The sequence below is a fragment of the Mobula hypostoma genome, chromosome 26, assembly GCF_963921235.1.
Source record: "Mobula hypostoma chromosome 26, sMobHyp1.1, whole genome shotgun sequence".
NCBI classification, from domain to species: Eukaryota; Metazoa; Chordata; class Chondrichthyes; order Myliobatiformes; family Myliobatidae; genus Mobula; species Mobula hypostoma.
In genome coordinates this window covers 37,695,897-37,821,875 of record NC_086122.1, presented here as the reverse complement: position 1 = coordinate 37,821,875, position 125,979 = coordinate 37,695,897, and the positions used below count along the sequence as shown (strand labels likewise).

The window sequence follows — 125,979 nt, the reverse complement described above, 5'->3', positions numbered from 1 at the left end:
CTTGCCCTAAACGCCAGCATCGTAATGGGCATCTTGCTTGAAAAAGATTTTCTTTGCCGATCCTTTGTAATCAAATCTTAATCATGGTCATTTTATTGGCTTGAGGTTTGTAGTAAATATCACTTCTGGTCATTAGCATGAACTCTCTGGGAGCCCCTGGTGGTAATGGTGTGTGCTGTACAAATTTCACTTTTATTTTATTCCACACTTCTTCCATTTATTTTGTAAAATGATTGTAACTCCATTGTGGGGTGAAACATATTCTGATTCATGTGTAATCTTAAATTAACTTTGTGGTATCTCCTGATGCTCCAGCTGCTCTGGGCTTTGTGTAAGAGGACTCACTTTCATTCTGAATGTTACTTGCTTTTTTTTCTCTCTCTGCACATAGGGTGCTTCACAGTCTTCCATTTTATGGGTTCTTTTGGGTTTCTTTATTTTGTGGCAGCCTTTAAAGACGTGAGTCTCAAGGTTGTACAATGCATACAGAGAGTACTTTGATAATAAATGTACTTTGAATGTTCAAAACGGAGTGGATTGTACTCAGTGGGAGAGAGAGATTGAGCTGCCAGGAGTTCACACTGGATAAAATAGTGTGGAGCTATTTATTGTGTTTCCTGGTAAATATCTTTTATAAATATTGGCAGATTTCTTTTTGCTATTTTCTATAAGTTGGGCGTTTTGAAGCACTACATAAACACCCTTGCATGAAAGTGCTAAGGGACTCCAGTCATCTTTTCTTCGATCATAACCCACATAGCATAACATATAAACAGCCCACAATGGAAAAGTCAGCGTTGAAATATACAATCACATTAAGTGCATTTGAGCTATGACATTCCAGTTGTTAGCAAACAGTAGTTGCTTTCTTGGTAGTTTAAATAAAAGATGTTATCTTCCCATTCTTCATTGTTCCACGGATTTCTTTAGTAGGCTGAGAATGTCATCCATTATGGAACAGAGCTGTAAAGAATGTAATGTCCCGTTCTTTAATCTCTGTTTGTTTCAATATTTAGTATTTATCAGGAACTCATCTCCACGACTGGTGGCCACAACATCCATCATTATCATCACTATGCGTCATGTCATATGACGTGGGTGATCATGGTCCTCCACATGTCTTCAATCTGAGAAGTTCTATAAGCTCTTCAAAACTTTTCCTTTGACGTAACTCATGAATGTCATGTGCATTTGACTGCAACATTTTCTTCCATCAATTTTTCCGTCACTGCAAGACGTTCGAGCTTCTCCTTCCTCAGCATGTGTCTCAGAAATTCCAGCTGCTGTTTCCTGATTGATGATATCAGCTCTCTCCTTATTCCAGTTTTCATAACACTTCCTCGACATCCACTCAACTTGAACTTGAAATCATCCAACATTCTTCTTCCTATTTTCCTAACTTGGACCATGTCCTGTTTACTCAATACCTCTCTGATCTCAGATTGGAGTACTCTCAATTTCAAAACTCTAATCCTTGTTTTCAAATCCTTCTTTAACCTCAGCTCTCCCTATTTCTGCAAATTCCTGCGGATCCTAGATCCCCTGAGAGTTTCAAGATTTTCACCTATCACACGTGTTTACTGTTCCGCCTGTAGCAACCATACCTTTCACTATCAAAACCCTTAACTTTGCTAATCTTTCCCCAGTTCTCTTCCTCTCTACTTCTCTTCATTTGGGATGTTCTCTAAGACCAACTTTAACTATCTTAATGTCCCCTTATGTTCGTTCATTCATTGTGAGCCGTATTGTATGACATGGGCAATCATAGTCTTTCAATGACCATGATTGTTCTTGGCAAATGTTTCTACAGAAGTGGTTTGTCATTGTCTTCTTCTGGGCAGTGTCTTTACAAGACGGGTGACCCCAGCCATTTATCAATACTCTTCAGAGATTGCCTGCCTATTGTCAGTGTTTGCATAACCAGGACTTGTGATGTGCACTAGCTGCTCATACAACTATCTGCCACCTACTCCCATGGCGTTACGTGACCCCGATCAGGGGGCTAAGCAGGTGGTACATCTTGCCCAAGGGTTACCTGCAGACTAGCAGAGGGGAGGTGTGCCTTACACCTCCTTTGGTAGAGACATATCTCCACCCTGCCACCCAAGAATACAGGATGCAATAATGTTGGTAAGTCTGGTATTAATTCTTCAGCCCCATTTGCAGCTAAAAGAGTGAAGGCAAACCATCTGCTTAAACCACTGTAACCTAAAGGGTGAAGGTGCTCTCTCAGTTCTGCTGGACAGAGTTCTGCAGCACTTTAGTATAATATACTGAAGGATTATTTGGAATATGTTTGAGTCAGGATGGGGTGTGAGTTGGAAATTGTCCTGGAAGCAACTGTGTTCCCATCGCTCCGTTACTCTTGTCCTTCTGAGTGACAGTAGGTGTGTGTTTGGTGAGCACCTGCATCAGAAACCTTGGTGAACTTCCACAGTGAACACCGTAGGAGATTTTAAATAGGATCTTCTGCACAATGTTCTAGTTTATAGAAGGGTTGTTTAGCTGTTACTAATAAAGAGGACCATTTTGTTCCTGATAGCTCTGAATTTTTAAAATGTTATTATGAAATTATGCATCCATAAAACCATCTTCAGCCTCCCCTCTATGCACTCTGTTTATACTTCTCTCAGACTTAGTAAGGCAGTCAGCTCGCCAGCCCAAAGACCCCAACTCCCACCCCCCCACCCCTGGCAGACAGTTTCTCTTCTCCTCTCTTCTGTTAGGCAGAAGATACAAACGCCTGAAAGTATGTACCACTACAGTCAAGGACAGCTTCAAGGTCAGAGACACTGTTATCAGACTCGTGAATAGACCTCCTGTACGATAAGATGGTCTATTGGTCTCACAATTTACCTCATTATGATCTTACACCTTATCATTTCAATGCATTGCACTTTTTTGGACGCTTATTCACTTTATTCTGCATTGATATTGCTTTACATTATTCTAGCTGAATGCTTTGTGTAATGATTTGATCTGTGTGAACAGTATGCAAGACAAGCTTTTCACTGTATCTTGGTACACGTGACAATAATAAATCAAAACCGAAACACGTTTGACTTGTGCTTTGAGGAAAGCTCTGTGGAAATACACATCGACAGTTTATTCCTTTCCACAGATACTGCCTGACCTGCTGTGTTCCTCCGGCAGTTTATTTGCGCACCTTTCTGCAAACTGAAACACTCATACTTAAGAAGCATCTTTTCACAACTCCAGAATAAACAATAGGCAAAACCGTAGGTTTTAAAGTGCAGCTACTAATGTTGCTTAGACAAAATGACAAGCAATTTGTGCAGTGTATCCACAAATAGTAATTTGATAACCTGTTTGTTTTCGGTAATGTCAATTGATGGTTAAATATTATCCCAGCCATTGAAAGAACTCTCCCTCATTTCTTAGGATTCTATCATGGGATATTTCCAGTCACTTGAGAGGATAGATAGGACACTGGATCATGGAGAGCGATGGGAATCTACCTTAGGGGTCCTCTGTAATGTGCACTTACAACTGGTTGTACATTCTACCCAGTGTGGAATATTCTGAACTAGGTTGTTGTTATTGTAAACTATTAAATGAGCTGAATATCTGCTTGTGATTATGCACTGTGAATAATATACGTTTCATGGGATTATGTTCTTTACAAAGCAGTGTCCCACCAGCAGTCCGACTATCATCTGGACTTTCTGTCATGCTATTTAAACTACCTATTTGAGTGGCAGGGTGGAGATACGTTTCTACCAAAGGAGATGTAAGGCACTCCTTCCCTGAGACCACCTGCTTAGCTCTATGATCAGGGTCATGTCAAGCCTTGGGAGCAGGAGGTCGTATGAGCGGCTGGTGCACGACACAAGACCTGGTTATGCGACCACTGACACCAGGCAGACAATCTCTGAAGAGTATTGGTAATGGCTGGGGTCACCCATCTTGTAAAGACACTGCCCAGAAGAAGGTAATAGCAAACTACTTCCGTAGAAAAAAAATGCCAAGAACAGTCATGGGGAACCCATCAACCTTCACTTTAAATATACCCAATGACCTGGCCTCCACAGCCATCAGTGCAATTGAATTCTACAGATTCACAACCCTCTAGCTGGAGAATTCCCTCCTCATCTCTGTTCCAAAGGGACATCCCCTTATTCTGAGCTGTGTCCTCTGGTCTTAGACCCCCCACTATAGGAAACATCCACTCCACATCTACTTTATCTAAGCCTTACAATAATATGTAAACGTGAACTATTTATCTGTCTTCAAACAAGAGGAGCATTCGGCCCGTCGAACCTGTTCCGAGTTAGCTCAAGGCTCAACCTGACATCCACTCATATCAGAAGATTCCACTGGATCGTTTTCTCTTCGTTTTTGAACACTTTGCTCTTTGAGTATGAAATTTGTCCTTTATATCGGATAGTCTGTTTCATATTTTCAGCAGCGTTTCCATTTCTTGTAAAGGGGATAAAGCGTCCTATTTGTAATCGGTGTGCTGAATGAGAATAGAGTTACAGTACTGCTCAGAACCTGCAGGGATATTATGAAAAAATAACCAAAAGGGGGTGCTGTAGTAACAGTTGTCTCAAAGACCGGCACTCAAAATATGGATCTAAGAAATATCCCGTGCGGAATCCTTTGTGGTTAGATTGCCGTTAAAAGATTTCTACGCTCACTCCACCCCCTGCTTTGGAAATTATGACGTTCACCAGTCAAAGACAGAAGAAAGTCACAAACTTTGGGCGAATGATGTTCGCCCCGGAAGCAGGCGTCAAACTAGGGTGGAGCCGCAAGTTTGTTCGCGGTTCGAGTTTGGAAGTTTCAGGTGAGGAGTGTGTGGCTTGCAGGTGACTGAGAGTGAGTTGAGCATACGCCGGACAGACTCCGGAGCAAGAATGCGGTCGAATAGCTGTGGGTCCGATCTGCTTCTGCCTCTGAGCGAGTGGCTCCGTTTACCCATAGAACAGGTACTAACTTAAGAAAATTCCGCTTGAAGACATTTATGTCTGAATGAAATTGTTTCCGTTTTCCGAAATGTGCCATTCCCATCTTGGTAAAGCATGATTATTATTTAGCCTCAGGGACAGAGTTTGGGGTTAGCTTTGATTCAGGCGACGGTTCTGTGTAAGAAGTTTGTGTGGATTAAGCACAAACCAAGAAAATTCACTATTAAGATCAGACTGATTCTGAGGGGCAACACGCTATTACGGATATCACGTTTAAAGTCAACTGTTACAATTAAGTCCCTTTCTTGGGTTATAGATCCCATGATATTTTTGGGAGTACTTCTCCAGAACTTATCCTTTAAGGACATCTTTTAAAACTGCTATCTGTAATAACTTAGTTGCTATGTCTTGGAAGTTGCTGTGTGCAGACTACATTTCCTGCATTACAACCATGACCACAATTACAAGAGTGCTTAATTGGCTGTGGCACTTTTAGAGAGGCATAATATAAAGACCAAGTGGTTCACTGAAACAATACTAATTGAGGGTTAACGTTCAGCTCTGGACTCTGAACACTTGGGTACAAAAGCTAAGCTGGTATTTAGTGTGGTCTGGAGGGACCAGGGTCTTTGTAGGGAGTGAACTTTTTAATAAATATTTAACTGAGGTTGCTTTTTTTCTGACCAAGAATTCTGTTGTGTCTTGGGCAATATTTTTAACTATTACCAAAAAAAACCCTAAATGGATTCTGGCTGCAAGGTGTTCCTCTGCATTAGGAAACTTGTAGGAAAATAGTGACGTGAGGTTATGAGCAATTCACTTCCTTAAATACCTGGTGGCAAGTATTCTGACAGCAAAGGTGCTATTTAAATGGAGGCATATCCTTGTTATCTAGCTATGATTGAAGTACTAATTCATTATTGAATACTGCGTGAGGATATAGTGAGCAGTTTTGGGCTCCTTATCTAAGAAAGGATGTTCTGGCATTGGAGAAGGTCCAGAGGAGGTTCATGAGAATGATTTTGGGAATTAATGGGTTAACATACAAGGAGCACTTGATGGCATTGGGCTCGTACACTCTGGAGTTTAGAAGAATGAGAGGTGATCTCACTGATACCTTGGAATACTGAAAGGCCTAGATGGAGTGGATGTTGTGAAGATGTTTCCAATAGTGGAAGAGTCCAGGACCAGAGGTCAAACTCGTAGTACAAATGTGTCTCTTTAGAACAGAGATGAGGAGGAATTTCTTTAGCCAGAGGGTGGTGAATCTGTGGAATTCATTGACACAGATGACTGTGGAAACCACGCCACTGGGTAATTTTAAAAACAGGTTGAAAGGTTCTTGATTAGTAAGGGTGTCAAAGGTTACAGGGAGAAGGCAGGAGAATGGGGTTGAGAGGGATGTTAAATCAGCCATGATGAGCAGACTTGATGGGCTGAATGGCCTAATTCTGCTCCTATGTCTTATGGTCTTACATTACTTCTAAATTTACATTTTTACACACATTTCTAAAGATATTTTTTAAAATTAAGTAATAAGCAGATAGCCCTGTTGATTTAAAGGTTTTGTGTTCTTTAAAAATAAGGATGTAAATCTAAACCAAAACTCACAAGATATTGGAGGAATTCAGCAGGCCAGGCAACATCTTTGGAAATATATAAACAGTCAACCTTTCAGGCCAAGGCCCTTCTTCAGGACTGAAATGAAGGATAAAGATGCCAGAATAAAAAGACAGGGGAGTGGAAAGAGGCGAACTGGAAGGTGATAGGTGAAGCCAGGAAGGTGGGAAACTTCAAGGGCTAGAGAGGAGGGAATCTGATAGGAGAGAAGAGTATTTGTATTTTTTCATCAGAACAAACTTTTTTAACATTGCATAGCTGGTATACCTAAAGTTGGAGGATGTTATTTTCGTTAGCGGGATGACCTTGTGTGGCCGAACACAGAATTCAAATTGAACTGTGCCTGTAAGAAGCTTTTGTTACTAACCATGTATTTTACTCAAAAAGCTACATCCTTCTGTTGAGCTGACCCATAATGTCTCCCTGTTAGCTCCTGGCCTATGATGGTGTAAGCACAGGAAAGCCAAGACAATCAAGTTTTAAGTCTTGGAGTTGATCTTTGAGCCCATGTGCACTGCTACTGTATTGAGGTTGTTGTAACAGAGTTTGAGGTCTGACATATTCTCTGGCATGTGAATGGACTAGCATCACAACTTGCAGTAGTTATGTTCGCATGGTGCACTGTAGACTCCCCCACAGTGATTTCTATGCTCCAGAATACTCTGCACAGTCTGAAGTTGTAAGGTGCTGGATTACTGACTCAACATCTTCAAAAAGCAATGCCTCAAAAAGGGGGCATCCGTCATTAAGGACCCCCGTCACCAAGATGTGCCGTCTTCTCATTGCTACCATCAGGAAGGAGGTACAGGAGCCTAAAGGCGCACACTCAATGCATCAGGAACAGCTTCTTCCCCTCCACTGTCAGATTTCTGAATGGACAATGAACTCATGTAGACTATATACCTTCTATATATACTTGTAATTTATAGTTTTTATTATTATGTGTTGCAATGTACTGCTGCTGGAAAACAACACATTTCATGACATATGCCAGTGGTGTTGAACCTAATTCTGAATCTATGAATAGAGGCAGGCTCTTATTTATACAGCATCTTTCATGATCCAAGGACCTCTAGTAATTTGTTTCACAGCCAATGAAATAGGCCTGAAGTAAAATCCCTGTGGCAGTTGTCAGAGCTATGCCAAGCAACGTGCATACAGATAAGTGTGATATGACTAGATATACTAGTAGACAGAGTAATGTTGACTCTGATACTGGGAAGAAAACCATTGTTCAATTAACTGCATTGTCTGGTATGGGGGGGAGGTGTACTGCACAGGATCAAAGTAAGCTGCAGAGAGTTGTAAACTCAGTTAGCTCTATCATGGGCACGAGCCTCTGATGTATCCAGAACATTTTCAAGGAGCAATGACTCAAGGAGGTGGCATCCATCATTAAGGGCACCCATCACCCAGGTCATGCCCTCTTCTCATTGGTACCATCAGGAAGGAGTTACGGGAGCTTGAAGACACACACTCAACAATTCAGGAACTGCTTCTTCCCCTCTGCCATCTGAGTTCTGAATGGACACTGAACCCATGAACATGACCTCACTACTTTTTCCCCGTTTTTTACACGACTTATTTAAGTTTAATGTATTTAATTCATTTTTAAAATTATGTATTGCAAAGTACTGCTGCCACATAACAACAACTTTCATGACATATCCTGGTGATATTAAATGTTTCTGAATTCCTGTCTGAAATGACGTAGTGGGTTTCAATTTAATATCGTCTGAAGAACGCCACCTCTGACAGTGAAGTACTCGGCAGTGCTGTGTGAGGTGTATGGGATTATGTGTCCATATCTCTGGAGTTGGGCTTGAACTTGTGACATCTGAGGACCAAGTGCGTGTTCCATTTTGTAGATGGCCGCTGTGTGCCTGTGCTAATGAGAAAACAGATCATACAAATGATGGGTTTCAATCATAACAATACTGATAATTCACCTACAATGTGGAAAATTGCCCAGGAATGTAAAGTTAGTCCTGACGAAGAGTCTCGGCCCGAAACATTAACTGTACCTCTTCCTAGAGATGCTGCTTGGCCTGCTGCGTTCACCAGCATTTTTATGTGTGTTCCAGGGATATAAAGTATTGAAAAAACCAAGGATGAGCCTGACCCAACCAGTTGATATCAGTCTACTCTCAGTTATTAGCCAATGACAGTAGGTGTCATTGAGGATGCTATCTAATGGTACCTATTCATCAATAGCTAATGATAACCAGCTTGGGTTTTGCCAGGACCTCTCGGCTCCAAACCCCATTGCACCCTTGAACCAGATGATTGAATGGCAGCGCAGACTCGGTGGGACAAATAGCCTAGTTCTGCTCCTGTGCCTTATGGTCTTGTGGACTGGTGTTGAGGAGAAAGCATGAACTAAAGAGCTGTATCCCAGAGGTAAAGTGTGAACGACTGCCTGTGACATTAGGGCAGCATTGAAATGAGTGTGGTATTGGGCCTCAGTAAACTGAAGTTAGGGAATGAAAAGGTTAATGTATGAGGAGCGTTTGATGGCTGTAGGCCTGTACTTGCTGGAACTTAGGAGAACGAGGAGGGAGCTCATTGAACCCTATTGAATATTGAAATTATAAGTAAGAGTGGATATGAGAAGGTGTTTCCAATAGCAGGGGAGTCTAGGCACAGCCTCAGGATAGAAGGATGTCCCTTTAGGACAGGTGACGAGGAATTTCTAGCCAGAGGATGATGTATGTGTGGAATTCATTGCCACAGATGGCTGTGGAGGTCAGGTCATGGGATATATTTAAAATGAAGGCTGTAGGTTTTAGATTAGTAAGGACGCCAAAGGTTATGGGGTTGAGAGGGCAAAATAAATCAGCCGTAATTGAATGCTGGAGAAGACTTGATGGACTGAATGACCTAATTCTGCTCCTGTGTCTTATGACGGGCATTTAGGAGAAAGCTGTCAAATGGCTGGAGGAATAACCCTTCACTATGAAGATCAGATGGATCAGTTATAATAACCATTGACTGACTCTCCACTTGTGCCTGTTCTCTGAATTGATCTCGTGCTTAACAAATACTGGGAAAAAATGAATCATCTCATTGTGACAAGAAACTTTTGTTGCATTCCAGTGAACTGAGAGATTATTGAGCACTGATACTTGTGTCTTACACAGCATGAAAACAGAATTGGTAATCTCGTCCCTGTTTCTCCCACAAACTGAGAATTGAATGTACTTAATGTAATAGTAGAATCACTTCTTGCTACAAGAGCTTGCATTTATATTCCTCTAATATTGTAACATAAGCTCAGAAGTATTATCGACAAAATAGATATCTTCGTGTTTTGATTCATCAGAAGTGACCACAAGTTGGTTAAAAAGCAGGTGCAATCCCTAGTTCATGATCTGGATTTCAACACCAGGTCTTAAAGGGCAATGCTCTGTTGCCGCACTTTACAAACTCAGACCTATATTGTCTCCACATTCTGTTTTTAAAAATTGTATTCCTTTTTGAAAACCCCTCTTCAGACTGGCCCCTCCCTGTTATACGTTTCTCTACCCCTGTGGGCATCCTGGTTTCTTTCATTCCAGCAAAATGACTGCACCTTGTCTAGACACAGACGCTTGAATTCCCAGCCTTAACATCATTGATTTCTGTCCTTCTCTAAGATGTATCCTACATTCTGCCTGCTGGATCTCGCATGGTCCCAGTAGTTCATCTGCGATATGACTTGGTGCTAATTAATTTGGTAATCACTCCAGTGAAACAACTTGAGACATTTTCTTGTGTTAATGCTGCCATGTAAATGTAAATCTTTTTCAAAATACAACCCTGAGATCGATTTTCCTGTGGGCATTCACAGTAAATACAATGGAATCAGTGAAAAAATGCACACACCACCAAGATGTTCAAACAGTGTGCAAAAGACAACGAACTGCAAATACCAAAAAAGATCATGGATAATGAGCAATAATTATCAAGATCACAAGTTGTAGAGTCCTTAAAAGAAAGTACATAGGTTGGGAAATTAGTTGAGAGATGGGGTGAGTGAAGTTATCCTCTCTGGTTCAGGAGCTTGATGGTTGAATAACTGTTCCTGAACCTGGTGGTCTGGGTCCTCAGGTTAGTGTACCACCTTCCTGATGGCAGCAGTGAGAAGAGAGCATGGCCTGGAATGTGAGGGTTTTTGATGATAGATGCTACCTTCCTGCAACAGCACTCCTTGTAGATGTGTTCATTGATAGACAGAGCTTTACCTATGATGAACGATCATATCCACTGCTTTCTGTAGGATTTTCTGTTCAAGGGCATTGGTGTTTCCAGGCTGTGATGCAGCCAGTCGATATCCCCTCCACCACACATCTGCAGAAGTTTGGCAAAGTATGAGATGCCTGCCGAATCTTTGCAAACTGCTAAGAAAATAGAGGTGCAGTTATGCCTTCTTTGTAATGGCAGTTATGTGCTAGCCCCAGGAGAGATCCTGTGAAATGACAACACCGAGCAATTTAAAGTTGCGGATCAGCTCCACCTCTGATTCCTCGATGAGGACTGACTCAGAGAGGAGGTTTTTCTCCTCAGTAATTAGCTTCTTGGACTTGCTGACATTCAATAAGAGGTTGTTGTTGTGGCACCATTCAGCCAGGTCTTCAGTCTCATTCCTACAGGCTGATTCATTGCCACCTTTGATTTGCCCAGCTACTGTGATATCAGCAGCGAACTTAAATATGACTTTGGAGCTGTGCTGAGCCACACAGTCACAAACGTAAAGTGAACTGAGAGGACTCGGCACACAACCTTGTGGAACTCCTGTACTGATGGAGATTGTGGAGGAAATGTTGTTTTCGATTTAAAGCATTACAAAGTTACACAGAATATTTTTTTCTTTGCAGGTAAATTTTGCCATGTGCCAATTTTTTGGATTGTTTGCAGCCCTCCTGTTTCGCCACTACCTCCACCCAAGCAAGACCAGCCATGTCATTAGGCATGTGGTCGTCACCCTTTTGGGTCTTCACTTTGCATTCTTCTGCTTCGGCAGGTAAGTATTCGTGTTAATTTAGTCACTAACCCTGCTCTTTTGTTTCAGATGCAAGTTCATTGAAACCAGGCCCTGGCATTGTGGGTTTCCGTAACAAAGGCAGGAGGTTTACCATGAACGGAAAATGATAATAATATCATTGTCAGGTCAGGTGGCATTAGTGGAGAGAGAAATAGACTTAACAGTTTGGATTAAAAGCCTTTCATCAGAACTGGGTAACTGAGACACAAACAGGTTTAAAAAGTGGTGTTTGTAAGTAGTTAAACTTGACTTCCCTTGAGCCTGAGGTGAAATATTGTAGACTGCTGATGCTGGAATGGGGATCCAAACACGCACATTAGTGGAAGAACATTGGGAGTTTCAAATTCAAAGTAAGTTTATTATCAAAGTTCATATGTGTCACCATATACAGCCCTGAGACTGGTTTTCTTGTGGGAATTCACAGTAAGTACAAGAAACGCAATAGAATCAATGAAATACCACACCCAACTGGTTGGACAAACAATCAATGTGTAGAAGACAACAAACTGTGCAAATGTAAAAGAAACGAGAAAAGAAAATAAATAAATAAGCAATTAATATCAAGAATGTAAGATGAAGAGTCCCTGAAAGTGAGTCCGTGGGTTCTGGGAACAGTTCATTGTTGAGGTGAGTGAAGTTATTGCCTTTGGTTCAACAGCCTGATGGTTGAAGGTTAATAACTGCTCCTGAACTTGGTGGTCTGGGTTCTGGGGTACCTGTACCACCTTCCTGATGGCAGATGTGAGAAGAGAACATGGCCTGGATGATGGGGTCTTTGATGTTGGATGCTGCTTTCCTACAACAGCACTCAATGTAGATGTGCTCAGTGGTGGAGAAGGTTGTACCCACGATAGACGTGACCCTTTGTTGGCTTTTCTGTACAAGGGCATTGGTGTTTCCATACCAGGTCGTGATGTAACCAGTCAATATACTCTCTACCACACAATGATAGAAGTTTGTCAATTTTTGATGTCATGCTGAATCTTTGCAAACTTATAAGAAAGTAGAGGTGCTGCCTTGCTTTCTCCCTAAGGGTAATAGGGATCAATAGCAATCATTTGTCTTCTGCCATGTCGTATGATGTGGACGATCGTGGTCTCATGACCATGATTGCTCTTGGCAAATTTTTCTGTAGAAGTACTTTGCCACTGCCTTTGTCTGGGCGGTGCCTTTACAAGACAGATGACCCCAGCCATTATGAATACTCTTCAGAGATTGCTTGGCGTCAGTGATTGTATAACCAGGACTTCTGATATGCACCAGTTGTTCATTCAACCATCCACCACCTGCTCCCATGGCTTTACGTGACCCTGATCCGGGGGGCGCGGGGGGGGGGGACAAGTGCGCTAAGCAGGTGTTGCATCTTGCCCAAGGGTGACCCGCAGGCCAGCGGTAGGAAGGGGTTCCTTAAACCTCCTTTGGTAGAGATGTATCTTCACCTTGTCACCCTCAGTGGCAATAAGTCACTAATAGAACAGAGGCCAAGCCTACTCCATGGTCTGAGTGGTACTCAAGCTTTTAAGGGAGAATGATACCTCCTCCATATATATGCACATTCATCCTCTGATCTGTGTTGGCTTCTGATAGTTTATTTTTATTACTTTTTTTACAGATCCTTTCATAGAACAGCACCTGTGCGGGCAAAATACATATATTGATGTTTTGAGTAGAGATTTTTGTATCAGGACTGAAAGGAAAGAGGAAGGATTGCCAGTATTGAACAGTGCGGGGGTGGGGGGAGATGGGACAGAAGCTGGTGGGTGATGGCGGAGGAGAAGAAACTGTTCCAAACTTGGGTGTGAATATTCAGTCTCCTATACCTCCTACACAATACCTGCAATGAGAATCAGTGTCAGGTTTATTATTGTTGATATGTGTCATGGAACTTATTGTATTGTGACAGCAAATATTAAAAAAATACTAATTATAATAAAAGTAAATGGTGTGAAAGAGCTAGTGTTCTTGGACCATTCAGAAATCTAATGGCAGAGGGGAAGAAGCTGTTCCTGAATCATTGACTGTGGGTCCTCACACTCGGTACCTCCTCCCTGATGGTGGTTGTGAGAAGAGGGCATGCCTCTAATGGTGAGGTTCCTTAGTGATGGATATTGCCTCCTTGATGCACTGCCTCTTCAAGATGTCTTCGATAATGGGGAGGGCTGTGATTATGGAACTGGCTGAGTCTACAATAATCAGTGAACTCTTACAATCCTGTGCATTGGAACCTCCACACCAGATGTAATTAGTCAGAATGATTCCACCTTGCATCTAAAAAAAATTGCAACAATCTTTGATGACTTACCAAATCTCCTCAAACTCCTAATGAAGTATAGTTGTTGGTGTGCCTTCTTCATGATTGCATCAGTGTGCTGGGACCAGGAGAGATCCTGGTGAAGATGGGGTGTCCTCCCTATAAAGAGAGAGATAGAGATTTAAAGTTTGGAAGAGAACTATAAGAGATACGCAGTGAATTCCTCTATGTAGCAAGTTGTTGTGATCTGGTATGCACTGTTGAAAGAGTTGCTGGACACAGATCTGTTAGAAATGATCAAATGGAAATTAAGGAGCAACGTGAAGAGTGGTGAGGAAAATGCAGAGGAAGAGAATAATTATATAGTTCTGTCAAAAAGCTGGCATAGTCACATGATAAAATAAACCACCGCATTCTGCATGATTCCAACTCGTTCAATTCATCTACCTGCTTACTACAAATTGTAGTGAATCAAGTAGATTCATTTATTGTTGAACAATCTGTCACATCTCTTTGTCCCATTGTTCTTGCAAAAATAGCAAATCCAAGCTGGTTTTTCTGAAAACTCATGACTGCATCCCTGCCAATGTAACCTTCTACCCTTCTCCCTGATACACAGGCTGATGGATAAAGACCAGATAAAAATGTAAGCCAATGTAGGTGTGCCTATCGGCATTCACATGCACGTAAATGTAAGTATGTGTGTGTAATCGTGTAATTGTCCGTGCATGTATGTTTGGATGTAGGCAGAGGATATGGAAGTGGGTGAAGCAGAGCCAGAGGACAAGCGACTGCTGGGATGGACCATCGCCAGAAATCAGAGGTGGCTGACATACCAATGGCTGGAATTAGCAGGGCTGAGGGACAGCACAGAGGCACTGCTCATGGCTGCACAAGAACGGGTGCTGAGCACCAGAGCAATAGAAGCAGGGGTCTGTCAGACAAGATCCAAGATGCAGACTGTGCAAGGAATCTGCTAAAACCATCCAGCACATAGTAGCAGGGTGCAAGATGCAGGCAGGGGCAGCATACACAACCAAGTTGCAGGAATTGTGTACAGGAATTGTGCGGAGTACGGATTGGAGAATGACAGAACTAAGGTCCTGTGGGCTTCCAAGTACGGACTGATAAGCAGACATAGTAATACCGAACAAGGAACAGAAGAAAGTGACAGTAATAGATGTGGCAATCCTGAATGACAGTAACATCAGGAAGAAAGAATATGAGAAGCTGGAGAAATACCAGGGCTTGAAAGAGCAGATAGAAAGGATGTGAAAGATTAAAGCCAGGGTAATCCTGGTGGTGATAGGAGCACTTGAGATTGTGACACCTGGGAGTGGAAGAATGGCTCCAACAAATCCTGGGAACAACATCTGAGATCTTGGTCCAGAAGAACACACTACTAGGAACAGCAAGGAAACTGTGCAGACACCGTCAAGCTCCCAGGCCTCTGGTAGAGGACCCGATATGGAGGGAAAAATACACATAAGGGGTGAGGGGAAAAAATGTGTATTTATATTATGCATATTCATACATGAATACATTCAGTGGCCACTTTTTTGGGTTCAGGAGTGGAACCCAATGTGGTCTTCTGCTGCTGAAGCCTGTCCACTTCAATATTCAACAATGTTCTTCTGCATATTACTGTTGTAATGCATGGCTATTTGAGTTGCTGTTGCCTTCCTTTCAGCCTAAACCAGTCTGGCCATTCTCCTCTGACCTCAATCACTAACAAGGTGTTTTTGCCAATACCACTACCACTCAGTAGATGCATGAAAATCCCAGCAGATCAGCAGTTTCTGAGATTCTTGAACAACCCTGTCTGGCACCAACAACCATTCCACAGTCAAGGTCATTTAGATCACATTTCTTCCCCATTCCGATGTTTGTTCTGAACAACAACTGAACCTCTTGATCATGCCTGTATGTTTTTTCTGGGCTGAGTTGCTGCTACGTGATTGGCTGATTAGATATTTACATTAATGAACTGGTGTACAGGTGTACCTAATAAACTGGTCACTGAGTGAATATGTTTAGATACAGTTATTTTCTGTGTGCGTGCGTGTGTGTAATGAAGTCATTAAAGCATCTCATTGAAGTTAATGTCCATTACAGACTCTGAAAATATGGCAAATGTACCATGTGTTCTTTGATCCCTTGTGTCTGATGTGAAAGTGAGTGGAACATAAATGTATTAACATAAAACTGAGTACAATTTGGGACTTTGGTCTGTTTTTCCATTTTAGAGCTCAATTTGTAACTCTGGAAGAGGATATGGGGTGTTGTTGGAGTTTATATACCAATGCTATTCTCAGAGTTTACAGTAATAAGTCAGATGAGGACAGGTTCACCACAAGGCCGTGTGCTTAGCCCCTTGGTCTGCCCGTTTTATACTTACGACTGTGGCTAAGCACAGCTCCAATGTCATATTTAAGTTTGATGAAGACACCGCTGTCATTGGCCGGATCGAAGTTGGTGACGAATCAGCACATAGGAGGGATACTGAAAATCTGGCTGAGAAGTACCACAACAACAACATCTCACTCAACATCAGGCAGACCAAGGAGCTGATTATTGACTTCAGGAGGAGGAAACCGGAGGTCCATGAGCCAGGCCTCATCAGGGGATCAGAGATGGAGAGGGTCAACTCCTCGGTGTTATCATTTCGGAGGACCTGTCCTGGGCCCTGCATGGGGGCACAATTACAAAGAAAGCCCAGCAATGCCTCGACTTAGAAGTTTGTGAAGATTCAGCATGAGATCTAAAACATTGACAAACTTCTATGAATGTGTGGTGGACAGTATATTGACTGGTTGCATCATTTTCCTGATATGGAAACTCCAATGCCCTTGTATGGAAAATCCTACAGCCTGGTCCATCATGGGTAAAGCCCTCCCTAACACTGAGCACATTTACACAGAGAGCTGTCACAGGAAAGCAGCATCCATTATCAAGGACCCACACCACCCAGGCCATGCTCTCTGCTCACTGTGGCCATCATGAAGAAGGTACAGGAGCCTCAAGACGCATACCACCAGGTCCAGGAGTGGTTATTATGCCTCAACCATCAGACTCCTGAACTATAGGGTATAACTTCACTCACCCCAATCCTGAACTGTTCCCGCAACCCATGGTCTCTCAAGGACTCTTCATCTTGTGTTCTAGATATTTATTGCTTGTTTATTTATTATTAGTATTATTCTTTTTGTATTTGCACTGTTTGTTGTCTTTTGCACCTTGGTTGTTTGCCCATCCTGTTGGATACGGTCTTTCATTGATTCTATTGTGTTTTTTGTATTTACTAGGTATGCCTACAGAAAATTCATCTAAGGGTTGTAAATGGTGACATGTATGTATTTTGATAATAAATTTACTTTGAACATTTGTACAGGAATTGTTTGCAATTGAATCACCACAAATATTTTTCCAGCCTACTTTTCCAAAGTAATTTGTTTTAATGGATTTCTTCAGGCTGAGTCTGAAAGCACAATGAAATATTTCAAGAATTCCTTTCACCTGATATTTAAGAAATATTTTCTCCTACAGTTGACACACATTCAAATTTCACACTTGGCATCCAAGATCTAATGGACCGATCCTTGTCTAATTAGTAATAACACATTTTCCTGTTTGTCAGCTGGCCAGTTCTTGTCTAGTTAAGACCATACGATATGTTCTGACATCCACAGTGGGAGAAAAATCACAAATACCTCCCAGAATGAACAGCAGAGAGCCATGACTTTCCTTGACTAATCCAAAGTCCTAATTTTTCAAACCCTGACTCTGCAGCTTGATCGACAAAATTATTGATCACTCATTCTCTTACAGTGCCAAAAAAAGTTCCATTTTGATCTATGCCTACATTTAATAGACTGCCTTTCCAGATGTGCTGATGGGTGGGATCAAAGGATAGATCTCACTTTGATGGAAAAATACTACTACTGTTTTTGGATTGGACCTAGCCTACAGTTTGTGTTTTAGTCCTTCCCATGTTGGTTGGGAAAATGAAATTAATGATTTTGGTTGTTTATGCTGATGCAAAAATATCCCAACTACTGACTTTGCTTGTCACACTAATCCTTAGTTTGCACCTTGGAAGGTAGCTACTTACCGCATTGTATCTCTGAAGGTTCTTTAAAGAGCGACCTCCTTGGCCTCATTCCCCTATTCTTTCCTCATTTTCCTGCAATTGTTTTAGCCACTACGAAATTTATCCAGTTACCTCTCTAAAGCCATCATAGTTCTTTCTCCATGACCTCTTTGGCTGATTCATTCCAGATTAGAACACACCACCCTCAAGTTTTGTTTCCTTTATCCTCACACTCGGTCACAAGATTCACTGAAAACTGATGTTATTGCTAGATACGTAGATCTTTCTGATTACACCTCCAAGAGGACCACAACCTTGTCGTAGGTTTTGGAGTCTTGCATGCTTCAATGACCCGGAGAGCTATGCTGGCTGGAGTCAGAGCTCTATACTTTAGATCCTGGTCGGGTCACCCCTGCCAAACAGGCCAGAAGATAGAGGACAGATGAAGAGTGGTCCACTGGTTTTCCAGGTTCAGGGGGTTCAACTCAGGACTAACAATCCTGACTGGTCAAACAAAATTGTTACAGAAACAGCAATGAAGAATCCTTCTATATCTTTGTGTGATGGTATGGACAGACAGACATGGAGGACCTTCATTGCTGCCCGAAATGCCAGCAGCATACAGGCAGCAGGTAAATATATTTTTCATTGGAACACACAACATAGAACATGACAGTGCAGGCCATTCAGTCCATGATGTTGTGCCAATCAATCTAAACCTTCTCTTCCACATAGCCCTCCATTTTTCCATCATCCATGTGTCTATCTAAGAGTTTCTTAAATGTCCCTAACGTGACTGTATCTACCTGCATTCCAAGCACCCACCACTCTGAGTTTCAAAAAAATCTTGACATTCCTCTAATCACCGAAAAATTATGCCCCCTTGTATTATCCATTTTCATCCACGGAAAAAGTCTCTGGCTGCCCATTTGATCTATGCCTCTTATCATCTTGTACAATTCTATAACGTCACATGTCATCCTCCCTCGCTCCAAAGACAAAAGCCCTAGCTTGCTCAGCTTATCTTTGTAAGACATGCTTGTTAATCCAGGCAGCATTCCAATAAAACTCCTCTATACCCTCTCTAAAGCTTCCACATCCTTCCTGTAATGAGGTGACCAGAACTGAACACAATACTTCAAGAGTGGTCCAACCAGGGTTTATAGAGTTGCAACATTATCTCACTGCTCTTGAAATTAATCTCCTGACTAATGAAAGCCAACACACCATTCGCCTCCACAGCGACCCTATCAGATATGGCCATGGACCCCAAGATCCCTCTGTACCTCCAAAATGCTAAGAATCCTGCCATTAACCCTGTATTTCCCCCTTCAACTTTGACCTTCCAAAGTGAATCAATTCACTCTTTTCTGGGTTGAACTCCAACTGATAATTGTTTATTATGTTCTTTGGTTTCAGAAAGAAAAACACCAATTTATCTAGTTCAAGTTATTCTAGTAAAACTTCTCCATTTCTTGTTCTGTACCTTAACACCCCTTCTTACAGAGTGGTGGCCAGAAATGGCCACCTTACTCCAGTTGGGACCTAACCAGCATTTGACATAGGCTTAGCAAATCTTTCTTTTTTCTTTGGATATCTTACCTGTGTAATATGGTACAAGGGATTCTTTACCGTGTTATGCAGGTAGGATGTCCAGAACAGATTCTTGCAGAACACTACTAGTCACAGACATCCAGGCAAAATACCCTCCATCTAACTACCAAGCTCTGCCTTCTGTGGGCAAGCCAATTCTGAATGCACTTCTGAAAGTTTCCCTTTATCCCCATGCCTCTTGACTGTAGAATCAGACTCTGGTTTAATACCACTGGCACATGTGATGAAATTTGTTGTTTTGTGGCAGCAGTACATTGCAATACATAATAAAATTATAAGTTACAATAAGTCGTATATATTAAAAAAAAACAAGTAGTGCAAAAAGAGAGGGGAAAATAGAAAATAGCGAGCTTGTGTTCATGGGTCCATTGTTCATTCAGAATCCGATGGTGGACAGGAAGGAGCTGTTCCTGAAACATTGAGTGTGTGCCTTTGGGTTCTTGTACTTCCTCCTTGACAGTAACAATGAGAAAAGGACATGTCCTGTGTGATGGGGGGCCCTTAATGATGGATGCCGCCTTTTTGCAACACCACTATTTGAAGGTGTCTTTGATGTAGCGGAGGCTTTTTACGATCTTCAGCAATAGCCCCTCCATCCCAGACGGTGATGCGCCCTGTCAGAATGCTCTCCACAGTACAACTGTAGAAATTTGCGTGTGTCTTTGATGACATACCAAGCCTCCTCAAACTCCTAATGAAATACAGCTGCTGTGGTAACTTCTTTGCATTTGTATCAATACGTTGGGCCTTCCCTCTGCGAGCTGACAATGTTTATGTACCCCTTCCTTTGCTACATCCTCTTTACAGCATTCTCTCCTCCTGTTCACTCTTTTGCAAAAAGACTCATTGAGTAGCTGCACTCTATTCTGATCCAAATGATTCCATTCTTTTGCTCAACAATTAGTCCCACTCTTTATCTTGACTACTGTTTGCCTTTTGTATCTTTAGAGAACAATCTTCGGTACTAGAATCTGACGCAAAGCTCCAGCTCAGGCCTAATCCTGAAGTTTAGAGATGCCTGATGTAATTTAGAGTGTTTGCTCACATCGTAACTCAAGGGAGGCATCAGTGCATCATTTCCAAATTCTTAAGAACTATTGTTATGTTGAAAGAAACCTTGGCTGGGAACTTTGTTCCCAATCCACCGACATAATCTCATCGGATGGCATTGTTGGTCCCACAAGTAACCCTTGGGGATCTCCTGATCCTAATTTTCTGTTCCATGAAGTGTATAACACCAGACTCAATGCACTTTACAACACGCTGGAGGAACTCAGCAGGTCGGGCAGCATCCGTGAATCAGATTGACCCCAGCATCTGCAGATTATTTTGTGTTTTCGATGGACTTCATTTGTTTATCTGTTCTACACTTTTTCAGCAACTGCAACATTCTATTCCACATCTGCTTTTATTATAGCTCTCTCAATGTAATGGCCACTATATTAGGTAACTTCTAACTGAATGGCCACTGACTGTATGTAGTCTTTTGTTACTTTCGCCCATCCACTTCAAAGTTCGATGTGTTGTGCATTCAGAGATGCTCTTCTACACATCACTGTTATAACGAGTGGTTGTTTAAGTTACTGTCACCTTCCTGTTAGCTTGAACCAGTATGGACATTCTCTTCTGATCTCTCCCATCACTCACAGGAATTTTTTTGTTTGTTTTTTTGCACCTGTCTGTAAATTCTAGAGACTGTTGTGCGTGAAAATCCTGAGATCAGAAGTTCCTGAGATGCTCCCTGTCTGCACCAACAATCATTCTGTGATCAAAGTCACTAAGATCACATTTCTTCCCCTTTCTGATGTTTGGTCTGAACAATAACTGAACCTCTTGACTATGTCTGCACGCTTTTATGCGTTGAGTTGTTGCCGTATAATTGATTAGATATTTGCATTAACTAGCAGCTGTACAGGTGTACCTAATAAAATGGCCACTGAGTGTATGTATGTCATGATCTGACTGAACGGCTTGGAAATACTCTTCACCGTATCTCGGTACACGCCAGTAACATCATGAAGGATTCCACCCACCCTGCTCGTGGACTGTTTGTCCCTCTCCCATCAGGGAGGAGGCTACACAACATACACAACAGGACCACCAGACTCAAAATCAGTTACTTTCCCCAAGTGTAAGGCTGATCAACACCTCCACCCACTAACCCCACCACTACTTTGTTATTTCCCATCAGTCACTTTATGTAAAGCCTAGCATCACTTTATTCTCATAGAATCAAACTATGGGTATAAGCTATTTTGTGTATTTATATTTACTGTGTGTGTTTTTTTTAATATTGTGTTCTTCACCTTTTGTTTATTTTTGTGCAGCATCAGATCTGGAGTAGCAATTATTTAATTCTTCTTGCACTTGTGTACGGGAAATGACACTAAACAGTCTTGAATCTTGAATCATGTATGAATAACAGCCCAATGTTTTTGGCTCCAACATGTTTTGGGGATTCCCTCAATCCAAATATACTTGGTTTGTGTTTATACCCAATCTGCTCAGTGAAGACTAACAGTTACTAAACTGTGGTTTAGGAGCTTCAATGTTAAACCATGAGATACAGGAGCAGGGTAAGGCCATTTGGTCCATCGAGTCTGCTCCACCATTTCATCATGGCTGAGCCGATTTTTCTCTCACCCCAATCTCCTGCCTTCTCCCCATAATCCTTCATGCCCCGACTAATCAAGAATCTATCAACCTTTGCCTTAAATATACATAAAGACTTGTCCTCCACAGCTGCCTGTGGCAAAGAATTCCATATTGTTAGGTGGTTATGGATCAAAACTCCACTGCAGGGACTTGAGCACAGACCAGGCTAACAATGCAGACATTCAGAGTTGCTTGTCATTTTGATAAGAAATTAAAACAAGTTATTACCCCTCGCCACATCAGGCTCTTGAAGCAGAGGGGACAACTTCACTCAACCTCACACACCCCATCACTGACTTGTTCCCACAACCTATGGACTCACTTTCAAGGACTCTTCATCTCATGTTCTCAAAACTTGTTGTTTCTTTATTATTGTTTTTATTTTTTCTCAGCACAGGCTGGTAAAACCTGAGCTACGGGCACAGACAAGCACACTCATTTCTCAATTGAAAGGAACTTTTGAACTATTCTAGAGGTGTTTAGTATTGTGGCTTTCTGGAGATTTACATAAATATTGCTGTATAGCCCTAATGGTCTAATGCTATTGTGTAGTGACTTTGGGTTGATACCAGTTGTAGATATTACTGTTGGGACATGTTCATGTTCCATAGTCTTTCAATTTCCTTTTTTAATTCAATGTAATTCTGGTGTTTTTACTTATTGATTTCTGCATGTTATATGTTTTTGGAATGGCTATATCTATTAAGTTGTTCTCCCTTGTTCATCCTGTAATTTTATATCCGGACGGTTAATATGGATTTCCCTATCTGTAATAATGGATCAGTTGTAATATAATTTGTAGGACTCTGACTCTAAAATTGGATCAGGCTTGTATTTAGAATAAGGTATGGACTCTTTTATGAATTGGTACTTTAAAGCAAGATTTTGGTGAATGACGGTTGTGACTAAATTTTGCCTGTGTAAGTAATTAGATTGAGTTGAACTGCTGCAGGATCCTCTACTGTGCTGAATTGTTTCTGGTTTCTCTTGGCATTTTCTGCGTTTGTCATCTTGAGTTTGTTGTCTTTTATGATGTACTTTTGATATTTTTTGTGTAAACCTCATGGTGATGTATTGCCACAAGGAAATCCTCAGTTTCTGGGAAGAGGTCTCCAACTCTGAGCCAGGCATTCAAAACTTCCTTGTCATCATCTAGTCTGCTCAGATTGTGGGGATATCTTCCATGGAAGGTCATGCTCTTCCATTGGTTGACCTTTTCTTCTGTAAAAATGTCTTCAAGGGTACATAGTGTTTTCTAAAATTTATCATTTCTGTTCTTATTTTTCATTGTAAGTTCTCTAGATCTGTTTCGGACCAAGATATAATGCCAAAAGAGTACGTCAATATGGGAATAATGACAATGTTTATTCTCTTTGTTATAATTTTACTGTTGAGCTCTGTTTGGCAGATTTTTTTTAAAGCCGTGAAATAAATTCTGTCAAAGGTTTTTCCTTTATTGCATTATGAACTATCTTTGCTTGTTGATATCCCAGACACTTATATGATTCATATTCATCTGTCAGTTGTATTGTTTGGTTTTGTGTTCAATTAGCTCTATTTCACCTTTCTTTATGTGTAATGTTCTGCATTTATCCAGTCCAAAGTTCATGTCCCTATCTTTTGAAAATAGTTCTACTATTTAATTTAATTGCTTTAGCTTTATTGACGAAAGAGCATATAATTTCAAATCATCCAAGTATAGAAGGTGTGTCAATGTATAATTTGTTTGGTTGTCTCTGATTTGATGTCCTATTTTTGTCCAAATCAGTAAATTAGAGAGCAGGTTTAAAGCTAGACAAAACTATAGTATATATATATATATCTTCTACTTACCATGAGTGTGGGACAGAGTCAAATGCCTTTTGATAGTCAATATAACAACATGAAAAATTTCTGTTTTACTGCTGTGCTTGATTTAGAATTATTACTTTACATCCTTTCATACTCTCACAGTATCCTTTATGTTCTTCTATAAGTACATTGTAGTTATCTAAGTGAGTAGTGATGAGTTGTGAAGATGCATGATGTTACAATTTTATATATAGTTTGCAAACAGGTACTAGGATGATATTTTGATAGGATTATTATTATTATTATTTTTCTCTTTGCACAGTTTGTTGTCCTGTACACATTAATTGTTTGTCCTGTTGGGAGGCAGTCTTTCATTGAGCCTACAGTGCTTTTGTATTTATGGTGAATGCCCACAAGAAAATGAATTTCATGGTTCCTTGTTATCCTAGTTAAAACTTGTTTCTCAAATAATATTGCTAAATCTGAGATTTTATCTTACAAGCCATTGGGGCTTGCTGTATGCAAAATGCCTTGATGTATAACAGTGAAAGAATTTCAAAGGTACTTCATCAGATGTAAATTGTTAAAGGTCTGTGGTGAGGAAGGCAAATGCAATGTAAGTATTCTTTTCAAGAGGATTAGAATATAAGAGCAAGGATGCAATGTTGAAACTTTATAAAGCACTGGTGAGGCCTCATGTGGAGTATTGGGAGCAGTTTTGGGCTCCTTATCTTAGAAGGGATGTGCTGACACTGCAGAGGGTTCAAAGGAGGTTCACAAAAATGATTCCAGGATTGAATGGCTTGTCATGTGAAGAGTGTTTAATAGCACTGTTTTCATTAGAAATCAGAAGAATGAGGGGTGACCTCCATGAAATCTATCGAATGGTGAAAGGCCTTGATAGAGTGGATGTGGAGAGGATGTTTCTTATGGTGGGAGAGTCTAACCCAGAGGACAGCCTCAGAATGGAGGGTCGTCCACTTAGAATGGAGATGAAATGGCAGGACAGACTGATGGGCCAAGTGGCCAAAATCTGCTCATATAACTCATCTCAAGGTTATAGAAAGTGCAATCAAGTGCTTATTTGCCTTCTATTGTGCCAGTCTCTCCTGTCTCCCTACACAGCTGTGCTCAAGCCATAAAGTTAAAGACTTTGATTTGAAAATAACTGCAGTAGAGGTTGGGGTTAACATTTCATTGGAGCTTGTTGCAAAATGCTAGTGGTTTCACACTGAACTGCTGGCACTTATGCTCAAGTGGGTCAGGAAGACCAAAAACTTGAGCTAGGGAATGTTCCTGTTGAACTTGTGCCAGGCTTGAACTGGCATAACAAACCCATTCATTTGAAAAGAATTTCTACAAGGCAGAAGCGGAATTACATGATAATTCACTTTTTTTTTTGAATTGCTTCACTTTGTGCTACTGGATTTATTTACCCACGTACAAAGGTACTTCGTATCCTTCTATTTTAAAGAAAAAATTTAATTGTTTGATTTTTTTGAATAATCTTGGAAGGCTTCTAAATGCTGGGGACATTCTGAGGCTTTTAAAGCCTTTGCCAGCTGTCAAAGCTCTCCCTATGTGGATGGGTTTATTCAGCCTGGCCCATCTGAACCAGTGACATGAGGCAAGACCCTGCTGTGACACTGGGCCTTGCCATTTAGCAATAGATGAGGACTTGCCAGCAAATCAGCAACAAATCTGGAAAATGTAAGTGTGTGCTTTATCCAGATGTCAACGTCAAGCAAAGCCTGCCTGCCCCTGGCAAGATTACTGACTTTAATATTGAATGGAAGAAAAACGAAAATGAAAATTTAGTTTGAAGTCACGAAATTTGCGACCAAAGGGCAGTGATTTATATTGTGAATCTTTGATGTCCTGTATGGTCTTTTCTGAAAATCTCTCATTAACATTTCTTTGGTATATTTAGATGCAATTATACCACATCAAATTAGCCCCCTCGAGTCTATGCAGATTATTGAGCAGCCATTTGCGTTAGTCCAATACTTATTCTGTTTGTTCTCCTCACATCCATTTCAGTCCTCCATTAACCTGCACAATAGGAGCAATTGACAGTAGCGAATTACCTTACTCACCTGCACGACTTTGGACGCCCCCGAGGGAAACCTGCGGTCACGGGGGAAAATGCACTAATTTCAAATGCTGATGGTCAGGATCGACCTCTAGCTGCTGAAGCAGGGAGGCAGCAGTGCATCTAGTGCACTGCTCTGCTGTCATTTCTGTTCATCTGACTTGATAATCCATGCAAGAAAGCATCTTGACAAGCTTAAACTGTTAGGTGCAAAATAATTACTATTGCTTTATCATGACTGTCAAATTCGATTTGAATAAAATTATGTGACAGTATTCTGACGTATACCTCTTTAATCTGTCTTCCCCTCCTTTCCAGTACTGAATAAGGGTCTCAGATCAAAATGTTGACTGTTTATTCATTTCCATAGATGCTGCTTGACCTGCTGAATTCCACCAACATATTGTGTCTGTTGCTATGACATACATACGCTTGTTTATACCACTTTGGTTAAAAATATCATTGCTAAGACATATTTCTAAATACAGCCTTGTAGCATAACTGTAGTGCTTATTTAAAAACAATTAGCTGACATTATTTATGAGTGAACTATAATTACTGACAGCTTCATATTTTTTGAAAGTAAGCTCAAGTAGTTATTCAAAGTTCTAAGTAAATTTATTATTAAACTACATGTATATCATCACATACAACCCTGAGATTAGTTTTCTTGTGGACAAACTCCGTACATCCAGAACAGAATCAACATCATCATGATCATTATGTATTGTGTAATATGACATGATTGTTCTTGGCAAAAATTTCTACAGAAGTGGTTTGATATTATCTTGTTCTGGGCAGTGTCTTTACAAGATGGGTGACCCCAGCCATTATCAATAGTCTACAGAACCAGGACTTGTGATATGCACCGCCTACTGATATGACCATCCATCACCTGCTCCCATGAATTCACATGACCTTGAATGGGGGGCAAAGCAGGTGCTACACCTTGCCCAAGGGCAAACTGCAGGCTAGTGGAAGGAAGGAGCACCTTACACCTCCTTTGGTAGAGACGTATCACCATCCCGCCACCCATCATAATAGAACAATAGCGATAATAGAATCAATGAAAGATATTTATTAGATCCGTATCAAGAACTAGACCAGCACTCAGCAGAAACAATGCTCAATTGTGCTGTAATAATATCACCTCAACTGGTAACGAAACGTTTGCGACCTAACCCACCAGGCTCGGCCAACAAACCTAGAAACAAGATTCATATGATTAGTGACCTTTCATTCCTGATCTTTACCATTCCATATCAACGTCAACATGACACGCAACTTTTCTCTCTTCAAATGATGCCGCACACTTCCTTGTTCCAAAATAATTGGCCTTGGGATGCTCTGGAGATGGGAAGGATGCAGTATGAATTGTTTTTTTCATATGGTTCATCGATGCCCATTGTCAGAGTGTAGGGGCAAAGTCATAGGCTGTGCCATTACGCCTTTTATGAAATTCACTTGCTCCGGATGACCCCTTCATCAAACCCTCCCTTGCCTTCTTGTGAAACCAGCCTCCAGGTTTGTTCTCCTCATTTTCAGGAACAAGAAACTAATTAAGGGGTTCCCAATCTGGGGTCCACAGACACCTTGTGTAATGGTATTGGTCCATGGTTGAGAACCCCTGAAGACGTCTAGGTGCCCCTGAGAGCAAAAATCTGAGGGAAAATTCATTGGAGCTTTTAAAGAAAACTTTTTCTCCTCATCTTTTTGTACAGCTTCTTTATAATGAAACATCTGCTAAAAATTAGAAAAGATTTTCTTTGGAGGTGGTTGGTGGAAGTGTTGGTTAGCAGCTACAGATCATTAGCTGAAACTTCCAGAAATACACCTGGACATTGTCAGCTCCCAGAGGTACATCTGGGCAGCATTGGCTCCCAGCAGAGAATAATGATCCACTGTTATTCTTGCGGTCCAGTCTCTTTTCCATGGGCTGTGTATTTACTCAACAACAATCAATACCTCTAATTGAATCCTCCAGAGAAAAAGAATAAAAGAATAAAGAAAGGAAGTCTTCTTAAAAGAATAAAGACAGGAAGTTGACTGATATTTCAAGAACAACTCCTTAATTTTTCTGTTATTCCAAGACAATAATAGCATTGTAGCCAGATGTTTTTCCCTTAGGAACACTGCCCTATGTATTATGATTTAATAACAAGTTAAGCAGTACATTATAAAAGATTCTTCAGATGCTGGCAGTTGCTCCAGCTTTTTGTGTGTATTGACCTATATGTTGTTTTCTTGATGAAGAGAACAGCTTAGTATAATCTTCATGATGTTGTTCTCTTTTACTAGGATGAGGCACTTTGATGAGCCATTTTCACAATGCCATCCAACATGTGACATGAAGTCAACTTGGTTGTCAGATGTCAGGGATGACTCATTGGGTTGAATTCTCAGCTGAGTCAGAAGTTCATTACAGTCCTACTTCAGAGATTGAGGCTAATAGTCTCATAACAATATTGAGGGAGAGTTGCACAGCTGGATATACTATAATCTCAGATCAAAAATAAAATGGAGGCCTTGTCTGATTAATCAGATGGATGAAAATAAGTGATTTTTGAAGTTGCTGGTAACTTGCCCAATGTGTATACTCAGTCTACAACACTCAAACAGATGAAGTAGTCTTGCTGTTTGTGGGAGTTTGCTAAATGCACATTGACTGATGGGTTAACAATATTAAAACAATGTCTGCTCTTCAAAGGTTCTTCATTGGCTGTTTAAACAAAAAGCCCTGAGCTCTCCAGAAATTACAAAAGATGTCATGGAGATATTAATTCTATTTTTTAAGCTCTGTTAGAAGATTCTATGTGGATTAGCAGATTTGGCGCTGATAGAGTCAGCCACCATCTGGTTATTTTTAGATAACAGAGTGATATCATTGTTAATGTGAATCAGAGGCACATCCGTTTGAGTGTTTTTTTTCTCTGACCAGCTCTTTTGGCAGCTTCTCTTATTGAGGTTTCAGCCGAATCAAAAAGCCAATAGGGGACTGAGCAAACTATCCCATTGAGTGGAAGCCCCAGAGATGAGGTGTGGCAGCCATGCTGAGGAACTACCAAAAGAAAAGGATAAACCCAGACAGAAGGAACATTCCCAGACTGATCATGTGTTACATCTTACAGAAGGCAGAAACATCGCAACTAGCAAATAGGATAAGGATCCTTACTTAGTGCCTTTGACATGGTATAATATTCTTAGATAGTTCACAGCTGTGTTATTGAACAAAACTGGTTATCAAATCACATAAGGAGATGACAGGAAAGATGACCAGAAACTTGCAAAAACAATTGTCAGAACAAATCATGACCTGCAAAACATTGACTGTTTCTCATGTCTGTCTGTGGAGTTTGTCGTCTTTTACACATTGATTATTTGTCAGTCTTTGTGTGTAGTTTTTCATTGATTCTACTGCATTACATTGTTTTACTGTGTATGCCCACAGAAAAATGGATCTTGGGGTAGTATACGCTGACATACATGTACTTTGACAATAAATTTACCTCCTATTGATGCTACCCAAGACTGCTAAGCATTTCCAGCATTTTCTGATTTGATAAAAATTTCACATTTCTTCTCTCTGCAGTGTTTGTTTTAATTCGTCAGCTTGCTGAAAGAATTAAATTTGACTGAGTGGCTACTTTATTAGATACACCTCTTTAAGGCAAATATCTAATCAGCCAATCATGTGGCAGCAACTCACTGCATAAAAGCATGCAGACGTGGTCAAGAGGTTCAGTTGCTGTTCAGACCAAACATCAGAATGGGGAGGAATTCTGTTGAAGCTGGCGGGAGGATGACAGTAACTCAAATAACCATGTGTTACAACAGTGGCGTGCAGAACAGCATCTCTGAAAGCACACTACGTTGAAGCTTGAAGTGGATGGGCTACAGCAGCAGAAGACCATGAATAAAGTGGGCACGGAGTAGGAAGAGAATTGGAGAAACTTTAAAGAGGGAGTTTCTGAATTCAGGGCCTAGGTGGCTGAGAGTCACCAGTAAGAGAGAGATGCAGACATCCCACCTGTCCTGGAAGTTCTGGGAGTCTCCCGCATATTGATAGCAGCTCCCTGATGCCCGGAAATTATATACAATATCCCGGAAATTGATTTTTTTGAGAGGGAGAGCGAGCATCCTGATTAGTCTCTCTTCGTGCTAAGTAGACTTATCAGTTTTCTCTGTGGGCGGGCTTTACAGTCAACCTCAAAAATAATGACAGTGTTGCTCGCTGCACTGTTTGCAACAGTGACTTTTCTATTGCCCATGGTGGGTTAAAATGTAAAAGACATGTAGAGGTGAGTTTAACAGGTGTCATTCATTCATTAGCATAGAATATAGAATATAAACTAGTACGGCACATTACAGGCCCTTTGGCCCATAATGTTTTGCCGGCCCTCAAACCCTGCCTCCCATATAAGCCCCCACCTTAATTTCCTCCGTATACCTGTCTAGTAGTCTCTTAAACTTCACTAGTGTATCTGCCTCCACCACTGACTCAGGCAGTGCATTCCACACCCCAACCACTCTCTGAGTAAAAAACCTTCCTCTAATATCCCCTTTGAACTTCCCACCCCTTACCTTAAAGCCATGTCCTCTTGTATTGAGCAGTGGTGCCCTGGGGAAGAGGCGCTGGCTGTCCACTCTATCTACTCCTCTTATTATCTTGTACACCTCTATCATGTCTCCTCTCATCCTCCTTCTTTCCAAAGAGTAAAGCCCTAGCTCACTTAATCTCTGATCATAATGCATACTCTGTAAACCAGGCAGCATCCTGGTTAGCATAGCTAACGTTATTTAAACGAGCTGGCTAGCTGCTAAGGAGCTACCCTATTGATGTCCTACATGATGAGGCCAAACTCCCTGTAGGCTTGCTTAAAGTTGTAATAGAATAAATATGATAATATAATATAATATAGTATATGTACATATTTTAATGTCACATTTTCTGCATATACCCAACTTGGTTTACAGATTAGACAAAATCATTAAACAAAGTATTACGTACACCCTTGGTGGTCGACTGGGGGTGGGGAGGGGGGGAGGGGGGGAGGATATGGGGTTGCGGGGGGTGGGGGTGCTACTTCCCTGAAATGAGTTTTTGCAGGGTGGAATGTCTGGAGATGAAAACTGGGTGAGTCACAAGAGGCCAAATCAAAAGGAATACAGCAATTGTGTAGGGTTGTAAAGTAGGAGGAAGTTACAGAGATGGGGATAGTTTAACAGGCAAGGATGTGCTTCTGAAACTAATTGCTCACAGGAGGGTGCTGTGAAAAGCTGTAGGATAATGAATGCTCTGTTTTAATGATTCTGGGTCAACGATTAGCTTTGGCTTGGACTCTCCAGTGATCTCTGCTGCACTTCAAAGTAGCCTCAGTGGGAAATTCCCAAGTAAGCAGAAAGGACTTCACGGCTCAGCCAAAAGCCAGTTTCTCTGCTAAAGCAGTGTGCCATCAGCATTCCTTTCATGTTACTGTCCTGCATCAGAGTAGGGTTTCAGCCCACTGTCCTCGGACTGACAAGAAGTGGGTATTCACAGAGTTACAGATGGTATCTGTTATGTTTGGTAACTTCAGTTAAAATCTAATTTAAGGGCCAAGAGAAGCTTGCATCATAGCATCATGATGTATGCAATTTGCTTATTTTATGTGTAACCTGTAATGAATTACTTAAGCAAAAGAATGTTTAATCAGCAGTGTATCTATAGACAATAGATGCAGGAGTAGGCCATTCAGCCCTTCGAGCCAGCACCGCCATTCACTGTGACCATGGCTGATCATCCACAATCAGTACCCCGTTCCTGCCTTCTCCCCATATCCCTTAACTCCACTATCATTAAGAGCTCTATCTAACTCCTCCTTGAAAGCATCCAGAGAACTGGCCTCCACTGCCTTCTGAGGCAGAGCATTCCACAGATCCACAACCACCTGGATGAAAAAGTTTTTCCTCAACTCCGTTCTAAATAGTCTACCCCTTATTCTCAAACTGTGGCCTCTGGTTCTGGACTCCCCCAACATCGGGAATATGTTTCCTGCCTCTAGCGTGTCCAATCCCTTAATAATCTTATATGTTTCAATCAGATCTCCTCTCATCCTTCTAAATTCCAGAGTATACAAGCCCAGTCGCTCTAATCTTTCAGCATATGACAGTCCCGCCATCCCGGGAATTAACCTTGTGAACCTCCGCTGCTCTCCCTCAATAGCAAGAGTGTCCTTCCTCAAATTTGGAGACCAAAACTGTACACAATACTCCAGGTGTGGTCTCACCAGGGCCCTGTACAACTGCAGAAGGACCTCTTTGCTCCTATACTCAACTCCCATTGTTACAAAGGCCAGCATGCCATTAGCTTTCTTCACTGCTTGCTGTACCTGCATGCTTACTTTCAGTGACTAATGAACAAGGATACCTAGATCTCGTTGTACTTCCCCTTTTCCTAAGTTGACACCATTCAGATAGTAATCAGCCTTCCTGTTCTTGCCACCAAAGTGGATAACCTCACATTTATCCACATTAAACTGCATCTGCCATGCATCTGCCCACTCACCCAACTTGTCCGGGTCATCCTGCATTATCATTACATCTTCTGCACATTTCACACTGCCACCCAGCTTTGTGTCATCTGCAAATTTGCTAATGTTACTTTTAATCCCTTCATCTAAATTGTTAAGGTATATTGTAAATAGCTGCCGTCCCAGCACAGAGCCTTAGGGTACCTCACTAGTCACTGCCTCCCATTAATCTCTACTCTTTGTTTCCTGTCTGCCAACTAATTTTCTATCCATGACAGTGCCCTACCCCCTATAGCATGTGCTCTAATTTTGCACACTAACCTCCTATGTGGGACCTTATCAAAGGCGTTCTGAAAATCCAGGTACACTACATCCACGAGCTCTCCCTTGTCCATTTTCATAGTTACATCCTCAAAAAATTCCAGAAGATTAGTCAAGCATGATTCCCCCTTTGTAAATCCATGCTGACTTGGACCGATCCTGTTACTGCTCTCCAAACGTGCCGCTATTTCATCTTTTATAATTGACTCCAGCATCTTCCCCACCACTGATGTCAGGATAACTGGTCTATAATTCCCTGTTTTCTTTCTCCTTCCTTTCTTAAAAAGTGGGATAACATTAGCTACCCTCCAGTCCTCAGGATCTGATCTTGAATCTATAGAATATTGGAAAATGATTACCAATGCGTCCACGATTTCTACAGCCACCTCCTTTAAGTACCCTGGGGTGCAGACCATCAGGCCCTGGGGATTTATCAGCCTTCAGTCCCATCAGTTTACCCAACACCATTTCCTGCCTAATATAAATTTCCTTCAGTTCCTCCATTACCCTAGGTCCTCCAGCCACTATTACATCTGGGAGATTGTTTGTGTCTTCCCTAGTGAAGACAGATCCAAAGTACCTGTTCAACTCATCTGCCATTTCCTTGTTCCCCATAATAAATTCACCCGTTTCTGTCTTCAAGGACCCAGCTATGGTCTTAACTAATTTTTTCCTCTTCACATACCTAAAGAAGGTTTTACTATCCTCCGTTATATTCTTGGCTAGCTTACCTTTGTATCGCACCTTTTCTCTCTGTATTGCCTTTTTAGTTATCCTCTGTTGCTCTTTAAAAGTTTCCCAATCCTCTGGCTTCCCACTCATCTTTGCTATGTTAAACTTCTCTTTCATTTTTATACTGTCCTTGACTTCCCTTGTCAGCCACGGTCGCCCCTTACTCCCCTTAGAATCTTTCTTCCCCTTTGGAATGACCTGATCCTGCACCGTCTGTATTATTCCCAGAAATACCTGCCATTGTTGTTCCACTGTCATCCCTGCTAGGGTATCCTTCCAGTCAACTTTGGCCAGCTCCTCCCTCATGGCTCCATAGTCCCCTTTGTTCAACTGTAATACTGACACTTCTGATCTTCCCTTCTCCCTCTCAAATTGTAGATTAAAACTTATCATATTATGGCCACTACCTCCTAATGGCTCCTTTACCTCAAGTTTTCCCTTATCAAATCTGGTTCATTACACAACACTAAATCTAGAATTGCGTTCTCTCTGGTAGGCTCCAGTACAAGCTGTTCTAAGAATCCATCTCGGAGGGACTCCACAAACTCCCTTTCTTGGGGTCCAGTACCAAACTGATTCCTCCAGTCTACCTGCATGTTGAAATCCCCCATAACAACCATAGCATTACCTTTGCGACATGCCAATTTTAACTCTTGGTTCAACTTGCACCCTATATCCAGGCTACTGTTTGGGGGCCTGTAGATAACTCCCGTTACGGTCCTTTTGCCCTTACGATTTCACACAGTATATAAATTTACAAGATTACTCAAACATTACTGAAATATTAAATACACAACAGTACCTACACTCAGAGGCCACTTTATTAGGTACACCGAATTAGCTAAAGAAAGCTTTTAGAACATTGACCTTCATAAATCAAAGTATTGAGTACAGGGGATGGGATGTTCTGTTGAAGTTATATAAAACTTTGGTGAGCCCTAATTTCTATATTGTGTGCTATTTTGGTCACCCACCTATAGAGAAAATTTACAAGGATGTTGCTGGGTCTGGAAGACTTGAGTTATAAGGAACGATTGAATAGGTTTGGATTTTATTCCTTGGAACGTAGAAGATTCACTTCGTATACTTTATACTTTACTGTCGCCAAACAATTGATACTCGAGCATACAATCATCACAGCGATATTTGATTCTGCTCTTCGTGCTCCCTGGAGTACAAATAGATAATAAATATTAAAAATTTAAATTATAATTCATAAATAGAAAATAGAAAAGGAAAAGTAAGGTAGTGTAAATAAACCGAGAGGCAGGTCCGGATATTTGGAGGGTAAGGCCCAGATCTTAGAGGAGATTAGACAGAGGTGTACAAAACTGAGGGGTATAGAGAGTGTAAATGCAAGCAGGCTTTTTCCACTACAACCAGAGGTCATGGGTTATGGGTGAAAGCTTTAAGGGGTATATTATTAATTTTATTGATCGTTTTATCGAGATATAGCACAGAACAGGCCCTTACGGTCCTTTGAGCCATGCCGCCCAGCAATTAACCCTAGCCTAATCATGGGGCAATTTACAATGACCAATTAACCTACCAACCGGTACCTCTTTGTACTGTGGGAGGAGACCCACGAGGTAATGGGGTGAATGTACAAACGGCTTACAGGCAGTGGAGGGAATTGAACCTGGGTTGCTAACCATTCACGCCACCAGGCTACTACCTGACAACCATGCTCACTTTGTCTTCTATGCTCTTGCTCTTTCATTGATCCTGTTTACAGCTTCTGTTCTGTAGATTTGCCGAGTATGATAATTAATTTTTCTTTGAACTTCAGTCAGAGGGCCGTGAGAGTGTGAAATGGGCTGCCAGCACAAATGGTGCAAGTGAGCTTAATTTTGACATTTAGGAAAAGTTTGGATAGGTACATGGATGGTAGGGGTAAGGAGGGGTATGGCCTGGTGCAGTTCAATGGGAGTAGGCATTTTAAATGGTTAGCACAGACTTGATGGGCCGAAGGGTATGTTTCTGTACTGTATTTTTCTATGACTTTGACCATACACTTACCCATTAATGCAAATATCTAATCAACCAATCATGCAGCCGAACAACTCAATGCATGAAAGCAGAGTTGGTCATGAGGTTCAGTTGTTGTTCAGACCAAACAACAGAATGGGGAAGAAATGTGATCTAAGTGACTGACTGTGGAGTGAGTGGTGCCAGATGGGATGGCTTGAGTATCTCAGGAACAGCTGATCTCCTGGGATTTTCCACACACAATGGTCTCTAGACTTTATAGAGATTAGTGAGGAAAAAGAATCCTCCGAGCAGCAGATCAGTGGGTGAAAACAACTTGTTAATGAGAGAGGTCAGAGGAGAATGGCCAGACTGGTTCAAGCTGACAGGAAGGCAACAGTAACTCAAATAACCACATGCTACAACAGTGGTGTGCAGAAGAGCATCTCTGAAAGCACAACACGTTGAAGTTTGAAGCTGATGGGCTACAGCAGCAGAAGACCATGAATGTCCAGTCAGCAGCCACTTTAAGTGCAGGAGGTAACTAGTAATGTGGCCCACTGTGTGTAGATTAACGGTGCAATAAGCTGCAGAGGTTGAATTGTCTCACTTCCAGCCTACCCGAGTAAGACTGCCTGAACAGTGAAGAGCAAATTATGTCCTCATCTTCATCTACCCCTCTTACCTCACCTTCATCTACCCCTCTTACCTCATCTTCAGCTACCCCTCTTACCTCACCTTCATCTACCCCTCTTACCTCACCTTCAGCTACCCCTCTTACCTCATCTTCATCTACCCCTCTTACCTCACCTTCATCTACCCCTCTTACCTCATCTTCATCTACCCCTCTTACCTCACCTTCATCTACCCCTCTTACCTCACCTTCAGCTACCCCTCTTACCTCATCTTCATCTACCCCTCTTACCTCACCTTCATCTACCCCTCTTACCTCATCTTCATCTACCCCTCTTACCTCACCTTCATCTACCCCTCTTACCTCACCTTCATCTACCCCTCTTACCTCATCTTCATCTACCCCTCTTACCTCATCTTCATCTACCCCTCTTACCTCATCTTCAGCTACCCCTCTTACCTCACCTTCATCTACCCCTCTTACCTCGCCTCTGATGCTTGACCAAAACCAATTTTTGAAACTGGTTTTAAGATAAACTCAAGGCTCTTTATTAACATTTGGGAGAGGTATACAGCCTGCTTTTAGAAGCCAATGGATGCCTGAAAATACTCCAGCGTATCTGTATTTCCACAATGCAATACAATTTCTACCTCCCCAAGAGCTAACAAATGATTTTGTTTCCTTGTTTTTAAAGAGTACAACACGATAACAGGCCCTTCTGACTTAACAAGCCTGCACCATCTAGTTACATCCATGTGACCAATTGACTACTAACCCATACATCTACTCACAGGAATTCCGAAGAATGGGAGGGGATCCCATTGAAACCTATCAAATGCATGCAAGCATTTCTAAATGACAATAAATGAGGACTGAGTGTCCTCATAATCTAATGTTGAATGGGCTCAATAAAGAGAATGTTTCCTATGGTGGAGAGTCTAAGACCAGAGGGCACAGCCTCGGAATAGAAGGATGTTCTTTTAGAATGGAGATGAGGCGGAATTTCTCCAGCCAGAGAGTGGTGAATCTGTGGAATTTGTTGCCATGGTGACTGTGGAGGCCATGTCTTGGTTTAGTTTAAGGCAGAGACTGATAGATTATTGATTTGTCTGGGCATGAAGGGATATGGGGAGAAGGCAGGGGGTTGGGGCTGACAGGGAAATGGATCAGCCATGATGAAGTGGTGGAGCAGACTCAATGGGCCAAATGGCCGAATTCTGCTCCTATATCTTATGATCTTATGAATGTGGGAGGAAACTGGAGCATCCAGAGGAAACGGGGAGAATGTACAAACCTCGTACAGACAGCGGCGGAATTGAACCGGGGTCACTGGCGCTGTAGTAGTGTAATGCTAACCGCTGTGCTGCCCAAATCCGTACTTGTCATGGCTTGCATGTTGCATGCTTCAAGCAGGAGTAATCTTCCATATTATGGTGTTTGTTTCATTTGCAGCACTGATAAAGGTGCAAAAATATAAATTTATAAAAGTGACACTGGAAGTGAGAGATTAGAACTAAAATAAACTGGCTTTTTAGCTTTTAAATTAAAAACATGTGATTCTGCCGATGCAGGAAATCCAGAGCAACACACACAAAGTGCTGGGGGAGCTCAGCAGACCAGGCAGCATCTGAGGAGAGGAATAGAGAGTCTGGGATTTGGACCGAGTCCCTTTGTCAGGACCCTTTAAATCAAACTGAAGGTTGATGTGATAGAGGCTTGATAAAGTAAGGTTTAGATACAGTAATGACAAATGTTGTCATCGTCGTCATGGCTATCCCTCGAGGTCGAGGATGATGGTCTTCATTCTGAAGTGGCTCACAGAGTGAAGACGCCTGTGCGTGTATTTGTTTAATGTGTACTTGATGTTGCACTCCAAGAAGCACACGATACTTCACAAATCAACCAACTGATTCCAATGGCATGGAAACCACGATGATTGGAGCTGATGGATTTGTTGCAGCCTTCATCCGCCTTCACAGCCGTTGAGTTCAAAGTAACTTCATCCGCCTGTTCCACCGTTGAGGTCTTGGTTGGATTGTTCTTTGTCAGGGACCTCACCCTCGACCTTATTGCCATGGGTGACTCTACCAGGAGCATAGCTCCAGACGGCATTGCTCTCGGGATCACAGGACCACACAAATTTCTCCACCACGTCAAGGTGACAATCCACAGAGAAGAATGACAAATGTACCTCTATATTGGGGGCTAGGATATGCTTCATTTATAATTCAATAGATATAAATTAACCTCATGGTGGGGAAAACAAAATCAAAGAAAGCATCACTGGAGAGTGTGGTGAGAATATACAAATAGTTTCAATCGTTCGTTATGTGCCATGGCGTATGACATGGGCGATTGTGGTCTTCCCATGACCATGGTAGTTCATGGCAAATTTTTCTACAGAAGTTGTTTGCCATTGCTGCCTTCTGGGCAGTGTCTTTACACGATGGGCGACCCCAGCCAGTATCAATACTCTTCAGAGTTTGTCTACCTGGCATCAGTGGTTGCATAACCAGGACATGATCTGCACCAACTGCTCGTACAACCATCCACCACCTGCACCCATGGCTTCACATGACCCTGATTTGTTGGGGGGGGGGTAGGTGGGTAGGGCTAAGCATCTGCTACACCTTGCCAAAGTGTGACCTGCGGGCTAGTCGAGGGAAGGAATGCCTTATGCCTGCTTTAGTAGGGACATTATCTCCACCCTGCCAACCATGCAAATAGTGTAGCTGTGACTATCACTGATACATTCAAGGGGAATTTAATAAGTGTGTGAAGGAGAAAGGAATATAGGCTATGCTGGTTTTAAAGTCATGAAGTAAGGTAAAGGAGTGTTGAATGAAGCTTAAACACCAGTTATAAACTGGTACTATTTTACACACACCCTGCAGAACATGGAGGGTCAGTTAATCTGCTATAAACTGGTGTGGCAAATTCCACAAGAACAGCTTTCCTGACCCTCCATCTTTGGCAGTATATGTGTAAAATTGGCTGTACAATGAAACAATCAGCGACTTAGCTTCATTCAGCACTGAAACGGGCCATTTGGCCCAACTGGCCCATGCTAACCAAGATGTTTCATCCAAGTGAGTCCCATTTGACATAATTTGGCCTAGAATATAAACTTTTGCAGCCCACATACAGAACATCATAATTTTGTATTTTTTTTTGGCACATTCTAGTAAGTTTATACATGGTGCAAATTCTAATAACCTTTGGCTGTTGGGATTACGAGGGTGGAGAGGAGAGTCATGATTTTTCTATGCCAGTATAGACTAGATAGTCTGAATAGCTTGTTTCTGTGCTACACAGTCTGTACAATTTGTCACCTTTTGTTACATCCAGATTCATTTATGTATCACATTGTGGAAGTTGAATCCGGATAAAGTCACTCAGAGACTGTATAAGTATAAACCCTTTATTCAAAGCCTCTGGGGCGCTTCTGTTAGTCACTCAAATAGGAACAGTCTGTGACTGTTCCTGCTCGGTCCACCAACTAACTTACAATTCCCCTTACAAGATGGATATAGTTGTTCAGATACCCCCACACAAGACAGGCTGGAGCCAGACTTATGTATGTGCATGACAGTACCAAGAGACAAATTACAGAATAGGTATAATGGCTCACGCACACAGAACAGGCTACAGCGGTCTTATCTATGTGTATGACAGTACCGAGAGACAAATTACAGAATAGGTATAATGGCTCACATACATAGAACAGACTGGAGCAGTCTTATCTATGTTCATGACTGCACAAGGAGACAGGTACCCTGAAACACCAGCTGTCTAACTTCGAGAAGAAGTATTGCTCAGTGTTGAATAGCAAAATTAGCACATCTGTTGATCATCAAGATTTCTTGCAGAAAAAAACAGCCTGCTGTGTTTAACTGACTGTGTTAACCTTTTACATACTTCATCAACTTCTACATCAAAACATACAGTGAAATGCGTCATTTTGCATTAACAACCAACACAACCTCAGGATGTGCTGGGGCAGCCCGCAAATGTTGACAAACATTCTGGTGCCAATATAGCATGCCCACAATTCTCAGCACAACCAAACAGAGCACAACGAGCCACCAAACAACAACAGCAGAACAAGCCACTTTCCTCCTCCCACACATACAGGCCTCCAACCACAGCACAGGTTGCCTCCGGGCCTTCGTCCAACAATTCCTGGCCAGCCTCACATTCACTGGGGTCTGCCTCCGGACATGCTGACCAGGGGCTTTGACCATTGGGCCTCGACTTCCAGACTCACTGACATTGGACTTCAAGTTTTGCTGTTCGACCTTTACTGACCTCAGGACTCGCTGATTATGGGACTTTGAACTCCGGCCTTAAACTACAGACACACCGGTTTCAGGCACGGGGACTCACCAACCTAAGGGAGGCAGTGGCAGAGGGAGGGGTCATTTCCGGCCCTGACTTGCAAACTATTAACAGTGAGAATCATGTCCTGTACTAAACGTGATTTTTTTTCCATTTCAGATACGCTATTCACTTCCTTGTAGAGGTATTGCTGTTGTACGGTGTTATGGTGACTGTACACATCAAAAACATTCACAAGTAAGTCAATATTTAATTCTTCCTAAGATGGTGCTAGTGTCAGCATTCAGTGATGAATTCACCATTGAATTTCTCTGTTTGATATCAAATAAAATCAGTGTTAATATCATAGTTACTAATCCTGATTTGATTGTAATTTCAGTGCCAATTTGCTCTTCTCCTGAATGTCCCAGGGTTATGTTCTCTGAGGCTGTGGCCTTATTTAAGTGAGAAAGGTAATCAGGTTTCCTGTAACCATGACATCTCTGAAATCACCACTGCATAGATTTTTGTTTTGAGACACTTAAGTAGAGCAAGGGTTTTGAGAGATCCACCAATATCTTCCACAAGAATGCAGAAAACTCCAGTGATGGCTATGGTCCGTGAGAGTGGTACATTGTTAGATGAAAACCTGATGGAGAATGTGCAGTACTGGCTTTATTTGGGTATTAGGGAGGTGGCTACTGCACAGGATTGAATGAAGCTGCAGAAAGTCGTGAAGTCAGTCAGCTCAATCCTGGGTCTCTCCAAGATCCAGGATTTCTTCAAGGAATGGTGCCTCAAAAAGGTGGCATCCATCATTAGGGACCCCATTCCCAGGACATGCCCTCTTCTCATTGCTGCCATCAGGGAGGATGTACAGGGGCCTGAAGACACACACTCGACGATTCAGGAACAGCTTCTTCCTCTATGCCATCAGATTTCTGAATGGACATTGGACCCATGAACATTACCTCACTACTTTTTTATTACACTACTTATTTAAATGAACTGTTTAATATGTGAATATAAACACACACAGTTTTTATTATCATGTACTGCTGGTGATATTAAATCTGATTTCTGATTAGTGAGGCAGCAGGTATACTTGGAAAACTGCTGAAATAGTTATTAATGATGTGATTACCTTTGAAGTCTCAAGCTTCTCTTTTTTTTAATCCTAACTTTATTTGTGAAGGGTCATCCTTACTTTTATTTCCTAGCCTTGTTACCACTCAGGGTTTTCTTTCAAATCTACACTACCAAATTCTCTCCATAACTTTGCCTTATTCTGTCTCTGCACTGTGTCCCTCCCTGTGGCCTGTTCTGGAGCTCACTGGACAAACGCCACCATTCAAAAACATCACATCCAATCCTCTATCACATCAGTTTTCCATGGGGGTGGGGGGGGGAGAAAATGTCAGGATTCCCCAACTTTTCAAAAATCTAATGATTTCAGACTTTATGTATGAACTAATATAGAGAGATAACTGAGTAAAGGATTTTCTTTATATCATGGCTGTAGATAACTGATTTATTCTCCTCTTGATGAGCTCCCATTCCTCCAGTTCCAGTCTTCAGTATCTATGTTGTGAATTCCTTCCTGAATCTTGTAGGTCACAATATGATCATATTGCTGTTTCATCTCCACTCACAACCACCCGACCCCCCCCCCTTTCCAGTCATCAGTGGAGAGCTACCCAAAACTACTTTGCCTTCTTATCTCACCCAATACATAAAATCTAAAATTCCCTTAAAATTTGGGTGCTCCTCAAAGCTTTCAATTGAGAGTTTGGTCCGTGTTCTCATACTGACCTGCCATATAAATGCAGGTCATTGACTACTGTTGATAATGATTGTTGCATTGGAGTTTTGATGATCTAGGAGAAGACCCAATTGATAATAGGCATGGAGATGAGCTGGTGAAATATAAATTAAGCAATTGACCATTATGGCACTGGAGTTTAGGACAGTAATGAAGGTCCTCCATCTCTGCCCATCCATGGCCATATAGAAGGAATCCTCATTGCTCTTTCTGTAACAATTTTGTTTTAACTGTCAGCGTTGTTAGCCCTGAGATGAACCCTGAACCTGGAAAACTCGTGGACCACTTCTTGTCTGGCCTCTACCCTTTGACCTGTTTAGCATGGGTGACCCTACCAACAGTCACAGTATGAAGCCCCGACTCCAGCCAATACAGCTCTCCAGCTCATTGAGGCATGCAAGTTTAAAACCCTACAGTAAGGTTGTGGTCTTCTTGGAGGGAGTTGGTGAATATGATAGCAGTAAATAGAATCCAACTGCTTTAACATAAAATGAAGAATTACAGTCATGGTGGTGTGCAGGAACCTTGGGATGATTATGATGTACATAAACCTTAGGATGAATAGGCAGGAATGAGCTTGGAATGATTTAGTTTGCTGGTGGCATGACAATTCATTGCCCTGTCCCTTATAATTTATAAAACCATAAAATGTGCACCAGCAGACCACAAAAGTTTGTAAATTAACTAGTGTTTTTTTTTCCTTTGGGATGCTGCAACGAGTATGTTAAAGAGGAATCTTTACATCACAAAGAGTTTCATCCTTGTAAATCTTTCCTGCATTTTCTCCAGTGTCTCTGTACCCTGTTTTGTAAATTGGACTACAACTGCGGTTCCACGTGGATTTCACTCAACATCATTGCTTTTGAATTCTGTTCCTCGGGGTCTGAACCCATGCTTTGCTTCCATTTTGAGCTTGTCAACATATCTTTTATGATTTCTCTCGGTCCTTGGATCCTGTTGTTTCTCTGCTTTGTATAGATATTTATTTTTATTTACAGCATCAATATGCCATCTGCACAGCTATTCTGTAAACTTGCCAATGTCTTGTAGTTTGCTGATATCTTCTTTGGAATTCACAATGCAGCCAGTTTGGTAGCCTCTGAAGAAAAACATTTTGATATCAATTATTATGAGATTAACATCAAAGAATCTAAATAACAAAAGAGAACACATGGTAGCTTTTCAGATAAGACCTCAAATTGCAATTTTTTTTTTACTGAGAAATGATCCATTTCCTTGAAAGTTACTGTTGAATCTCTTTCATACACAGAGGAAGTCTTAACAGATCAATGAGAAAGAAAATATTCTCCCATGTCTATTTCCTTTTAGCAGCTAACTTAAATGTCTTGAAGTTACTGAAACTTTTGCAAATCAAAGTGAGTTCTTTTATTTTTTCTATGAATATCTTACATTGTTTAGAATATTTTTATTATATTTTCCTTACTCCAGTCTGCCCTAAGAAGGACATTCGCAGCTTCTCCAGTCTGACCTATGGAGAACATTCCCAGCTTCTCTGGTCTGCTCTCAGGAGAACATTCCCAGCTTCTCCAATCTGCCCTCAGGAGGATATTCCCAGTGTTTCCAGTCTGCCTTAAGGAGAACATTCCCAACTACAGTCTGCCTTGAGGAGAACATTCCCAACTACAGTCTGCCTTAACGAGGACATTTCCAGCTTCTCCCCTCAGCCTTAAGGGGAGCATTCCCAACTTTTCCATTCTGCCCTAAGGAGAGTATTCACAATTTCCCCAGTTTGCCCTAAAGAAGACATTCCCAGCTCTCCATTCTCTCCACATTAGCGCTAAGTGTTTGAATTCTGGAGTGAGGAGTTTGATCATTTTACACAAAAGCACCGAACAATTGAATCAGACTTTACAGCCTCAACAGTCTGTGTTCAAACTGTTATCTAGTTCACCAGCAAATTTGATGTGTGTGGCTTGAATTTCCAGCATCTGCAGAATTCCTGGTATCTAGTTCAAGTGGTTGTTTGATTGAAGCAGATTAATGAGTAGGCAGAGGCAAGCTATTCCCTCTGCCATAGATTGAAACACAAGAGATTCTGCAGATGCTGTAATTCCAGAGTAACACACACAAAATGCTGAAGGAACTCAGCAGCATCAATGAGGAAGAATAAAGAGCTGACTTTTCAGCCTGAAACCCTTCAACAGGACCTGATGAAGGATCTCGGCCCAAAGCATTGGCTCTTTGTTCCTGTTCATGGATTTGAAATGGTTAGTGAAAGGTCCAGAAGGGGAAGGAGCAGAAATTTTTATGTGGACATGGAGAAGAAGGTAGTGGAGAACGATTCCAGAAATGATGGTTCATCTCTGATTGGGCTTCATATATTTTCATGGTTAAATTTCAAGTTCACAGAAGAATATGAGGGTATGGGATGGTTTTTCAATGAACCAGTGTAGTATAATGGGCTGAGCAGCTTCTTCCAATGCTCTTTGTGAACCTGGACACCGGTTTCTAATCTGCCCTGGCTTCCTCTTCACCACTTACACCTCGGACTTCACTGCTGCATAGAGTCTTGTCATCTTCAGAAGTTTTCTGATGACTCTGCCATAGTTGGATGCATCAGCAAGGGGGATGAGGCTGAGTACAGGGCTACAGTAGGAAACTTTGTCACATGGTGTGAGCAGGATTATCTGCAGCTTAATGTGAAAAAGACTAAGGAGCTGGTGGTAGACCTGAGGAGAGCTAAGGTACCATTAACCCCTGTTTCCATCCAGGGGATCAGGGTGAACATGGTGGAAGATTACAAATACCTGGGGATACGAATTGACAATAAACTGGACTGATCAAAGAATACTGAGGTTGTCTACAAGAAGGGTCAGAGCCGTCTCTATTTCCCGAGGAGACTGAGGTCCTTTAACATCTGCCGGACGATGCTGAGGATGTTCTACGAGTCTGTGGTGGCCAGTGCTATCATGTTTGCTGTTGTGTGCTGGGGCAGCAGGCTGAGGGTAGCAGACACCAACAGAATCAACAAAATCATTCGTAAGGCCAGTGATGTTGTGGGGACGGAACTGGACTCTCTGATGGTGGTGTCTGAAAAGAGGATTCTGTCCAAGTTGCATGCCATCTTGGACAATGTCTCCCATCCACTACATAATGTACTGGTTGGGCACAGGAGTACATTCAGCCAGAGACTCATTCCACCGAGATGCAACACAGAGCGTCATAGGAAGTCATTCCTGCCTGTGGCCATCAAACTTTACAACTCCTCCCTTGGAGGGTCAGACACCCTGAGCCAATAGGCTGGTCCTGGATTTATTTCCTGGCATAATTTACATATTACTATTTAACTATTTATGGTTTTATTACTATTTATTATTTATGGTGCAACTGTAACGAAAACCAATTTCCCCCAGGATCAATAAAGTATGACTATGACTATGACTATCACTATGATTAAATGGTCATTGGCAGTTGTAATCCCCACTGGATTGACAATCCTATCTTGTTTTGGAAGCTTGAGATTATAGGGAGTTGGGTACAAAATTTCATTCCCTCAAGAAGGATGTCCAGATTCCTGGAGAAAGATCTAGTGTTGAAAAGTCATCTCATTCAGAGCATCCTGAACTCCTCTGATTTTGTTGTCTGTCCAGTGTGATCTGAGATGATGATTGCCAATTCTGTAACTTTGGCACCATATCCCCAAGTGTTCCGTACAGTCAGAACACGCTTTCTACATTACCGCCACAATTTTCGTAATGCAAGAGTTCATTGAGGATGAAAAACAATTATTTTTCTTTAAAGCATTATAGCTATTCTGGCACCCTTCCAGTGGACAACAGCCAAGAAAAAAAAGAATTACTTTTGGAATATGTGATTTAACCACCATACAGATGAACAAACATTGGTTGTGGTTGAAGGGAGAACTGGATAAACGCCAAATTATAGTACTGTTTCTTAGCAAGTTTAGCGGATCTGACTAAACTTGCAATAAGCAGAAAGCTGTTGCAGCATGTTAAGAATTTAATAATTCAAAATCAAAGTTAAAAGATTCAAAGTACATTTATTATCACTGTATGCACACTTCATACAATCTTGAGATTCGTCTCCTAACAAGCAGCCACGAAACAAAGAAACTCAAGAACCCGTATAAAAAAGGATTGTCGAACACCCGGTGTGCAGAGAGAAAGAAACCTGCAAGCAAATAGCATTCTGAACTGAAGTCCACAAGAGAGTGCCATAGTTCAGTGCAGAGCTAAGCATACCTTGTGGAGCAGTGATCTGAACTGGTCTATCCCTTGTCTTAGGCCCATGACTCTGACCTCTTCAATCTGGCTTGGCGCCTAAATTGATGTTCAAACTATTCAGTAGAGTAAAGGAAATTACAGTGGTATGAGAGAAAAATTGGCCATTGTAAATTGGAAGGAGATGCTGGCAGGGATGACAGCAGAGCAGCAATGGCATGAGGTTCTGGGGAAAAATGAGGTAAGTGCAGGATAGATATATTCCAAAAATGAAGAAATACTCAAATGGCAAAATAGTACAACTGTGGCTGATAAGGGAAGTCAAAGCTAATGTAAATGCAATTAGCAGGAAGATAGAGGGTTGGGAAGCTTTAAAAACCTACAGAGAGCAACTAAAAGAATCATTAGGAGGGATAGATGAAATATGAAAGTAAGCTAGCAAACAGTATGAAAGTGGATAGCAAAAGCTTTTTCCAATTATGTTTTTAAAAAAAAATAAAAGTGATGAGAATGGATATAGGACCTCTAGAAAATGAGATCAGAGAAATAATAATAAGGGACAAGGAGATAGAAGATGAACTAAATGAGTATTTTGCATCAGTCTTCACTGTGGAAGACACTAACAGTGTGCCAGATGTGTGTGTGAGATAAGTCATCCGGACCAGATGAACTGCATCTAGGGGGTTCTGGTAGAGATTGCGGAGGCATTAGTAATAATCTTTCAAGAATCATTGGACTCTGGCATGGTGCCAGAGGACTGGAAAATTGCAAATATCACTCCACGCTTTAAGAAAGGAGGAAAGCAGCAGAAAGGAAATTATAGACCAGTTAGCTTGACCTCAGAGGTTGGGAAGATGTTGGTATCAATTGTTAAGGATGAGGTTATGGAGAACTTGGTGACACAGAGCAAGATAGGACAAAGTCAGTATGGTTTCCTTAAGGGAAAATCTTGCCTGACAAACCTGTTGGAATTCTTTGAGGAGATTACAAGTAGGATAGATAAAGGGGATGCAGTAGATATTATATATTTGGATTTTTCAGAAGACCTTTGACAAGGTGCCACACATGAGGCTCCTTACCAACTTAAGAGCCCATGGTATTACAGGAAAACTACTGGCATGGCTAGAACATTGGCTGATTGGTAGGAGGCAGAGAGTGGAAATAAAAGGATCCTTTTCTGGGTGGCCTCTAGTGACTAGTGGCATTCCATGGGGACTGGTGTTGAGACTGCTTCTGATGCTGCATATCAATGATTCAGATGATGGAATACATGGCTTTGTTGCCAGATTTGCAGATGATACGAAGATTGGTGGAGGGGCAGGTAGTGCTGAGGAAACAGATAGGCTGCAGAAGTTCTTAGACAGATTAGGAGAATGGGCAAGAATGTGGCAAATGAAATACAAAGTTGGAAAATGCATGGCCATGTACTTTAGTAGAAGAAATAAATGAGCAGACTCTTTTCTAAATGGGGAGAAAAATCCAAAAATCTGAGATGCAAAAGGACTTGGGAGTCCTTGTGCAGAACACCCTGAAGGTTAACTTGCAGATAGAGTCGGTGGTGAAGAAGGCAAATGCAATGTTACCATTCATTTCAAGAGGTCTGGAATATAAGAGCAGGGATGTGATGCTGAGGCTTTTTAAGGCACTGGTGAGGACTCACCTTGAGTACTGTGAACAGTTCTGGGCTCGGCATCAAAGAAAACATGTGCTGGCATTGGACAGGGTTCAGAGAAGGTTCACAAGGATGATTCTGGGAATGAAAGGGTTATCATATGAGGAACATTTGATAGCTCTGGGTCTGTACACACTGGGGCGATCTCATTAAAGTTGAAAGGCCTAGACACAGTTGATGTGGAAAGGATGTTTCTCATGGTGGGGGAGTCTAGGACAAGAGAGCACAGCCTCAGGATAGAGGGGCATCCATTTAAAACAGAGATGTGGAGAAGCTCTTTAAGCCAGGGGGTGGTGACTTTGTGGAATTTGTAACCACAGGCAGCTATGGAGGCTAGGTCATTGAGTATATTTAAGGCAGAGATTGATAGGTTCTTGATTAGGTACGACAACAAAGGCTATGGAGAGTAGACTGAGGATGGGAAGAAAAGATCAGCTTTAATTCAATGGCAGCAGAATTGATGGACCAATTGGCCTAATTCTGCTCCTGTCTTATAGTCTTGTACTTGATATTAAATGCAGTGTTACTACATCAGGTTTAATATCAGTGGCATATGTCATGAGATTTGTTGTTTTGTGGCGGCATTGCAGTGCAATACATAACAACTGCTATAAATTACAATAAGAAACATATATAAAAAATAAATTAAAAGAGCAAAGCTAGTGGGTGTGATGGAGAGCTCATTAAATGGACTCCTTAGATACATACACATGCACATAGCCTTGTCGCCAATCTGCTGTTACTGCGCAGAGTGTACACTCTACAATGTTTCTTCACCCTCCCCACCCCCCAATAATGGGTCCTAAAGGATTTGTCTTTACGGTGTCTTCCCACCAATCACGGTGGAATATTCCATTTCTTTAGTCATGCAGATGTGTATACTGTATTTAATATAGACACTTCAATTTATTTTGTGATACGATTGTAACTACATTGTGGGCTGAAACATATTCTGATTCATGTGTAGTCCTAAGTAAACTTTGTGGGTAATTAAAGATGGTATGTTCTGGTGCCTAATAAAATGGGGCTCGTCACAACCAGTAGGGGAGAGGGAGAGAGATTAGGGCTGCCCCACGAGTTCACACTGACAAAGAAGTGTGGAGCTATTATTGTATTTTCAAGTAGATTTCTTTTTGTAAGTATTGGCAGTTTTCTGTTAGCTAAGTTTTGTAAGTTTGATTTTTTTGCTGCACAAAACAAACTCCCTTGCTCGAAAGTTGGAAGTGACTCCAGCCATTTTTCCTCTTGTCGTAACCCATATATTTAACAGTGGGGTAGTGTTGTTGGGTTGGTTCATTGTCCGTTCAGAAATCTGATGGCAGAGGAGAGGAAGCTGTTCCTGTATCATTGAGTGTGTGCCTTCAGGCTCCTGTACCTACTCCCTGATGGTAGCAATGAGAAGAGGGCACGTTCTGGGTGATGATGATCATTAATGATGGATGCTGCCTTTTTGAGACATTGCCTTTGGAAGATGTCCTTGATGCTGAGGAGGCTAGTGCCCATGATTGAACCGGCTGAGTTTTCAACCCTGCATGTGCAGTGGCCCCTCCTTACCAGATGTTGATGCAACCAACTGTAGTCTGTGGAAATGATCAATTTTTCTGAGATAGTGGTTGCCCATCAAGTCCAATGATGACAGGAAACCTGTGCAGGAGAGTTTTAAAGTGGGAAAGTCATTGCAGTGACTTTCGCACTTCTATGAGTCTATGGAGAGATATGGACAGGTATTGTTCTGGATTGAGGCCCTTTAGACCGAAAGAAAGAGAAGAGGTAGCCAATAGAAAAAGGTGACTTGAAGAGGTGGAACAAGAGCTTGCAGCTGATGGGTGGATCTATTTGAAGAGGCGATAGGCAGATGAGGACAGGAATGATGTCAGAAGCTGGGAGGTGATTGATGGATGTGATAAATGGCTGGTGATGATGAACTCTGATAGGAGAGGGTGGGGGAGTGAGGAGGTGAGAAGGGGCCCACAATTATACCTTGTCCCCTCATTAACTCCCTCGCGTTGTGTTTATCATGCTCTCCTTCGACCATTCCCCATCTCAACTTCAAATCTACTCCCTTAACCCTTCCCCTGAGCTCCCTGTAATTTCTATGATTGCCACCACGGAGCGAGCTCCTTGACAGTGTTGACCTGCAGCTAATGGGCAGTGAGTGGATGAAATGGCGCTTGATGTAGCTTTCACCTGTGGTGATGAACAGGGTTTCAATACTTCTCAAAGAGTGTAAACTATGATAATGATTTCTTAAAGCAAGGATGGTAAAATTTCACCATTTGGCATTCATTCTTCGTTATGTGCCATGTCGCATGATGTGGGCCATCATGGTCTTTCCATAACCATGATTGTTCTTGGCAAATTTCTTGACAGAAGTCGTTTGCCATTGCCTTCTGGGCAGTGCCTTTACAAGACAGGTGACCCCCAGCTATTATCAATACTCTTCAATGATTGTCTGCCTGGCATCAGTGCTCTCATAACCAGGATTTGCTATATGCACCAGCTGCTCCCATGGCTTCACATGACCCTGATCTGGGAGGGGGAGGGCTAAGCGGGTGTTACACCTTGCCCAAGGGTGACCTGCAAGCCTTGCACTTCCTTTCATAGAGACGCATCTCCACCCCTCATTGACAGAGAACATCAGGAAGGAAGGCTGAACATGCCCGTCCCTCCTTTGGCAGAGACATCTCCACCCCACCACCCATTAGATTCAACAAATGCATGAAGAATATGATTTGTTGGCATTAGATTCTACGTTGGTGTCGCTTGCCCAGGACTGAATACAACCACATTCAGCAGACCCACAGTCAAAGTCGCCTGGAGCAAAAAGTAAAATGTGCTTGGTGTGGCTTACAAATTGTGTACAAGAAAGAATTTCAATTATGTAGTCATAGTCATACTTTATTCATCCTGGGGGAAATTGGTTTCCGTTACAGTTGCACCATAAATAGTTAAATTGTAATAAAACCATAAATAGTTAAATAGTAATATGTAAATTATGCCAGGAAATAAGTCCAGGACCAGCCTATCGGCTCAGGGTGTCTGACCCTCCAAGGGAGGAGTTGTAAAGTTTGATGGCCGCAGGCAGGAATGACTTCCTATGACGCTCTGTGTTGCATCTCGGTGGAATGAGTCTCTGGCCAAGTAGCCTTACAGTGCCTTGAAGTGTTCAAAAATACTTTGGTGTAATTTTTGAACTCTGGGAATGTTGAATCATACACAGGATGGGAATCCACAGCGAGCTCCCGATGGAAAAGGACCAAGTCACTTGGTTTCATGATATTGGAAGGATTGCATGCTGGTACATCAGTTCCTTGCCTTTCAAGGATTTGTATCTAACCATGGTGACTGGTAAGCATTGGATTTAACATCATATCTGTGAGGCAGTGAATATCAACACTGTTTGGTCATGCCTGTGGTATGATTCTGCAGCTGTGGCCTATAACCATCAGTCTCCTGGACTTGATTCACTCTCCTCAGCACTGAACTGGCTCTGTGGCTGTGGACTCACTTTTGGGGACTCTGTGGATAACGTTCTGGGTGAAATTTGTTTACTTTTTTATTGTTTGCAAAATTTTTTTTAACACACATTGGCTGTTTGATGGTCTTTGTTGTGAAGAAGAGTTTTGGCCCAAAGTGTCGGCTGTTTATTCATTTCCGTAGATGCTTCCTTGACCTGTTGAGTTCCTTCAGCATTTGTGTGTGTTGCTCTGTTGTAAGTGTGCGTGTCTATTTTTAATTGGTCCTTTGTGTGGCTGCCTGTAAGGAGATGAATCTCAAGGTTGTATATAGTATTTATACTTCGATAATAAATGCACTTTGAACTTTGGTATCAGTTAATATCCCATAGCCTACAGAGAAAATTTACAAGGACGTTGCTGGGACTAGATGACCTGAGTTATAAGGGAAGATTGAATAGGTTAAAACTTTATTCTCTAGAATGTATGAGATTAAAGGGAGATTAGACAGAGGTATACAAAATTTTGAGAAGTATAGATAGGGTAAATGCAAGCGGGCTTTTTCCACTGAGGTTGGGTGAGACTAGAACTAGAGGTCATGGGTTAAGGGTCATGGATGGGAGGGCTATGGTCTGGGCGCAGGTCAATGGGACTAGGCATATTAAATGGTTCAGAATGGACTTGATGGGCCTGTTTCTGTGCTGTACTTTTCTGTGACTCTACCTTAGAATTGCGAGGGTTAACTGCTGAGTCAGGGCTAATGTGGATTCCCTCAATCTCTCACCATCTGTGTGAGAGTAGGCAGAAACCCTACTCATCACATAGAGTGCCTGGAATATTTTGCCTCTTTCTGTGCAGAAATTATTCCAAATATTGACGTCACCATGGAAACGGCATGATTGTGACTTGCCTCTGCAGCAGGACTTAACCTTAGTCTTGAGCAATCAGATTTGCCATGCCCTGCTCTAACTACATGACATTTGCAAAATATTTTGACGTGAATTGGAAATGGAAAATTCCAGAACCACTCAGTAGCTTGATTGGGATCTGGGTGGGGTTCTCTGCCCTCTCTGAGATACCAATCAATCTGCTTTATTCTGGGTTTATTTTGCTGCTCTGTATTTTTCTACGGTTTTGCATCTAGTATGATTTCTACATTACGAAGGACGATGTTAATAGCTGTACAACACCTCTCCCAGAGCTATGTTTTAGGGGGTGGTGGGGCCGGGGGGGAGTTGGAAATTAGACCCAGCTATCCAGGTGGTGACCATTAATGGACAGTCATAGGACACCCAAGTGGTAATTGGTGATCAGTTTATTCTTGTCGTTATTTATTATGGTGTGTCCAGGAAGAGGTGACACCTCTGGTGAAGGGGCTTGTATTGTCTATTCTGACGCCGCTCACTCTCCTTCAGGCCCTGCTGGATGCTCAGCTCTCATCTGTGGCTCCAAGTAGCTGCTTGCATGTGACAGCAGCGACCACATACCCCCCCATACACCCCTCTGACAGGCAGGCTAAGCCTGGTGAGGTAGCCGGTAGGCCTCATCTGTGAGATAGGGAGTGCCTGTCCTGGTGTGTGAAGTCAGTACTGCAACACTCCAGAGAGAGTAGAGAGCATGGTAGCTCACAGAAGATGTCATGGTCATCCTCTGCAACCAAGGAAGACCCCAGTTTGTGATGTCGTTCGTACCACTGGACCCGGACCTCTGATGTCGGGGGAGTGGAACTGCCCCAGTACAATGGCTTTTGCACTTTAAGAACTCCCCACACACGGGTTTCCTGTCATTGTCGGACATGACGGACAACCACCAGATTATTATTGTCACGTGTGCAGTGGTACAGTGAAAAAACTTTGTTTTGTATTCCATCCATACAGTAATTTCAGCATGTTAGTACATCGGGGTAGTATAATGCAAAATAAATGGTTAGAGCATTCTAACTGATTACATCACAGCCTCCTCGGGAGGCTCCCAAGCACGAGGTTGGAAGAGGCTGCCGAGGGTTGTAGACGCGGCCGGTTCCAACGTGGGTACAACCCTTCTCACCATCGAGGATATCTTCAGGCAGTACTCATCATCGAAGACCCGCACCATCTGGGACGTGCCCTCTTCTTGTTACCACCAGTGGGGAGAAGGTACAGGTGCCTGACGTTCACATCAGAATTTAGGATCAGCTTCTTCCCCATGCTATCAGGTTCCTGAATCGTCCGCGAGCCCTGCGTCATTCTTCACCTTTTGCACTTTTTATTTAATTTTGTGGTGTACAGATATTTGTCTTCATACTGTACTGCTGCCAAACAACAAATTTCACAATGTATGTCTGTGTTGGTCAACCTGATACTGATGGAGTTCTGATTCTGATACAGTTACAGAGAAAGTGCAGTGCAGACAGAGAATAAGGTGCAAGGCCCTGACAAGGTAGATTGTCCATCTTATCATATTCGGGGCCTATTCAATAGTCTTAAAACAGTGGGATAGAAGCTGACCTTGAGCTTCGTGATGCATGCTGGCTGTTGGGAGAGAATGTCAGGGTGAGTGGGGTCTTTGCTGATTTTCTGGGGTAGTGAAGTGTAGGCAGAATCCATGGAGGGAAGATTGGATTTCATGATGTGCTGGGCTGTGTCTAGAACCCTCTGCAGATTCTTTCATTCTTAGGCAGGGCAGTTGCCTTAGTATATTCTAATGCATCAAAGTTCAAAGTAAATTTTGTTATCAAAGTACATATATGTCATCATATATAACCCTGAGATTCATTTTATTGTGGGAATACTCAATAATAGAATAATACCCATAATAGAATCGATGAAAGACCGCCCAACCTCGGCGTTCAGCCAGAGTGCAGAAGACAACAAATTGTGCAAACGCGAAAAGGAGAAACCGTAGTATAAATAACTAGATATTGACAATGTGGGATGAAGAGTCCTTGAAAGTGAGATCATTTGCTGTGGGAACATTTCAATGACGGGGCAAGTGAAGTCATCCCTTTGGTTCAAGGGCCTGATGGTTGAGGGGTAGCAATGTTCCTGTACCTGGTGGTGTGAGTCCTGAGGTTCCTGTACCTGTTTTCTGATGGATGCTTCCTATTGTGCATCAAAAATTGATGAGGGTCAACAGGGACAGGTCAAGTTTCCTTGGCACCCTAAGGAAGTTGAGATGTTGTTGTCCTGTCCTTTCCTGACCATGGTGTCTGTGATTGGATCAGGACAGGCTGTTGGGGTTGGTTACACCCTTGTAACATTGTTGAATTGGGATTCTATAATTACATAAATGAATCTGTACCCCAACATTTTTTCTGTCCCCACATCCCCTCCTCACCACCACCACCACCACCATCCCTGATTTCTTGACACCCACGTCTCGACTGTGTAATCTCGCTGCTGACCTCAAATTTCCACTGAATTCCCACTTACCCAATTGTCAACTTTCGCCACTGCCTCTCACCTCCTGCAACCACTCACTATTCTCCCAGAGACTGCTCTTGTTCAATCCTTTTTCCCTTCCCTATCCACAACCTCTCCTGGCTGCTTGCTTTGCATCATGCCAGGCCTGTCTATTGCTCTTTAAGTGGTGTCTTTTTGGATACATTGGAAGTTCTAGAGTTCTCTGCCCAATTAATAATGTGCTCTCAGAAAACAGCAGAGAAAGCAGTCAGCTCAGAAATTTACATCGCTAAGGAATTTATATTCATCTTAAAAACTATCTGCAGAATACCGAAAAGAACTTCATTCTCTTTCTCACTTTTGTTAGTTCTGATTTCTTAAATAGGCTGGCAAGTCGCTCACTTGTATTAAATGGATGAAAGACAAGTAGGGGTTGGTGGTAAATGTCAGCAATACCCACAGCACATGAGTGGCCATAAATAAACCATCTGCCCTGCCAACCTGGGCTGGATAAGACTGTCTCTTAACTGCTCTTTGAAAAGGGTGAGAAGGCCACTGTGTGGTGTGAAGCTGCCACGACAAACTCCAGCTACAGTTAGAATAACATCCATCAGATCACCTGATGTTGACTCAGCTTCCAAATTCAACTAAGCCGTGTCTGGGGGCTGGGAGGATCGATGGGAAGGGATAGTAGGGTTTGCCAGGGAGAGATGCGAGGGCTTTAACAGTGAGTGGAATGATCACTGAGATCTATACTGTAGGAAAGAAAATTTATTATCAAAGTATGTATATATCACCATTTAGTACCCTGAGATTCATTTTCTTGTGGGCATTCACAGTAGAAGAAAGAAATACAATGGAAACAGTGAGAAACTACAGGCAAAGACTAACAAATAGCCCCCAGTGTGCAAAAGAAAACAAACTCTGCAAATACAAAAAAACCCCTCATGATAATAAATTAGAAATACCAAGAACATGAATTGTAGAGTCCTTGATGCTGAGAAACTTCAGTGGATGCACCTGGACACATCATCAGTGATGTAACCTGGGATCATCGGTTGATTTGGGTCTTTCATTTTCATTTTTAAATCGTTTTATTAATTATTATTGAAAATCAACAACAGAGAAAAATACATCAAAATAATCAAGACAACATATCCATATGTAGAACAAGAGTTAAACTATCAACCAAACTGAACAGTATATCAATAATAATTTTAAAAACACAAAATGTTAAAGCTTTTTTTTTGGAAAAAAGAAAGAAAGAAAAAAAGAACCCCTACTAACTAAAACAAAAAAACCCCTAATAACAAAAAAAATGGGGGGAAAAAGAACCATTTGGAGCACAAACCCGGAGCTATATGCCATACAAGCTTCCATAGAAAAAGACATCAAACCGCTAATCAATCCATATACCCAAGCATCAGAAAAGGACCATCTTTATTAACTCAAATCAAATGATAATAATAAGCAAAAAACCCCCACCTTTTCTCCAAGTCAAATCTAGGATCAAAAGTTCAACTTCTAATTTTTTCCAAACCAAGACATAACATCACCTGAGAGAACCATTGTATCAAAGTGGGAGCAGAGGCGTCTTTCCATTTTAATAAAATAGCCCTTCTAGCCAATAATGTGACAAATGCAATTACGTGTTGGTCTTGGGTCTTTCAACATCAGGCACCCTCACATAGGCAACTCAGCCAGGGTTGATCAGGTCCCGGCCTATGTCCCAGCAGCACTGGTCCACGGGTCACACCTCTTGATCCATAGCCATCTGGAGGTGATGGTGATGGTGCTGACACAGAGCCTCCAGAAAGTGAGTCCATAGGTTGTGGAATCAGTTCAGTACTGAGGTGAGTGAAGTTAAGTTCTTATCATCTAGGTTATCCATACTGGTTCCTCTTTTGGTTGTGAACTGTGGAGATTTTGCCTTCTTTAAAGCTGAAGCAATTAAGGACTCAGTGATGAAGCTGTCTGCAGCTTTGGAGAGCAAACACTGAATATACTCTTTGTGAGAATAACTTTGGTACATATCAATTAAAGATAATCAAATAGTGTTATCTCTGGTAATCCTATCGAATGCTCGCTGGTTCTGTCTGACCACTGTTCATTACTTTTTTTCAGGTACAGTTTCCTGGTAGCAATGACCTACCTAACCATCTGTCAAATCATCCGAGTCTACATCCTGGATGGGAAGGAGTGGTCTGCTGACTTTTCTGGGTAAGCAGGGGAGAAGTACACTCAGTGCTAATAATTTGAAGCTATTATTGATTGCTCTTTACACCATAACATGTTCTCCTTCTTAAGCCCATCTTGGGCTTGGGCAAAGGCCGCCAACACCATCTCACCAGAGTCCTCTGTCCTTGACCAGTCTTTCAAATTGTCTCCAGGTGTAGCCCATAAGATAAAGGAGCAGAATTAGGCCATTTGGCCCATTGAGTCTGTCTGCCACTTCATCATGGCTGATAACGTTTTCTGTCTCAGCTGCAATCCCCTGCCTTCTCCTAATAACCCTCCATGCCCTGACTAATCAAGAACCTATCAACCTCTACCTTAAATATACCCAATGACTTGGCCTCCACAGCCACCTGTGGCAACAACTTCCACAGATTCACCATTCTCTGGTGAAGAAAATTCCTCATCTCCATCTAAACGGGACTTGGGAGTCCTCGTGCAGGATACCCTTAAGGTTAACCTCCAGGTTGAGTCGGTGGTGAAGAAGGTGAATGCAATGCTGGCATTCATTTCTAGAGGAATAGAGTATAGGAGCAGGGATGTGATGTTGAGGCTCTATAAGGTGCTGGTGAGACCTCACTTGGAGTACTGTGGGCAGTTTTGGGCTGCTTATTTAAGAAAGGATGTGCTGACGTTGGAGAGGGTACAGAGAAGATTCACTAGAATGATTCCGGGAATGAGAGGCTTAACATATGAGCAACGTTTGTCTGCTCTTGGACTGTATTCCTTGGAGTTTAGAAGAATGAGGGGAGACCTCATAGAAACATTTTGAATGTTGAAAGGCATGGACAGAGTGGATGTGGCAGAGTTGTTTCCCATGATGGGGGAGTCTAGTATGAGAGAGCATGATTTAAGGATTGAAGGGCACCCATTCAGAACAGAGATGCAAAGAAATTTTTTTAGTCAGAGGATGGTGAATCTGTGGAATTTGTTGCCACGGGCAGCAGTGGAGGCAAGTCATTGGGTGTATTTAAGGCAGAGATTGATAGGTATCTGAGTAGCCAGGGCATCAAAGGTTATGGTGAGAAGGCGGGGGAGTGGGACTAAATGGGAGAATGGATCAGCTCATGATAAAATGGCGGTGCAGACTCGATGGGCCAAATAGCCTACTTTTGCTGCTTTGTCTTATGGTCTTATGGTCTAAATGGATGTCCCCCTCTGGTCTTCGACTCCCTCAATAGAGGAAACATCCTCTCCACATCCACCCTACCGAGGCCTATCAACGTTCAATAGGTTTCAATAAGATCACCCCTCATTCTTCTGAATTCCAGTGAGTACAAGTCCAGAGCCATCAGTCAGTCCTCATACAATAACCCTTTCTTTGCCTGAATCATTCTTGTGAACCTCCTCTGGATCCTCTTCAATGTCAGCACATCCTTTCTTAGATAAGGGCCCCAAAATTGTTCACAACACTCCCAGTGAGGCCTCAACAGTGCTTTATAAAGCCTCAACATTACCTCCCTGCTTTTATGTTCTAGACGCAAGCCCCTCTCCAGGCAAAAATCCTTCCTCTCCAGGGCTGAGGTCTTTGGTACTTCTGTAGGCTTTCCTGTAGCTCTGGGTTTTTACGGGATAGGGTTGCTAGCCTCAAGCCTATCCCTCCCCCTTTTGCAGCTGGTCTTGGGACTGTCCACGGCAGAGTTACCATAACGTGGGTGATTTAAGGTCTGAAAGGAGTAACACACAATGCAGGAGGAACTCTGCAGGTTAGTGGAGACGAGTAAAGAGCTGATGTTTCAGGCTGAGACCCTTCATCAGGTTTCTGAAAGAAGCTGATTTCAGTAGCTTCACACATAGAATGACTGGTAACTTTACTGTGCCAATGACAACGAGTGCATTCATTTTCATTGACAGTAAGCGGGTTCACAGCACATGTTTGTTTATAGTAGTCACTGTTGTTGACTTGTCCTTTGTTTACGGTATAGACCATCCTTCCCTGAGTTAGAGGCAGTGTACCTGTGGCGTGAATGTCAGACGCTCACCTGTGGGCTGGCTTGCTCTGGTGTCCGTTTGCAAGGATCCTGTTCGCTACGGGAATACGAGCTGGGATTTGCAGTGAAGGGGCTGCATGCACTGGGAGGGATTGTTGTGGGGAGGGGGAGAAGAAGGGGGTTTTGGTGGGAATAGTCGCGTATAACCAACCTCATTACAAAGTTAACTGGATGTCAGGAAAAGATGGTCATTGGAGTAACTTCCCAACAAATGTGTAGGTCTCCTCTGCCATCAGATTTCTGAACCGTCCATGAACACTGCCTCATTATTAATTTTCCAATATTTATTAATTTTGTTATTTTAGATTTCTTAAAGTTGTTATAGCCAGGTTTGGGGGGGGGGGGAACCCAGTGGAACCATTTCTACTGATAGAAGGGGCAAAGGCTGGTTACTGGCACTTTAAAACCAGTCGCTTCAGGCAGATGGGCTCATCAGTCATGGTTGGCAGCTCACCTAGGAGAAGGGAAGCTCTGATCTCAAACCTCCACTGCCTTGCCAGTATACCCACTCATGCGGACGGCATTGGGATTAAACCCCGAGGTTAAAATCCCTAAGGCAGTTCAATGCTGACTGATGAATTCAGCTCTGTGGAGAGGGGGAGTTTGCTACCTGGGTAACAGCTCGCTCTCCATATTGTGCTGCCCAGGCTTGCATATATGTAGACATCTAGAATGCAACATGCATAGTTAGCATGACCCCTAACTACAGAGACCTCATTAGTCATTTTGTCTTTGCACTGTGCTGCTGAAAAACTAATTTCACATCATAAAAAATGGCTGTGATATACTGATTTAAAACTACACATTCCAATGCTGACCACCCCAACTTTTATTGACAATCTGTGTTTTATAATTGAATAGGTGGTAGCAGGGGTTTCTCCACAAAGCACCACAGTGTCTGGTCGACATACTCATGTGGTGACTTTGGGAAGGAGTTTCAGAATCTGTGATGAAGTGCCAGCAGGTATAAGCCTGCGATGTGGTGTGTTGTTCATAGGAACCTGGTTCTGATGGGTTTTGCATGCACTGACTGTTCCTGTCATTCCAGGTGGGCTGTGAGAACCTGGGAAAATTGCTTCAGAATCAGAATCAGGTTTAATATCACCGGCATATCATGTGAAATTTGTTGTTTTGTGACAGCAGTACATTGCAATACATAAAAATAAAAACTATAAATTACAATATATATAAATATATATTTTCAGGCATCGCCCTTTGAAGGTGTCCTGAACGCTGGGGAGGCTAATGTCCATGATGAAGCTGGTTGAGTTTACAACTTCCTGCTGCTAGCCCATTAGATCTGCTTAGCATGTCAATTAATCAGCAGCCCACAAAAAGCTGGGGGGACTCAGGAGGTCAGACAACATCTGTAGAGGAGAATGGACCGTTGGTGTTCAGGTCCCGATGACCTGCTGAACTCTTCCAACTTTTTGAGTGTTGTTCCAGATTTCTGTATCTGCAGTCTCCTGCGTGTCCATGTTAATTAAACAATATATCTTATCCACTGTCCAGAATAATGTTAAGAGTTAGATGACCATGAACTGAGTATACTTCAGTTTTAACTCATTTAAAAACCTAGCAACGTTAGGAAAAATGGGTTTGTACCCCAAGCAATGACACTCTTACAGACAATAACATTGGTGGCACATAAAATTCCCATTATTCCTCATCCCATCATTTTAGCATTGGTAAAATTCCCTTCAAAGTTCAGTTGTGCTCCTCGGCATTTTGATAACAAACAGTTCCTGCTCACTTTTTAAGCAACACACATCAAAGTTGCTGGTGAACGCAGCAGGCCGGGCAGCATCTATAGGAAGAGGCGCAGTCGACGTTTCAGGCCGAGACCCTTCGTCGTCCTGATGAAGGGTCTCGGCCTGAAACGTCGACTGCGCCTCTTCCTATAGATGCTGCCCGGCCTGCTGCGTTCACCAGCAACTTTGATGTGTGTTGCTTGAATTTCCAGCATCTGCAGAATTCCTGTTGCCTGCTCACTTTTTGCCCTCTTTGTTAACTCTGCCCCATTTCATCACACCCAGTCAATGGAGCAGAGAAACAGGTGGGAGAGGAGACATAAGAACTGGAATTGTCATTGGTTCACACACAATAAGAATAGCTAGGCTCTATATCAGTTCCCATAGCAACAGCACTTACACTACAACAGGGAGAGGAAGCTCTGGGAAGATGAAAGTGCTATTGGGTGGTAACTAGTCAAGTCTCCACTCAAGAAGTAATTGGAGAATAAGTAATTGATGGCAATGTAGATACCAACATGGTATGAGGTTCAACAAGTTACCTGACTGAATGTGACATTTGATTCAATTGCATGTGACCCTCCCAGAGGCAAGACCAGGGTGTTTCCCTGTCATTGGGTGTGATTTAATCACTACTTCTGGTTCAATAAAATGACAGCAACTTTCAAAGGAACTTGTATCTTTTGTCGTGTGTTGCACTGTATCTACTAATCTATTCTTTCTTTATTTATAGGCCGTTAATGGTGATCACACAGAAAGTTACAAAACTGGCATTTGAACTTCATGATGGTAAGTAAGTGAAAATGAAATACAGGCATTCCACTTGTAATCTGTCTGAAGTCTGGATAAGATTGTGGTGCAGAGTCACCACCTACCCTTTCCCCAAAATGATGATACACTCAAAGCATAAATGGCATCTGGTCTGGTAGATTAATGCTGGTGCTTACACTCCATGTGACTCTCCTCCTTCCACTTTCCATCTGCACTTCCTTCTATACCTTTTCAAAGTCCCTTTGCTAATCTCTGCTACTGGGTTGCCTGCGTTGAGAGTTCCATTTTCCAGTCAATTCCAAGTTTAACAACCATGCAGGCTCTGGGAAAACTACGTACTCCTCTTAGAAAGGGAAATAAGGAGGCATATATTTAAGATGCTTGACGGAAAGATTTGGAGATAATTTTTAACAGAATGAGTGCAGATTGGGAATTCACAGTTTGAAAGGACCTCTTCTCCCCTCCCTCCTCCCACCTTCCCCCGCCCCTTCCTATTTAGGGCAGCGATGAAGGTCTTCCATCTCTGACAGTGTTCAGGGCTTCCTTCATTGTGCCAGGAGCTTCCTCTCGATTTTCACCATTGTTAGTCATACAAGCTCCGGGAGACTGGGGAAGACTGTCGCACTCAGATGTAGAAGGTTTCTTCATTGCTGTTTCCATACAACTTTGTTTTACCAGTCAGGGTTGTTAGCCCTGAGCTGAGCCCCCGAAGCTGGAGGACTGGTGGGCCACTCCTAGTCTGGCATCTACCCTTTGGCTCTTGGTAGAGTCACTCATGCCAAAGCATAAAGCCCTGACTCCAGCTAACGTAGCTCTTCTGCTTATTGAAGCAGACAAGCCTCCAAACTCAGCACTGAGGTTGTGGTCCTCTTGAAGGATGAAAGAATGGTGAAATACGAACATTTCAATGAACATTTGATGTACCATAACCTGTGAGGCATAAATTTGAGAAGATGGACTTGGCTGGGCTGCTCTCTGTCACCTTTAATGGCTACAATTGTTTGAATGACCTCCTCCCGTGGTATGAATTTTACCCCATGAATTGCTTACATGACGTTTGGGCATTCTGGAATGCTTTACAATCAATACGTTTAACTGAAGTTGATGAAGGGTGAATAATAGTTAAAACACCAGCACTGTGGTCGGCGTGCTCTGTCGACAAGTGCCAATGATCCCCAAGGTCAGTGTGTTCGAGGCTGTGGTCTTGTGGTCACAGGCCTGATGGTGGCCTGTCCCGAGGTTGGAAGCCTGATATTGACGTGTCCAGAATTCAGGGTGTTCTGACCTGGGGGTGTGGTGTGGGGTTGAGAGGGTGGGAAGGTGATCCTGATGTGGCCTCCACTATGTTGGTGAGATCTGTCGAGCCTTCCATTCCATCTGCCAAAAGTGGAACTTCCCAGTGGCCAAACATTTTAATCCCGTTCTGACATGTTGGTCATGGTCTTCCCTATTGCCACAATGAAGCCACCTTCAGGGCGGAGGTGCAACACCTTGTATTCTGTCCGAGTAACCTGATGGCAAAAATATCAACTTCTCTTTCTAGTTAAAAAAAATCCCCCTCCTCCCCTCTTCTATTCCTCATTCTGGCCTATCATCTCCCCCTGGTGACCCCCCTCCTCCCCTTTCTCCAATGGTCCACTCTCCTCTCCTTTCAGATTCCTTCATCTCATCTCCAGCCCTTTACCTTTCTTAACCCACCTGGCTTCACCTATCACCTTCTAGCTACCCTCCTTCCCCTCTCTCTCCCCCCACCACCTTTTTATTCTGGCATCTTCCCCCTTTTCAGAAGGGTGTCAGCCTGAAATGTCGACTGTGCATTCATTACCATAGACCAGCTGAGTTCCTCCAGCATTTTGTGTGTGTTACTTTTGCTTTCGTTGGGTCTGTCTTGTTGCATATTGGCTGCTTGTTCTACTGAACATGTGGACATGCTACGTTGGCATCAGAAGCATGGCGACACTTGTGAGCTTCCCCCATCACGATCTTCAGATTATATTGGTTGTTAATGCAGATGCCACATTTCACTGTATGTTTCGATGTTCATGTGACGAATAAAGCTTAATCAAAGTTAGATTCCAGACCAGTTGCAATTAAATAGATGGCAGAGTATGCTCAGTCTTTAGCTGGCCACTGTCAAACTGATGGATTAAGTATGTTCTGTTCAAGGTTATGAAGTGAGGAGATGGCCTAAAATGTAATCCAAGGAAGATCAAACAACAAGCTAATCTTCTCAAACAATGTAGTGTGTCTCCATAATTTTTCTTAAAGACCGTGATATTGCAATACCATGTAAAACTGTAGGCATATGGAAAAGCTTTAATTGAACTTCCTGCAGCTGTTGGTACTTGGACAGATGTGCACAACAGCACCAGCAGTCTTCGAGAGACGGAAAAGAGATGATCACTCCTACCCTGGTTGCACCAGTGTTTACTGAGGCTGAGGAACATGCTCTCATTTCCTTTTAACCTCTGATCGTCACCTTCTCCCTGCTGATTCTGTTAACTTGGCTGCTGGTTGATCCCTTGTCCCATGCAGGCAATGGCTGAGTTCACATGATTGTCAAACGATACCGTTGGAATTTGATGTTTTTGATCCAAGGTTCTTTCGGAAGTCAGGAAAGAGGCACAAAACTTGTTGCTTCATTATCATTTTATTAAGAATAGATAGTTGAACAGACAGCGAAAGAGGTCTACTAAGCAAAGAGAGAGACAAAGGAACATAAAATTAAGATGGCACCCAGCAGAGAGCAGCTATTTTTATAGCCACAGATAGGGAAACTCTCCACTCAAACTTATAGATAAGAGTGAACCAATTAGAAAGTCATGATTCAAATAATGCAGTACAAAGAGCTTTTCAGAAATATAAAACCATAGGATATAGGAGCAGAATTAGGCCATTTGGCCCATCGAGTCTGCTCTGCCATTTCATCATGGCTGATCCACTTTTCCTCTCAGCCCCAATCTCCTGCCTTCTCCCTGTATCCCTTCATGTTCTGACTACTCAAGAACCTATTAAGCTCTGCCTTAAATATACCCAATGACTTGGCCTCCATAGCTGCCTGAAGAAAAGAATTCCACAGATTCATCACTCACTGGCTAAAGAAATTCCTCATACTTTGTGTAAGCACGAGAGGCGTAGCAAACTTGTACGTACACATTATAGCCTTTAGGATGTATAGTAAGCAGTTACTTGTATATAAGTAATTATATAAAAACAAGCAGATAATTCCTAAACTGCAAAGAAAATAACAATTAGTTTAATCGAGGAATGAAACAGTCAGGTCCAATGAAACATGGCACAACAGGGCAGCACAGAGATTGGCTGCTGAATACTGTGGCATGCTGTCAATGGTGCAAACAGCAAAATCTCAGTTCAGCCATTCTTTTGTGGGCTCTGCTGAGCTCCCAGTAAAGAAATGACGATGACTGCAGCCGTGATCAGATGGTCTGGACAAAGGAAGTGGCCATTTGAGACTAACTTCATCCCTCGGGGGCAGTGTGCCTGCTGAAAGATGGAAGCCATGTGTGACTGGCCAGAAGTGAGTGTCTCCTCAGAACTGCCACCAAACGATTGAAGAGTTTCTCAGCAGAGGAGAAGGTGGATGCATCCTGATGAAGAACTACCTGTATGTTAAGAGTTGGAACTGTTGTGGCCACATGGATGAAGTGCAGGAGTGATTGCAGTTTGGGGAAGCTTGCAACAGCAACAACTGCCTGTCCAGGGACATCCACAGTCTAGGGCTCCCTTCCGCCCTCAAAGGCCATCTGAGCAGGAGGCATGACAGCCGGTCAGTCTGTGCGCCCAGATTTCGAGGCTGGAGTTTGAGGTCCCATCATCGGCTAGTACGAGGGTTGATACTGAAGATCAGAGCCCAAAGTTCAATCAGAGGTCATGCCCAATGGCAGAGGCCTGGCAAATCCATGTGAGGGTGGGTGGGAGGGAGGGAGGAATGGGGCTTTTATTTTTTGCTGTTCTGTGTTGTTCTGCTAAGCACTGTGGGTGTGCAATGTTAGCACTGGAATGTGTGTGACAACCCTTGCAGGCTAACCCGGCACGTCCCAATGTTCAGAGATTCAAAGTGTATGTATTATCAAAGTATGTATGCAGTATACAGTCCTGAGATGTGTTTACTGCTAGCACAAACAATGTATTTCACTGTATAATTGTGATAAATAAATCAGAATCTGTTCTATCTACTTGCTACAGTGCGCTGCAAGGAGGTAGATGGCTGTCTGGTCTTGTGGTGTAGAGGGTGTCAGTGACCTGCCTATTGGAGCAGCGAGCAGCAGACTGCGACGTGGTCTGATCTGCACCCAAGGGCAGCACTGAAACTGTGGCTGGGAAAGTGACAGTGACTTTGTGTGGTAAGAGCAGCATAAACAAATGCACGAGATCCCAGACGAAATGGAGGACAACTTCATAAATCAAAACTACGCTGACACCAGAAATTCTGCAGATGCTGGAAATCCAGAGCAACACCCACAGAGTGCTGGCGGAACTCAGCAGGTCAGGCAGTATCTATGGAAAGGAACAAACAGTCAACGTTTTGTGCCGAGACCCTTAATCAGGACTGAGAAGGAATGGGGAAGACGCCAGAATAAAAAGGGAGGGTGGAGGGGAAGGAGGGTAGCTAGAAGGTGATAGGTGAAGCCAGGTGGGTGGGAAAGGTAAAGGGCTGGAGATGAAGGAATCTGACAGGAGGGGAGAAGAAGAGAAGAAGTGGACACGGGAGGTGATAAGCAGATGAGGAGCGGTAGGAGAACAGAGTGGAGAATAAAAGAGGGGAGGGGGAGGGAAAATTGCATTACCAGAAGGAGAAATCAATATTCCTGCCATCAGGTTGGAGGCTACCCACACAAAATATAAATTGTTGCTCCTCCACCCTGAGGGTGGCCTCATCGTGGCATTGGAGACGTGGACCAACATGTCAGAACGGGAATGGGAGTTAAAATGTTTGGTCACCGGGAAATTTGCTCTGAAGTGCAAAGATGAGCACGTTGCCTTTCTGAAACTGGGTGGAGTTGGTTTCACAACGTCGAGATGTGAGACTAGTTGGGTAGGTTGTTTTACAGGGCTGAAAGGTGAAGTTGGGTGGGCCAGTTGTTTTAAAGTGCACTGAGGGATCAGAAGTCAGTGTGAACAATGTCCAGAGGAAGTTGTGTGTCTGCAACAATACAATACTTCGTCAGTAGCCATTTAACTGAAGTGATCCCCGTGCAGTCCGGGTCTCCTGTGAGTCAGGGCAACGTGAGTGGGGATTGTGCTGATGGTGAGCTTTCCATTATGATTGAGGTTTAGCCAGAGAAACTGTGCCAGCAAACTCTGAAGCCTTGGCCTGATGGTTATCATCTGGAACTGTCCAAATTGTCCGGACAGTGTGCACCTGGATTGTGGTGATAACCACAACGTGGTTCCCAATGCCAACTCCCTGCATTCAGCACAGCTACTGTGTATTTACAAGGATGCACCGAAAAAGGGTCACAGCTTAAGCAAGACCTCTTGGCAGCAGTGTGGTGGAAGTGAGGGTGCGAAGTTGCCCCAGCTGTCGGCTGTGGGTATGAGGGTGTGAAGAGCACCGCGATAGAGTAGCGGTTATTTATTTAGCGGTACAGTGTGGATTAGGCCCTTCCGGCCCTCTGACAACCCCTGACAACCCTGAATTTAACCCGAGCCTAATCTCAGGACAAGTTACAATGACCAATTAACCCACCCTGTACGTCCTTGGACTGTGAGAGGAAGCCCAAGAACACCTCCAGCTGATCGCTACGTGCCCATGGTTATCACAGCACCAATACAGCTGGGGCGTTCGGAGCTCATCGTTCGATTCTGGCACTGCCTGTAAGGAGTTCGTACGTTCTCCCCATGAACCGTGTGGGTTTCCTCTGCGTGCTTTCACAGTCCAAAGACGTACCAATTGGGATGTTAATCAGTTACTGAATTTGAATTGAATTGACGTTATTTCTTACATCCTTCACATACATGAGGAGTAAAAAATCTTTATGTTACGTCTTCATTTAAATGTGCCATGTGCAATCATAGTAATTTATAATAAATAGAACAATTAATGTAATATAGAGTACACTCAGAGTTCATCAGCCTGATGGCCTGGTGGAAGAAGCTGTCCCGGAGCCTGTTGGTCCTGGCTTTTATGCTGTGATATCGCTTCCCGGATGGTAGCAGCTGGAATAGATTGTGGTTGGGATGACTCGGGTCCCCAATCATCCTATGGGCCCTTTTTACACTGTCCTTATAAATGTCCTGAATTATGGGAAATTCACAACTGGAGATGCGCTGGGCTGTCCGCACCACTCTCTGCAACACTCACAATGTGCTGGAGGAACTCAGCAGGTCAGTCAGCATCAGTTGAAAAGATTAGTCGACGTTTCGGGCGGAAACCCTTCGTCAGGACTGAAGGAAGAACTTTGGGGAGGGTTTGAAGAATGCTGGTGGTTGAAAAAAACAGTAATTTGAAAGACAAAGGGGTGGGGGAGGGGAAGCAGGGAGGTGATTGGCAGGAGAACAATGCACAGCAGTAGAAGGAGGTGGAACTATGAGGGAGGTGATGTGAAATAGGGATAGAGGTAGGGAGGGGGAGGGAATTACCGGAAGTTGGAGAATTCTATGTTCATGCCAAGGGGCTAGAGACTACCTAGACGGTATATGAAGTGTTGCTCCTCCAACCTGAGTTTAGCCTCATCATGGCAGTAGAGGAGGCCATGTATGGACATATCTGAATGGGAATACGGAATTTAATTCCCTCCCCCTCCCTTCCTCTATCCCTATTTCACATCACCTCCCTCATAGTTCCGCCTCCGTCTACTACTTCGCATTGTTCTCCTGCCAATCACCTCCCTGCTTCCCCTCCCCCACCCCTTTGTCTTTCAAATTACTGTTTTTTTCAACCACCAGCATTCTTCAAACCCTCCCCAAAGTTCTTCCTTCAGTCCTGACGAAGGGTTTCCGCCCGAAACGTCGACTAATCTTTTCAACTGGTGCTGACTGACCTGCTGAGTTCCTCCAGCGCATTGTGAGTGTTCCTTTGACAACAGCACCCGCAGATTATTTTGTGTTTACCACTCTCTGCAGAGTCCTGTGGTTAAGGGAGGCACAGTTCCCAAACTAGGCAGTGATGCAGCCAGTCAGGATGCTCTCAATTGTGCCCCTGTGAAAGTTCTTAGGATCTGGGGGCCCATACCAAACTTCCTCAACCGTCTGAAGTGAAAGAGGCACCTGTGCTTTTTCACCACACAGCTGGTGTGTACAGACCACGTGAGGTCCTCGGTGATGTGGATGCCGAGGAACTTGAAGCTGTTTACCCTCTCAACCCCAGATCCATTGATGTCAATAGGGGTTAGCCCATCTCCATTCCTCCTGTAATCCACAACCAGCTCCTTTGTTTTTGCGACATTGAGGGAGAGGTTGTTTTCTTGACACCACTGTGTCAGGGTGATGACTTCTTCTCTGTAGGCCACCTCGTTATTGTTTGAGATAAGCCCAATCAATGTAGTGTCGTCGGCAAATTTAATTAGCAGATTAGAGCTGTGGGTGGCGATACAGTCATGGGTATACAGGGAGTAAAGGAGGGGACTCAGTACGCAGCCCTGAGGGGCTGCTGTGTTGAGAGTCAGAGGGTCAGAGGTGAGGGAGCCCACTCTTACAACCTGCTGGCGATCTGACAGGAAGTCCAGGATCCAGCTGCACAAGGCAGGGTCAAGGCCGAGGTCTCTGAGCTTCTTGTCGAGCCTGGATGGAAATATGGTGTTGAATGCTGAACTGCAGTCCAAGAACAGCATTCACACATAAGCATCCCTCTTCTCCAGATGTGTAAGGATGGTATGTAGAGCAGTGGCTATTGCCTAGTCTGTCGATCGGTTGTGTCAGTAGGGGAATTGTAGAGGGTCTAGTCTGGGTGGTAGCAAGCTGCAGGTGTAATCCTTGACCAGCCTCTCAAAGCATTTGCTTATTATTGAGATGAGTGTGACAGGACGCCAGTCAGTCAGGCATGTTACCTTGATCTTTTTTGTTTCAGGGGCAATGGTGGATGTTTTGAAGCAGGAGGGCACTCTACACTGGGAGAGGGAGAGATTATAAATGTCTGTAAGCACCCCTGCCAGTTGTGCTGTGCACACCTTCAGTACTCGCCCTGGGATGCTGTCTGGTCCCGCAGCCTTGCGACTGTTCATTCGTTGGAAACACTGTGTACCTCAGCCTCAGGGATGACCGGGTTACAGGCTGTAGCGGTGGCTTTCCTCAGAAGCTCAGAGTTAGTGACATCGAACTGAGCGTTTGAGCTCATCTGGGAGAGAGGCCGCGATGTTGGTGACACCACAATGTTTGGTTTTGAAGTCTGTAATGGTTGCAGCCCTCGCCACAAGTGACGTGTGCTATTCGTTGTGAATCTTTACTCAATCTTCTCCCTACATTGTTGTTTCGCAGCCTTGATAGCTTTGCGCAGATTGTAGCTGCTTTTCTTCAGCTCTAGTTGATCTCCAGCGATGTAAGCTCGATGTCGCGCAGTAAGTGCTGCTCACACGGAACTATTGATCCAGGATTTCTGGTTCGGGAAGACCCTGACCGACTTCTGGGGGACAGCATCGTCGATGCAGTTCCGGATGAAGCACGTGACTCCATCCGTGAACTTGGAGACATCCTCCTCATGGAACACATTCCAGTCGACGTCATCGAAGCAGTCCTGCAGCATGGAGGCCGATTGGTCGGACCAACAGTGGACGGTTTTAACTGTGGCCACCTCTTGTTTCAGCTTCTGCCTGTGATTGGGGTAGGGTTTAATAGGTGGGTTGCTGGGCCAGAAGGACCTGTTTCGTGCTATATCTCCAAATGTATCGGTCTTTGTAGGTATGACTACCCCCAACCTTCCCATTGCACTCTTGGGATCCCAAGTGTAGATCGAATCCTTGAATTCATCACTCTGCTGCAGTCCCGCAATATACCTCTGCCCATTGTTATGTACCAGACAAAACAGCATGAAATGTGATAGGCAGTGGAAACTCAGTTATAAAGATCACAGTGTGGCCCAGTAAGGTTTGTGCTATCATCACACATATAAATGACGTCAGAGTAGCACCATAAGAAGTTGGGTTCCCAGCCCGGGGTCACGCCAACACAGCATTCACAGAACTCATCAACCCTAACCTGTGCGGCTTTGGACTGTGGGAGGAAACTGGAGCACCCGCAGGAAATCCACACGGTCACGGGCAGAACGTACAAACTCCTTACAGTTGGTCACGGGCAGAACGTACAGACGCCGTACGGACGGTCGCGGTCAGAACATACAGACTCCTCACGGATGGTCGCGGTTGGAACGTACAGACTCCTCACGGACGGTCGCGGGTGGAACATACAGACGCCGTATGGGCGGTCGCGGTCGGAACGTACAGACTCCGTACGGGCGGTCGCGGTCGGAACGTACAGACTCCTCACGGACGGTCGCGGTCGGAAAGTACAGACTCTGTACGGACGGTCGCGGGCGGAACGTACAGACGCCGTACGGACGGTCGCGGTCGGAACGTACAGACTCCGTACGGGCGGTCGGAACGTACAGACTCCTCACAGACAGTCGCGGTCGGAACGTACAGACTCCTCACGGACGGTCGCGGTCGGAACGTAGAGACTCCTTACAGACAGCGGTGGGAGTTGAACCCCAATCTTACAGCCGGCGCTGTGAACTGTTGCACTAACCGCTACGGTATTGGCTGTCGACTAATCCTTGATGGTTGGTTTTTAACAGGATGGAATGACTATGCAATTAAAACACACATTAAAGAGAGATTTAATACATGATTTACAGAACAAAAATGGGCCCACCTTGTAAGACTAATACATGAATCTAGCATGCAACATTGGTACAACCACTTGCACGTTTGTCAAAACCAGTTTGTCTTAACCTGGATAGTTTTATAGCTATCCTGCCTGAACAATTGGTGTTTAACAGCTGGGGGAACTCTGTGACTGGATTACTGTGTGTGAGTTGGAGACCAAGTAGTCTGACTTGTTTTGGCCTGTGATCTCGAACTGATGATGTTTTTCCATTTCCACTATCGCTTCCAGATGACACAATGCAACTATTTATTGTGTTTAAACATTGCAAAACCAGTTTGTCTTAATTTCTCTTAGGTCTGGCCCGAAATGAGGAAGAACTGAATGTATCTCAGAAACGCTTAGCAGTGAGGTGAGTTCAGAACATGCGTTCAGGAGAATACAGCATGAGATTTTGCACGCAAGATTGATTACTGTTTGTGTATAACCCCTTTTATGAGCTGTCAATCCAAAGAGTTTAAACCTTTCAACAAAATAAACGTCAGACAAATTGGACCTGGTAGGGTTCATTCTTGATGTTTTTCAATGTGTTATTATAGTTAAATTACTAACACAATATCCTGCAAGAAAACAGCAGTAGTCCATTTGTCTACTTAGCCTGTCCAGCCATGTCTGCTCTTCTGTGTCAGCTTTCCAGATCTACCAGTTCCCCGGTCTTTCAAAAATTTAAATACCCCAAATGATTTAACCGAGTAAAACATCCAAAGCATTCTACTGAAGAATTATTACCGCAAACCAACACAGCTATGCAAGAATTTCAACCAAAGAATTTCTCTTTGGTTAAAAGGCTGGGATTTTGGAGCAGTTTGGAACGCAAGACACTTTATGAAGGAAATTCCACAATTTAGGATGTTGGCAGTTGAAGACTCAGCCGTCGGTAGTGTAATGGATCAGGTTTAATATCACTGACGTGTCATGAGATGTGTTGTTTTGCAACAGCAGCAGATTGCAATACAGAATTGGAAAACCTGTAAATTACAGTAAGATACAAGTATATATATAATGAGTAGTGCAAAAACAGCAATAAAAATAGTGAGGTAGTGCTCATTGTCCATTCAGAAATCGGATGAAGTTGTTGCTAAAACTTTGGATGGTGTGTTTTCAGATCCCTGTGCCTCCTCTCTGATGGGACGGTGCCATGTCTTGGGAGATGGGGAGCCCCCTTCCCCCACCTCCTGAGGCATCACCTTTTGCAGATGCCCTGGACGCTGGGGAGGCTCGCGCCCACGACGGAACTGGCTGAGCTTACAGCTTCCCTCGACCCCGCGCGGTGACCCCCCCCCCGCCACCACCCCCCCCGCCCGTCCCGTACCAGTCTGTGATGCAACCAGTTAGTTATTCTCCATGGTACATCTGTAGAAACCCAAGAGAGTCCCTGCTGACACATTAATTCTTCCCAAATTCCCAACACAATATAGCTGTCGTCATGTCTTTTTCCCAATTTTATTAATATGTTGGGCCCAGGATAGGTCCTTCAGAGGTGTTGATACTCAGGAACTTAAAACTGCTCACTCTTTCCACCACTGATCCCTCAAAGAGGACTGGTATGTGTTCCCTCAACTTCCCCCTCCTCCATCAATTCCTTGGTCTTACTGATGTTGTGCACGGTTATTTCGATACCGCTGAGCTATCTTGCTGCTGCACGCCGCCTCATCACCATGTGAAACTCTGCCGAACTTCGTTGTGTCATCAGCAAGTTTATAGATGCTGTGCACTGCACCTAGCCGCACAGTCTGGGTGTAAAGAGAGAAGAGCACACATCCCTGAGGTACGTCAGCGAGGAGGAGATGTCGTTTGCGATCTGCTCTTGCTGTGGTCTCCTGCTAAGGAAATCGAGGATCCATTTGCAGAGGGAGGTACAGAGGCCCAGGTTTTGGAGCTTGTTGATTAGTACTGAGGGCATGATGACGTACAGCGCTGAGAAGTGGAGGGTTAAGTTTGGGAATTGTTAAATTGGCAGACTGGGGGAACAGAGAGATCTCAGCCCAGATATTAACCCATGTAATTGATCTGTATTCAAACAGGATTGCTGATCACTTTCGATTCTCATTGTGAATATCACATAAAGAGAAGTTCAACTGTGAGATTGACAGAGCTGCATTGTAACACTGAAATGGAGCCTGTAACTTAAAAATATGTTGTAAAACATCAATTTATTTATTTATTGGGATACAACACGGAACAGACCCTTCCGGCCCTTTCAGCTACACTGCCTAGCAACCTCCAATTTAATCCCAGCCTAATCACAGGAGATTGGGGCTGAGACGGAAAATGGATTAGCCATGATGAAATGGCAGGGCAGACTCGATGGGCCAAATGGCCCAATTCTGCTCCTATATCTTATGGTGTTATTTTCTGATACTCCACTTCCTCTCCTGTTAAATCTCCATTTTTATGATCAATTTTTTTCTATTTATTCCTTTACCTATCCTGCTGCCGCCATCATTTCCTGAAGATTTTAACTCCTTGCTTGACTTCTTGAAACTTTGCCTACATAAGCATTCTTTTGTATGAGTTCAGATTGGACGGTATGTGCATCTCTCACTGCATCAGAAAACCCCGTTCAGTTTAATCCCTCTCTACTGTTATACCCGCATTTTCAGCTTATTCAAAATCTTTTGAAATAATGTAAGCATAGAATGCCTTTCACAAGACCAAGACATTCCAAAATAGTTTGCAGACATTATATAGTGACTGTGGTAATGTTGCAAAGTTCACATATTTAGTAAAGTGGAGCAGTGGATCAACAAGGCTACAAACTACAAGTGGATAATGTAAACAACAGGAATTCTGCAGATGCTGGAAATTCAAGCAACATACATCAAAGTTGCTGGTGAATGCAGCAGGCCAAGCAGCATCTATAGGAAGAGGCGCAGTCGACGTTTCAGGCCGAGACCCTTCGTCAGGACTAACTGAAGGAAGAGTGAGTAAGGGATTTGAAAGTGGGAGGGGGAGGGGGAGATCCAAAATGATAGGAGAAGACAGGAGGGGAAGGGATAGAGCCAAGAGCTGGACAGGTGATTGGCAAAAGGGGATACGAGAGGATCATGGGACAGGAGGTCCGGGAAGAAAGACAGGGGGGGGGGGTGACCCAGAGGATGGGCAAGAGGTATATTCAAAATCACCCCCCCCCCTTGTCTTTCTTCCCGGACCTCCTGTCCCATGATCCTCTCGTATCCCCTTTTGCCAATCACCTGTCCAGCTCTTGGCTCTATCCCTCCCCCTCCTGTCTTCTCCTATCATTTTGGATCTCCCCCTCCCCCTCCCACTTTCAAATCCCTTACTCACTCTTCCTTCAGTTAGTCCTGACGAAGGGTCTCGGCCTGAAACGTCGACTGTGCCTCTTCCTATAGATGCTGCTTGGCCTGCTGCGTTCACCAGCAACTTTGATGTATGTTAAGTGGATAATGTATTTTAGATGACGTAGCAAGCTTGCCACACATTGCAACTGCAGGTCACAATGGCTCCATTGACAAATGCACTGCCTTTGTGTAGCTCCACCAGTGTGGACTTGGGAAGTCACACGATGAATTCCAGGGTGATGTTGAAGAATGGAATGATCATAGAGAAGGGTTTTGATGTCATCTGAGGTCGGAGGAGCTCGTGTTGTTTTTCCTGGACCAGATACCAGATACCGATGTGTTTAGAATTATGAGGAGAATACATACGGTACTCTAACTTTTCAGCAGCAGGAGGGCTAGTAACCAAATTGCATAGATTTTAGAGTACTTTGTTAAAGATCCAGAGATGAGATAAAAGTTTGTTGAACACAATGAGGTTGTTAAGATTCCTAGCTAGGTGGGTGCAGAAAGATCCAGTCGTAACTTTTAAAAGATGCGTCCTGAGGAGGAACATTTTGCAGAACCTTCAGAAATTCGTATTGGAATTAGTAGTAACTCTGGGGTAAAAGATCTTGTTGTGCTTTGTTATTCTATAATCAAACTCCTTGCATAAAAAATGAACAATTAGTTTGTCACTGCTGACTGCTGGCATTGACTTCAGTCACAGAGAACATTGAGTGTTGAGACGCACACTCAATGTGTCAGAAACAGTTTCTTCCCCTCCACCATCAGATTTCTGAATGGACAATGAACCCATGAACACTACCACACTTTTACTTAATCCTCTCCTTTTCCACTACTTATTAAAATAAATATATATATTTTACATTAATTAGTTTTAATTATTTTGTATTGTAACGAACTGCTGCCACAAAACAAATTTCACGACCTAGGCCAGTGATATTGAAGCTGATTTTGTTTGGGAAGGTGAGGTATTTATGAACTGCCTTGTGAAGCGCTCTGTGTTGACCTGAGTGAGAATCCCATGTGAGAAAAGTGGGTACGTAAAACCCTGTTATTCAAGCCCATAAAGGAAGAGCAGACATAACGAGGGGGATTTGATTTAAAGTGAAATCTTTGTTAGTGCTGCATGCCTTCATGTGGGTCGTCTTCATAATCAAATGTAAAGATCTTCCCTTAAAGCACACTGATGCAGCATGCAGCACTTACTGTAGGGTAAGGGCAACCCGACGTTTTCCACTGAGGTTGTGTTGGACTACAACTGGAGGCCATGGGTGAAAGCTGAAAGGTTTAAGGTGAACATGAGGGGGATCTTCTTCACTCAGAGGGTGGTGAGAGTGTGGAATGAGCTGCCAGGCCAAGTGGTGCATGCAGTTTTGATTTCAGCATCTAAGAGGTTCTGGATAGATACATGGATGGCCGGGGTATGGAGTGCTATGGTGTGGGTGCAAGGTCAATGGGAGTAGGCAGATATATGGTTTGGCACAGACTAGATGGGCTGAGGGGCCTGTTTCTGTGCTGCAGTTTTGCTATGACTTAACTAAAGATTTTAAAAGATTAGATGTATTGTCGTACCTCAAAACATACAGTGAAATACTTTGTTTGCAGCTGATGTGCTGAATCTCCACACTTCCAATGCCAACATAGCATGCCCACAACTTACTAACCCTAGCTCGCATGTTTTCGAAATGTGGGAGGGCACCGGAGTACCAGAAGGAAACCCACGCAGTCACGGGGAGAACGTACAAACTCCTTGCAGAGTGCAGCGAGAATCGAACCCTGATCTTACAGCTGGCACTGTGAAGCATTACGCTAACTGTTATACTCCGGCGCCTCACTGAGCATTTCTCTCACTGTAATTTTTCTCTGGAGTAAGACACTCTTACTGGGCTTTACAGACGGATACCGAGTCTACTTGAGTACGTCAGCTACAACCTCAACTTCATGGGCATCCTGGCAGGACCTCTGAGCTCTTTCAATGATTACATCACCTTCATCGAGGGCAGGAACTTTGAGGTTGGGGAGACCCACCTTGCTAATGGGAAGGAGATAAAAATGGGCCCCCATAATGAACCTTCATCTCTGGTAAGCTAATGAACTGGCTTTTGTTTAATGTTTAAATTAAAAGAAAGGAAATCACAGATTTCTTGGTCAGAGGTATCAGAGCTCTGGAATTAAAATTTAATCTTCATAACACAGCTTTAAAAAATAAAACACTAAGTAATTTACGTGGTTTTATATTTTGTAGTTAATTTGGGAACTTTTTGTTTCGCTAGTGTAGAGATGTTGATGTGTTTGATGTTGTAGTAGATTATAGGATGTGACTTTGAGGATTATGTCCAGTATGAATTCATTAACACACACGCACACACCTCTGTCCAGCCATGGTAGTTGGGAAAAGCAAAAACTTGGTGAAGGAACAAGATGCTTTGATCTAGTGCTGAAGATGCTTTGAGGTTTGGAAAGTATAGTCAAAAGTTTTCCAGGTGACTAAATTACACACTATGTATGGAATAAGAAGCTTTCTAACTTCAGTAGTCCTTATTTATCTTAGATGTGTTTATTTGGAATTGTCATATTTTTCCAGCTGGGAATAGACATTTTAAATGCTTTGACATGGACTAGATGGGCCAAAGGGCCTGTTTCTGTGCTGTACTTTGTAATGACTCTATATCTAAGGATACCCATCCCAAATGTGTGAATTTCACGTTTGCTTGGACTTTACTGAGTTCTGTCTTTTTCTGTATGATCAATCATCACGGCCAGCACAGCTGATGGCTTTGCCTTCAGTTCGCTTGGCCTTAAGATCTGCAGTTCCTTCCCTAAACCACTTCACTTCTTCCACTCTGTCTTTTCTAAGTCACTCCACTAGAAGCCTGCTTTTTCTGTTCTTTCTATCACCAGTGTCTCCTGGTGAGGCTCAGTGCCACATTTTAGTTTATTTCGAGTCTTTACCGAAAATGTCAAATGTCCATTTCCCTCCGCAGATGCTGACTGGGCAGCTGCGTATTCTTCTTTTGCACTCAAAGATGTGTGGGCTCTGTTACAGAGAACTGGTACATAGATTCTCAGCAAAGTTTGCTGATTTTCCCCTGTTCTTTCTCAGTCATCAAATCCTTCCACAATAACTCTTCTTCATTTAGAAGGAGAGAACAGACCCTGTTTTTCACTGTTAGTGCTGACAGTGAAGTAACTTGGCCGCGTGGAGTTTGCATTTTATTCTGGGAAATGTGATAACTGGTACAGGCACAGCAAGATCCTACAAAAATAACAAAGAGATAACTGAATCCTCTGATACTGTCAGTTTTAAAGTAATAGTGGAGTGATTAAGTAGACAGGATGATCTGGGGCAACAAAGCTTATATAAATACTAGAAATACTTGGGAGGTCCAGTAGCGACAGAGTTCACAAACAAACAGCAACAGATGTTGCCTGGCCTGAATATTTTCAGCATTCTGTTTTAATTTGAGATTTGCAACATCTGGACTTGTGCATTTTAATTCAATCACTGGATTTGCTGATCCAACAGTAGGAGCACACACTGGTTTGACTTGGGATTCCTCAGTGATTCAAGCCGCCTTTCAGCCAGCCCCTTCAACCAAGTGGTTCATCAGTTATAAGCTGCCACCTCAATGGGCTGGCATTCACTCAGTGCTCCATTTGTTAACATCCCGCGACCCACCCTGAGTCAGAGAGCCTACCCTGCTCTAACTCACAGCTGGGGTAGCAAGAGGAGGTGGATCAAAAGAAGAGATTTCGACACAAATAGTTTAATTACAGCAATAGACCACCAAAACCTTGTACTCATCTTCAGTAACACCAAAGAACTAATTGTGGACTTTAGAAAGGGGTAAGACGAGGGAACGCACTGCAGTCCTGATAGAGGAATTAGAAGTGTAAAATGAGTTTCTGGATGTCAACATCTCTGGATGACAAAGAAAGCATGATGGTGGCTATATTTCATTAGGAGTTTGAGCAGATCTGGTATGTGACCAAAAACACTTGCAAATTTCTACAGATGTACAGTGGAGAGCATTCGAACTGGCTGTATCACTGTCTGGTATGGTGGGGGGAGGGCAGGACTACTGCATAGGATCAAAATAAGCTGCATAGAGTCGGCTCTATCATGGACACTAGCCTTGGTAATATCCAGGACACCTTCAAGGAGCGATGCCTCAAAAAGGTGGCATCCATCATTAAGGACCCCCTCACCCAGGACATGCCCTCTTCTCATTGCTACCATCAGAGCGGAGGTACAGGAGCCTGAAGGCAGACACTCAGTGATTCAGGAACAGCTTCTTCCCCTCTGTCATCTCATTTCTGAATGGACATTGAACCCATGAACACTACCTCACTACTTTTTAATTTTTTTTGCCCTACTAATTTAATTTAACTTTATATACTGTAATTCACGGATTATCTCTATTATGTATTGCATTGTACTGCTGCTGCAAAGACAGCAAATTTCACAACATATGCTGGTGATATTAAACCTGATTCTGAAGCAACGGAGTTGATTTTTGTTAATGCACCTGTCTTCGCTATCTCCTTTGACAGCTCATTTGATATACTCACCGCCTGCTGGGTGCAACAGTTGCCGCTCAGGTTCCTATTAAATCATTTCTCTCTCACCTTCAACCTCTGTTGTCCATTGCTCCAATTGTATCTCCATTGCTTGTGGGGTACATCAATCACTGTGTTCGAGCCCAGAGAGTAGTTCAGACACATTCAAGTGAGGTTGGAGCCCATTACTGTGTAGAGCCCGCCACCTTGTGGCTCCCTTGGTTCACTGCACCCCTGTAACACGGCATGACAGCAGACAGATTCAGAATTAGGTTTAATATTACTGTACTGGCATACATCATGAACTTTGTTGTCCATTCAGAAATCGGATGGCAGAGGGGAAGAAGCTGTTCCTGAATTGTTGAATGTGTACCTTCAGGCTCCTGTACCACCTCCTTGAGAAGAGGGCATGTCCTGGGAGATGGGGAACACCTAACAGTTTAGATTTAGAATTTAACAGGTAGCGTTTCTTCCATTTCCAGGATTCTCCTAAACTAATTCCTAATGACCATAATGAACTTGAGAGACTGAATTATGGGGATGGGCTGGGGCTCTTTTTATTAGAGAAGGAAGGGTGATCTTACCAAGGTGTACTGTATAAGATCGAGAGGCAAGTCCCTCTATTTATTTTTTCAGCTGTGTGGACCAACCATTGCTTTCAGCAGGAAATTTTTACATAGTTTGAAATCTGCACAGCACTTTAAATGTATTTTTTGTAATATGCATATTATGAATATTTAGAATGAAAATTGAAAAATCACATGCTATTTTACGACTGTATGAACATAAATTTCAAAATTATATGTACATAATAAAAAAGAAAGCTCAAGCTACATGGCAACAAAGGCTACGTGCGCAGGAGCGTTTCAGTTACTGCGCAACCGTGCACACGCGCAGCTATAGAGGCAACAGTGTTGAGGGAGATTAGCAGGGCTGAGTGCTCACAGTATTTTCCTCAGGGCTGGAGAGTGAAAAACTTGAGGGCATTGGAATTAATGTGAGAGAGTGAAGATGGGCCAACTGATTCACCCAGAGGGTGGTCAGCATATGGAGTGAGCTGCCAGGCGAGGAGGTGGAGGCAGGTGCATGAATAACTTTAAAAAGGTACTTGCATGGGTACAGGATAGGAAAGGATTAAAGCGGGGGTTTCCACCCTATGGACCCCTCAGGTATGGTGAGAGTCCATGGCATAAAAAACCTTGGGAACCTCTGTTCTGGAGAGATATGGGCCAAACGTGGGCAAATAGGACTATGTTAAATGGGAATCCTGGTTAGCATGGACTGGTTGGGCTGAATGGCCTTTTAAAGAGCTGTATCACCGACTTTATACTTGTTTACATTTAACTACACTCCCTTTGAGTGCTGGTTGTCCCTTCTTCAGTATCATTTTCACCCAGTTGCTTTTTTTCTTTGAGGTAAGGAATTGAGGGAGGTGCTGTCTATAGCAGACATTTTCAACTTTTTCTGTGCCGTGGAACAATAACATTACATAAGGGGCGGGGGGAACCCCTGGTCTCCAGGATGACTCATTAGACAGGAAGGGGAGCAAAGGAAGACTGCAATCACTGACATGAAGTGGAACGTAAGTCAGTGTCACTGGGGTGTGTTAGAATCTGTTTGGAATCAGTCCCCCCTTACAGAGTCTAGAATTAGGGACGTGACTCAATAATGAGGAACCAACCAGAGAGTTGTAGACCTTTACACCATAGAACAGAAACTATAGAGAGCAGGTCAATCAGCAGTTGGATGCTTGGTGGCTAGTATTGATTGCATGGGCAGAATGGCCTGTTTCTTTGTTGTATGATTCTATTCGTGGAAAAGAGGAGATCAATATTTCAGGTCTGAGAAGTGATGAAGGATCTTCGACATGAAATGTTAAACAAGAGCTTTATTTGTTACATGTACCTCGAAACATACATGTGTTGTTTGCATCAACGACCGACACACTCTGAGGATGTGCGGGGCGGGGGCAGTCCACGTGCGTTGCCAAGCTTTTCTCACCAACCGAGCATGTCCACAATTTATTAACCCTAACCTTATACCTCAGAATGTGGGAGGAAGCCCACACAATCACAGGGAGAGTGGGCAAACTCCTTACCGCTGCAGGATTTGAACCCTGATTTCTGGTGCTGTAAAGCATTATGCTAACCACTAAGCTACTGGGCAACATTAACTGTTTCTCTACCCACAGACACTCCCTGAACTGCGGCTCACTAGATGTTTTTTTCCCTTTTCGCACCGTTCTCTATAAACTCTAGAGAATGTCTGTGTGAAAATCCCAGGAGATCAGCATTTTCTGAGGCAGTCAAATCACCCTGTCTGGCTAATAACCATTGCACGGTCAAAGTCATTTAGATTATATCTCTTCCCCATTCTGATGTTTGGTCTGAACAACAACTGAACCTCTTGACCATGTCTGCGTGCTTTAATGCATTGAGTTGCTGCCACATGATTGGCTGATTAGATATTTGCATTAATGAGCTGGTGTACGTAATGTAGTGTATGATAAGTGTGTAGAGTTGGATTTGTGAGTGGGGTAAGATTGATGCGCGGGCGCACGAGGGGTTTGGCGCTCTTGGCAGTAACCTCATTCTTCCTGCAGCACGCTGTGATGTGGAAGATGCTGATTTGCACTGTGTGTGTGTTTATACACCTATCCCTGATGGAAGAATTTCCAGTCACCTACAACAATGACGACAACTTTATCAGGAGAAGGTCGATGCCTGTGCGTTTGCTGTATCTGTACGTTTCCCTCCTGGCCTGCAGACCCAAGTATTATTTTGCCTGGACCATTGGTAAGAGAAGTAGTGCCATATGTAAATTTAATTTTCTGAATACAGAAATCACAAAAGTGGACAAATTATATCATTTAAAAGATGTGTTTTTTGTACAGCTGATGCCGTCAATAATGCTGCTGGGTTTGGATTCAACGGATACGACAGCCGTGGCAAACCGCGCTGGAACCGGGTTTCCAACCTCAACATCGCTAACGTAGAAGTAAGAGCTAAACTTTTATACGTGAACTTGATCGTACTCACTCTGATGTCCACACAGACCGTCTATAAGTGTGACTGGACACACACGTTCCTCTGCCACAGGGTCATTGAAACAGACCATTTGATCTACTTAATCTCCACTGCTAATCTGGGTAGACTGAAATTTCTCACAACTTCTTTTCCAGTTTGCAACAAGCATGAAGATCTTTATTGACAACTGGAACATACAGACAGCTCTGTGGCTAAAGGAGTGAGTAATTGTGGTCTTCAGCTTATCTTGGGCAGCTTTGTCTCATGTCTGAGGAGTATATTGTCCTTTGGTGTGGACATTAGGTAAATAAGCTTTCCTAACAGGACAAGTAGAACGATATGGAATACTCTGTATGAAAGGTCAGTGGAAGCAAATTCCATTGAAACACAACAAAGAGAATTGAACAAACACATAGAATAAATATTACAGTTTTGGGAAAAGAGGGGAGGTACACCACATAGTAATTCCTCCCTTCTCCTCTTCCCCTATTCCCCTCTTTCCCCCTTCCTGTTCCCCTCTTCCCCTCTTCCTCTATTCCCCTTCCCCTCTTCCTCTATTCCCCTTCCCCTCTTCCTCTATTCCCCTCTTCCTCCCTTCCCCTCTTCCTTCCCCTCTTCCTCCCTACTCCTCTTCCTCCCTACTCTTCCTCCCTACTCCTCTTCCTCCCTACCCCTCTTCCTCCCTTCTCCTCTTCCTCCCCTCTCCCTCCCCTCTTCCTCCATTCCCTTTCTTTCCCTCGTCCTGTTCCCTTCTTCCTCTATTCCCCTTCCCTTCTTCCTCCCTTCTCCTCTTCCTCTATTCCCCTCGTTCCCCCTTCCTGTTCCCCTCTTCCCCTCTTCCTCTATTCCCTTCCCCTCTTCCTCTATTCCCCTTCCCCTTCCTCTATTCCCCTTCCCCTCTTCCTCTATTCCCCTTCTCCTCTTCCTCCCTTCTCCTCTTCCTCCCTTCTCCTCTTCCTCCCCTGTCCTCTTCCTCCCCTGTCCTCTTCCTCCATTCCCTTTCTTTCCCTCGTCCTGTTCCCTTCTTCCTCTATTCCCCTTTCCCTCTTCCTCCCTTCTCCTCTTCCTCTATTCCCCTTCTTCCCCTCTTCCACTATTCCCCCTTCCTTTCTTTGTCTATTCCCCTCTTTTCTCTATTTCCCCCTTCCTCTATTTCCCTCTTCCTCTATTTCCCCCTTCCCCTCTTCTCCCCTGCCTATCATCTCCCCCTGGGTCCTCTCCTTCTTCCCTTTCTCCTGTGGTCCACTCTCCCCTCCTATCCTTCTCCAGCCCTTTACCACCTATTTGGCTTCACCTATCAGCTAGCTTGTCTTCCTTCCTCTCCCTCCGTTGTCTCCTTCTGGCATCTTCCCCCTTCCTTTCCAGTCTCGAGGAAGGGTCTCAGCCTGAAACGTCGACAGTTTATTCATCTCCATGGATGCTGCCTGACCTGCTGAGCTCCTGCTCTGGATTTCCAGCAGCACCTGCACAATGATCGGGCTGCGAAGGCTCTTCGGTTATACTTTACGGAGGCCGTTGGAAATACACAGAGTCGGCAGAGGGGAGAATTCTATGTGGGAGTTTTATGTTGGGCCGGGTTATACTCTCCGCAACTTCTTGCGGACTTGAGAGCCTTTCAAAGAGTAGGTACTATGACGATGGGTGCATTGGCCTCCCTTGCTGCTGTCGGACTTTGTGATCCAATGGATGGGACTATTTGATATTCACCGGAGGTGAAGTGCTATTAAATGTTCCTGTTGCTTTCCGTTAGAGTTTGCTATGACCGATGTCCTTTCAATCGCACATTGATGACATTTCTTCTGTCTGCGGTGTGGCACGGAGTTTACCCTGGCTACTACTTCACCTTCATGACTGGCATGGTCATGATACTCGCGGCAAGAGCAGTAAGTGATTCTGGAAAGAGGGCAATTGCATTGAAATTTCTGGGGATCCAACTGCTTTGGTGATGTGCGAGCCCCCATGTATGAACTTGGAAGCCCTCTCCCCATCTCACACCATGGGAATAGTGTAATTTCTACGCCCAGGGAGGGCACCAGCATTTGCAAGACACCAACTCACCCAACTTGCATTCACATACAGTACTGTCCAAAAGTCTTAGGCACACATACATAGCCAGGGTGCCTAAGACTTTTGCACAGTACTGTAGTAATTTTATGTATTGCATTGCACTGCTGCCGCAAAAAAAGAACAAATTTCATGATATATGTCAGTGATGATGAACCTGATTCTGATGTGGGTCTCTATTGTGGACTGAGGGGGAAGGGGGCAGGGAGAGGGATATCATGGTGGGGAAAAGGGGAAGCAGTGGGAAGCACCAGAGAGACATTCTGAAATGATTAATCAACCAGTTGTTTGGAATCAAATGACCTTGCCTGGTGTCTCACGGCTAGGTATGTCTGCACGTCCGCTACCTGCTGCTCCTGGCACTCCTCTGCCACCCTGCCCCACACCCCTCCCATGGCACTCTGCCCTCGCCATTCTCAACATTATTTACTCCCGCCAGATTTAACAAACTCACTCTCCGCTCCACGTTAACAAATACAGTATTGTGCAAAAGCCTTGGGTGTGGGTGTGTGTGTACATATATAATCTTTCACAAGCTCAAGGCAGCTCAATTTTTTTTCAACGTAAATTTATCATCAAATTCCTTGTGTATATGTCATCATATCCCACCCTGAGATTCATTTTCTTGCGGACTTTCACAGGAGAACAAAGAAATAAAATAGAATGACTGAAAAAAAAGACACACAAACAACCAATGTACAATTATTTCTTGAATTCAAGCGAGAAGCGTCCAAAAGAAAAGTCACGTCAACTTGCAGTTAAACAGTGTTTTCAATCTGGCAAAATGTCTACACTGCTTCAGAGGCATGTTATCAAACAAACTTTGACACCAGGCCAGAAAAGACCAGTGTCTGGTTGACAAAATCTCAGTCAATAAGGTATCCAAGCAACAGCTTAAAGAATGAGAAGAAGGGAAGCTTAAGGGAATTCGAGTCTGGTAGTTGAAAAGGGGATGGAGCATACAATGAAATCGTGGCAAGCCAGTAATCAAGGTTAGAGGAGGACAGGGTCATAGAGTCATAGAAAAGTACAGCACAAAAATAGGCCCTTCAGCCCATCTAGTCCATGCTGAACCATTTAAACTGCCTACTCTCATCGACCTGCACTGGGACCATAGCCCTCCATACTCTACTGTCCATGTACCTATGCCGAAGTCGAGCTCGCATGCACCACTCGTGCTGCCAGCTCATTCCACACTCTCACAACCCTCTGAGTGAAGAAGTTCCCCCTCACGGTCCCCTTAAACCTTTCACCTTTCACCCTTAACCCAGGACCTCTGGTTGTAGCCTGGTTCTTGTGAATGCGTGCAAGAAAATGAATCTCAGGGTAACAGATAGGTACTTTGATCATAAATTTGCTTTGAACTTTGAAATTCTGCTTGCAGCTCATTTGTATTGTAACTCACTCACTGCTCTGGTGTAATGGTTCTGTGGTTGTGTCTGCCTTTATGTAGGTCAGAAGCAACTTGAGGCCTTATTTCTTAGCTTCACCAGCACGCAAAGCATTCTATGACGTGGTGACGTGGATGACCACGCAGATCGTGGTGAGCTACACTGTGGCACCTTTCGTCCTTCCTTTTATGGATCTGACACTCAAATTTTACAGGTAAGGAGATGCCATGCAGGTTAAAGCAATTTGTGATTATTTACTCCAGACTTGGACAAAAACCATGATCGCCCTCATCATACGACGCTACACATAATGTTCAAAGGCTTTGACAGAGTGAATGTGGAGAGAATGTTTCCAATGGCGGGGGGGGCGGGGAGACTAAGACTGGAGGGCTCAGCCTCTGAATAGAGGGGTGTCCTTTTAGAACAGAGGTGAGGAGGAATTTCTTTAGCCAGAGAGTGGTGCATCTGTGGAATTCATTTGGTATTTTTAACACAGAGGTTGATGGATTCTTGATTAGTCAGGGTGCAAAGGGATACGGGGGAAGGCAGGAGATTGGGGTTGAGAGGGAAAATGGATCAGCCATGGTGAAATGGTGGAACAGACTCGATGGGACAAATGACCTAATTCTGCTCCTAAATCTTATGGGCTTAAGATCTTATAATGAACGAATGAACTCCACACTTGTAGTTTTCACTTTGCTTAAACGGGACCTGAGCGGAAACCTTTTCATCCGGAGGGTGGTGGAAGACATGAAACTAGGAGATGTCATTCACAGGGAAGAAGGTTACTGTACGTTATAGGAGGTATCTTGACCAGTTAGGGAAAAAGGCTGAGGGGTGACAAATGGATTTCAATATAGATGAGTGTGAAGTGATGCTCAAAGTTCGAAGTAAATTTTATTATCAACCCTGAGATTTATTTTCTTGTGGGCACACTCAGCAAATCTATAGAATAGTAACTATAACAGGATCAGTGAAAGTTCAACCAGGGTGATCTTTCTATCAACTACGCAAATGCAAATATAAATAAATAGTAATCAGTAACAAGATAGAGTCCATGAAGTGAGATGGTTGGTTGTGGGAACATCTCAATGGATGGCAAGTATCTGCTTTTGTTCAAGAGCCTGGTGGTTGAGGGGTAGTAACTGTTCTTGAACTTAGTGGTGTGAGTCCTGAGGTTCCTGTACCTTCTACAAGATGAGAGCGGTGAGAAAAGAGCATGGCCTGGGAGGTTAGGATCTCTGATGGATGCTGCTTTCCTATGACGGCGTTTCATGTAGTTGGATGGACTTTACCTGTCACGTACTGAGCCAAATCCACTACCTTTGGTAGGATTTTCCATTCACGGGCATTGGTGTTTCCATATCAGGCCGTGATACAGCCAGTCGATACACTCTCCAATACACATTGATAAGTTTGTCAAAGTTTTAGATGTCATGCGGAATCCCTTTGGCAAGTGAATCCTGTGGAGAACTTGTACTACAAATGGTAGGACTGTAGGGAGTGTAGTGAAACAGAGGGTCCTAGTAATACAGAGTGCATAATTGATTAAAAACACCGACACAGGTAGATGGTGAAAAAGACATTTAACAGGCTGCCCTTCATCGATCAGGGTACTGAGTAAAGCAGCTGGGATGTTATATTGCAGTTGTGTAAGTCACTGCTGAGGCAGGACTAGGTGTACTGTGAACAGTTTTAATCCCTGAGTGAAGGAAAGATGTTGTTATACTGGAACGAGTTGAGAAAAGATTTAAGTGGATGTTGCTAGCACTAGAGAGCCTGAGTTTATTCCTTAGCATGTAGGACAATGAGGACAAACATAAAGAGATTTTTAAAATTATGAGAGGCTCAGATCAGGTAAGTTGTTTCCCCATGGCAGGGGAGTCCAAAATTAGGGTTATAGGTTTGGGGTGAGAGGGGAATGATTTAAAAGGGACCCAAGGGGCAACATTTTCATCCAGAGGGTGGTGAGTATATTGAATGATCTGCCAGATGTTCAAGGCAGGTGTATTTAAGTTTCACTTGGAAGAATATGGGCCTAAAACAAAAAATTAAGAAAGACCAGCTGGGTGGGCATTCTGGTTGGACTGGACTCGATGGGCTGAATGGGCTGTATCACTACTGTACTACGCTTTAACTCTAGGGAAAGCAGATTGCAATATTGAGATCCTGTGACTTGCAGCCAGTTACGTAGTTAGCAATGAGTGCATCCAACTGTGATCACTGGTATACTGTACCAGAAAGTATTGCATCATTGGTTCTTCCAGTCTCCTTAGTAGCAGTCACTTTCACACAAACCAGAGCTGCTCAGAGACTAAGCACAGGTGAGGGGGCAGGGGTGGTCGTTGTTGACACTGTATAATGCGCTACCCACAATAACAAAGCTGTAAAGTTGATGAAAGTGCATTCAATCCTTTACTAATAAACCAGCAAAATGAACAATCTTGGAACGGTAAAAACTAATTAAACTAAAACTGGCGATATAACAAAATAAACAGTTTTGGCATATTTAAACATTAGCAAAGCGTTCTTAAATGTATTTAAGGACTGAACAAAATATATCTCCCCCAGCCCGCTCCCTTGCTCTGCCTAAACTAAACTGAACTAAAGACAGGAGTTTATGTAAGTAAACTCTTTGCTTCCGCCACGCCGTAACCCACGTGACTAACTACTCATAATAAACGCACAACTCAAAACACAATACAGTCAGAAAATGCATTCGTGGCTTCTACAGCCTTTCCTATGTTGAAAGGGGAGGGGGTGCACGATGTTTGCAACATAAACTGTGAGTACTCCATTTTGATTTCACATGATCGCTTTGAAATTGTAATCACAACTGAATTGTTGCAACAATGACTGAGGTTAACCCAACCCTGGTCTGCCTGTTGGTTGCCATCTGGCCAGTCTGTCTTAATCAGCCAGGTTACCAAAGAAATCAATCTTATTTCTTAGTACATTTAGTTTTTCCTTCTGGGGATCTGGAATAAGACATGGATGTCAGCTATTATGAGGGAAAGCTATTTCAACAGCATCCTTTGAAAGGGAATTGGGTAAATATTTGCAAGGGCTTGAAGAAAGAGCAGGGGAATGGCATTAGTCTGCTCACTGAGTGGCTTCCTTTGTGTTGTATCAATCTCTGATTCTTTCTGTATTTTGTCTCCTCAGATCCTGGTACTTTGGTTTGCACGTTTTCGCCATCATTCTCCTGCTGGTGTTGCCAAAGAAACCCAAGTGTTCGTCGAAGGGACAGGAAAGGCTTCAAGTGACCAAACCAAAAGAGACTATGCATGACTGCAATGGACACATGAATGGACAAGCCCCCACGGTCAACCACCAAAACCATCGGATGAAGATTGACTAGTGGAGAAGAGGGAATCTGTGAACCCTCGAGGGAGGAAGAGCGCATATAACCCCTGTGACAGAGACTTAAATACCGGTTGAAGCACGATTGAAAGCTACTGTTGGATTCAGCTTGGACTGAAGAATAGTGGCTTTTACAGCAAGGGCCAACAACAAAGTGTGCAATAATCAAACCTTTAAGAGAGGACAGTATTAAACCACGATAGGTAGAAAGAGATCAGAAGCTAGGGAGAAATTGTCAAGTTCATAAAACAACTCACTCAACACATCGGTTTAATTGCACTGGTCTTCAGGATGTCCACAAAATGTGAAGGTGGGCTCAAAAATTGTAGAATTTAAACAAGATTCCTTTCCTGTAGTTTGGGGTATTATTTTGTAAACAATACATTCTGCACAGGGTTTCCACAGTTTGGGGAAAAAAAAACAGAATCTAAAGTGATCAGATGGATGCAGCAGGGAGTTGACCACTGGTAGGTTACATCCTCATCCTGGTCACTCAAACAAACCCTCTGCCATGATTGGCTGCTCTCCTGACTCCATCACCAACCGCTGGTTGTTTCCCATTGGCTGACATCTTCTGCTGTTCATTTTCCAGGCTGTTGGCAATCCAGCTGGTTTCTAGGCAGGAAGTAGATTAAACAACAATGATTTATGTAAAGTTTCCCCACCCCTGCTACTTCTATTCTTTCCTACCCTCACTCCTGACTGTATTTCTCTGTAAATAGCATGATTTCTGGGTCTCCTTGGTCAGTTTTAATATTCCATTTCATTGGAAAACCCCCTTCACCTCTCCTGGATCTGTTACATATCAAAAGCTGCCCTTAAAGTCAATATAAGGCTAAGATTGCAAGGTCTGTCTTGCTGTTTGTATTATTTGTCCTTGGAAAAATGGTACAAAATTATGGATATGCTGAAAGTATTTATAAAACTGAGATATCACACTCCCCCCATATACACAGTTGGAGAGTCACATTCAATACTTGGCTTCGGTCATTAGGAAGGATGCATAGACTTGGAGAGGCTCCAGGGAAGTTGTCACACGCATTTGAGAGAATAGAAAAAGCTGGAAATGTTCTCATGGTTCTGAGGGTTGTGAGATTCTTGTAAGTATTCAGATACTGTGATGTGGATAAGGAACTGTCCACCGCTGAGACGGGTGATAACCAAGTGGCAGGTGTTTGGGCTCGTTGGTAATGAATAGGAGGGGGTGCAGACTTGAATACGTTGACTTAAACTTTTAAATGTGACAAGTTATGAAAATCTGAAGCAGAGTGAAAGTCCAAAAAGGGAATTTGATAACTGCAGCCCAGCACAATTTTATCCCTTTCAGAGGAAGGACAGAGAATTACACAGACATGGTAAAATTTTATGATTCCAGGAGTCGGTGATTTCAAGTTGATTTTGAGATGTGAATTGCTCATGAAGAGAGTAGAGTTCGCACCATAGCCCAACACTAATCTCACTGCTAAATGGAATAGCTCCACCCCCCCCCCGAAAAATAAACGAGTAACAACAAATTAGGGACCTGGTTAAATATGGGATGCTTGGATATTAAGGGAATTGAGGGATTAAGTTAAATGAACACCATGAATTTTTAAATGGCAGGGCTGATGTGAGGAGCCAAATGACTTAGTTTTGCTTCACTATTTCTTGTATACAGAACACATAAATTTCAAAGTAAATGATTATCAAGTTGAGCAAGTTTTTTCATCTGAAAACACCCACTCACTTTCTTCACTTATCAATGCTGTGTTTCAATGCACAGATCCCGTCAATTATTCTGTATCCAACAGCCAGGAAGGCTGTACTGCAACGCTCCGTGGAGAGCGAACGGCGTAATACGATGTCATGGTCATCCACTGCAACCAAGAAAGACCCCAGTTTGAGGTGCTTGTTCATACCACTGAACCTGGACTTCTGAGATTGAGAGATTGGAACTGCTCCTGTGCATTGACCTTTCTACTTTTAAAAATCCACCCGCACAGGTCTCCTGCCATCGTAGGACATGATGGACAACCATCATTCTATATGGTGGTGGTCATTCTTTCCAGCCATGAGTTAAGATGTTTCCCTGGAGCTTCCTATTGTATTTATTAGTGACTGAAATATAATTATGGTTCCGATTTTTAAAATCTCCTCTCACTGCCCACACCATCAAAAAACATTCTACACTCAAGGACTTGAGAGGCCACATCTCATCTTCAAAAGTAGGGGTTCCCAATCTTTTTCATGCCATGAAAGTGAGGGGTCTGTGGATCCCAGATTTGGAACCTCTGTAAGGATACAGCTCCAGCCTACACAGCCTTTGTATTTTAGACAATTCTTAATTTTCTTTCAATCTGGAGATTTAATGTTTCCATTTGTTTTTGTTTCATCTTTTGAACTTTGAATCTTAATTGCCAACAATCTACTAGAATTGAATTCAATAACAACTCCTGAAGCTGTTGTTGGTGTTATGTGAGAATACTTAAGGAAAAAAGGTGTTAATTCTCTCAGTTAGATCTGTGACACTACCATTCAAGTTAAAATGGTTCAGCTTATAGTTGCAACCTCCTTTGCATAGATCTGTGGGTTGGAATAATTGTTGCATTCTACCTGATTGGATTGGGCTGGTGTGTGGGATTCTTGCTGCTGCACAATCTCCTTTAGCTGGGTCTGGATCCATTCCATTACATGCAGCCAGTTGCCGGTAGGCTTCTGCTAGTTTTGGATGGACATTGCCCCAGTTTCAGTTTCACCTAAACAAATGTCGGAGTCCGCTGATGGACTCCCATCATAATGGTGAGTGGACCTCTTGTCATCTTAACGCACTGCACTTGAAAACGTTATTAATAAGACCCTAAGGTATAGAAACTGAATTGGGCCATTCGGTGTGTTGAGCCCACTGAATTTTTTTTTCTTCTACCCTATTCTCCCATTTTCTCCCTGTCACCATAAGCTTGTGAATGTGACTAATCTACCCAACACTGCTATTCAACCAAATTTGCCTGTTATCTCTTCACTATGTACACAGGAGCCTGAGTAAGCAATCTATATGCTTGTTCTGTATAGGCTCCTCCACTAATGGCTTCACCCAAGACCGATGTAGCAGTATAGAGCAGGTTTCACTCTTTTCACAATTTTTGCTGTTGGCGATGTGCATGATTTTTAAAAATATATTTTCAAATGAATATAAAAGTGCATCTCTGGAGTGGATTTTCCAAATATGGCCTTGTCTAATACAGTTCACGGATGTTGGCTAGATGAAGTGACCTGGTTTAGATAACCATGCTCAAATGAGTGTGAAAACTCATTTTAGCTGAAGGAGCTCTCCTGGGCATTGCCAAAAGACACGAATGACTGGGTATTTTGAACTCTGATGTTCTTTTGCAATGCAGCTGTTATTAATTTTTGAGCCTTATTCTGGCTTTGGTTTAAAGGTGAAAACCAACAGTTACTGCACTCCAGTCATGTTTTCCCCCAAGGTCTGTGGGTCATTTCCCATGGAAGTACATGGTATTTTTCAGACCCATTAGAACCTTGTAATGTGACACAGAAACAGCACAATGGAACGATCACAGTAATATGTTGGGGAATGCACCGATCCAATGATACTGTAAATTGTCAAGGCCTGAGACCAGTTCAGTGCAACCTCTGTCCTGCAACTAAAATTGCTGTTGAAAGATATGATTCTGAAGAGAAATTGAAGCTGTGCTTCTTCAGTCACTACAGCCTTTACATCTCATCTTTCTCAGAGCTGGTGAAGCTTGCTGGCAGTCTCCTGCATCTCTACGGCTCACCAACGTCTTTGTTAATGAATGAGTCAGTGAAGGACCTTGACAATGTGTGATTGCAAACCCATTTTGTTCTGAGAATGTAGCTGCTTTATTTATAGTGTTGCAAAGTGAATGTGAACGGACAGTCCGAATGCAATCATTTTGCCTTAACTTAGTGTATGTGGCCTTGTAAAAGGAATACAACTGAATGTTTTAAATGACATAAATAATGTGTTTTGCTTTTATAAATTAATTTTGACATTTTATTTTGTCAGGTGTGTTTTCTTTCACTATTCCTGCACTAGCTTGTTTTCGAGTCCCTCTTTAAGGCTGATTTATACTTGTGCGTCAAATGTACGCTGTAGCGGCGTACCCTACGCTGTACTCTACACCGGACCCTACGCCATAGCCTAACGCGCACCTCTCCCAAAATGTAACTGTGCGCCGCGGCGACGCAGACCTCAACAACTGTGATTGGTAGCATTGCATTTCCTCCTACGCTGCAATAGCTTCCCATTGGGCGACTGAAGGGCAGGAAAGGATCTCTGGCTGCAATGCTTCCCATAAAGCTTTACAGACCCCCGAAATTATGGAGGACCCTGTGCTTGACGCCAGTTTGTAGCTAGCTGCTACAGCCTGTTGACTTCCACCTGAAGCTAAAACTCGAATGGTGATTGCCAGTCTCTGAGTATACTGTGCGTACACTGATGCGAAATAAATGGTTGGAGACGATGAACCAAATCGTCAAATCTACCTGCCGATATCCGAAAGTATTTGAAATGCATTTCCTCATCCATGTCTCTCAGTGGCCAGACAAGCACAGAAAATTCACCCTCCTTCAGTTTCAGTCGCCACTGTTTGAAGTTTGAGTTTCTTCGTGTTGAGAAGAAACACAACACAGTGGCGTAGAAACCCCACCTCCAGCTAGCGTTTTGGCGGTGAATGCGGAGCAACACAGACACACCAACGCACAAGTATAAATGCTCACAACGGCGTAGCCCACTTGCGTAGGCTACAGCGTAAGCTAGTGTGCACAAGTACAAATCAGCCTTCAACCGTACGGCACACCACCTTTGCAACCTCCTCCTGCACTATAACCTTCCAACATATCCGCACACACTCGTCCAGTTCCAGCTCTCTGCACATCATGATTTTGATCGCCTCACTGCAGTGGGCATGCCAGCCTCTGGATCCTCAGTGGGTAAAACTCTTACCTCAGAGAAAGGTTGTGGATTCAAGTCTCTGCTGTTTAATCTTCAAATATTCAAGATTCAAAGCATATTTATTATCAAAATGTGTAGTACACAACAGTGGGATTTGTCTTTCCCCCACCTCCCCGAGAGCCATGGAACAATGAAAACGCTGGAACCTGTTCAAAGAAAGACATCAACTACCCCCCCCCATGCACAAAAAGGAAAAGAAATCATGCAAATGGCAACAAAAAAAGTGTGGAAAAACACAGAATATAAAAGCAAATTGAAAGAGTCCCGGCATATTCAGTTCAACTCAGTGTTTGTTACCTGCAGGCCACCTCAATTCGAAATCACCCAAAATAACAAAAAAAAGAGGAATGGCCAGAAACCAGAAATGCATCTTAATGTGAATGACAGAGTCCAATCCATAAGGAGCATCAATGAAACCCTGCCCAAGACCCAGGTCTCTGGCACCATCGACAGTATCAAGGGAGGGGGAGACCATTCAAATGTAGGGACCTTTTTTGGGAGCAGTGAGTGAGAGGGACAGACAGACCATCACACACAGACATCTTCCTCTGGCAACAGTGACTGAGAGGCAGGTAGACGGTGCTGAATACTCACTTTCTGCACTTGCCTCCATGAGTTTAGTCTTCCTCGGTACTTTAATCTCTCCCTGGCTTTCATCTTCTGCCAGTTTGTACTCCTTTCCCTTCTCCAAACTTTTTCTGACTTCTACCTTACTTTCCAGTCCTGATAAGTGGTCTCAGCCTGAAACATCGACTATTTATTCCTCTGCATAGATGCTGCCTGACCTGCTGAGTTACTCCAGCATTTTGTGTGAGTTCCTCATGATAGTGAACACCCTTGGTAATCCACCCCATCCCTCTTTTTGTTGACATGGTAAAGCATAAAAGTTAAACCTTGTGGAGGAAGATGCTGCTTCCATGGTGTTGGATGACTGCAGTGTATTTTCAGCTTCAGTGACGTGCAGCATCCGTGGTTATCTGTGAACTTTGTGTTCCTATTCCTCTTTAATAGCAAGGTCTTGCTATCATATTTTCTTTTTGAAACATCGGTTGAAGGGTATGAATTGTCCACAACACTGGTGAGAACTTCTTGTTATTCTTTCATTTCATTTGACAATGCTGCAGTCAGCCCCTCATTATTGCCAGCCTTAATTCCTGAGCTCGGTTTTCCAGTAAAGAATTGTAAAAGTACCTCACCTCAAAACAGAGTGTCATTGCGTCACTGACGACTAGCCTTTAGAACTTCTTTCTTCCCTTTTAGAAACTGGGCTAAACCTCAGCTTGCCACCAATATGAAAGCCTGCAACAGCTGGAATATTTGAGCTGTGGTTAGGTACTTTGATTAATGGATCACACCTGTACTCATTGTTGCTAAGAAACCATTTTACGACAAGCCAACAAGATGCAAAGGATAATGGCCTGGCCAGTGAAAGAATGCAGTATTCACAGATTTTTTTTAAACCACAGCTTTCTTGTTTCAGTACAAGGAGTGGAAATGAGGTGTTTTTCTGTTTCAGCAAGATGGCAATCCAATCCTCTCTTACACTGCATTGTAGGGAGATAAATTTTCATCACTGTCTCCGGTGGCAAATGAACCTAATTTCCTAGACCTGGATGAACGAGGCAGGTCATTGATGTCTATGGAATTTCTACCTCAGTGAGAAGCAGTTTCTTTCGAGAGAGGACTTGAGCCTTGAAGGGTGTTGATAGGAACATCTTGATTGAGACCCAGAATCCTCAAAAATTTTAGCCAGATCAGTAAATGCCACAACCTATGGACTCACTTTCAAGGACTCTTCATCTCATGTACTTGATATTTCTTGTGTATTTATTTGTTATTATTATTTCTTTCATTTTGTACTTAGACAGTTTGTTGTATTTTGCACATTGGTTAAACGCCCAAGTTGATGCAGTCTTTCACTGGTTCTGTTATGGGTATTATTCTATTATGAATTTATTGAGTATGCCCACAAAAAAAAGAATCTCAGGGTTGTATATGGTGATATATATGTACTTTGATAATAAATTTACTTTGAACTTTGGAAAAAAGGGTTTGAAGAGACAATTCTAAGCTTATGTTCTAACCGAGATGGAATCTGGCAGGTCTTCCCATTCTAATCATTTGTGGCTATGAAAAATATAGAAATCTATGCCCTCGCTGATAATACTCAATACACAATATATTCACACCAGTGATTTATATACCACCTTTCTAATCGTTTTGTTCAAGTTAATGGAATAACTTTCAGAGGGAGAATGCAATGTGTTAATGAGACTATTTAACATGCTTGGTGTTACCAACCAGGGCAAATTTCTAGGCAAGACTGCAAACCTTGCAGGCATAACACTAAAAATCCTGCAGAAGAGTCTTGGCCAGAAATGTCAACTGTTTATTCTTCTCCATAGATGCTGCCTGACCTGCTGAGTTCCTGCAGCATTTTGTGTGTGTTACACTGGAGGTGTGAAGTTATTATACATTGTGACTGACACAAACTACAAGGTTACACCTTGCCAATTCCCTGGAGGATAAAGTCATCAACTAAATACAGTGACCTGCAGGTGTGCTTCTTTGCATAGGTAAAAGCTGGTCAGGTAGGAATTGTTATACAAACACAGATTCAAATCTGATTTCACCTGTTTACTCTAATAATCTCCCGATGGTTCCAGCACAAGAAAACGAGAAATACAGGATCCCAGAAATTGGCTATTTTGCCTCTTGTGCCTATTGGATCCCATTACTTTTGTGACACAAAGGTTCTTCAGTAGTCAAGACTGAGGCATAAAACTCGTTGCTTATGGTCATTTTATTAAGTGTTACAAGAGCAAAGAAGAGGAAGGAGCACCAAGAGAACGAGGAAAAGAGCAAAATAAAAGTAGTCACGGCCAGACTAGAGTTAATAGAAATTCCATTGATAAGAATTAACCCTTCATTGCCAGGTCCTGATAAAGGGCCTTGGCCCGAAACGTCGACTGTTTACTCTTTTCTGTAGATGCTGCTTGGCCTGCTGAGTTCCTCCAGCATTTTGTGGGTGTCTCCTGTCCACCTTCATCTGAACACCAATAGTTTTCAATCTCTCACCATTAACATTTGTCCCTGTGAAGTTGAGCAGCTTCCGGATTTTCCACTTTCCATTTGAGAGATATATTAAAGCCAGCCCATGACCCCATGGGTTGATCTCAAACCTCTACTGCCTTGCAGATATACCCACTCACGGGGAAGGCTTTGGAGTAAACCCCCAGGGAAGAATCTGGAGCTGGAGTCCTTTAGGCAGTCCTACGTTGAGTTCAATTCCTGTGACGCCGCTGGTGCCAAACTATACCGGTCTCCGCCATTCCTTTGGGTTCATCAGCTGCGTGGAGAGGGTGAGCTTGCTACATGGGCAACAGCTTGCTCTCCATAGTGTACTGCTCAGGCTTGTGTACCTAGACAGCTAGGATGCAATATCCATGGTCGATCCTGACAAGAGAGGCCCAAGATAGTCAGCATGGACTCAGTGGACTGGAGATATGTTCCGATGCTAATATCACTAATGATTATATTTTAATATAAGATGTCATCATGAAGACCAAGAGCAGCAATCTTGTGGGAAGACCATCATCTACAAGCTACACAACATCTGATTGTGATCCTTCACTTGGTCAATCTATTACTTCAAGGCCCGCAAGAGAGGCCTTGCAACACCCCTGCCCAGGGCAACTGGGGAGGGGGATTAATGGGTAACTTTGTCAGAATCACCTACATCTGGAGAACAAGTATAACAAACAGAAACTAAATGAAACATGAGGGAGAAAGAGGGACAAGAAGAAGAGTGAAGGATCTGGGCAGGAACAAATGAATGAGAGAGAAATTCAGTAATTTCAAGATCAAGCTAGATTTATTATCAAGGTACATATACATTACCATACACTACCTTGAGTCAGAGTTATAGAAAAGTACAGCACATAGACATGCCCTTCAGCCCATCTAGTCCATGCCAAACCATTTAAACTGCCTACTGCCATTGACCTGCACCAGGACCATCGGCCTCCATATCTCTACCATCCACGTACCTATCCAAACTTCTCTTAAGTGTTGAAATCAAGCTTGTATGCACCACTTTTGTTGGCAGATCATTCCATACACTCATGACCCTCTGAGTGAAGAAGTTTCCTCTCATGTTCCCAGTAAATTTTTCACCTTTCACCCTTGACCCATGACCTCTGGTTGTAGTCCCACCCAACCTCAGTGGAAAAAGCCTGCTTGCAATTTCTTTCATTTTCTCACAGGCATTTACAGGAAAATGAAGAAATACAATAGAAATTATGAAAATAAAGATGGACATCCAGCTAGTGTGCAAAAGAAGACAAGCTGTGCAAATGAAAAATGAATAATACTGAGAATCTGAGTTGTTGAATCCTTGAAAGTGAGTGTATGTTGTGGAATCAATTCAGAATTGTGGTGAGTGAAGTTGCCCACGCCGGTGCCGGAGACTGATGATGTGGAACTCAAGGCTCCTACCTCTTGCCCGATGAGTTGAGGGGCAAAGGAGTGAAAAGGAAGAGAGTAGAAGTGTAAGTGATGGAATGGGAAGAAAACCGTATTGAATAGGTGAATGAGAACATGGTAGACTCTGGTATTCTGTTATTGAGACACACGCAGCAGGAAGATGGACAGAGGAGTTAGCCTGGTCAAGAACATGTCTCAGATTGCATAGAGAATTGTGAATAATTCCTTCTGTTTCTTGTATCTTAAGTGTAATCTTACAATTGGAAGTTCAATTCATGTCAAGTATTTGGATTTCGAAGGAGATCTGGCCACATCATTTTCATTAAAAGTTAAGCATTATGAGATGCAAAAAATCCTTTGCAAATCTATTCCCCCAAGGCAAACATTTGTGTGGTAGTATTTTCATAGTAATTTGCTGATTGGTATTGATGTAATTCAACATGTGATTTTATTGCAGTGTATTTGGGCAGCTTGGTATATTTACCATCTTAATCATGTTCCTCCATCTGTTAATTGTGCTCTGCTTCTCTGCACAAAGATACTTCTCTTTATTTGGAAGCAATGCAGAGAAATGCCGGATGCAACTGAACCTTCCAGGGGATTACATCATTGGCGGACTCTTCGGAATTCACGATGAGCTGTACCATGGTCGCTCAGAACTGGAGATCACCAAATGCAAAATGTAAGGAACAATAAGGCATTTAGAAGGGAGGACTGTTCCAGTGAAGTTGTACTGTGCACCTTAAGTCAATATATGCCAGAATATGTCAAAATACAAGCTTGGGTTTGCAGTAGAGAAAGGTGAAGAGGTACTTTAGGCTAGGCTAAAGCGATCGCTCCATCCGCCATGAAAGGCAAGATTTCCATGTGGCCACCCATTTCAATCTGACTTCTCATCCCCATTCCATCATGCTGGCCCGCGGCATTCTGTACTGTCAGCATGGATATGCAGCGCCTCATTTTCTGTCTGTGTAGCCTCCAACCTGATGGCACGAACATCAATTTCTAACTTCTGGTAATTTCTTCTCCCTCCCATTCGCTTTCTATTCCATTCTACATTATGGCTCCCCTCTTACCCCTCTCTCCTCCTCACCTGCTCATCACCTCCATCTGGTTCCCCTCTTCCTTTTCTTTTGCCCATGGTCTACAATAGTCTCCCATCAGATTCCTCCTTCTTCTCCCCCTTACCTTTTCCACCTATCACCTATCACTGCCCACTTACCCACCTTCCCCTCACCTGATTTCATCTATCACCTTCAGCATGTACTCCTTCCCCTCCCCCCCACCCACCCCCATCTTCTTATTCTGGCTCCTGCCCCCGCGTTTCCAGTCCTGATCAAGGGTCCCAGCCTGAAATATCAGCTGTTCATTTCCTTCCATAGACGCTGCCTGACCCAATGAGATCCGCCAACATTTTGTGCATGTTACTTTAAGCCAGATAAATATTGTTTTGATCCTAACAGTAAAGGGTGACATGAGGGGAAACTTCTTCACTCAGAGGGTCATGAGAGTGTAGAACAAACTGCCAGCTCAAGTGGTGCATGCAAGCTTCATTTCAAAGTTTAAGAGAAGTTTGGATAGGTTCATGGATGGTAGGGGTATGGAGGATTATGGTCCCAGTACAGGTCGATGAGAGTAGGCATGGAAGACATTGTCTAAAAGGGCCAAAGGGTCTGTTTCTGTACCGTACTTTTCTATAAATCATGACTCTAAAAGTTGCCAATATCAAATATGGCAAGTACAGCATCCTCTTGAATTAGGGTGATAATCTATGTCCATGTCCGCCTTCTGAAATGTATGTCACAGCATATCATGATTTCAGTGAAATGGAGCAGAGAAATTTGTCCAATGTCCGGAATGATATCTTATTCTTATCGCACTACAGGCAAGGGTTGTTGGGGTCCAAAATTTTACCAATTGGCTATTACTTGACATCATATAAAGTAAAACAAACTAGCCAGATTGTGTGAAAATGGGACTTCAGAAGGAGCCAAGATGGATAAATGCAATTTCCTTGTGGCACTTGTTATGTTTTCAACTGAATGAGGAAGAGATGTAGATATCAGAATGTTTTAAGGTAGAAATTCCAGAGTAAAAGACTTTTCTACATTGCATATCCAGTTATCAGGATCTGAGATTCACTGTCAATAAGGAGAGGGTTGCTAATAGTTTAATTATCCAGTATCGTATGCAACCAGATGTGGTAGAACTCTAGAGCATTGAGTTGACTTCATGTTTGTTAGATCCTAGCAGTAAGGTTGCTAGCGCTGCAGGGGGCTGGGAACTGGAGTGCCACAACAGATTGCGGAGAAAGATGTTGTTAAGCTGACATACCAAGTCAGGAATCAAAAAATTGATCATGGTGGGACGAATGTTCTGAGCTGCACATATTTCAATGCAAAAAAATCGTAGGAAAGCCAAATGAGCTCAACGCATGGATCGACACCTGGAATCATGATCTTGTAGCCACTTGGTTGCAGGATGGGGCAGGACTGGCTGCTATAACAACAATATTCTGGGGTTCTGTTGTCTTAGACGTGATAGACCAGGAAGGAAAAAGCGGGGAGGGGTGGCTGTACAGGTTAGGGAAAAGTGTTCAGTCAATACAGACTGGAGATCTCATCTAGTGAGGCTTTATAGGTGGAATAAAAAAGATATGACCTTGTTAATGGGTTATATTATAGACCATCCAACAGTCCGTGAGAGGAAAGAATTTGGAGAGGGACAACAGACTTGCAGGAAACATAAAGCTGTGATAGTAAGTGATTTTAACTTCCATGTATTGACTGGGACTCCCATACTGTAAAAGGACTAGATGGGACAGAGTTTGTCAAATATGTTCAGGAAAGCTTCCTTAATCAGTGCATAGAAGTCCTAATGACAGAGTGTACAATAAGTGATCTCCTATTAGGGAATGAGATAGAAGAAGTAACGGAATATTGTGTAGGGGACACTTTGCACCCAGTGATCATAATACCAGTAGTTTCAAGCTAATTATGGAAAAGGATAGGTCTGGTCCACCGATTTAGATTCTAAATTCCAGAAAGCACCGCATTTGTTTCTACCTGCCTATACCTGCTGTACACCTTTTTTTTAACCAGGGCCTCAATATCTCTTGAAAACCAAGGTTCCCCAAACCTGTTGTCTTTACCTTTTATTCTGACAGGCACATTCAAGCTTTGTACTCTCAAAATTTCACTTTAGAAGGCCTCCTACTTTCCCAGAAAACAACTCGTCCCAATCCACATGCCAGATCCTTCCTGATACCATCAAAATTGGCCTTTCTCCAATTTAGAATCTCAACTTACAGACCAGACCTATCTTTTTGCATATTTATTTTGAAACTAATGGCATTGTAATCACTTAATGCAAAGTGTTCCGTCACCTGCTCGGTCTCACTCCCTAATAGCAGATCAAGAATCACGCACTCTCTCATTGGGACTTCTATGTACTGATTACCAGGATGGCGGGACTGTCATATGTTGAAAGATTGGAGCAACTGGGCTTGTATACTCTGGAATTTAGAAAGATAATAGGGGATCTGATTGAAACATATAAGATTATTAAGGGATTAGACATGCTAGAGGCAGGAAACATGTTCTCGATGCTGGGGGAGTCCAGAACCAGAGGCCACAGTTTAAGAATAAGAGGAACGGAGTTGAGGAAAAACTCTTTCACACAGAGGGTTGTGGTTCTGTGGAATGCTCTGCCTCAGAAGGCAGTGGAGGCCAATTCTCTGGATTCTTTCAAAAAGAGTTAGATAGAGCTCTTAAAGATAACGGAGTGAAGGGATATGGGGAGAAGGCAGGAAAAGGGTACTGATCGTGGATGATCAGCCATGATCACAGTAATGGTGGTGCTGGGTCAAAGGGCTGAATGGCCTACTCCTGCACTTATTGTCTATTGCGGAAACATACCTGAGCACATTTGACAAACTCTATCCCATCCAGTCCTTTTACAGTATGGGATTTCCAGTCAAGATGTGGAAAGTTAAAATCACCAACTATAACAACTTTATGATTCTTGCAACAGTCTGTGATTTCTCTCCAAATTTGTTCCACTCAGGTTGTTGGGTGGTCATAACTTTCTTATTCCTCAGTTCCACCCATAGTGCCTCACTAGACGAGTCTCCAGTCCGTCCTGACTGAACACTGCTGTGACATTTTCCCTGACTAGTAGCACTACCCCTCCTCCTGTAATCTTTCACATTTAGAGCAACGGAACCCTGGAAATTCAGCTGCCAGTCCTGCCCCTTCTACAACCAAGTCTCCCTAATGGCTACAATATCATAATTCCAGTTGTGAATCATGCCCTGTGCTCAGCTGCCTTTCCTATGATACTTCTTGCACTGAGATGTACACAGCTCAGGACATTGGTTGCACCATGCTCAACCTTTTGATTCCTGACTTTGTGTTTTGGCTTAACAACATCTGTCTCCACAACCTCTCCACTATCTGTTTTGGCACTCTGGTTCCCAACCCCCAGCAACTCTAATTAACGACCCACCCCCCCCCATGCAGCACTAGCAAACTTTCCCACTAGGATATTAGTCCCCCTCCATTTCAGGTGCAAACCGTCCCTTCTGTACAGGTCCCACATTCCCTGGAAGAGAGCCCAAAGATCCAAAAACCTTATGCCCTCTCTCCTACACCGACTCCTTAGCCACGTATTAAGCTGTTGATCTTTCTAGTTCTGGCCTTATTAGCATGAGACACGGGTAGCAATCCTGAGATCATAACCCTGGAGGTCCTGCGCTTAACTTAGCACCTAACTCCCTGAACTCACTTTGCAGAATCTCATCACTCTTTTTACCCATGTCATTGGTACCTACATGGACCATGACTTCTGGCTGTTCACCCTCCCACTTAAGAATGCCAAGGACTTGATCCAAGTTGTCCCAGATCTTGGCACCCGGGAGGCAACATACCATCTGGGAACCTTGTTCTCGTCCGCAGAACCTCCTTTCCATTCCCCTTGCCAATAAATCCCCCATCACCACAACTCGCCTCTTCTCCCCTCCCCATTCCTTCTGAGCCATAGAGCCAGACTCAGTACCAGAGGCTTGACTGCTATGACTTTCCTCTACTAAGTCAAACACTTCCCCCAAGGCATCCATAGTGTTATACCTGTTGTTGAGGGTGATGGCCAACAGGGGTACTCTACACTGTCTGTTTAACCCCTTGCCCCTTCCTGACTGTCACCCAGCTTCCTGTGTCTTGTACCTCTCTGATTGTCCTATTTATCACTCCCTCGACCTTCTGAATGATCCAGAGCTCATCTGGTTCCAACCTTAACTCCTCAACGTGGAGTGTTAGAAGCTGCAGCTGGATGCACTTCTTGCAGGTAAAGTCCTCAGGGACACCAGAGGTCTCCCTGCCTTCCCACATCCTGCAAGAGGAGCATTCCACTATCTTGCTTGTTATCTCTACTGTTCTATAAGAGCAAATATAAAGGAAGAAAAACAATGAACTGTGGAGAACAGAAGATCTCTTCCTGAAGCTTTTTTGCCTACCCTGACTGACGCATCTCCTCGGTGAAGCTTCAAAGAGCTAAAACCTCACTCTAACTCTGACCACTCCAACAATGGCTGCTCCACTTGCCCCACCTTACTTTAGTAAATTGTTCTTGCCAACCAAACCCAAATGCTTATCGGAAGCTGTTCAACACACCAATCTGTCTCAAGTCGCTGCCTCTTCTACTCAATCGGCAAAGCTGAGTAAGCTGCGTCCTCTTGCACTCCCGATGTCCGATTGGCCGCTGCTCAAAAGCATTAACGTGAATGTTTTAAATATTTCACCAGGTTTTCAGACAATGGATATATACGTTTCCAAACCCTAAGGTTTGCAGTTGAGGAGATCAACAACTCAAGCTCTCTTCTGCCAAATGTGACCTTGGGTTACCTGATATTTGACGACTGTGACTTTACCATTGATATCCAAGGAACGCTTGCTTTTGTGTCAAGACACCATGAGAACATTACTGAAAAGGGCTTGCAAAAGAGCAGCTATCAGCCTACGGTTACAGCCGTGATTGGCCCATTAAAGTCGGACGCTGCCATCATTACAAACAAGGTTCTCAGCTTGTTTGAGGTCCCTCAGGTAATGGTTAACAACGCAAGTCTCATGTTTTAACAGACCCCAGTGATCATATAAAATAAAACTTAAGCTTGAGGACCTGAGTTATAGGGTAAATGTTGAATAATTTAGGACTTTATTTCCAAGAGTATAGGAGATTGGGGGGGGGGGATATTTGATAAAGTATACAAAATTATGAGGAATATAGATAGGGTAAATGCAATCGGACTTTTTCCACTGAGGTTGGGTGGGACTCATGGGTTAAGAGTGAAAGATAAAATGTTTAAGGGGAAATGAGGGGTTCCTACTTTACTCAGAGGATGGTGAGAGCGAACAAAAAGCTGTCAGCAGAAGCAATGGATGTGGGTTTGATTTCAATATTTAAGAGAAGTTTGGATAGGTATGTGGATGGTAGGGGTATGGAGGTCTGTGTTCCCAGTGCAGGTTGATTGGACTTGGCAGTTTAAATAGTTCAGCATGGACTAGATGGACCGAAGGGCTGTTTTTGTGCTGTAGTGTTCTATGACTTCATGTAAAAAGATAAAGGGGAGGAGACCATAAGCTTGCTCAAGGGAGTGAGTTTTGGGGGACAACTAATGGAAGGAAGTGAGTTAAGGAGCGCCATGTTTTGAAGCAGAGATTCCCAAGCTCGGGTCTTGTTAGCTGAAGCTGCTGGGTGTCAGGGGTAAAGGAAATCAGGAATGCACAAAGAGGACAGGGCTCACACAAGGTCCAAGGGCTGGAGATGTTGTAAAGCTGTTAACATTTAAGAAACTCTTCTATAGGCACACGGACAATAGAAAAAGGGAAAGGTTAGATTGATCATGGAGTAGGTTAATAGGTCAACACAACATCATGGGCGGAAGGACTTGTACTGTGCTGTAATGTTCTATGATCTTCATCTTCTTTTACTGAAGTCGCAGCATATAGCACAAATAATATAACAGGATGTTCCTGCTATCTGATACATACTATATGTGCTTTGTGCTGTGTATGACTTTTGGTATTGTGTTTTGCATTTTGGTCCCAGAGTAATGCCTTTTCGTTTGGCTGTGTTCATGTATGGTTGAATGATGACTAAAACTGAACTTGAACTTCTTAGGCAGTTCCTCAGGATAGAGTCATGGAGGTATAGAGAAGTACAGCACAGAAGCAGACCCTTCAGCCCATCTAGTCCATGATGAAAACATTGAAACTGCCTACTTCCATCAACCTGCACCTCGACCATAGGCTTCCCTACCCCTATCATCCATGTACCTATCCCAACTTCTCTTAAATGTTGAAATCAAGCTCACATGCACCACTTGTGCTGGCTGCTCGTTCCACGCTCTCTCAACCTTCTGAGTGAAGTTTTCCCTCATGTACCCCTTAAACTTTTCACCTTTCACCCTTAACTCATGACCCCTGGTTGTAGTCCCACACAACCTCAGTGGAGAAAGCCTGCTTGCATTTACCCTATATAAACCCCTCATAATTTTGTGTACCTCTTATCAAATTTCCTCTTATCCTTCCACGTTCAAAGACCTTATAACTCAGGTCCTCCAGACCTGGCAACATCCTTGTAAATTTTCAGCCTTATTTATATCCTTCCTGTAGGTAGATGAGCAGAATTGCACACAATACTCCAAACTCAGCCTCACCAACGTCTTATACAACTTCAAAATAACATCCCATCTCCTGTATCAATACATTGATTTATGAAGGCCAGTGTACTGAAGTTGAGGACAACTTGCTTTCGCTCTGGTTTTGTGTGTTCTGGTGTGACTAATAAGGACAATAGGAAAACTACAGACTGTTCCATAGATAGGGGCAGGAGGTGTCTGATTGCATGGGCTAGTTGTGAGTTAGTGCCCTCCTTCATTCGCTTACACAGGGCATCTGCACACTCTTGATGTACTACCTCCAGTTTCCGAATAGCAATCGAAAGCTTCTTTGACAACTTGGGCAATTATGGTGCAGAGCAGCTCTTACTCAGAAACATCGACAATTCCCTCCCTCAGATGCTGCTCGAACCACTAAGTTCCTCCAGCGTTCCACTTGCTGCTCCGTCAATTTTTTCCTCGGCCTGCTAATCCTTTGCTGTAACAGAGTTTTGGGATTCTGGTACCAAAGTAGAATAGTGGAGATCAAGGATGGGGATTTTATAATTAATAGATTTCTGGAATAAGAATCAATGCATATTCTCTGAGCATATTAATAAGGGAGAGACGCTTAGTGCTGCCTCGGGCAAAGGCAGCAAAGTTACTTATTTACATCAGCCAATCACCCCTACTGGGGTATAGACTGGTGACAGCAGTTCGCCATTGTCCTCTGTTCTGGGCCAGTCTTTCCATTTGTCCCCAGGTATAGCTCATCTCAGTTGAAGATTCTTCTCTCCCAGGGAAAAGGTCTTTGGAGCTACTGTTGGTGTTTCTGTAGCTCTGGGATTTTATGGTATGGGGTTGTTGGCACTATGCCCCACCCTGCTCCATTTGCAGCTGGAGTTGAAGCAATGTTGCTTGTGTTAAAATTAATAGATGGCATGCTAATTACGGAATATATGTCCATGTCCTTCCAAAACAGATCAGCTTTGGAGCTTCTAGTGATGAACTGAGTGACAGGACACAAAATCCAACATTTATGAGAACCGTCCCAGGCGACACAAACCAAATTGAAGCAATTGTGCTGTTGATCCAGAAGTTTCGGTGGAATTGGATTGCCGTTGCCGCAAGTGACAGTGACTACGGTGAAAATGGAAAGCACCACGTGATCTCAACAGCCACAGCAGAGGGCATCTGTGTAGCCTCACACCACACAGTTCCAGCACACGTGTCAGGGTCAACGCCCGCACTCATTGACATCTTTGGGAACATCACAGAAAGTGGAGCAAATGTCATTGTTGTGTTTGCACATGGGGAGGACGCAGTACGCTTCTTCCAGGTAGCAGTGACCCTAAATATCACTGGGAAAGTATGGATCTTAAGTGAAGCCATATCTGTCCTGAGAAAGCTCTCAGAAATCCCCAACATTAGGAACGTTGGCACCATCTTAGGTATTTCCCTCAAGCAGGGCAGAATGCCAGGCTATGAAGAGTTTGTACTGAGGGATATCACTGCATGCAACACAGATAACTACAAGCCATTAAGATGTTTGAATCTTGAGGAGGAAAGTCTAGGCAGCATGGATGATAACTGCCGGGCCACATGTGATGAGTGTGTGCCGTGTACTTCTGATGGAGTTAAATCACTACTGCGACACTCTGAATGGCGGATTGAATTCAACGTGTATTCAGCCACTTACGATGCAGCCCATGGTCTGCGTCAGTTACTGCAGTGTGATTCCGGAGAGTGCAAAAAGAAGAAAATCTATCCTTGGCAGGTTAGGAGAGCAGCAAGTTCAACTTTTCGTCTGGATTACATTCTTCCCAGAATTGAGGTAGATTAGCAAACTACCAGAGATGAGAACCAGCTTTTTCAATCCTTCACTCTCCCCCTCATTAGACATGTAAGCATAACTTTGCAACGCTACTAGTGAAACAGATTCAAAGAACTGCTCACTGCCTCAGGCTGTGGGAACGTTTCTCCTTAGCACTCACCCCCAATAATGCCAGCCCTACTGCCCCATCACACCACCCCAACCTCCAGCCCAGCCACTCAGCACTAGCATGAAGCATATAGATGGTGGAGAGATAACCAAACTCATTCCACAAGCCCAGACTGCTCCAAAGCACTTCTCAGCCAATCAGATATACTTCCATAATATAGGATGTACGACATTGTATACCACAACGTTCCATCAACAGCAAGGACCAGAGAATATTGAATCAATGTCTCTTCAAGTAAAGTTGGTTGAGAGATGCTGGCAGTTCTAGATGGCAACAGGTTATCATCTTTTATAGATACCTAAGAGGGCAGATTACACATTCATCCAAAAGCCAGTACCAGTAACAATTCTGGACTGGTGGATCAGGTAATTGTAGCTGAAATCTTTAGAATGGGGATTGAACCCACAGTCTATGTTATACAAAAATAAGAAGGTTGCCAAATAAATCTTTGACAGCTGGATTTGTGTCTCTCTAAGGAAATGGACTTACTAAAATAGGTTGCATTAGTAGTCAGGAACTGAAGCACAGAATCCTTTAGCCATAGGATGTTGGGATCAATTCAGAGACTTGTTTAGGAATAAGCAACAGAAATAGGCCAGGCATTGAGTTAGCATGCTCCTAGTTAATGTTACAGCACCCAAGTTATATATCTGCAAGTGCGGTTCTTAAACTGATTATCGAATTCTATTGATTTGAATACTTTTCACTGTTGCTCTAAAGTCTTTCTGATGTTCCTATCTTTGCTTTGTAATTTTTTCAGCTTCTTAAAGCATTAAAAAGAGTCAATTTTTCTCTTGATGATATGCAAATTTACTTTGATGAATGTGGAAACCTTCCCATTGGATATGACATCGTTCACTGGGTTTGGACAAATGAAGCTGTTTCCTTTAAAGTGATTGGCTCATACACACCGAACCCAGGACACCTACAACTTGATGGCTCCTTGATCAAATGGAATTCACAAAATGGCCAGGTAATTCACCTGAGGTCAATACTGAGATCCATCTTTCATTTTGAATACACTTTTCTCTTTTACTTTCAATCTTCCAGCTCTCAAATTTAAGATTGTTTCAAATAGTTAAAATGATCATTTGATTGTGAAAAGATTGAAGTTTCCCCAATCCAAATATCTCCTGTGTGTTTTTCAGATGACGATTATTTTGCCCACCAATACTGAGACCATAAGACTATAAGACAATAGAATATGGGAACAGAATTAGACCATTTGGCCCATCAAGTCTGCTCTACCATTTCATCATGGCTGATCCAATTTTCCTCTCAGCCCCAATCTGCTGCATTCTCCTCATATCCCTTCATGTCCTGACCATTCAAGAATCTATCAACCTCTGCCTTAAATATACATAAAGACCTGGCCTCCGCAGCTACCTGTGGCAAAGAATTCTGCAGATTCACCACTCTCTGGCTAAAGAAAGTACTCCTCATCTCCCTTCTAAAAAGACAGCCTCTATTCAGAGGCTGTGCCCTCTGGTCTTAGACTCTCCCACCATAGGAAATATCCTCTCCACATCCACCCTATCAAGGGATTTCACCATTCAATAGGTTTCAATGAGGTCACCTCTCATTTTTCTGAACTCTAGTAAATAAATGCTCAGAGTCAGTAAAACACTTTTCATATGACAAGCCATTCAATCCTCAAATTGTTTTTGTGAATCTCCCTTGAACCGTCTCCAGTTTCAGCACCTCCTTTCCAAAATAAGGGGTCATAACTGCTTTCAATATACCAAGTGAGGCCTCACTAATGCTTTATAAAGTCTCAACATTACATCCTTGCTTCTGTATACTAGTACTCTTGAAATAAATGCTGACATTGCATTTGCCTTCCTCACCACAGGACTCCCAAGATCCTTTGTGCCTTGCTTTTTTTATTTTCTCTCCATTTAGTAAATAGTTAACCTTTTCATCTGTTCTATCAAAGTGCATGACCATACACTTCCCAACACTGTATTGTATCTGCTATTTCTTTGCCCATTCTTCTAATGTGTCTAAGTCCTTCTGTAGGCTCTCTATTTGCTCAAAACGACCTGCCTCTCTGCCTATCTTCATATCGTCTGCAAACTTTGCAACAAAACCATCCACTCCATCATTCAAATCATTGATACATGACGTAAAAAGAATCAATCCCAACACAGACCCCTGTGGAACACCACTGGTCACCAGCAGCCAACTAGAAAAGGCTCCCTTTGTTCCCACTCTCTGCCTCCTGCCAATCAGCCACTGCTTTATCCATGCTAGAACTTTCCTGTAATACCATGGGCTCATAGCTTGTTAAACAGCCTCATGTATGGCACCTTGTCAAAGGCCTTCTGAAAATCCAAGTACACAACATCAACCGATTCTCCTTTATCTATCCTGCTTGTTATTTCTTCAAAGAATTCCAAAAATTTGTCAGGTAAGATTTTCCGCTTAGGAAACCATGCTGACTACAGCCTATTTTGTCATGTGCCTCCAAGTACCCTGAGACCTCATCCTTAACAATGGACTCCAACATCTTCCCAACCACTGAGGTCAGACTAACTGACCTATAGCTTCCTTTCTTCTGTCCCTCTCCCTTCTTGAAGAGCACAGTGACATTTGCAATTTTCCAATCTTCTGGAATCATTCCAGAATCTAGTGATTCTTGAAAGATCATTACTAATATGATCTCTTCAGCCGCCTTGTTCAGAACCCTAGGGTGTATACCATCTGGTCCAGGTGACTTATCTACCTTCAGACCTTTCAGTTTCCCAAGAACTTTCTCTCTAGTTATGGTAACTTCACACACTTCATGACCCTGACATCTGGAAATTCTACCTTGCTGCCAGTATCTTCCACAGTGAAGACTAATGCAAAATACTTATTCAGTTGGTCCACCATTTTGTTGTCCTCCATTACTACCTCTCCAGCATCATTTTCCAGCTGTCCAATTACCCATTCTCACCTCTCTTTTACATTTTATGTATCTGAAGGAATTTTTGGTGTCCTCTTTAATATTATTGGTAGCTTACTTTTGTATTCCATCTTTACCTTCTTAATTACTTTTTAGTTGCCTTTTGATGGTTTTTAAAAGCTTCCAAACCTCTAGCTTCCCACAAATTTTGCTCTATTAAATGCCCTATCTTTCACTTTTATGTTGGCTTTGATTTCTCGTGGCAGCCATGGTTGTGGCATCTTTCCTTTGGAATATTTCTTCCTCTTTGGGATGATTATATCCTGTGCCTTCCTAATTGCTTCCAGAAACTCCACCCATTGCTGCTCTGCTGTCATCCCTGCTAGTGTTCCAATGAATTCTGGCCAGCTCCTCTCTCATGTCTCTGTAATTCCCTTTTCTCCACTGTAACACTGATACATCTGATGTTAGCTTCTCCTTCTCAAATTTCAGAATGAATTCAATCATATTATGATCACTTTCCCCTCAAAAGGCTCTTTTACCTTAACTTCTACAATTAATTATGTTTCATGGCACAACACCCAATCCAGAAGAGCTGATTCCCCAGTGGGCTCAACCATGAGCTACTCTAAAAAGCCATCTGTTAGGTACTCTAGAAATTCCCCCTCTTGGAATCCAGTACCAACCTGATTTTCCCAATCTATCTACATACTGAAGACCCTCATAACTTTGTAACATTGCGCTTTTGGCATACATTTTCTATCTCCTGTTGTAATTTGTAGACCACATTCTTACTACTGTTTGGGAGTCTATATATATAGTCTGTATATAACTCTCATCGGGATCTTTTTACCCTTGCAGTTCCTTAGTTCTATCCACAATGATTCAACCCCTTCTGACTCTTTGTCTCTTCTCTCTAAAGATTTGGTTTCATCTTTTACCAACAGAGCAACGCCACCTCTCTACCTTCCTGTCTGTCCTTTTGATACAATGTGTATCCTTGGATATTAAGCTCCCAGCTATAATCTTCTTTCAGCCATGATTCAGTGATGATTACAACATCATACCCTGCCAATATGCAACTGTGCTGCAAGTTCATCCACCTTATTCCAAGTATAACACCTTCAGTGCTGTATTCACCCTTCTCGATTTTGTCTGCCTTTTACATTGCAACTCATCCTGTTGACGGCAATTTTCCCCTATCAACAGCCTCGCCACACTAGCCATTGCCTCTGTTTCTAAACCATCTACCCCTTCTTCAGCAGTACTGTATGCCTTTCCTTGCATTGAAGTACAGGCAGCTCAGGACACTAGTTGTACCAAGCTCAGCCTTTTGATTCCTAACCTTATCTGAGGTCTTACCAACATCTCGACTATGTCCTCGACCATGGTTTTCAGTCAGGTGCCGGACGCTTGGAGCGATTTGGTGGGGAGGGGGTGAGTGCCCAGCGCTTGGCTGGGGGCCATGGTCAACTGGTCGGCGACTTGGGCCAGCTCCCCCACCGGACTTAGTCTGGTGAGGAGGGTGTGAGGACACCCAGCAGGACTAAAAACAAACAAGACCTGACAAAGGACGGATGAGCTCCTTGTGAGCCAACAGCCATCTTCCGTGGAAGAGATTAAAGCCGCACCACGTATCTACGAATCGTATGCTATGCACCTAGTTAGAAGAGACATGATGAACTTGGGCGCTGCACCGTGTCCCTGGACCAGCCCAAGGCCTCCACCTAAGGAAGGGCTGAGCTCGAAGAAGCGGCCACGGCTGGAGGCCGACACAGCCCCAGGCTCGAGTTCAGCGGGGGCAGCGGCGGACGGCCAGCGAAAACAAACTGGAGGAGAGGCTGTACTCGGTGCTGTCGCAAGATTGAAGAAGATGGAGGTGCATAGCTGCCAAACCCAGATTCGGGACGGCGCCCACTGACTGACTGACTGGCCAACATCTGCCTGCACAACCTCTCCACTCCCTGTTCTGGCGCTCTGTTTCCCATCCCCCTGCAACTCTAATTTAAACCCCGCTGTGAAGCGTTAACAAACCTCCCTGCTAGGATATTAGTTTGCCTCCAGTTCAGGTGCAAACCATGCCTTCTGTACAGATCCCACCTTCTCTAGAGGAGAGCCCAAAGATCCAGAAATCTTATGCCCTCCCTCCCACACCAACTCCTTAGCTGTGTATTAAACTGTATAATCTTCCTAGCTCTGGCCTCACCAGTACGTGGCACAGGTAGTAATCCTGAGATTACAACTCTGGAGGCCCCACCTTTTAATTTAGCACCTAATTCCCTGAACTCCCCATGCAGAACCTCGTCGCTCATCCTACCAATGTCATTGGTACCTACATGGACCGTGACTTCTGGCTGTTCACCCTCCAACTTAAGAATGCTGAGGACTTGATCCGGGATATCTCAGACCCCGGCACCCGGGAGGCAACAGACCATCCGGGAATCTCATTCTCATCCACAGAACCTCCTGTCCACTCTCCTAAATAATGAATCTCCCTATCACTACAGAGTGCCTTTTCTCACCTCCACCCCTTCCTTTCTGAGTCACAGAGGCAGATTCAGTGCCGGAAACCCGACCATTGTGACTTTCCTCTGTTCAGTCATCCTCCCCAATAGTATCCAAAGTGATATTCCTGTTGTTGAGGGAGATGGCCACAGGGGTACTCTGCATTGGCTCCCTAACCCCCTTCCCCTTCCTGACTGTCACCCAGTTTCCTGTGCCCTGTACCCTGGGTGTAATTATCTCTCTGCGTCCTATCCATCACCCCTTCAGCCTCCCGAATGATCCAGAGTTCATCTAGTTCCAGCTGCAACTCCTTAACATGGCTTGTTAGAAGCTGCAGCTGGATGCACTTCCCACAGTTGTAGTCGTCAGGGACACTGGAGATCTCCCTGCCTTCCCATATCCTGCAAGAGGAGCATTCCACTATCTTACCTGGCATCTCTCCTATCGTAGATGAGCAGATATAAAGAAGGGAAGTAGAGAAAAAAAATAACCTTGAGCTTTTGCCTTCACTGAGTGAAGCCTCTCTTTTCTCTTTTTCCAATATTTTTATTAATTTCTTACATAAAAGAATATAGAGTACAGTACGATATATATGTCGATTACAATATATTGAAATCACAGATAAAGTGTAATTACCCCATGTCCATATAAATTAAATTTAAACATAATATTGAAAAGAGATAATTTTATTATTCAAAAAATCTAAACCCACTACCAGAAAAGAAACAGCTGCTTGGTTTAAAAAAAAGAAAAGGAAAAAATCCTTAACATATTATTAGCCAACATCTATGCTTAACAGCAAATCAAAGATTTTGAAAATAATTCAAAAAAGATCCCCACAGTGTTAAAAAACCTTGTCTAGGTTCAGAAATTGAGCAGCGAATCCTCTCTAAAGACATAACATCATGTAACCAGTGAGTGTGGGCAGGCAGACTGGCATCCTGCCACTTCGGCAACAATGCCCTCCTGGCTATAAGAGAAATAAAGGCCAAAATATGCAAATCATGTGACTCTAAGATAGTATTGTTTCCCCTCTTTTCTGAAGCCTCAGGGATCTAAAGCCTCAAGGTCACCACTCTAACTTTGTCCACTCTGATGACAGCTGCTGCGTTTGCCTGCCTTCCGTTAATTTGCCCTTGCTAATCAATTGCAAACACTGGTTGGTTGTTTGTCAAGGCTCTTTTGCACTGTACCGACCGCTGCTGCCTTTTGTACCTGGGTAGTGGACTTGACTGAAGTACCCTCCTCCCAAAGCTTCCAATGTCTCGATCGGTCACTGATCAAAGATCTTTTTGTTGCATATTGAGACATGTTGTTGCAACCCAACACCCAACACAATTTAGGTCATTGTAATTCAACGCAGACCAGGAATGATATGTGAGAGGTCCTTGCCCTAGGCTTGCCAAATGACCCAATGGGAGGGGTATTCTCTATGAACATATGGACATAAGGAAACATAGGCAGCAGCAGGTGACTCAGAAGGTTCAAAGTTCAAAATAAAGATCTATTATTCAAGTACATTCTGTACATGCTTCCATATACTACCCTGAGATTCATTTTCTTGAAGACATTTACAGGAAAAAACCAATAGAATTTTACAAACGAAACACCTCATAAATAGAGAAAGACTGTCAAATAATTAATACACAAAGGAAAACAAACTGAGTGCTCCAGCCCAATCTGGCCCAGGCCTCATCTCCTCTTCTGTGCCTGTTCCCCACAGTCCCCCAATTCCTTCACTTTGTAAATATTTATCAACTTCCTGCTGAAGTATAGATCTAATCTCCATGTCTGTCAGGGGTAATGAATTCCAGAGCGTCACTACCCTCAATGAGAAACGTCCCTATACCTCAGTTCTACTTGCCCAAACATAGTTTAGTAAACAAGTCCCCTGGTTCGAGATTCTCCCACTAATGGAAACATCTCAACATCTCCTAAAAGGAATGCACAATATTGTGAGCTGTAGGGCACATGCCGTATTGTGTGGTTCTCTGGCCATTGCCTCTCAAGGACTTATTTGTTTTATTAAGTTAACCCTCATTTGTCTAGAGTACAAAAAATAAAACTCCAATTCTTTTCCTGCTTGAGATAGAAGGACCCTCTTATTCCAGAAATAGTCTGAGATAATTTCCTTTGAACTGTATCCGATGCTGTGTATCCTTTCTTAAGTTAGGTCAAACCTTCCCCTATATTTAAAATAATTTTAATGCTCATTTTCATATTTTCTCATTTCAAGCAGATTCCTACTTCAAACTGCTCCAGGGAATGTGAACCTGGTCAGATAAAAATAACAATTGGCTTCCAACCATGTTGCTTTATTTGCAAGGATTGCACCGAGGGAACATTCCAGAATGAGAGTGGTTTGTATGAAACGTTCTTTACTGAGGTTATTTCACTCATAATGAGGTCATGGGAGGGGGCAGTAAGAGGGGACAGCCATTTTGAGCCTTGCTTCCTGATGTTCTATGTCAATGGTGGGGTGGAGATAAGTTGGAGTTGTGAGGCGTTCCTTCCATCCGTTAAACTGCAGGTCCCCTTTGTCAAGGTGTCGCACCTGCTTAGCCACCTCCCCCCACCACCTCCAACGCCGATCAGGGTCATGTGAATCCATGTGAACAGGCGGTGGATGGTCGTGTGAGCAGTTGGCGCACATCACAAATCCTGGTTATGTGATCACTGACGCCAGACGGTCAACCTTTGAACAGGATTGATAGTATTGATAAAGACACTGCCCAGAAGTCGTCAATGGCAAATCACTTCTGCAGAAAATTTTGCCAAGAACAATCATGGTCATGGAAAGACCATGATTGCCCATGTCATACAACACAGCACATAAAAAATGAACAATCTTTCTTATAACACACAAAAATTCTGGAGGAACTCCAAACCAAAGTTTCATGCCGAGACCCTTCATCAGGACTAATGAAGACCTGATGAAGGATCTTAGCCTGAAACATTGACTGTTTACTCTTTTCCATAGATGCTGCCTGACCTGCTGAGTTCCTCCAGCATTGTGTGTGTGTAGCTCTGGATATTTGCTTTCTACAGAACCTCTTGTGTTTATTGCTGTAAGCTCAGTTGTCTTCAGCTTTCTGTTCAGTATTTATCCAGTTTTCTTTAATTCTATCCAACCTTAGCTCCACATTTGCAGGTTTTGTGACCATTACATCATTAGTATTGGAAGGCTGTGGAAGCTAATTATGTAGTGATGTCTCGCTCAAATTTGCTACGTGCAGACTTCGTTCTCTAAGACACTCCTGACTGCACCTCTGGGTAACCCTATAATCCCATTCCCAGCTAGCCACAGGCAAAAATTGGAGACTTATCAATCCATTCATAATCGACTTTCCGTAATTCTACAGCACATTCCCTGGGATGTGTTGAACATTCTCTGACTCAGATCTCCACTGTACAAGTTCTAAAATTACTCCACAACCTCAGAATCAAAATCAGTTTTTTAAAATTCAGAGATATAGCATGGTACAAGTCTTTCTCACCCAACAAGCCCGCGCCTCCCAATCACACCCACGTGACCAATTAACCTACTAACCCTCACTTTTTTGGTATGTGGAGGAAACCAAAGCACCTGGAGGAAACTCATGTGGTCCTGGGGAGAATGTACAAAGTCCTTACAGAGAGTGGGACCTGGGTCACTGGCATTGCAAAGTGATTCACCAACCACTGTGCTACCGTGCTGCCTGTCAATTATCATTGATATATGTTGTGAAGTTTGTTGTTTTGTGGCAGCAGTATAGTGCAATACATAAAAAGTCCGTGTAAATTACAAGAGGAAATATAAAAAATAACTAGTGCAAAGCTAGAGCAGAATAGTGAGGTAGTGTTCATGGGCTCCCTGTCCATTCAGAAATCTGATGGCAGAGGGGAAGAAGCTGTTCCTGAAATGTTAAGTGTGGGTCCTCAGGCTCCTGTGCCTCCTCCCTGATGGTAGCAACGAGAAGGGGGCATGTCCTGAGTGGCGGGGGTCTCCAAAGATCAACAATATTTTGCCACCACTGCTGCAACTGATGACACTTTTGCATCAGGAATTTAGAGAACCCCTTTACTTATTCAGTTTCACATTGGTAGCAGTGAAAACTTGGTTTTGGAATGGAATTCTCCTATTGTAAATCTCGAACATATCCCTTCAATAATCACCTTCCAAATTCTCATAAAACCACATTCCCCTTTGCCCTGAGCAACAGACGCAAAGTGCTGGAGGAACTCAGCAAGTCAGGCAGCATCTATGGAAGTGAGTAAACAGTTGTCATTTTGGGCTGAGACCTTCTTCAGGACAGGAAAGGAAGGGAGAAGCGGTCCTGGAGAAGGGTCACAGCCCGAAACGTCGACTGTTGATTGATTTCCATAGATGCTACCTGACTTGCTGAGTTTCTCCAGCAATTTGTGTGTGTTGCTCTGGATTTCCAGCAGCTACAGACCTTTTTGTGTTTATGATTTGTTTTCCCTTTGCTCTGATTTGCACGCAGTGCCCCGGCTGTGCCCTGCAGGCTGGGAAAGGGTGATGATGTACAGGTGCTATGTAAGTGGGAGCTGTCGTGATTAAGACAATGATCAAAAACAAGCCTCAGCTCCCCGGGTACTTTTGTTTCCTCTTACAGAATGCCTGCCTTGCAGCCCAGACCAGTGGTCACCCACAAAGAGCACTGTGTGTGAGAGCAGGACTGAGGTGTATATGAGGTGGGATGAAGGCGTTTCAATAGCGTTAGCCATGCTGTCGGGAACCGGACTCCTTCTAAAAGCATCGATCGCCATCATCTTCGTCTTTTACTTCGACACTCCTGTCGTCAAGGCTGCAGGGGGAAAGCTCTGTTTTATACTCTTATTGGCACTGGGCATTAGCTGCGGCAGTGTGTATTTATTTATTTGGAAGCCAAGCACTGAGATCTGTGTCGCCGGGAAGGTAGTATTCACGGTCAGTTACGAGACCTGTCTGGCTTGTGTACTGGTGAGATCCTTTCAGCTGGTGGTCATTTTCAAAATGGCCACCAAATTGCCCAAGGCTTACAGTTACTGGGTTAAATACAACGGGCAGTATATTTTTCTCTTAATAAGCACTGTCATTGAGTTCCTCTCTGCATCCATCTTTTGGACATACTTTAGATCTTCTCTTTTCGAAAACAACTACAATATTTCCAAAACTAAAATTATTCTGATGTGTTCTTCTGTAAATCTCTTTATCTCCATCGTACCCATTGCTGGACTTATTCTGTTCAGCTTGCTTTGCTTTGTGTTTGCCTACCTGGGGAAAGATCTTCCCAAAAACTACAATGAGGCGAAGTGTATCACCTTCAGCATGGCTCTGGTTCTCGTCTCTTGGATCTTCCTGATTCTGGTTTTGCTGTCTGGCTCAAGCAGTTACGATTCAGCTATAGAGGCCACTGTCATCCTTTTAAGTTCCTACTCCATCACCGTGGGATATTTCTTCCCCAAATGCTACATCATTCTCTTTAAACCACAGTACAACACCACTGGGTTTTTCCAAACATGTATCCAGGAATACACCAGGAACAGAGATGTTCAAGAACTGTAGTAATCACTAACTCTCAGCAAGCTCTTGGTGTTCCTTGAACTATCTCCCTCTTACTGCAAAAGATAATGGGTGATAACATGATCATCACTGAGCAACAATAACAATTTGCTTCAACAAAACACCTTTAATGCAACAACTTGAACTACCAACTAGGAAAGATGTGACACCAAGCCACATAAGGAGAGTTTGAGAAGACCTGGTCTAAGACTTGGAAGTTAATGAAAAGTACAAGGATTTCTTTTGTTAATTTGTATTTGAGGTGGATTTTAGCTACTCCATCACTATTTCACATTATAAGTAGTTTTGAACTCCCTTTCCCTTGACTTTCATAGCTCATTCAACTTCAGGATATAGTCCCCAATCCATTACAGTTTGTTTTGTGAACTGGTGTCAGTTATTAACTTGCTACGTTACTGAAAATCAACTTTAGATGTATCAGGTCATTCTTGTATCTCTGATTTAATACCTTCCTCCCTGTTGAGGAATTTTCCTTCTGATTATTCTTTCACTCCTTCTTAAACCTTCCCTCCCTTAGGGTGTCTGGTCAGCATCTGTCTCCTGGAAGTACTCTCAAAGCTATATCTTGATATTTTGATATCTTCTTGATACTAATGTTGCTTTCCAGCTTGACAGGGCCTTAGCTAATCATCACTTAGTTCCTATCATTACCACTGTGAATTCATGTGTGTACTGATCGTGGTTAGTATTTCCTTCTCATCAGTTCTACATGTCTCTTGGGCAAAAATGACAGAATAAATTCTTCTTGCATGTAATTAACATTTTGCAATGTAATAAAATATTCAGAGATGTAAGTCATTCATTGCACACTTGGTAATTTATATGTCTGTGTGTAATTTTTTTCTACAAATACACTTGAGGAAATACTTTAGCCTATTTGCAATGTTGCCTCTCACCAACAACCTTTGCCACAGGAGTGGAAATCATGGTGAGGACCAACGGAGAAGTGTTCAGCCCACACCTACCATTCTCCAGAATCAAGGTCACCTGAAACTCAGTTATTGAGCTGGAGTATTCAGATGACACGTGTTTGAACATGCTCCAAACGCCAGCTCTAAACCATTGCAAACTCCATCCACAAGAATGCATGGGAATAGTCCTTAAACTCAACCTCCTCAAAGTCAAACTCAACGTAAAATTTATTTTTGAAGTATGTACAGTATATGTTTTTGGATAGCAGGGTGAAGATACATCTTTACCAAAGGAGGTGTAAGTCACTCCTTCCCTCTACGAGCCTCAAGGTCAGCCTTGGGCAAGGTGTAGAATCTGCTTAGCACCACCCCCCCCCCCCCCCAGATCATGGTCACGTAAAGCCATGGGAGCAGATGATGGATGGTTACATTAGTGACTGGTGCATGTAGACCATAGACCATAAGATATAGGAGCAGAATTAGGCCATTTGGCCCATCAATTCTGCTCTGCTACTTCATCATGGCTCTCTTGGCCCCAGTCTCCTGCCCTCTCCCTGTAAACCTTCATGCCCTGAGTAAACAAGGAAGTCCTGGTTCTGCAACCACTGATGCCAGGCAGACAACCTCTGAAGAGTATTGACATTGGCTGGGGTCACCTGTCTTATAAAGACCCTGCCCAGAAGAAGGCAATGAGACCACTTCTGTAGAAAAATCTGCCAAGAACAATCATGGTCATGGAATTGTTAACATATACTAACTTGGGATTAATTTTTTTGCAGGCATTTACAATAAAATAGAGAAATACAATAGAATTTACAAAAGAAAAACTCTACATGAACCAAGACTGACAAATAAATAATGTGCAAAAGAAGACAAATTGTGCAACTAATATTGAGACCATGAGCTGTAAAGGGTGTGTAGGTTGTAGAATCTGAGTCTGTAGGTTGTGGAATCAGTTCCGAGTAGTGGCATTTACAGGAAAATGGGGGAAAAGACGTTAGAATATATAAAAACTCGATATAAACAAAGATTGATAAACAACTAATATGCGAAAGAAGATCAAATGTGCCAATAAAAAACCAAAGTGAGTCCATTGGTTGTGGGACAGTTCAGTGTTGGGTGAGTGAAGTTATCCACACTGGTTCAGGAGCCTGACGGTTGTAGAGTAATAGATGTTGCAGAACCTGATGGTGTGGGACCTAAGGCCTCTGTATCTCCTGTCCAACAAAAGCAGTGAGAAGAGTCCCGCACCACCATTTAACCCTAGCCTAACCACGGGACAATTTACAACGACCAATTAACCTTCCAACCGAAATCTCTTTGGACTGTGGGAGGAAACCAGAGCACCCGGAGGAAACCAACAGTCACAGGGAGAATGTACAAACTCCTTACAGTCAACGGTGGGAGTTGAACCCAGGTCGCTGATATTGTAGAAAGGTTATACTAACCGCTATGCTACTGTGTCAACTTGTATTGTCACTGTTGTTTTATTTTCTACTGTGAATGCCTGCAAGAAAATGACTCTCAGGGTAGCATATGGTAAGGTGCATGTACTTTGATAATAAATTTACTTTGATCTTTGAAATGTTGTCAATTCCTTTCCCCCAACAGTTATTGTTTGATCCACTGAGTGTGTTTTTTGTCCTTCCCTTAATATTGGCCTTATTAAGCACAAAATTAGAGTGAAAGTCAGTGATCCTGAGAGCGTGTCAAAGATGAAAAGACAATCTCTCAGGCAAGGATGAGTAACAAGATCTTCTAGAACATAATTAAATTAAAAAGCAACACATACAAAATGCTGGAGGAACTCAGCAGGTAAAGCAGCATCTATGGAAAAGAAGTTTTGGGCCGAGACCCTTCCTCAGCACTGAGAAGGAAGGGGGAAGATGCCAGTGTAAAAGATGGGGGAGGGAAGGAGGTTAGCTGGAAGGTGATAGGATGAAGCCAGGTGGATGTGAAAGGTCAAAGGCTGCAGAGGAAGGAATCTGATTGGAGAGGAGAGCGGAGGGCACCACCTGGGTAGCCTCCAACCTGATGGCATGAATATTGATTCCCACACCACCCCCATCCCACTCTATTCCCCACTCTGACATTTTACTTCTTCTCACCTGTCTATTACTTCCCCTGGGTCCCCTCCCCTTCCCTTTCCCCTGTGGTCCACTCTCCTCACCTATCAGATTCCTACATCTCCAGCCCTTGACCTTTCCCAACCACCTGGCTTCACCTGTCACCTTCCCGCTAGCCTCTTTCCCCTGCGCCCCCCCCCCAGCTTTTTATTCTGGCATCTTCCCCCTGCCTTCTCAGGCCTGAGGGAGGGTCTTGGTCCGAAACGTTGACTGTTTATTCATTTCTGTAGATGCTGCTGACCTGCTGAGTTCCTCCAGCATTTTGTGTGTGTTGATTATTTTTTTTACAACTCAGAAGAGTGGAGGCTGCCCACGGGCAGAAGAGGCTGACGTACTCCGACCTGGCAGCTGAGTGTAAGGACCATCACCTAGGGTGCCGGGGCTTCGTCAGTGCATCGACAAAGTTACTCCATGATGTGGGAGTGACTGGAACAAGGCTCAGGAGGACCACAGAAGAGTTGGCTCTGGAGGCTTTTAGCTGTGGCTGACGAGGAAGGACCAACTAACCCTACTGAAAACTGCTGGGGGTGGCAGGGAGATGTCCTGCCACTGCTCTGCCACCAGGAGATGTACCAGGGCTGAGAGGGTGAGACATTAATGAATGGTGGTCCCCGGCTGATGACCTGTTGAAGGTGCCAAACTGGAAATATCTTCCTGTAAATCTCATTACTCATTTCATTTTGTCAAATAATTTCCATCAGTGACCAGCAGGTGGCAGCATGTCGCCATTTTACACTTTTTTCCTGAGGAATTTTGTCATAGAAACTGCAATTTTACAAAGATGGACATTTCCAGGTATCCTCAGGACAGTGAATGAAGACAGAAAAGCACAGCTCTTCCAAATGGAAGTTCAGGTCAGCTAAAATCAATGTTAGGTTCAGTTCTCAGCCAGGAATGCCACAGAGCGTTCAGAGTTGCCAGTTCATAGTTCCAGTTACTCAGGCTCAGCTCTGACTTTCACTGTTGTCTGTGTGGAGTTTGCGTGAAGTCCATATGACTATGTATGTTCCTTCAAGGTGCTCCAGTGCCCTCTACAGACTTATGAAGGTTGATATGTAATTGGCCGCTGTAAATTACCGATTGTTTGTATTGATGGAATTGATGGAAATGTGGGGTCAATGAATTCACTATTCCTCATTTATATTATCTTCTATTGTAACTTATATTCATTTGTGGATCCTTAAGGTTGTCATAGCCAGGGATGGTGATGGGGATAAGCTCCCACTCCTGTTAACTGCTCCCAATGGTGTGTGTCTCAGATAGCCTCTGACAATCAAGTCCAGCTCCTGGCCTTCACGTATGGCTTAGCTACTAAGCCCGGCAAACCGTTTCTACTGACAGGCGAAGGGGCAAAGGTGGGGTCACCTCACCTGAGAACCAGTGGCTTCGGGCAGATGGGGCTCATCAGCTGTGTTTGGCAGCACATCTAGGAGAAGGGAAACTCCAATCTCAAACCTGCCTTGTGGATATACCATAGTCATAGTTATAGTCATACTTTATTGATCCCGGGGGAAATTGGTTTTTGTTACAGTTGCACCATAAATAATAAATAGTAATAGAACCATAAATAGTTAAATAGTAATATGTAAATTATTTATGCAGGAAATAAGTCCAGGACCAGCCTATTGGCTCAGGGTGTCTGACCTTCCAAGGAAGGAGTTGTAAAGTTTGATGGCCAAAGGCAGGAATGACTTCTTATGACGCTCTGTGTTGCATCTCGGTGGAATGAGTCTCTGGCTGAATGTACTCATGTGCCCAACCAGTACATTATGTAGTGGATGAGAGACATTGTCCAAGATGGCATGCAACTTGGACAGCATCCTCTTTTCAGACACTGCCATCAGAGAGTCCAGTTCCATCCCCACACCATCACTGGCCTTACGAATGAGTTTGTTGATTCTGTTGGTGTCTGCTACCCTCAGCCTGCTGCCCCAGCACACAACAGCAAACATGATAGCACTGGCCACCACAGACTCGTAGAACATCCTCAGCATCGTCCGGCAGATGTTAAAGGACCTCAGTCTCCTCAGGAAATAGAGATGGCTCTGACCCTTCTTGTAGACAGCCTCAGTGTTCTTTGACCAGTCCAGTTTATTGTCAATTCGTATCCCCAGGTATTTGTAATCCTCCACCATGTCCACACTGACCCCCTGGATGGAAACAGGGGTCACCGGTACCTTAGCTCTCCTCAGGTCTACCACCAGCTCCTTAGTCTTTTTCACATTAAGCTGCAGATAATTCTGCTCACACCATGTGACAAAGTTTCCTACCATAGCCCTGTACTCAGCCTCATCCCCCTTGCTGATGCATCCAACTATGGCAGAGTCGTTAGAAAACTTCTGAAGATGACAAGACTCTGTGCAGTAGTTGAAGTCCGAGGTGTAAATGGTGAAGAGAAAGGGAGACAAGACAGTCCCCTGTGGAGCCCCAGTGCTGCTGATCACTCTGTCGGACACACAGTGTTGCAAGCACACGTACTGTGATCTGCCAGTCAAGTAGTCAAGAATCCATGACACCAGGGAAGCATCCACCTGCATCGCTGTCGGCTTCTCCCCCAGCAGAGCAGGGCGGATGGTGTTGAAGGCACTGGAGAAGTCAAAAAACATGACCCTCACAGTGCTTGCTGGCTTGTCCAGGTGGGCGTAGACACGGTTCAGCAGGTACCCACTCATGAGGAAGGCTTTGGGAGTAAACCCTGAGGGAAAATCTGAAGCTGGGGTCCCTAAAGCAGTCCTATATTGAGTTCAATGCTGACTAGCAACTCCTGCGACACCACTGGTGCCAGACTGTATTGGTCTCTGCCGTTCCTTTGGGTTTATCAGCTCCCATGATCCTGCTTCATGGGTGACAGCTTTCTCTCTGCATCATACTGCCCAGGACTGCATATCAATCTCGGCAACCAGAACACAACGTCCATGGTGATCCCGACCAAAGGAGGCCATCCTCAGCGATTGGTTATGTCAGTGCTGTACTGCTGCCACAAAACGGTGCATTTCATGACTTATGTTAGTGACAATAAAACTGATTGTAATTCTGATTAGGATTGCGGATCAGTGGCCACAGGGCTCTTCCTGTGCTGTATCTCTCCATGACAATGGCTCCATAACTTTGAAAGATTATGGAATCATCGACACAGAGAGGCACAGCACAAACTATAGTTATCATGCAGAAGCCTTATCGAGCCTCCTTATGTCAGCAGGGTGTCTGTCAGCATCATGACAATAGAGTTTCCTTGCCTCAGCAAGATGGTTCCCATATGGTCGTGGCACGTGAAATGCCGGAGGAACTCAGCAGGTCAGGTAGCATCTGTGGAGGCAAATGGGCAGTCAACGTTTCAGGCCGAGATCCTTCATTTTGTCCTGACGGAGGATCTCAACCCGAATTGTCATCGCCCATTTCCTTCCACCATGCTGCCTGACCCACTGTTTCTCCAGCAACATCTCTGTTGCTCCAGGTCCCAGCATCTTGTGTGTTTCCATGATAGTTGTGGTTTG

The 125,979-nt window shown here is 43.2% G+C and overlaps 1 protein-coding gene across 2 annotated transcripts; it reads left to right on the top strand.

The window, feature by feature from the left end:
• Positions 1 to 4,628: 4,628 nt before the first annotated feature.
• Positions 4,629 to 93,377, top strand: LOC134338227 (lysophospholipid acyltransferase 2-like). Of its 2 annotated transcripts, none has more exons than XM_063033916.1 (13): positions 4,629 to 4,810; positions 11,408 to 11,553; positions 40,729 to 40,806; positions 57,204 to 57,299; positions 61,790 to 61,845; positions 71,962 to 72,016; positions 76,865 to 77,051; positions 82,132 to 82,324; positions 82,423 to 82,526; positions 82,711 to 82,775; positions 84,306 to 84,438; positions 86,073 to 86,224; positions 89,176 to 93,377. In XM_063033916.1, exons 2-13 carry the CDS (start codon positions 11,420 to 11,422, stop codon positions 89,369 to 89,371), a joined length of 1,449 nt encoding a protein of 482 aa, XP_062889986.1. In that variant the 5' UTR covers positions 4,629 to 4,810; positions 11,408 to 11,419; the 3' UTR covers positions 89,372 to 93,377. The 2 variants fall into 2 exon arrangements, with proteins under 2 accessions (XP_062889986.1, XP_062889985.1); XM_063033915.1 differs by having other exon boundaries at positions 4,629 to 4,952.
• Positions 93,378 to 125,979: the final 32,602 nt, after the last annotated feature.

Bases quoted from the DNA above. Each gene is read 5' to 3' on its own strand.
- LOC134338227 (XM_063033915.1), top strand. From the start codon at position 4,881: ATGCGGTCGAATAGCTGTGGGTCCGATCTGCTTCTGCCTCTGAGCGAG. The intron at 11,554-40,728 runs GTAAGTATTCGT...TTTCCATTTCAG, and splicing joins GCATTCTTCTGCTTCGGCAG to ATACGCTATTCACTTCCTTG. The intron at 40,807-57,203 runs GTAAGTCAATAT...ACTTTTTTTCAG, and splicing joins CACATCAAAAACATTCACAA to GTACAGTTTCCTGGTAGCAA.